Source organism: Oncorhynchus mykiss, chromosome 30 (genome assembly GCF_057628025.1).
Source record: "Oncorhynchus mykiss isolate SJ-2025 chromosome 30, ASM5762802v1, whole genome shotgun sequence".
Taxonomy (NCBI): Eukaryota; Metazoa; Chordata; class Actinopteri; order Salmoniformes; family Salmonidae; genus Oncorhynchus; species Oncorhynchus mykiss.
This window is the reverse complement of record NC_143051.1, coordinates 7,422,786-7,566,964: the sequence shown is the minus strand read 5'-3', so window position 1 is coordinate 7,566,964 and position 144,179 is coordinate 7,422,786. Positions and strand designations below refer to the sequence as shown.

Sequence of the window (144,179 nt, the reverse complement as noted above, 5' to 3'; positions counted from 1 at the left end):
ATCTCAGAGTTTATGAAGCTAGTCCATATGTCTGTTATTGTCTCAGAGTTTATGAAGCTAGTCCATATGTCTGTTATCTCAGAGTTTATGAAGCTAGTCCATATGTCTGTTATCTCAGAGTTTATGAAGCTAGTCCATATGTCTGTTATCTCAGAGTTTATGAAGCTAGTCCATATATCTGTTATCTCAGAGTTTATGAAGCTAGTCCGTGTGTCTGTTATCTCAGAGTTCATGAAGCTAGTCCACATGTCTGTTATCTCAGAGTTTATGAAGCTAGTCCACATGTCTATTATCTCAGAGTTTATGAAGCTAGTCCATATGTCTGTTATTGTCTCAGAGTTTATGAAGCTAGTCCATATGTCTGTTATCTCAAAGTTTATGAAGCTAGTCCATATGTCTGTTATCTCAGAGTTTATGAAGCTAGTCCATATGTCTGTTATCTCAGAGTTTACGAAGCTAGTCCATATGTCTGTTATCTCAGAGTTTATGAAGCTAGTCCATATGTCTGTTATCTCAGAGTTTATGAAGCTAGTCCATGTGTCTGTTATTGTCCCAGAGAGGTAGAGGACATAGCCATAGCGTGTAATTAGTAACCAGTATGTAAATGGCCCATGTTGATAGATGGATTCAGAAGATCATGATAGAAGATGTTACTCCACATCACTCACAGTATTTAGTGGTATTTATGTGGTATTTGTCTTCAGTTAAGGTAGATTTTTCCATAAAGTTTGGAAACAAAAAAAAAAAAATCCTAATTTCTTCCCTTTGTGTGCATCTCTCTTTCTCCCCCTTTCCGTACCACCTTCCCAATGCTCGTTTTCTACTTTCTTCTCCCATCCCCTGTTCCCTTTGCTACCCCCTTCTTTCTCCTTCCAATCTCTCTTGCTATCCTTCCTCCATGCCCCCCCCCCGTAACTGCAAATAGGCGACCCACCTGTTACTGTAAGTAGGAGAACCACCTGTTACTGTAAATAGGAGACCCACCTGTTACTGTAAATAGGAGACCCACCTGTTACTGTAAATAGGAGACCCACCTGTTACTGTAAATAGGAAACCCGCCTGTTACTGTAAATAGTAGACCAACCTGTTACTGTAAATAGGAGACCCACCTGTGACTGTAACTAGGAGACCAACCTGTTACTGTAAATAGGAGACCCACCTGTGACTGTAACTAGGAGACCCACCTGTTATTTAAATAGGAGACCCACCTGTTACTTTAAATAGAAGACCCATCCTGTTACTGTATATAGGAGACCCACCTGTTACTGTAAATAGGTGAACCACCTATTACTGTAAATAGGTGAACCACCTGTTACTGTAAATAGGAGATCCACCTGTTATTGTAAATAGGAGACCCACTTGTTACTGTATATATGAGACCCACCTGTTATTGTAAATAGGAGACAAACCTGTTACTGTAAATAGGAGACCCACCTGTTACTGTAAATAGGAGACCCACCTGTTACTGTAAATAGGAGACCCACCTGTTACTTTAAATAGAAGACCCACTTGTTACTTTAAATAGAAGACCCACTTGTTACTTTAAATAGGAGACCCACCTGTTACTGTAAATAGGAGACCCACCTGTTACTGTACATAGGAGACCCACATGTTACTGTAAATAGGAGACCCACTTGTTACTGTATATATGAGACCCACCTGTTATTGTAAATAGGAGACAAACCTGTTACTGTAAATAGGAGACCCACCTGTTACTGTAAATAGGAGACCCACCTGTTACTGTAAATAGGAGACCCACCTGTTACTGTAAATAGGAGACCCACCTGTTACTTTAAATAGAAGACCCACTTGTTACTTTAAATAGGAGACCCACCTGTTACTGTAAATAGATGAACCACCTGTTACTGTAAATAGGTGAACCACCTGTTACTGTACATAGGATACCCACCTGTTACTGTAAATAGGAGACCCACTTGTTACTGTAAATAGCAGACACACCTGTTATTTTAAATAGGAGACCTACCTGTTACTGTAAATAGGAGACCCACCTGTTACTGTGAATAGGAGACCCACCTGTCACTATCAAAGCTGATGAAATCTTGACTCTAACTGGAATCCACATTTGTTTTTTCAATGGGAAGCACCTCTTATTTTGTAATTTACCTGATGATCAGGGGATGAAAACGTAATAATCTGTGTGCCCTCAGGTAATTTCCAATGACTTGATGGGGTGAGGTTGGTGTGTAGGTACATTCTGTGGCAGTTCTATGGAAAATAATTCCAGTTCTGTGAGAACACATCAGTATCTGTCCAGCCTCTGTACTTTAGTAAAACAGTTTCACTGACTTTATCTAAACCCTGTCCTGTCCTGTTTTATCTAACCCCTGTCCTGTCCTGTTGTATCTAACCCCTGTCCTGTCCTGTTGTATCTAACCCCTGTACTGTCCTGTTGTATCTAACCCCTGTACTGTCCTGTTGTATCTAACCCCTGTACTGTCCTGTTGTATTCAACCCCTGTCCTGTCCTGTTGTATCTAACCCCTGTCCTGTTGTATCTAACCCCTGTACTGTCCTGTTGTATCTAACCCCTGTCCTGTACTGTTGTATCTAACCCCTGTCCTGTCCTGTTGTATCTAACCCCTGTACTGTTGTATCTAACCCCTGTCCTGTCCTGTTGTATCTAACCCCTGTCCTGTCCTGTTTTATCTAACCCCTGTCCCGTCCTGTTGTATCTAACCCCTGTCCTGCACTGTTGTATCTAACCCCTGTACTGTTGTATCTAACCCCTGTCCTGTCCTGTTGTATCTAACCCCTGTCCTGTCCGGTTGTATCTAACCCCTGTACTGTTGTATCTAACCCCTGTCCTGTCCTGTTGTATCTAACCCCTGTCCTGTACTGTTGTATCTAACCCCTGTCCTGTCCTGTTGTATCTAACCCCTGTCCTGTACTGTTGTATCTAACCCCTGTCCTGTCCTGTTGTATCTAACCCCTGTACTGTTGTATCTAACCCCTGTCCTGTCCTGTTGTATCTAACCCCTGTCCTGTCCTGTTTTATCTAACCCCTGTACTGTCCTGTTGTATCTTACCCCTGTCCTGTCCTGTTGTATCTAACCCCTGTCCTGTTGTATCTAACCCCTGTCCTGTTGTATCTAACCCCTCCTCTAGTTCCTTAGGGGTGGTATTAGGTATTGCAGGTCCCTAAAGGACGGTACACACTGCATTCGGAAAGTGTTTGGACTTCTTGACTTTTTCCACATTTTGTTACATTACAGCCTTATTCTATAATTAATTAAATTGTTTTTTGCCTCATCAATCTACACACAAGACCCCATGGTGACATCACAATACCCCATAGTGACATCACAATACCCCATAGTGACATCACAATACCCCATAGTGACAAAGCAAAAACAGGTTTTTAGACATTTCTGTCTTGGAGCTCTACGGACAATTCTTTCGACCTCATGTCTTGGTTTTTGCTCTGACATGCACTGTCAACTGTGGGACCTTATTTAGACAGGTGTGTGCCATTCCAAATCATGTCCAATCCATTGAATTTACCACAGGTGGACTCCGATTAAGTTGTAGAAACATCTCAAGGATGATCAATGGAAACAGAATGCAGTCAGCCAGGGGCCGCCAGTGCCGCCAGTCAGCCAGGGGCCGCCAGTGCCGCCAGTCAGCCAGGGGCCGCCAGTGCCACCAGTCAGCCAGGGGCCGCCAGAGCCGCCAGTCAGTCCAGAGGCGCCAGAGCCCCTCAGCCCAGAGGCGCCAGAGCCCCTCAGCCCAGAGGCGCCAGAGCCCCTTATCTTTTTGTCATTAAACATGAATCAAAGAACCCACGCTGCATTTTGGTCCGCCTCTACTTCACCCGAAGAGAACCGTTACAGGGACCGTATATAGACAGGTGTGTGCCTTTCCAAATCATGTCCAATCCATTGAATTTACAACAGGTGGACTCCGATCAAGTTGTAGAAACATCTCAAGGATGATCAATGGAAACAGAATGCATCTGAGCTCAATTTCGAGTTTCATAGCAAAAGGTCTGAATACTTATGCTACCGGATGAAAGTTTTAGAACACCTACTGATTCAAGGGTTTTTCTTTATTTGTACTATTTTCTACATTGTAGAATAATAGTGAAGGCCTCAAAACTATGAAATAACACATATGGAATCATGCAGTAACCAAAAAAAGTTTCCTCAAAGAGACACCCTTTGCCTTGATGACAGTTTTGCACACGCTTGGCATTCTCTCAACCAGCTTCATGAGGTAGTCACCTAGAACTCATTTAAATTAACAGGTGTGCCTTCTTAAAAGATCATTTGTGGAATGTTGTTCCTTCTTAATGCGTTTGAGCCATTCAGTTGTGTTGTGACAAGGTAAACAGAAGCCCTATTCCGACCCACCTGTTACTGTAAAGAAGAGAACCACCTGTTACTGTAAATAGGAGAACCACCTGTTACTGTAAATAGGAGACCCACCTGTTACTGTAAATAGGAGACCCACATGTGACTGTAAATAGGAGACCCACCTGTTACTTTAAATAGAAGACCCACCTGTTATTGTATATAGGAGACCCACCTGTTACTGTAAATAGGAAACTGACCTGTTACTGTAAATAGAAGACCCACCTGTTACTGTAAAAAGGTGAACCACCTATTACTGAAAATAGGAGACTGACCTGTTACTGTAAATAGGAGACCCACCTGTTACTATAAATAGGAGACCCACCTGTTACTGTAAATAGGAGACCCACCTGTTACTGTAAATAGGAGACCCACCTGTTACTGTAAATAGGAGACCCACCTGTCACTGTCAAAGCTGATGAAATCTTGACTCTAACTGGAATCCACATGTGTTTTTTCAATGGGAAGCACCTCTTATTTTGTAATTTACCTGATCAGTTAAGGGCGGAATGAAAACGTAATAATCTGTGTGCCCTCAGGTAATTTCCAATGACTTGATGGGGTGAGGTTGGTGTGTAGGTACATTCTGTGGCAGTTCTATGGAAAATAATTCCAGTTCTGTGAGAACACATCAGTGTCTGTCCAGTCTCTGTACTTTAGAAACACAATTTCACTGACTTTAACTCACTCACTTACTCTAACCTTTCACCCCAGGCCTGATATAAACGAACCCCTAACCCCTGTCCTGTCCTGTCCTAATCTAACCCTTCACCCCTGTCCTGTCCTGTTCTAATCTAACCCTTCACCCCTGTCCTGTCCTGTTCTAATCTAACCCTTCACCCCTGTCCTGTTCTAATCTAACCCTTCACCCCTGTCCTGTCCTGTTCTGATCTAACCCGTTACCCCTGTCCTGTTCTAATCTAACCCTTCACCCCTGTCCTGTTCTGATCTAACCCTTCACCCCTGTCCTGTTCTGATCTAACCTTTCACTCCTGTCCTGTCCTGTTCTGATCTAATCCTTCACCCCTCTCCTGTCTTTGTGAGATGCAGAGTAGGTGAACGGATGATCTCTGCATGTGTGGTTCCCACCATGAAGCATGGAGGAGGAGGTGTGATGTTGTGGGGGTGCTTTGCTGGTGACACTGTCAGTGATTTATTTAGAATTCAAGGCACACTTATCCTGCATGGTTACCACTGCATTCTGCAGCGATACGCCATCCCATCTGGTTTGTGCTTAGTGGGACTATCATTTGGTTTTCAACAGGACAATGACCCAACACACCTCCCGGCTTTGTAAGGGCTATTTGACCAAGGCGAGTGATGGAGTGCTGCATCAGATGACCTGGCCTCCACAATCACCTGACCTCAACCCAATTGATATGGTTTGATATGAGTTGGACCACAGAGTGAAGGAAAAGCAGCCAACAAGTGCTCAGCATATGTGGGAACTCCTTCAAGACTGTTGCCAAGAGTGTGCAAAGCTGTCATCGAGGCAAAGGGTGGCTATTTTGAAGAATCTAAAATCTGAAATATATTTTGAGTTGTGTAAACACATTTTTTTTGGTTACTACATGATTCCATATGTGTTATTTCATAGTTTTGATGTCTTCCCTGTTATTCTACGACGTAGAAGATAGTACAAATAAATCAAAGTGCGAGGACCGACGCTGGAGACGAGAAGCAGGTTGTAACGGACGTCTTCGGGAGAAAGAGAGGAGGACCAAAGTGCAGCGTGGTAAGTGTCCATATTGATTTATTCAAAAAAACACAACTGAACACTGGGACAAAATAATAATGGTGAAATATACAAAACCGAAACAGTACCGTGTGTCCCAAACACTCACACGGAAACAAACACCCACAAACCAAAAACCGAAACAGTACCGTGTGGCCCAAACACTCACACGGAAACAAACACCCACAAACCAAAAACCGAAACAGTACCGTGTGGCCCAAACACTCACACGGAAACAAACACCCACAAACCAAAAGTGAAAAAAGCCCCCATCCTCTCCCAGCCCCCGTTCCCACCCAGTCCCTGTCCCCATCCAGCCCCTGTCCCCATTCAGCCCTGTCCCAACCCCTGTCCCCACCCAGCCCTTGTCCCAACCCAGCCTCTGTCCCAACCCAGCCCCCATTCCCACCCAGTCCCTGTCCCCCCCCAGTCCCTGTCCCCATCCAGCCCCTGTCCCAACCCAGCCCCTGTCCCAACCCAGCACCTGTCCCCAACCAGCCCCTGTCCCCACCCAGCCCATGTAATGTAATGTATTGGAGTGTATTGTAAGGTATTGTATTGTATTGTATTCTTATGTATGCTGATCTGTGGAGGATTGCGTTTCTACAACAGAAACAGAAGGATGTGATCTGCAGTTTTGTTTTTGATATTAAGGGTAGTTGGTTACTCGTGGCATTCAGTTCAACTTCTCTCCCCCTCTCCTCCTCTCACTGACTCAACCCGACAGGCAGCGATCCAGCTAGCTATCGTTGTTTAAAGGGCCAGTGTAGTCAAAATTCTGTTTTTTCCTTTGTTTTATATCATATTGTACAATAGCTGATAAAACAAACGCTATAAAAATGTAAAAAATCTGCGTTAATTCCTGATAGTTGATGGTTGAAAATACATTCTGAAACAGGAACTGGTTACATCACTGCCTGGTAAGGCAGCTGCTCGGCCTCCAACCGCAAGACACTACAGAGAGTTGTGCGAACAGCCCAGTACATCACTGGGGCCAAGCTTCCTGTCATCCAGGACCGCTATACCAGGCAGTGTCAGAGGAAGGCCGTAACAATGATCAATGCCTCGTCACCCTAGTCATAGACTATTTTCTCTGCTACCGCACAGCAAGCGATACCAGAGCACCAAGTCCAGGACAAGAAGGCTTCTAAACAGCTTCTACCCCGAAGCCATAAGACTCCTGAACATCTAATCAAATGGCTACCCAGACTATTTGCATAGCCTCCACATTGACTCTGTACCAGTACCCCCTGTATATAGCCTCCATATTGACTGTACCAGTACCCCCCTGATCGTAGTCTCCATATTGACTCTGTACCAATACCCCCCTGTATATAGTCTCCATATTGACTCTGTACCAGTACCCACTGTATATAGTCTCCACATTGTCTCTGTACCAGTACCCCCTGTATATAGTCTCCACATTGTCTCTGTACCGGTACCACCTGTATATAGTCTCCATATTGACTCTGTACCAGTACCCCCTGCATATAGCCTCCATATTGACTCTGTACCAGTACCCCCCTGTATATAGTCTCCATATTGACTCTGTACCAGTACCCCCCTTGTATATAGTCTCCATATTGACTCTGTACCAGTACCCCCCTGTATATAGTCTTGGTATTGTTATTTCACTACTGCTGTTTAATGACTTGTTACTTTTATCTCTTATTCTTTTCTGTATTTTTTTTTAAATATACTGTTGGTTAGGGGCTCGAAAGTAAGCATTTCACTGTAAGGTGTACAACACCTGTTGTATTCGGCGCTTGTGACTAATAACATTTGATTTGAACTTCTAATCAGCAGGTTTGAATGGTCAGGAGTTTCGGCTTTCCATGGTGACATCACCATGAGGTAAATTAGTGAAATAGACCAATGAGAAAGAGAGTTCCAAACCTCTCTGCCAATAACAGCTAGTTTTCAGTTTTACCCTCCCCCTCAGACCACTCCCAGACAGTCCTTGAAAAATTATTACAGGAACTATTACAGGATCGTTCCATTTCATTTCATTAAGCCACCATCTCAGATGCTTCTGAAATGGTTTATGTAGATAAAAACAGATTAGATAAGCATTCCTGACACATTATTTTGACAATTTTAACTCTCAGAAAGCTAAATGAGTGAACGCAAATTGGTCATTTCAAATGATAGGATTCATATTCGATAAATATAGTACCCAACATCCAATTTGTACCAAACCTAAATGAATAAAACTTAAGGGATCAAAATAAATGGTCAAATCCCACCGACAGACCCTCATGTCTTAACCATTTTTAAGAAGAGGTTTTGTATCCAAATTGAATGTTGGGTGCTATATTTATTGAGTATTACACAAATCCAACCAATTGAAAATAGCCAATTTGGGTGCAATCAATTAGTTAATTTCTCAGAGTTCAAATTATCTTTCAACAAAATAATGCTGCAGGAATGCTAATCTTACCTGTTTCTAACTACAAAAACAACTTCAGAACAAAACCGAGATGGTGGGTGTTTAAGTCCTCTTTCTTGTGCTCTTTAAGGTGGAATGACTTAAAACGGCTGCATTGGGCCTTTAACCCTTAAGAGTGTTTCTGCCTGGCCCAGTCCATTCTCAGAAAAAGTGAGAAATGTCAAATTTGCCTTAAGGCATGCCACGCATTCTACAGCCAGACAGTGGAGACGATATGTCATGGTGAGAAAGGAGAGGGAGAGGGGAGTGAGGGAAAAGGAGGTGAGGGAGAGTAATGAGAGGGAGGTGAGGGAGAGAGAGACGGAGGAAGGGAGAGGAGGGATGTGAGAAAGTTTAACAGTGTGGCTCCATGGTTGGCACTCGCTCTCTCTCTCGCTCACTTAACCGTCTCTCTCGCTCTCTCTTTCTCACTCTCTCTTTCTCGCTCTCTCTCTCACTCTCTCTCGCTCACTTAACCGTCTCTCGCTCTCTCTCTCTTTCTCGCTCTCTCTCTCGCTCTCTTTCTTACTCTCTCTTTCTCGCTCTCTCTCTCTCGCTCTCTTTCTCGCTCTCTCTCGCTCACTTAACCGACTCTCTTTCTCGCTCTCGCTCTCTCTCTCTCTCACTCTCTCTCTCTCTCGGTCTCTCTTTCTCTCATTGACCACGTTTACATGCACACACTATTCAGGATAAGCTGTTTGCATGCATCTTTGGTATCCCTGTATCCATGAATAAACAGAAGATTCCTCGTCTAAGTTCATATGGGTTAAATGGAATATTAACTGAAATGTGGACACTGACTGTAGACCTATACCCTCTCACATGTAACGTAATATAAACTGAAATATGGACACTGACTGTGGACCCGACAACCTCTCACATGTAACATAATATTAACTGAAATATGGACACTGACTGTAGACCGATAACCTCTCACCTGTAACGGAATATTAACTCCTGCAGAATTATGCATTTCTTCCATAAAATGTATGAACAAATGTTAATTTTGTAAATGTTATCTATTTATTTCAGCATCTCTTGAGGAAATGTGAATGAGTCTGTACGGTGTAATCGTTGACACAGTATTTCAACTGCATAAATGACGCACCCAAGATCAACTGAAGTCTTTCATCATTTTCTACGTTTTTAATTTTCTGATGGCATTTGGACATTTTGCACAGGACCAAGGATATTTTTTTTGTTTTGTTATTGTGTTTTCTCCCCCGGTCCCTAAACGAAACAGATAAATTTACCAGTGTTAACTAGATTACTAATCATTCTATCAATGTAAGACATTATTCTGGTGAGCACTACTTTATTTAGTCTCATAGGGCAACAAGGTACGACAGAAGAGAATGTATCTAACTAGATGACAAACAAATGGCCTACCAAATGTAGAAAATGATACGCAGAAATGTGTCTAAATTAGGACGGAAGGTAGTCAGTAGTCCAGTGTGGTGCAGTGAGGAGTATCAGCTAAATGAATTATTAAGGAATTATTATGTTGAACTGTGTAAATGTCCTTCTTTCTGAAGTGATTTGTTTCACAATCAGATCAAAACATAATCACTGAGACTGCGCAGACCGTGAAAAACAACGGTAAGCCTAAATACGGTAAGACGTTAACATGGCATAGCATCCCGTCTAAAATCAGCACAGTCCACAATCCACTTCGGGTTATTGTAAACGGGTTATGATGTTTAGATATATACGGCCATTCTCTCTTTCTCACTATGGATGGAACATTGTGTGCAAGCCAACCAGGATCAGGCCAGGGTTTACATTTACAAACCATGTGATGGATTCAACAGGTGAAATGTTCATCTCCTTCTGGTAAAATATATTGATTTGACTGTGCTTGCCTTAGTTTCCCCATTAAACCAGTCAAAATGCATTCCTGAGCTATAAATTGTTTAAAAAATAAAAGTTGCATTATTAATCAAGAGACGTCATCAATAAAGGTGATTGGAAGTGGAAGTCTGGCATGAATGTGTGGCTGTCTAAAATAAACAGCTAGCTAGAATTCCTAAAGAGCTGTAGAGGGTAGCTTATGTTTGTGTGTGCAAACGGTTGGAATGTGCATGATGGCCCACGCCACATGTTGTTGGGATGTTGGTGTTGTTGTTGACAAACCGAGGGAGAACAAATAAACCTTTGAACGCACGTCAAGGTTGCCTGGCAACACGACTTTTGAGTTGCATTGAATCCTATGTGGGGCAGAAATCAACGTTTGCACCAGGAACGTTTCCTTTCACGACACCTCTACAAGCCCAGGACGTTGAATAAAATGAAACGTGCCTGATTCAAACACGCATTTCTGCCAGACATATCATTCAATGCAATTAAACATCGGGTTTCCAGGCAAATGTTATGTTGTTCAATCTGTATTCGACCTGGTAGATGCGCACATCATTGCACAAGCGCGATATCATTTTGCCAGTATTCTACACGCCTACCCACTCATAACGACTCTCGACATTCAATCGCTCAATCCAGTCAATTGGAATATGATGTTGGAGAGAGATAGACCATTATAATATGATGTTGGAGAGTGAGAGAGACCATTATAATATGATGTTAGAGAGAGAGACCATTATAATATGATGTTAGAGAGAGAGACCATTATAATATGATGTTGGAGAGAGAGAGACCATTATAATATGATGTTAGAGAGAGAGACCATTATAATATGATGTTAGAGAGAGAGAGACCATTATAATATGATGTTGGAGAGAGAGAGACCATTATAATATGATGTTAGAGAGAGAGACCATTGTAATATGATGTTGGAGAGAGAGAGACCATTATAATATGATGCTAGAGAGAGAGACCATCATAATATGATGTTGGAGAGAGAGAGACCATTATAATAGGATGTTGGAGAGAGAGAAACCATTATAATATGATGTTAGAGAGAGAGACCATTGTAATATGATGTTGGAGAGAGAGAGACCGGTGTAATATGATGTTGGAGAGAGAGAGACCATTATAATATGATGTTAGAGAGAGAGACCATTGTAATATGATGTTGGAGAGAGAGAGACCATTATAATATGATGTTAGAGAGAGAGAGACCATTATAATATGATGTTAGAGAGAGAGAGAGACCATTATAATATGATGTTGGAGAGAGAGAGACCATTATAATATGATGTTAGAGAGAGAGACCATTATAATATGATGTTAGAGAGAGAGAGAGACCATTATAATATGATGTTGGAGAGAGAGAGACCATTATAATATGATGTTGGAGAGAGAGAGACCATTATAATATGATGTTAGAGAGAGAGACCATTATAATATGATGTTAGAGAGAGAGAGAGACCATTATAATATGATGTTGGAGAGAGAGAGACCATTATAATATGATGTTGGAGAGAGAGAGACCATTATAATATGATGTTAGAGAAAGAGACCATTGTAATATGATGTTGGAGAGAGAGAGACCATTATAATATGATGTTAGAGAGAGAGACCATTGTAATATGATGTTGGAGAGAGAGAGACCATTATAATATGATGCTAGAGAGAGAGACCATCATAATATGATGTTGGAGAGAGAGAGACCATTATAATAGGATGTTGGAGAGAGAGAAACCATTATAATATGATGTTAGAGAGAGAGACCATTGTAATATGATGTTGGAGAGAGAGAGACCAGTGTAATATGATGTTGGAGAGAGAGAGACCATTATAATATGATGTTAGAGAGAGAGACCATTGTAATATGATGTTGGAGAGAGAGAGACCATTATAATAATGTTAGAGAGAGAGAGACCATTATAATATGATGTTAGAGAGAGAGAGAGACCATTATAATATGATGTTGGAGAGAGAGAGACCATTATAATATGATGTTAGAGAGAGAGACCATTATAATATGATGTTAGAGAAAGAGAGAGACCATTATAATATGATGTTGGAGAGAGAGAGACCATTATAATATGATGTTGGAGAGAGAGAGACCATTATAATATGATGTTAGAGAGAGAGACCATTATAATATGATGTTAGAGAGAGAGAGAGACCATTATAATATGATGTTGGAGAGAGAGAGACCATTATAATATGATGTTGGAGAGAGAGAGACCATTATAATATGATGTTAGAGAAAGAGACCATTGTAATATGATGTTGGAGAGAGAGAGACCAGTGTAATATGATGTTGGAGAGAGAGAGAGAGACCATTATAATATGATGTTAGAGAGAGAGAGAGAGACCAGTGTAATATGATGTTAGAGAGAGAGAGACCATTATAAAATGATGTTGGAGAGAGAGAGACCATTATAATATGATGTTAGAGAGAGAGAGAGACCATTATAACATGATGTTAGAGAGAGAGACCATTATAATATGATGTCAGAGAGAGAGACCATTGCAATATGATGTTGGAGAGAGAGAGAGACCAGTGTAATATGATGTTAGAGAGAGAGACCATTATAATATGATGTTGGAGAGAGAGAGAGAGACCATTATAATATGATGTTAGAGAGAGAGACCAGTGTAATATGATGTTGGAGAGAGAGAGACCATTATAATATGATGTTAGAGAGAGAGAGACCATTATAATATGATGTTGGAGAGAGAGAGAGACCATTATAATATGATGTTAGAGAGAGAGACCAGTGTAATATGATGTTGGAGAGAGAGAGACCATTATAATATGATGTTAGAGAGAGAGACCAGTGTAATATGATGTTGGAGAGAGAGAGACCATTATAATATGATGTTAGAGAGAGAGAGACCATTATAATATGATGTTAGAGAGAGAGAGACCATTATAATATGATGTTAGAGAGAGAGAGACCAGTGTAATATGATGTTGGAGAGAGAGAGACCATTATAATATGATGTTGGAGAGAGAGAGACCATTATAATATGATGTTAGAGAGAGAGACCAGTGTAATATGATGTTGGAGAGAGACCATTGGGATATGATGTTTGTGGAGAAAATGTTTTAGCGTCTTTTGAAGAGGGCGGAGAGAACTCATAAAGGCGCACATGATTGGATAGACGCGTGTGACCACGCCCGTTGGTGGTATCTTGGTCTATATTCAAGCGCTGCGTTCAACCACTGTTGAAACTAGTGGGTATCCTTCTACGGGAGCGACAGGTTGAAGTGCGAGGAAAAGTAAAAGAGACTAGCTATTTTTTTCTTCAAAAGACAACCCCCCCCCAAAAATTATACGATCGCCTTTTATTTTTGCCATTGGATCCATAACACTGCGCGGGGCTGGATTAAATTGAGACCACTTTTTGTGTTTTTCCTTTGAAATTGTCTTTAAAAACACCGAACAACGATGGGTTCCCAAGCGTCCAAAGGAGAGGTAGTCGTGGAGGCGAAAGCTGCTGCCGCGGACGCGGCTTCCGTCAAAACGAACGGACAGGTATGAAACGCTCTCATCTCTGGGCCACCACACGACACACCTTTTTTACTCAACTAACTGAAAAATAGCTTAGCTAATATTTTCTGTAGTATAATGTTGCTATTTAATTTTAAAAACGAGGTTGGTCTGTTTCGATTATATTATTAGGGGATAAATGAGCATCTTGGTTTAGTCTGGCTCGCATGGTCACCAGTGACGGGTAGCTAGTTACCAACACTAGATTGAGACGCGGGGGGATGGAACTGCCAACGTGCTTGCTGCTAAAGCCGTGACATAATATCTAAAATAACGTAGTTAATCGGGGTTTGGACCGGGAGCATATGCCATCGTTAACGAACCTTGGTTCTAGTTAGCCTCACTAGCTCGGTTACAGTTCCAAAGCCGTGGCCACGAGGGGGGTTGGAAAGGCGAGGGCGCACGTAGACAAGCTACCCCCTCATGCAGAAAATATCACAGACAATTTGTGAATTATGGATTCAAAAGCAGCGTTTTAACAGTGGATATCAATCTAATCACACCGAATTTATGCAAGCCCATCCATGATGGATGAAGTTGCAGCCCCTCAAGACCGGGAGAGTCTAGACATGTCTCGATCAGTGACTGTAAACGTTATTTTATAGACAAATGCAAAATGGACATAAATCACATCTTCACCTTGTGAAATGAATGTACATTTTTGTCAGTGCATCATCAGTTTCATTGAAATTTTTTATTTAAATATAATGTATTGTTTTTTTCATCGACTGGGCCAGGACTTTATTGAAAAGATACCCCCCTCCTGTGTGTGATGTTGCACCGTCGCCGCCTGTCGTTTTCTTGTGGTTCTACAAGGCGTCGGCTTTTGAGCGACACGGTGGTTAATTGATGAGCACGACGAATCATCGTTATATAGCTAAATGTGTTGATGGTTGTGTTTGAGCCACAGTGTAAAAATCTAACGTCAATTGTATTTTCTTTATTAATTTCATTGTATTATATATATATATATTTTTAAACCATCCTCTAATTTAGTTCCTTCAATTTCCCTCCTTTCCTCCTAGGAGAATGGCCATGTCAAGTCCAATGGTGACGTCTCTGCCACAGAGACGGCCGCGACCAACGGTTCCACTGACGCCGCCGAGGAGCCCGAGGCTGGCGCGGGAGGGGACGCCATCGAGCCAGCGCCAGCCGCCGACAAGGATGCCGCCAAACCGGTAGGTGAGGCCGCCACCAAGGATGCCCCCAAGAAAAAGAAAAAGTTCTCCCTGAAGAAATCATTCAACTTCAAGGGCCTGAAACTGAAGAAGACCAAGAAAGAGGAGGTGGTGAAGGAGGAGGCGGCCGCTCCCGCTGAGGAGAAACCAGCTGAGAACGGAGCCGCTGTGGCTTCGGAGGAGAAGAAAGAGGAGGTGGTGAAGGAGGAGGCTACTGCTCCTGCTACAGAAGCCCCGAAGGCAGAGGAGGTGCAGGCTAAAGCTGAGGAGGTGAAGGAGGAGGTGAAGGTGGAGGTGAAGGAGGCGGCTGCCGCTGCTCCTGCCCCAGAGCCCACCAAACCAACAGAGGAGACCAGCTCGACCCCCACGGCAGCAGCTCCCTCCCAACAGAAAGCAGAGTGATTGTATCTTTACCCACAACAAGGACTGTGAACTGTTTTTCAAGAGAGAGAGAAAAAAATTGAGTTATATATATATATATTTATATATGTGTGTATATGTATACATATGTATAGATATATGTATATGTAAATATGTACACATTTATGTGAGAGACTCCTTCGTGCCACTTTTGTCATGGTAACAAGATGACAGACTAGATTCACTAGTTCACTTCCCTGGTTACGACCCCTGGTTACAGCGAGACATCTGAACCCGTTGTTAGTATTATGTGCTGATTGCTGTGGGACAACGGGGAGAGTGGAAGACACAGTTATGGATGGGAGTTGAGTTGACGTGTCTTTCTCAAAACACCCAGCTCAAAAAGATGCATCAACGCGAACGAGCGAGACACCAACCAACCACCACATTAAATAAAAAAATAAACAAGAAATAAACAAAAAAGACTCGCCAACTTTATACATTCCTATATTTTAACCCAAAATTTGAAGTATTTTGTGGTGTTACAATAGAGAACCATTTTAAAGATTCAGAGAAGTTTTGTTTTGTTTTGAAGAAAAATAAATCAATAAGTTTAGATTTTTATCTTGGCTATAAAAAAATAAGAGAAATAAAAAAGAACAATTAAGCTTGCTATGTTCACTGTTGCAGTTTTAAAACGAAGCAGAGTTGTTGATCTGTCTGTGGTGTGTAAGCCTGACTCTTGCTCGATGGTCTCTGTAAATACGTTGGACTGATTCTGTTCTTTATTTTGCTAATGTTGACAGATGTTTATGGTTTTATTGTAAAGTTGAAAATGGTAAATAAATGTTGGTTACCAATACCTGCCCATTGTTGTATGGATACAGTTATTTTTAGGTGGGAAGGGTGATTTAGTAGTACAGCTGGGGGACAAAATCTTTATTAACTGTTTATTGTGGTCATAAACATTCCTCTTTTACCCGAACAAAATCAATAAACACAGCATGCAACCATTTCGAAGCCTTTACAGTTCATATGAGGAAATCAGTCAATTGAAATAAATTCATTAGGTCCTAATCTGTGGATTTTCACATGACTGGGAATTACAGATCTGTATCTGTTGGTCACAGAAAAAGGTAGGGGTGTGGATCAGGAAACCAGTCGGTATCTCATGCAGCGCCACACATCTCCTTCGACTAGAGTTGATCAGGCTGTTGATTGTGGCCTGTGGAAGGTTGTCCCACTCCTCTTCAATGGCTGTGTGACGTTGTTGGACATTGGCGGGAACTGGAACATGCTGTCGTACACGTCAATCCAGAGCATCCCAAACATGCTCAATGGCTGACATGTCTGGTGAGTATGCAATTTATGGAAAAACTCAGACATTTTCAATTACCAGGAATTGTGTACAGATCCTTGCAACATGGAGCCGTGCAAATTGCACGCTCCCTCAAAACTTGACATCTGTAGCATTGTGTTGTGTGACAAAACTGCACATTTTAGAGAGGTCTTTTATTTGTCCCCAGCACAAGGTGTACCTGTGTAATAATCATGCTGTTTAATCCGTTTCTTGATATGTCACATCTGTCAGATGGATGGATTATCTTGGCAAAGGAGAAATGCTCACTAACAGGGATGTAAACACATTTGTGCAGAAAACTTGAGAGAGAAATAAGCTTTTTGAGCATCTGGAACATTTCTGGGATATTTTAATTCAGCTCTTCAACATGGGACCAACACTTCACATGTTGCGTTTATATTTTTGTTCAGTGTACAATGTGCTTTCCAATTCTAAGAATCAATGAGTTACATTACATTTTCCGATAGGAATGTGATTCTTGTAAGAGCACATTGATGTGTTTTAGACTTCTCATAGTTCATAATCCCAAGATTAATGTTCATTTAAGAGATAGGCTTGTCAAGAATGTCAGGCTGACCAATTAAATATGTAATCAACCAATCACACATAGTAGTAAACCACCTACAACTGAAAACAAGAGGGGACAATACCTAATTTGTCATCATTTATTACTTAGGCTATTAGTTCACACAGAGAATACGTTTTGGTGGAGTATTGGTAAGTGCTGATGGAGAGGAGAGACTACTGCAGAGAATTAAGATCCACCCCATGATGCTACATTCTAGGGCTATGGCACAATCTCAATATATTTTTCTTGACTCCTCATGTCCTCTCTCCTCATCTCCTTTTCAAAAACATATTGGATAAGATAGTTAGAGGCACTTCCCTCTGACCTTCTCCTCCAATGTGTTTTGAGATGTGAGGAGTCAAGGAAATGCAATTGAGATTCTCCCTGTGTACCTGTTTTGTCTCTCTTTCTTCCCAACGTGTGGAAAACTCCCACTAGCCCATTCCTCCACCAATCCAATGCTTTTAGATTTGTAATAAGTAGTGAACAGAACAAGTGCACACTTCTGGAAAATGGTATAGAATTGGAAAGCAGCCAATGATCCTTGCATACGCGCCCACATTATCCCTGTGACCTCTGTAACCCCTGTAGTGACAGCATCTCTCAAGACGTCATTGCTTAGGACTTATATACCTCCTCAAATCACACAAGAAATAACTTCTCCTGGTGTATTCTTCCTCAATAAAGTTAATTCAATTGAGTTTTTTGAACTCTAAATCGTTGATCCTGATCTGGGTTGGTTGTAGGTTCGTATCCCAAATGACATCCTATGCACTATACTGTATATAGTGCACTAATTTGGACCAGAGTCCTATTGGGGAATAGGGTGCCATTGGGGATACGCCCACTGACCTAGTTCACATGGTGATATGATGAGTTGAGATCAGAGTTATTTCTAGTCATCCCAGGCTTCAAACAATGATGAATTATTCAAACACAGATGTAGCTCCACATTTGTGTTGCTTCAGCCATTTTGCACAGATTGCAGAGGCATTTGTCGAACTCAAAGTCTATTAATCTAATCACTGAACTGACAATTTGTGAATATGTGAATGAGGTCGTTACATAGCTTATTACTGTGGATGAAGTCTTTAGGTAGCTTACTACTGTGGATGAGGTCTTTAGGAAGCTTATTACTGTGGATAAGGTCTTCAGGAAGCTTGCTAATGTGGATGAGGTCGTTAGGTAGCTTACTACTGTGGATGAGGTCTTTAGGAAGCTTGCAACTGTGGATGAGGTCTTTAGGAAGCTTGCAACTGTGGATGAGGTCATTAGGTAGCTTACTACTGTGGATGAGGTCGTTAGGTAGCTTATCACTGTTGATGAAGTCTTTAGGTAGCTTACTACTGTGGATGAGGTCTTCAGGAAGCTTGCAACTGTGGATGAGGTCATTAGGTAGCTTACTACTGTGATTGAGGTTGTTAGGTAGCTTACTACTGTGGATGAGGTTGTTAGGTACTAGCCCACTACTGTGGATGAGGTCGTTAAGTACTAGCCTACTACTGTGGATGAGGTCATTAGGTACTAGCCTCCTACTGAGGATGAGGTCGTTAGGTAGCTTACTACTGTGGATGAGGTCGTTAGGTACTAGCCTACTACTGTGGATGAAGTCATTATGTACTAGCCTACTACTGTGGATGAGGTTGTTAGGTACTAGCCTACTACTGTGGATGAAGTCATTATTTGCTAGCCTACTACTGTGGATGATGTCGTTAGGTACTAGCCTACTACTGTGGATGAAGTCATTATTTGCTAGCCTACTACTGTGGATGAAGTTCTTATGTACTAGCCTACTACTGTGGATGAGGTCGTTAAGTACTAACCTACTACTGTGAAGGAGGTCATTAGATAGCTTACTTCTGTGGATGAGGTCATTAGGTACTAGTGTACTTGGACTATCAAGGAAGTGAGTTTTCATACTGAACCGTATCATTATCTAATGAATTAAAAGGGTATATTTGTAAAAAATTGTACAATTTTATCAATCATATCAAATGCACATTTTAAACAAACACATCACGGCTCAGGGTATGACCCAGATGTAGACACAGGAGGTGGGTAGTTCTATTCTCAGAATAATTATTATATTAAAGGGGCAGGTCGAGGGCAGGTCGAGGGCGGACGGAGGTTCGTAATCCAAGGCATAGTCAATCAGGGACAGAACGGCAGGCAGGCTCAGGACAGATAGAAAGGTCAGAACCGGGAGACTAGAAAACTAAAACTTGAGCGCAGACGAATAGGGGAAGCACGCTGGTAAGACCTGACACAACAAGACGAACTGGCAACAGACAGACAGAAAACACAGGTATAAATACACAGGGGATAATGGGGGACAATAGGAGACACCTGGTGGGGGGGACGGAGACAAGCACAAGACAGGTGGAACAGATCAGGGTGATACAAAACATAGACAATGGATTATTCTCCACATCATCTTTGTTGTCGACTATTGTGAAAAAATACAAAGGAGGCACAGAAACTAAAAAAACACAACATCACTATGCAACATTTATTTTTTTATTTTACCTTTATTTAACTAGGCAAGTCAGTTAAGAACAAATTCTTATTTTCAATGACGGCCTAGGAACGGTGGGTTAACTGCCTGTTCAGGGGCAGAACGACAGATGTACCTTGTCAGCTCGGGGGTTTGAACTTGAAACCTTCCGGTTACTAGTCCAACGCTCTAACCACTAGGTTACCCTGCCAACTGCACTTGTGTTTGTCATCACTCACTTTATATGAATGCGTGCTTGTGGTCGATTGATACTGTAAGATTAAATTCATAAAAAAGACAGTTGAATGAGAGTGATGAAACATCTGAAACTTTAAAAGTCTTAAACAGTATGAAATATTAAAACACTGTAATGGTTGGTAAGGGAGGAGAAATTGTTGTGTCTGAGTCCCACAAGACACTGGCAAGGACAGGTACCCCCCTTTTCCCAATCTGTCGGAGGAAACATCGTTCAACTGACGGCAGAGGTCAGCCTGCAGGTGCCCGGCCCGCCATAAGGAGTCGCTAGAGCTCGAAGAACCAAGTAAAGCCCCCCCCGGGGCCAAACCTTCCCCTAACCTGGACGGTGCTGGGCCAACCGGTTATGAGACAGCCTGGGATCGAACCTGCGTCTGTAGTGATGCCTCAGTGCCTTATAACGCTGTGCCACTCGGGAGGCCCCACCCTCTTTTGTTTCTTGAACGTTGTTTCTTGTTTTAGCACAGCATTCCCTTTATTGAGCTCACTTACATATGTAACCTTTGACATCAGAGATCTCCTAGTCCAAATCTGTTTTTTTTTTAGCTGAGAGATGTTCTTCAGTTCAGAGATCTCCTGCTCCAGCTCACAGATTAGCTTCTTCAGTTCAGAAAAGTTTCTAAGCAAAATATTCTACTCCGTCTTTAATTTCTGTAATTTTCATTTTTATTTATTTTTATTTTTTACATACAAGCTACCTCTCCTCCTCAGTCCTGTCCTGAGGACAAATCATGACACGCACAGTAATTATGGCATATTACTACTGACCTGTTTGGGACTCTCAGACTTTATTGCATCATCATCATGACCTTTGTGTCCCCCGTCCCGTGACCTTGGCCACGACATGTTTCTGCAGTGCTGGGACAGTGTTGCCTGACATGGCTCTCGCAGCAATAGGCAGTACAGGTCAGATAGGACTTGACTGCTCTGAGCTACACTGCCCAAATCAGATACCATAGGCCATGTTCCCAGGATCAGCATAGCCCAATAAAACAGGTCTGTAGTTAATTAAGGGGTTGGTTCATTGACTTGTCACCCTTCATAGACAGACAATGTAGAACAGGAGAATCCTCACTCACCTTCTTGACACCACAGATCAAATATTTACAATTTCTGTACATTTTTTGTTGTTGTCCAAATTCAAAACGGTCCCCACAAAGAAAATCATGAACATGAAAGCATAGACAGACTAGTCTGCTGTAGTCCCAGTTCCAGTCTGCTGTAGTCCCAGTTCCAGTCTGCTGTAGTCCCAGTTCCAGTCTGCTGTAGTCCCAGTTCCAATCTGCTGTAGTCCCAGTTCCAGACTAGTCTGCTATAGTCCCAGTTCCAGACTAGTCTGCTGTAGTCCCAGTTCCAATCTGCTGTAGTCCCAGTTCCAGACTAGTCTGCTGTAGTCCCAGTTCCAGACTAGTCTGCTATAGTTCCAGTTCCAGACTAGTCTGCTGTAGTCCCAGTTCCAGTCTGCTGTAGTCCCAGTTCCAGTCTGCTGTAGTCCCAGTTCCAGTCTGCTGTAGTCCCAGTTCCAGACTAGTCTGCTGTAGTCCCAGTTCCAGACTAGTCTGCTGTAGTCCCAGTTCCAGACTAGTCTGCTGTAGTCCCAGTTCCAGACTAGTCTGCTGCAGTCCCAGTTCCAGTCTGCTGTAGTCCCAGTTCCAGTCTGCTGTAGTCCCAGTTCCAGTCTGCTGTAGTCCCAGTTCCAGTCTGCTGTAGTCCCAGTTCCAGTCTGCTGTAGTCCCAGTTCCAGACTAGTCTGCTGTAGTGCCAGTAGTTATTATGATATTCTTACCTTAGATCAAGGGGACTGAAATGATGTTGTTGGTGCATTGACCTGTTATTCTTCATAGACAGACAGCTGGTGAGTAGGACACTTGAGCCTATGAATGAAATGAAAAACAAAAACATAGCTGATATCACTGTAAATTAATACACCATACAGTGGGGCAAAAAAGTATTTGGTCAGCCACCAATTGTGCAAGTTCTCCCACTTAAAACGATGAGAGAGGCCTGTAATTTTCATCATAGGTACACTTCAACTGTGACAGACAAAATAAGGGGAAAAAAATCCAGAAAATCACATTGTAGGATTTTTGTATGAATTTATTTGCAAATGCTCCTTAGTTCTAGACAGTTCTGTGCTTCCAATTTTGTGGCCAGCCACCCTATTCAGAGACTGTTCTCTCTGCTGCCGCACGGCAAGCAGTACCAAAGCTCCAAGTGTAGGTCCAAAAGGCTCTTTTAATGGGCTCCCCCCCCCCCCCCCCCCCAAAGCCATAAGACTGCTGAACAGTTCATCAAATGGCCACCCGCACTATTTGCATTGACCCCCATTTTTACTCCGCTGCTACTTGCTGTCTATTATCTATGCATAGTCACTTTACAACTACCTACATGTACATATTACCTCAACTACCTACATGTACATATTACCTCAACTACCTACATGTACATATTACCTCAACTACCTACATGTACATATTACCTCGACTACCTACATGTACATATTACCTCAACTACCTACATGTACATATTACCTCAACTACCTACATGTACATATTACCTCGACTACCTACATGTACATATTACCTCGACTAACTACATGTACATATTACCTCGACTACCTACATGTACATATTACCTCAACTACCTACATGTACATATTACCTCAACTACCTACATGTACATATTACCTCAACTACCTACATGTACATATTACCTCAACTACCTACATGTGCATATTACCTCGACTAACTACATGTACATATTACCTCGACTACCTACATGTACATATTACCTCAACTACCTACATGTACATATTACCTCAACTACCTACATGTACATATTACCTCAACTACCTTGACTAACTTGTACTCCCACACATTGACTCTGTACCGGTACCTCTTGTATATAGCCTCGTCATTCTTATTTTATTGTGTTATTTATTTTTTCTTACTTTAGTTTATTCTTTATTTATCTTTTATTTAGACTTTTTTTTTTTTTTTTAAATCTGCATTGTTGTTTGAGTGCTTATAAGTAAGCGTTTCATGGTAAGGTCCACTACACCTGTTGTATTCAGCGTTTCATGGTAAGGTCTACTACACCTGTTGTATTCAGCGTTTCATGGTAAGGTCTACTACACCTGTTGTATTCAGCGTTTCATGGTAAGGTCTACTACACCTGTTGTATTCAGCGTTTCATGGTAAGGTCTACTACACCTGTTGTATTCAGCGTTTCATGCTAAGGTCTACTACACCTGTTGTATTCAGCGTTTCATGGTAAGGTCTACTACACCTGTTGTAGTCAGCGTTTCATGGTAAGGTCTACTACACCTGTTGTATTCAGCGTTTCATGGTAAGGTCTACTACACCTGTTGTATTCAGCGTTTCATGGTAAGGTCTACTACACCTGTTGAATTCGGGCCAATACAATTGGATTTGTTTTGAATTTTGACATGGTTGCAGAGACATAAACTGTGCAATTTTACAGCAGAGTGACTGTCAGTGACTGACATAAGAATATAAACACATTTTGAGACCCAGACTGAGTTCCTGACAAATAAAGCAGACCATTTATGTCACTTGTGCCAGGACGATTTGCCCCTTTAAGGACGAACTGCCCCTTTAAGAAGGGTGGGGTACCAGACAGGTGTGCTGTTGTTCAGACAGGTACAGTACCAGAGATGGTAGGACTATAGTTTGAAACTCTGTGGGAAGCTTATTTTTTTTAAATATAAGCAATAAACACGTGCAAAGCTGAGCAGACTAGCTTATTGTAGTACAATGGAACCATCTGGTGGCTAAAAGTTAGACTTTTGAAAATGACGTATGAAGGTTCCTGTAGCAGACTATCATATCATCCTTTTTGCTGATGTACTTCAATATACAGCTCAATGTGAGAGAAACAATATTGTGCAAGATCATTGTACAGGAATGTATCGATTGTGTGCAAGATCCTTAGTCTTCCAGTGTAGGTTGGAAAAAATGGCGTTCATCATACAGCAAAATGAAGAATGTATATAAGGATTTATTTATTCAACATATATATATATATATATTTGTCGACTTGTTAGAAGCACATAACTTCCCATCACAGACCAGTGAACAGACAGAAACAAGTGTACACCCTTCACAAACAACGCCTTCGGGTGATTGGACGAGACGGTGGGGTAAAAAATGATCCGGTGTAAAGAACGGTGCCCCTGTTAATTACAGTAAAATGGCGCTGTCGTCTGCAGGAGGAACAAAGAAGAAAGTTTGCTATTATTACGATGGTAAGATTTAATGTTATGTAGCTTAGTGTGTGCGTCTTGTCTGCAATATTATTGATTGTATCGGCGAAGGATTTGGTGCTCGATAAAAAAAATATATATATTTTTGTTGTTGATCCACGTTGAAGTGCCGTAGGTGAGTTAGCTGCTAGCATGCTAACGTTACTGTAGCCGCAGAGTGGTTAGCTCGCTAGCTAAGTTAGTTAGCCTGGTTAACCTGGTTAGGAATACGTTTTTTTTGGTTAGCTAGCCAAAGCAACTTGAATGGTGGTTTTTATTATTTTTTTCCCAAATGAGCTAAATTGCCGATATCTAGCTTGCTAGCAAGTTGATGCTTTTTTTAAAAATTTGCGACAACTAGCCTAATAACGAAGAGATGGTTAGGAACTCAGTGTCTGAATCACAAATTGCCTCTTCATATTTATCTACACCATTTGTTTAGTAAAGTGGGGTTATCATGTAGCTAGCGGTGTTGTATAGGTGTGTGTGTGTGATTTGTGTTTCGTGCTGTGTAGCTACCAGGCTTGCATGTGTGATTCAGGCGTGATAGTGCTATAGCCCGGAACAAAAGCCGGCACTTTAAATCGACCGCTAAGGGCCTTGGAGAGACAGTAATATAAATCTCAGAGTCGACCAGGTGAAGAGTCGGTCGGTCGGTGTCTTTTATTGACCCTGTAAGTCGCTCTGGATAAACGCAGAAAGCTAAAATGACAAATGTTAAACAGTTACATACCTTATCTCTGGAGCTAGGTGGAAGGAAATGTTTTTTTTGTTGTTTCAGTAGTTTGTCTAAACCTCAAATTTCCTCTCCCCAGGCGACGTTGGTAATTATTACTATGGCCAGGGTCATCCCATGAAACCCCACAGGATCCGTATGACCCACAACCTCCTGCTCAACTATGGACTGTACAGGAAGATGGAGATATATGTAAGCACAGCAGCTACAGGGGGTTTATACACACAAAAAAATACAAACTTCCTATTAGTGATGCACACATTAAAAAATAATCCTAAACATCAAATAAGCCAAAGCGTTCCTTTTCAGAACGTGGCCAAGAGATGGATCTATAGAGGATGACGCAGCGGTCTAAGGCACTGCTTCTCAGTGCTAGAGGCGTCACTACAGACCCTGGTTCGATTCCAGGCTGTATCATAACCGGTCGTGATTGGGAGTCCCATAGGGCGGTGCACAATTGGCCCAGCGCTGTTAGGGTTTGGCCGGGATAGGCAGTTATTGTAAATAAGAATTTTGTTCATAACTGACTTGCTTAGTTAAATAAAAAAAAAACATGATATAAATATATTGTATAGGACTGAAGCTGATACGAGTGGACTCCTAATTCTTCAACACACTTCTACACCACAGGTCCAAAGTAACTTTCTGTATAGTTGAGATGTTCCAAAGTCCTACAGACTTATAAAGACCTAGATGGACAGTTGTGGACAATACGTTTTCTGACCTTCCATATATTTTGGGTTATTGATAATATCAGATGAGATTTAGGTGACCGTTTTAGCAACCAGGAAATGGTGGTGTTTTTCCACCTTTTTTTTTTAAACAGACTTTTTTTTCAGCCCTTTTGATTTCCTCTGACCTCCCTAGAGACCCCACAAGGCCAGTGGAGAGGAGATGACCAAGTACCACAGTGACGACTACATAAAGTTCCTGCGTTCCATCCGGCCAGACAACATGTCAGAGCACAGCAAACAGATGCAGAGATGTGAGTAGCAGACAGTGTTTTCCCCCCCTAGCATTGTTTAGGTGTGGGCGCCCTATGTGTTATTTAAAGGGATAGTTCACCCCAAAAACCAAAGGTTGACATAGGTTTTCATATGGGCTAATGTTGAGCTGACTTTAGACTGTACTCCACACTCACATCTGTTTAGCTAGTGCTTTAATGCTTTGGAACAAATGTGCAGGATTCAATCGCACATCTCAAATTAATGCCTTCTATCCTTGCTGTTCTCTTAACAGTTAATGTGGGAGAGGACTGCCCAGTGTTTGACGGCCTGTTTGAGTTCTGTCAGCTGTCAACGGGAGGCTCTGTCGGTAAGTCTCATCTCCTCTCTCGCTTGTCTCGCTCCTTGTTGACTGTCTCTGTCCTCTCTCGCTCCTTGTTGACTGTCTCTGTCCTCTCTCTCGCTCCTTGTTGACTGTCTCTGTCCTCTCTCTCTCTCCTTGTTGACTGTCTCTGTCCTCTCTCTCTCTCCTTGTTGCCTGTCTCTGTCCTCTCTCTCTCTCCTTGTTGACTGTCTCTGTCCTCTCTCTCTCTCCTTGTTGACTGTCTCTGTCCTCTCTTTCGCTCCTTGTTGACTGTCTCTGTCCTCTCTCGCACTCCTTGTTGCCTGTCTCTGTCCTCTCTCGCGCTCCTTATTGCCTGTCTCTGTCCTCTCTCGCGCTCCTTATTGCCTGTCTCTGTCCTCTCTCGCGCTCCTTATTGCCTGTCTCTGTCCTCTCTCGCGCTCCTTATTGCCTGTCTCTGTCCTCTCTCGCGCTCCTTATTGCCTGTCTCTGTCCTCTCTCGCGCTCCTTATTGCCTGTCTCTGTCCTCTCTCTCCTTATTGACTGTCTCTGTCCTCTCTCTGTGTGTGTGTAGCGGGGGCAGTGAAGCTGAACAAGCAGCAGACGGACATCGCCATCAACTGGGCCGGAGGACTCCATCATGCCAAGAAGTCTGAGGCCTCTGGGTTCTGCTACGTCAACGACATCGTCCTCGCCATCCTGGAGCTGCTCAAGTAAGAGCCCTGTGTGGTCACCTCACCCGACTCCCCCCGTTGGGCCACCTCACCCGACCCCCGTTGTCAGACGACTGAACAGACAAAGACGTGTTCTCAGCAGTGTCAGCAGGTCACATTAAGGGAGAGGGAACAGTTCATTACCCACATCACTTAACTTCCTGCCTAGAAACAGAGAGAAGGAGATGGAGTACATCACTTAACTTCCTGCCTAGACACAGATGTACTCCATCTCCTTCCCTCTGAACACATCACTTAACTTCCTGCCTAGAAACAGAGATGTTCAGAGGGAAGGAGATGGAGTACATCACTTAACTTCCTGCCTAGAAACCGATGTGTTCAGAGGGAAGGAGATGGAGTACATCTGTGTCTAGGCAGGAAGTTAAGTGATGAGGGTAATGAACTGTTCCCTCTCCCTTAATGTGACCTGGCCTCACGCCCCCCACCCCCACTCCTCTCCATCCTTATCAGTGTCGACAACCATGTGATTGCCTTTCCCTCACACAGTAACATTCCAAGCCCCCTTTGGTTCATATCCACCGTAGACGTTCCTCCTACAGCTAACCATTCACTTCTGGTGTAGACAACCTGTAGACGTTCCTCCTACAGCGAACCATTCACTTCTGGTGTAGACAACCTGACCGTGACCCTTCACCTTTCTCTAGGACACCTGATTTAACCATATTGTGAAGGTTAGCGGTCAGAACCTATCGGTGTGTAATGAGTCGTCTGTCCTGTCAGGTACCACCAGAGGGTGTTGTACATAGACATCGACATTCACCATGGAGACGGGGTGGAAGAGGCTTTCTTCACCACAGACCGGGTCATGACGGTGTCCTTCCACAAGTATGGAGAATACTTCCCTGGTACCGGAGACCTGAGGGTGAGTGTGTGTGTGTGTGTGTGTGTGCTGGGGGCGGGGGTCGGGTCAGAAATAAGCACAGTAGATTTCAGTGTGTTCCTCTGTGTGTTGTATTGTCTGCCTATATTTGAGTCGTTTCTGTACTCCAGAATGTACAATAAGGTGTGTGTGTGTGTGTGTGTGTGTGTAGGACATTGGAGCAGGGAAGGGGAAGTACTATGCTGTAAACTACCCTCTCAGAGACGGCATCGACGATGAGTCTTACGAAGCCATCTTCAAACCTGTGAGTCTCCTGCTGCAAGGAATTCCGTGTTTTGGTTCCACACACACACACACACGGTAACTTTTTGTTGTTGTAATCAATGTGCGTGTGTGTTGCTAGGTGATGGCTAAAGTGATGGAGATGTTCCAACCCAGTGCAGTCGTGTTACAGTGTGGAGCCGACTCTCTCTCAGGAGACAGACTGGGCTGTTTCAACCTGACCATCAAAGGTAACACATTTTACTCAACAGTTTGTGTTTTCAGGTGACGTGTGGCGTTACAGTAAGAGTATGGAATAATGTAGTTTTAACCTTTTTAAGTCTCATTAATGATCCTGCTCTAACGGTGTTGGTATTGATGTGTAGGCTTGTTTAGTATACTGTCTGTCTGCCAGGCAGGCGTTCTGTCTGCCAGGCGTTCTAGAACCAATCATGCCAGACGTTCTGTCGGTCTGCCAGGCGTTCTGTCGGTCTGCCAGGCGTTCTAGAACCAATCATGCCAGACGTTCTGTCGGTCTGCCTCCCAGCCAGACGTTCTGTCGGTCTGCCTGCCAGCCAGGCGTTCTGTCGGTCTGCCTGCCTGCCAGCCAGGCGTTCTGTCGGTCTGCCTGCCAGCCAGGCGTTCTGTCGGTCTGCCTGCCAGCCAGGCGTTCTGTCGGCCTGCCTGCCAGCCAGGCGTTCTGTCGGCCTGCCTGCCAGCCAGGCGTTCTGTCGGTCTGCCTGCCAGCCAGGCGTTCTGTCGGTCTGCCTGCCAGCCAGGCGTTCTGTCGGCCTGCCTGCCAGCCAGGCGTTCTGTCGGTCTGCCTGCCAGCCAGGCGTTCTGTCGGTCTGCCTGCCAGCCAGGCGTTCTGTCGGCCTGCCTGCCAGCCAGGCGTTCTGTCGGCCTGCCTGCCAGCCAGGCGTTCTGTCGGTCTGCCTGCCAGCCAGGCGTTCTGTCGGTCTGCCTGCCAGCCAGGCGTTCTGTCGGCCTGCCTGCCAGCCAGGCGTTCTGTCGGCCTGCCTGCCAGCCAGGCGTTCTGTCGGCCTGCCTGCCAGCCAGGCGTTCTGTCGGCCTGCCTGCGCCACATGCATGTAAAGACACATTTCCATTCCAGAAGAATGGACAATAAAGTGTTGGAACGTTGAACCCCTGACGCTGTGTTTCAGGTCATGCTAAGTGTGTTGAACCCCTGACGCTGTGTTTCAGGTCATGCTAAGTGTGTTGAACCCCTGACGCTGTGTTTCAGGTCATGCTAAGTGTGTTGAACCCCTGGCGCTGTGTTTCAGGTCATGCTAAGTGTGTTGAACCCCTGACGCTGTGTTACAGGTCATGCTAAGTGTGTTGAACCCCTGACGCTGTGTTTCAGGTCATGTTAAGTGTGTTGAACCCCTGACGCTGTGTTTCAGGTCATGCTAAGTGTGTTGAACCCCTGACGCTGTGTTTCAGGTCATGCTAAGTGTGTTGAACCCCTGACGCTGTGTTTCAGGTCATGCTAAGTGTGTTGAACCCCTGACGCTGTGTTTCAGGTCATGCTAAGTGTGTTGGACCCCTGACGCTGTGTTTCAGGTCATGCTAAGTGTGTTGGACCCCTGACGCTGTGTTTCAGGTCATGCTAAGTGTGCTGGACCCCTGACGCTGTGTTTCAGGTCATGCTAAGTGTGTTGGACCCCTGACGCTGTGTTTCAGGTCATGCTAAGTGTGTTGAACCCCTGACGCTGTGTTTCAGGTCATGCTAAGTGTGTTGGACCCCTGGCGCTGTGTTTCAGGTCATGCTAAGTGTGTTGGACCCCTGACGCTGTGTTTCAGGTCATGCTAAGTGTGTTGAACCCCTGACGCTGTGTTTCAGGTCATGCTAAGTGTGTTGGACCCCTGGCGCTGTGTTTCAGGTCATGCTAAGTGTGTTGAGTACATGAAGAGTTTCAACCTGCCTCTGTTGATGTTGGGAGGTGGAGGTTATACCATCCGTAACGTGGCCCGCTGCTGGACCTACGAGACCGCCGTGGCTCTGGACAGCATTATACCTAACGGTACACACACACACACAGCATCATACCTAACGGTACACACACACACACACAGCATCATACCTAACGGTACACACACACACACACAGCATCATACCTAACGGTACACACACACAGCATTATACCGAACGTTACACACACACACACACACACAGCATTATACCGAACGGTACACACACACACACAGGATTATACCTAACGGTACACACACACACACACACAGCATTATACCGAACGGTACACACACACACAGCATTATACCGAACGGTACACACACACACAGCATTATACCGAACGGTACACACACACACACACACACACAGCATTATACCGAACGGTACACACACACACAGCATTATACCGAACGGTACACACACACACAGCATTATACCGAACGGTACACACACACACACAGCATTATACCGAACGGTACACACACACACACAGCATTATACCGAACGGTACACACACACACACACACAGCATTATACCTAACGGTACACACACACACACACAGCATTATACCTAACGGTACACACACACACACACAGCATTATACCTAACGGTACACACACACACACACACAGCATTATACCTAACGGTACACACACACACACACACAGCATTATACCTAACGGTACACACACACACACACACACACAGCATTATACCTAACGGTACACACACACACACACACAGCATTATACCTAACGGTACACACACACACACACACAGCATTATACCTAACGGTACACACACACACACACACAGCATTATACCTAACGGTACACACACACACACACACAGCATTATACCTAACGGTACACACACACACACACAGCATTATACCTAACGGTACACACACACACACACACACACAGCATTATACCTAACGGTACACACACACACACACAGCATTATACCTAACGGTACACACACACACACACACACACACAGCATTATACCTAACGGTACACACACACACACACACACACACAGCATTATACCTAACGGTACACACACACACACACACACACAGCATTATACCTAACGGTACACACACACACACACACAGCATTATACCTAACGGTACACACACACACACACAGCATTATACCTAACGGTACACACACACACAGCATTATACCTAACGGTACACACACACACACACACACAGCATTATACCTAACGGTACACACACACACACACACACAGCATTATACCTAACGGTACACACACACACACACACACAGCATTATACCTAACGGTACACACACACACACACACACAGCATTATACCTAACGGTACACACACACACACACAGCATTATACCTAACGGTACACACACACACACACAGCATTATACCTAACGGTACACACACACACACACACACACAGCATTATACCTAACGGTACACACACACACACACAGCATTATACCTAACGGTACACACACACACACACAGCATTATACCTAACGGTACACACACACACACAGCATTATACCTAATTATACACACAGACATCTCGTTCTACCATTAAGCATCAGAGTAAGATCTCAGTCTCTTTGCTTCACGTTTGACTTTATAATGATGTCTCTCGTCCAATCAGAGCTGCCTTACAACGACTACTTTGAGTACTTTGGTCCTGACTTCAAGCTCCACATCAGCCCGTCTAACATGACCAACCAGAACACCAATGATTACCTGGAGAAGATCAAGTAAGTTACACAGACAGCCACTGCGCTCTCGCACAGCAACACAGCAGGGTTTCTGTTGGGGAAAATGTGGTGCCGGGCATGATTTATGGTGTCTACTACACACATCACATATTTAAATGACGGTTGTTTATCTTGACAGAGGATGCAATGGCTCACGTCCTTCTCACTGATTTCCGACGCTACAATAACTGTCCACGTTTAGGTTACTTTTCCTCGGGCAACGAGACAATCACTTAGGCCTAATCTACTATTCCCCTATAGTACCGAAGTTGACCTAGTCTATTGGTCAGCTTGTCGTTCTGTGTGAAATAAATGGCCTACTCCAAACACACTGGGACGATAGATTCCAAATCACACAACCAGTGTAAAAAATAAACTATGGAATCATGAAGTAACCAAAAAAGTGTTAAAGAAATCAAAATTATATTTGAGATTCTTCAAAAGTAGCCACCCTTTGCCTTGACAGCTTGGCATTCTCTCAACCAGCTTCACGAGGTTGTCACCTGGAATGCATTTCAATTAGCAGGTGTGCCTTGGTAAAAGTTAATTTGTGGAATTTCTTTCCTTATTGAGTTGTGTTGTGACAAGGTAGGGGTGGTATACAGAGGATAGCCCTATTTGGTAAAATATTCTGTCACAGCTGATTGGCTCAGACGCATTAAGGAAAGAAATTCCACAAATGAACTTTTACCAAGGCACACCTGTTAATTGAAATGCATTCCAGGTGACAACCTCATGAAGCTGGTTGAGAGAATGCACTTTGAAGAAACTCAAACCTAAAATATTTTGATTTAACTTTTTTTTTATTACTATTTGATGTTTTCACTATTATGGGGCGGCAGGGTAGACTAGTGGTTAGAGTGTAGAGGAGGTAGGGTAGCCTAGTGGTTAGAGGCAGGGTAGCCTAGTGGTTAGAGTGTAGAGGAGGTAGGGTAGCCTAGTGGTTAGAGTGTAGAGGAGGTAGGGTAGCCTAGTGGTTAGAGTGTAGAGGAGGTAGGGTAGCCTTTAGAGTGTAGAGGAGGTAGGGTAGCCTTTAGAGTGTAGAGGAGGTAGGGTAGCCTTTAGAGTGTAGAGGAGGTAGGGTAGCCTTTAGAGTGTAGAGGAGGTAGGGTAGCCTAGTGGTTAGAGTGTAGAGGAGGCAGGGTAGCCTAGTGGTTAGAGTGTAGAGGAGGTAGGGTAGCCTAGTGGTTAGAGTGTAGAGGAGGCAGGGTAGCCTAGTGGTTAGAGTGTAGGGGCGGCAGGGTAGCCTAGTGGTTAGAGTGTAGAGGAGGTAGGGTAGCCTAGTGGTTAGAGTGTAGAGGAGGTAGGGTAGCCTAGTGGTTAGAGTGTAGAGGAGGCAGGGTAGCCTAGTGGTTAGAGGCAGGGTAGCCTAGTGGTTAGAGGCAGGGTAGCCTAGTGGTTAGAGGCAGGGTAGCCTAGTGGTTAGAGGCAGGGTAGCCTAGTGGTTAGAGGCAGGGTAGCCTAGTGGTTAGAGGCAGGGTAGCCTAGTGGTTAGAGGCAGGGTAGCCTAGTGGTTAGAGGCAGGGTAGCCTAGTGGTTAGAGGCAGGGTAGCCTAGTGGTTAGAGGCAGGGTAGCCTAGTGGTTAGAGGCAGGGTAGCCTAGTGGTTAGAGGCAGGGTAGCCTAGTGGTTAGAGGCAGGGTAGCCTAGTGGTTAGAGGCAGGGCAGCCTAGTGGTTAGAGTGTAGAGGCGGCAGGGCAGCCTAGTGGTTAGAGGCAGGGCAGCCTAGTGGTTAGAGGAGGTAGGGTAGCCTAGTGGTTAGAGGAGGTAGGGTAGCCTAGTGGTTAGAGGAGGTAGGGTAGCCTAGTGGTTAGAGGAGGTAGGGTAGCCTAGTGGTTAGAGGAGGTAGGGTAGCCTAGTGGTTAGAGGAGGTAGGGTAGCCTAGTGGTTAGAGGAGGTAGGGTAGCCTAGTGGTTAGAGGAGGTAGGGTAGCCTAGTGGTTAGAGGAGGTAGGGTAGCCTAGTGGTTAGAGGAGGTAGGGTAGCCTAGTGGTTAGAGGAGGTAGGGTAGCCTAGTGGTTAGAGGCAGGGTAGCCTAGTGGTTAGAGCGTTGGACTAGTAACTGGAAGGTTGCAAGTTCAAATCCCCGAGCTGACAAGGTACAAATCTGTCGTTCTGCCCACTGTTCCTAGGCCGTCATTGAAAATAAAAATGTATTTAACTAGGTAAGTCAGTTAACAAAGGTAAAATAATTCTACAATGTAGATAGTAAAAAATAAAGAAAACCCCTTGAATGAGTAGGTGTTCTATAACTTTTGACTGGTAGTGTACATACTAAGCATATCTCTCCCTCCCCAGACAGAGGTTGTTTGAGAACCTGCGCATGCTGCCCCACGCCCCGGGGGTTCAGATGCAGGCCATCCCGGAAGACGCTCCACACCCGGACTCTGGAGATGAGGAGGACGAGAGCCCTGACAAACGCATCTCCAGTAAGTACACACACACACACACACTAGCTCCTCCAACGAGTACTGTCTCACCGCGTGTTATGAATCTCTTATTGAACTCAGTGTGTGTTCCTGTGTAGTCTGGGCCCATGATAAGAGGATAGCCTGTGAAGAGGAGTTCTCTGACTCTGAGGATGAGGGACAGGGAGGAGGGGGAAGGAGGAACGCTGCCAACCACAAGAAGACCAAACGAGTCAAGACTGAGGAGGAGAAAGAGAAGGAGGCAGAGGAGAAGAAAGGTAAACAACTAACACACTGACTGGCCCCTGGACGCTGGACATGACTCCACACTGACTGGCCCCTGGACGCTGGACATGACGACACACTGACTGGCCCCGGGACATGACGACACACTGACTGGCCCCGGGACATGACGACACACTGACTGGCCCCGGGACGCTGGACATGACAACACACTGACTGGACATGACGACACACTGACTGGCCCCTGGACATGACGACACACTGACTGGACCCTGGACATGACAACACACTGACTGGCCCTGGGACATGACAACACACTGACTGGCCCTGGGACATGACAACACACTGACTGGCCCTGGGACATGACAACACACTGACTGGCCCTGGGACATGACAACACACTGACTGGCCCTGGGATGCTGGACAACACACTGACTGGACACTGGACATGACTCCACACTGACTGGCCCCTGGACGCTGGACATGACACCACACTGACTGGCCCCTGGGCGCTGGACATGACACCACACTGACTGGCCCCTGGGCGCTGGACATGACACCACACTGACTGGCCCCTGGACATGACGACACACTGACATGTTCTGTTTTCCTCAGATGTGAAAGAGGAGAAAGAGACAGAGGAGAAGATGGACACAACAGGGTGAGTCGTAACCACAACACACCACTTGACTTTAAATGTAACTGATCCGGTCTAAGCCCAGTCAACTAGCGTTCGTTCATTTCACCACCAGGCCAACAGAAGAAACGAAGACATCCTGAAGTGGGAGCAGCAGATAAACAGGGGCTTCCAGTTGTGAATCTAATCAATCGAAATGGACTGTAAATTATTCTCTTAACACAGTTTTTAGTATTTCCTCAAACAGTCAAACGTTTTAGCCTGTGTCAGTGTTGAAATGCTCTTTTATTAACTCATGTCTCTGCCACCTATTTAAATGTTGTTTTTCATACCATGTGTTTAGTTATGGAGCCTGAGGATCTGAAGCAGTAGGGTCCCATTTCAATAGTCTAAAAAGCCTGGTTGGGATTCAATCCAAGTTCGTGCTGTGGTGTACACTGCTCTCTAACAGACGTACGGTCGCTTCTAATCTAATTTATTTATATAGCCCTTCTTACATCAGCTGATATCTCAAAGTGCTGTACAGAAACCCAGCCTAAAACCCCAAACAGCAAGCAATGCAGGTGTAGAAGGCACGGTGGCTAGGAAAAACTCCCTAGAAAGGCCAAAACCTAGAGAGGAACCAGGCTATGTGGAGTGACCAGTCCTCTTCTGGCTGTGCCGGGTGGAGATTATAACAGAACATGGCCAAGATGTTCAAATGTTCATAAATGACCAGCATGGTCCAATAATAATCACAGGCAGAACAGTTGAAACTGGAGCAGCAGCACGGCCAGGTGGACTGGGGACAGCAAGGAGTCATGTCAACTTGAGCTGATGTTGTACAGACGGTTACCGTCAGGGGGAAATGCCTTTACTGTGTTGTCAGCGGTCTAGTGCGCTGCTCTGACAGGGCTTGGATTGAATTCCTACCTTATTTCCGCTCTCTTCACCGACCCGAGGTAACTTGGTGAAAGCAAATCCCCCTGATAAGACTGAGGCCATACTGCTTTCACAGTTCTCAGATCAGTCCAGATGAAGAGTTGAAAAGGAATCCACTTCCCACTGAAAACATTCCCCGTTGAACAATAGTCACCAGCTCGAAGTTATTTTAAATCATAGATCAACATGTGTTGTGTTTTACTTCTCCCAGGGTTAGTTTCTGACTGTACGCTCCATGCTGGCTTCCTCTTCTCCCAGGGTTAGTTTCTGACTGTACGCTCCATGCTGGCTTCCTCTTCTCCCAGGGTTAGTTTCTGACTGTACGCTCCATGCTGGCTTCTCCCAGGGTTAGTTTCTGACTGTATGCTCCATGCTGGCTTCTCCCAGGGTTAGTTTCTGACTGTACGCTCCATGCTGGCTTCTCCCAGGGTTAGTTTCTGACTGTACGCTCCATGCTGGCTTCTCCCAGGGTTAGTTTCTGACTGTACGCTCCATGCTGGCTTCCTCTTCTCCCAGGGTTAGTTTCTGACTGTACGCTCCATGCTGGCTTCTCCCAGGGTTAGTTTCTGACTGTACGCTCCATGCTGGCTTCCTCTTCTCCCAGGGTTAGTTTCTGACTGTACGCTCCATGCTGGCTTCTCCCAGGGTTAGTTTCTGACTGTACGCTCCATGCTGGCTTCCTCTTCTCCCAGGGTTAGTTTCTGACTGTACGCTCCATGCTGGCTTCTCCCAGGGTTAGTTTCTGACTGTACGCTCCATGCTGGCTTCTCCCAGGGTTAGTTTCTGACTGTACGCTCCATGCTGGCTTCCTCTTCTCCCAGGGTTAGTTTCTGACTGTACGCTCCATGCTGGCTTCTCCCAGGGTTAGTTTCTGACTGTACGCTCCATGCTGGCTTCCTCTTCTCCCAGGGTTAGTTTCTGACTGTACGCTCCATGCTGGCTTCTCCCAGGGTTAGTTTCTGACTGTACGCTCCATGCTGGCTTCCTCTTCTCCCAGGGTTAGTTTCTGACTGTACGCTCCATGCTGGCTTCTCCCAGGGTTAGTTTCTGACTGTACGCTCCATGCTGGCTTCTCCCAGGGTTAGTTTCTGACTGTACGCTCCATGCTGGCTTCCTCTTCTCCCAGGGTTAGTTTCTGACTGTACGCTCCATGCTGGCTTCCTCTTCTCCCAGGGTTAGTTTCTGACTGTACGCTCCATGCTGGCTTCCTCTTCTCCCAGGGTTAGTTTCTGACTGTACGCTCCATGCTGGCTTCCTCTTCTCCCAGGGTTAGTTTCTGACTGTACGCTCCATGCTGGCTTCTCCCAGGGTTAGTTTCTGACTGTACGCTCCATGCTGGCTTCTCCCAGGGTTAGTTTCTGACTGTACGCTCCATGCTGGCTTCTCCCAGGGTTAGTTTCTGACTGTACGCTCCATGCTGGCTTCTCCCAGGGTTAGTTTCTGACTGTACGCTCCATGCTGGCTTCTCCCAGGGTTAGTTTCTGACTGTACGCTCCATGCTGGCTTCCTCTTCTCCCAGGGTTAGTTTCTGACTGTACGCTCCATGCTGGCTTCTCCCAGGGTTAGTTTCTGACTGTACGCTCCATGCTGGCTTCTCCCAGGGTTAGTTTCTGACTGTACGCTCCATGCTGGCTTCCTCTTCTCCCAGGGTTAGTTTGACTGTACGTTCCATGCTGGCTTCCTCTTCTCCCAGGGTTAGTTTCTGACTGTACGCTCTATGCTGGCTTCTCCCAGGGTTAGTTTCTGACTGTACGCTCCATGCTGGCTTCTCCCAGGGTTAGTTTCTGACTGTACGCTCCATGCTGGCTTCCTCTTCTCCCAGGGTTAGTTTCTGACTGTACGCTCCATGCTGGCTCCTTCCTTACCTCGTTTTATATTTCTAAAGTTGACATGTCTTTATTAGGTCATACAGAGGGCAGGGCTTCCCCTACTGACAGGTTGAATTTGTCGTAGTCGCCCCCTCCCCCCCCCACACAATTTATTTGTATTCATTGTTGGACATAAGACTGTAAAAAGTATTCCCACATAAGATGTGATCGTATGCAATGTTTTAGTCAAATTCTGTTTGCAAAAAAACAACAACCCAGTCTAGAAAGTAATTCTCCTGACTTATGACCCCTGGAACAATCCAGCTTCCCCATCAAGGAAAAACCCCAAGATCAGCATGCAGAGGCAACTTCAGCCTACACCGTTGGGGAACCGGCTCACGTTTTAAACCCCTGGTATTTTCTACCGTAAAAGGTGACATATGGTGCTTGTTTTGGGTGTTCAGTTGTGAAATGTGCTTATAACTTGTTTTTATATAGAAAAATACTGTTCTCATTGACTTCGTACTTTTTTTTGTTCTAAATAATGATAAAGGCATTTGGTTTATCTAGACAACGTGGCAGTTCATTTCCATGCAAGTATAAAACTGATGTTGCGGTGATGAGTGGCATGCCATTATTTAACCACTGATCGTTCTGTCACAATATAGCGGCGACTCCCACCTCAATGAGATTCCTATTATGGTCAAACGGCGTGGTTCGAGCGCTGAATCCTGATTGGCTGACAGCCGTGGTATATCAGACCACCATTTTAATTGTACGGCTCTAATTACGTTGGCAACCAGTTTAACAATAAGGCAACTCTGGGGGTTTGATATAGATAAATATATATATATATATATATATATACGGCCAATATACCATGGTTAAGGACAGCCCGTAGCCATATATCAAACCTTTTGAACGTAACCTGTAGCCTTCCTGAGTCATAGTGGGAGGTCCACAACGTAAAAGATCCCGTCTTTTTAGTCGACCTCTGGGAGGTTTACCATCAGGCCTGTACTTTACTGGTATGGAAATCTGGTTGGTGACCATTTTCAGTGTTTTTGGTAGTCCATTAAAAATGAACTAAATCAGAAGGTCTGATTAGTGCCAGATTATTGTGCATAATACAGACAAATCATGTAGCAGCTCAATTTCCATTTATTTAGGAGAATCAGTTTAAATACTCTGGAATAGTGAGAAACAAAGGAACTGGGCTATTTGTTGATGACCAAATTATTCTGTGGCTTCCTTTCCTCCCAACTATTTAAACATCTCCGTCTGTAGAAGTCTTCCTGAGTATAGCTGATAAGTTTGACTTCATGTTGATACGGGGATGTATTGCTGCTGGTCTTCTGTTTACGCCTCCAGCTGGGGGTCAAAGTGTAACTGTCTTCTCCTCCACTGGAATAGCTGAAGATGTGAAAGAGGTCGAGTTAATAAAACAGAAACACCGTGTTTTAGTTGTCTACAGTGAGCTGAGAAGGATCACATACAAATTATCATTAAGTATTAAAAAGACAACTCTTCTACATTATTGTTTAATGGACGTCACACTGCTTGCTGAGCGAGTATCACTTCCTGATTCAGCGCATACCAAGTCCCCAACCCAGAACCTCTGCTCTCTGGGCGTGGGGTAGAGGTAGAGAGGGCGTGGGGGTAGAGGTAGAGAGAGGGTGAGTGCGTGAGGTAGAGGGGGTGAGGGCGTGGGGTAGAGGGGGTGAGGGAGTGGAGGTAGAGGGCGTGAGGGGAGAAACCTCAGACAACTGATGGCTGTGAAACCAGATACATTCTGATCTGAAGGAATAAACAATACAGCCGAAGCTCCAGAAAGCCCATTAGAAGGAACAGTTGCTTTCACCTTCATCTGCAAACAGCTGTTTCTATCCCGTCCCTTCAGTTAACCAATACGGTTAAGGGAAGGGCCTTGGGCAGGGGTACTCAACTCATACCCCACGAGGTCCAGGGCCTGCTGGGTTTTCACAGCAAACTAGAACACTATTTTGCCCTAAAACAGAGCCAACAGTGGCAGAATACCTGAACAGACTGAACCAAACTTAAGGAAATCCTTGACTATGTGAGCATAGTCTTGCTACTGAGAAAGGTTGCCTCTCTCATCTCCTCATTGTTTTTTTTAGGAGCATGTGGGTGATTGAAATATGAACTGAGGTCAACACTCCAGTCCAGTTGGTGGTGGTAACACACATTACAGTTGGTTTCCAACCGCCATATAAAGTCTGAAGAAGCCTGAAGGAGGAGAGATTACTAGAAACTAACTAGGTTGACCCTTTTATCTGTGGATTCATTGTCAGAGGACATTGTGCATTTCAGGTAAAATAACAACCCAATGTTTATATCCCAGGACGAATTAGCTGGGGTTATACAGGGGGTAGGTCACCTGGGGTTACAGAAATATTCCATACACACACACACAAAATAAGGTTATTTCTATAAAATGTTGTGCACAAATGTGTTTACATCCCTGTTAGTGTGCATAGCTCAGTAAACATCTGTGAAATTGTTACCGTTTATTTTTTTGTTCAGTATACATGGTTATCAAACATTAGGGATATCTAGTTTCATCATTGTGACAAATAGTTAAGAGGTGTCACAGTAGTTATTTAAGGTGTTTTCCAGGGAGACAGCTGAGCATTATGCTACAGACCTCACTACGTCACACTTATGGTAACGGGAACTACTTATCTCGGCGGCTAGCTGGTTAGCATAAAACGCTAACTTTGGCACTTTGATGAGTGGCTAAAAGAAAAAAAGAAGTTCAAATTTGATATACTCACCATCGCCAAAAACTTTACCCTTGTCGCTTTATCCGTTGTAATCGTTATTTCTCCCAAAAACGAGGACTCGTGTTGCTAGGCACCAGGGCGAAAGCGGAAAAGTAATGATTGTACTTCCGGTGAAACCAGTGACCGCATGAACGTTCTCAAAGGCGCATTTTGCGCTGAGTAAAAGTCACTAGAATAAATGAATAATGGCATGTGATAAACCTTCACAATATTCACAGGACAGGTCTTTGGAAAAAGTTGTACAGTGTTAGCCAAGTGAAGTGTAAAGTTATTCAAAGTCAATGGTGAAATGTCTCAGTAATTGCAGCAAATATGTTAAATAATTCTCACCCCTAAATCAAAATCCTAGAGAGCTAATTTGCAGCTTTCGACTGGGGGTCAAAAATAAAAGACCCATTACGAAAATCACATAACAGATACATATTTTAAATAAGCAAGTAATTAAGTAGACAGGACAAGACAAAAGTATAGGGAAATAGAAACAATATTTGGTTATTGATCAACATGGTTGAATCTCTAAAACCAGTGAGGATCAAGATACAGTGAGTCCGTCTTAGGAGACAAAATAAATGCGGGTTGTCTTGTGATTACGATAAACTGTGTGATTATGAAATAAATAATATTGCATTCCTCAAACTGCAGCCCCCGGAACCCGACCCGGACCAATGCTACAATCTGAAACATGGAAGACACAGCAAGTGTACACGACAGAAAGACAATTTATGCATACACTTTCATTGAAATAACCGTACCTAATTCTTCCGACATAACTCTTGATAGTGAAAATAAATAAAAAAAACTCCCAGTTCAACAAGTGTTCAGAACAGAAAGTATGTCTTCCTTTTTTAAAACAGTATGGGTGGCACACTGATTGGCACCAGTCATAACCATGTCAACTCGAACACTACACGGTTTATATAGAAGGTAGACATTGCCACTAACCACTCATACAGGGTCAGTTGTTTCACCTTCCCAATGGTCAGGGTTAGGAAAGGACTAGAGTAATCTGATCCTAGATCTGTGGTTAAGATCAACTGAGTGTTTACGTCTGGGGGTGTGTATTCATTAGTGTATACCTTCGCAAACCATTTTACAACCGAAAACACGTTTCTTATTGGATGAATTCAGGTAGTTCCCTCCCGGTTACATCCTGTTTCCTAACGTTTGGTTCTTAGTGAATACACCCCAGGACAGTGTGTCGAGGACGGGAGGGGATAACACATTCTCAGTTAAGTTCGTCAAATCAAACTGCCACAAAACTAAATAGCGAGGCTGGGGTTGCATAGATATATCAGTTAAAATATTTTATTACTTGCACCTGATTAACAAATCGAACTATCCGAGTTGTGATTCAACAAATCTTGCTAAGATACGTACACTCACTCACCCACACACAGGCATTAATTATTGGTAGCCAACCTTGGTCAGTACATTTCAATATCTGTTTTAGTGGTTAATGGAATCTTACATCTTAAACATATACATGGCTCATGATAGCAAGGAAAGGCAGCATGAAAAAAACATTCCATCGGATCAAATGTTGTAGAATGACATTGGGAAAACAAGGAATATGAGCGTGTGGAATGGATACATGCATATTGTGGGAATGATGACGAAAAAAAACAATCTCAATTAGTTAACCATTCGTTTTTTTTTGGACTGATATCTATATATAGTGGTGAATCTCCATTAGATACACAGGTGTTAAAATAACATATCAAAAAACAGTCTACAAACTCTGCTGTGTAACATGATATAAAGAAACAAACCAAAACACAAGGCTATTCCCTCTATTCTTGGGGTGTATTCAGTAGTGCACACTGTAGTGAAACATTTTGCAATGGAAAACACGTTTCATATTGGACGAGTTCAGTTTGGTCCCTTCCCTGATTTGCCCTATTAGCTTCCTGTTGGTTCCGAGACATTACACACCCCCTGGTTAAAGGGTACTTTCTGTAGATCCACCGATTGCGCAAGATTCCTACAGAATACGTACATAATCCATTAACGCTCTGGACCTCTGGTTCTAGGATAAACAATGATATCTAGAACAGAATGAAAAAAAGTGACATCCCCAACCTAGAGATATACACACTGATCTTTGAACTGAAAAGGTGATGATCCCTACATGCTCTGGGTTGAAGTCCAACTGTGGCCAGACATCTGCTGCTTCACTGTATCTCTGTATGACGGACACACACACACACACACACACACACACACGAAAGACCGATGGAGACAGGCACACACCTACTAAATACTCTTGTGGTCCAACATCATCTAGGGTTCTGGTGAAATATAGGACACTATTTTGGGAATAGGGTGCAAATTGTGACAGTCTATTCCCATATGGTTCTGGTGAAATATAGGGCACTATTTAGGGAATAGGGTGCAAATTGTGACACAAAGTCTATTTCCATATGGTTCTGGTGAAATATAGGGCACTATTTAGGGAATAGGGTGCCAATTGTGACAGTCTATTCCCATATGGTTCTGGTGAAATATAGGGCACTATTTAGAGAATAGGGTGCCAATTGTGACAGTCTATTCCCATATGGTTCTGGTGAAATATAGGGCACTATTTTGGGAATAGGGTGCCAATTGTGACACAGGCTATTCCCATATGGTTCTGGTGAAATATAGGGCACTATATAGGGAATAGGATGCCAATTGGGGAGCAGGCTTTCCTTAGCTTGTGATTTACATGAACATTGCGTACAGGAGTTCTGAAAGGAAAGGACAAAAAAACCCGCAGGATAAGAACCTTCAAGGCGGCACAATCTCCCCTGACTGACATCACCTTCAACTCTCCAGGCGGGAACCAGAGCAAGTAGACGCTGCTACCCGACTACAAATCCAGGATCAGGTTCTCTTGCATCGCCCTATTGGGTTTTTTTAGTTAGGATGGACCAAATGGAAACTGATTCTAGATCTGTGGTTAAGGGGACAACTTCATCTTATTCTTGAGGGAATTTACACAGACCCACACTCTTATCGCCTACGTTAGTAGTGGCTTGGCTTGCAGGCTGGAAGTTGGTTGGTGAAGAGGAGAGTGTGAGCGTTGTTGCCCAGGCGAGAGGTTTCATTCCTGGGCCGTGAGGGAGGCTGCACAGGCCTGGTTCTCAGCGTCCAACTCTGGGCAGCAGGGTGTGGGGGAACTAGGGGTGGTGGTGTCGGGGTCTGGGCTGGACTCCTGGGAGTCTATGGGGGGGAGGGAGGTGGATTCATCTCCTGGGCTGGTGTCGTCGTCGGTGCTAAGGCCCTGTACCTTCTTGCTGAGTTCGTTGCGTTCGTTCTGCAACGCCCGACAGAGCTTCTCCAGCCTCGCTACCTTCCCCTGGAGGCTGTCAAACTCACGCTCCTGCAGAGTTTTCTAGGGAACACACACACAGAGTCAGTCACAGACACCTTGCACTTTTCACAACAGAACAAAAATGCACTCACACTAATCTAAAAGTCCCATTCAGAGATTCAAAATCCCCAGTCCAGCCTACCACCTCAGCCATGATCAGTGATTTAAATCCCGAGTCCAGCCTACCTCCTCAGCCATGATCAGTGATTTAAATCCCCAGTCCAGCCTACCTCCTCAGCCATGATCAGTGATTTAAATCCCCAGTCCAGCCTACCTCCTCAGCCATGATCAGTGATTTAAATCCCGAGTCCAGCCTACCTCCTCAGCCATGTTCAGCAGGGCCTTGTTGCTGCTCTCCCACCTGGAACGATACATGGTCGTCTCCTTCTCCAGCTTCTTGATCTTCTTTGTCATCTACGGACACACACACACAGGGTCACATGACCACAGGGTCACATGACCACAACAAAGAGACAGACCTGCCAACCCGGGAATCGTTTTTTTTACGAGTACCACTTCAGCGCGGCGGCGGCACCCCCAGCCCCACTACGGCGCACGTGCAACACCCACACTGCACAAATCATTTGGCATGCACTTTTTTTTTTTTTTAATTGCCTAATAATTATGTTGGCAGAAAACTGCCTCAGTAGTCTACAGACTTATGGGTAATTGGCTGCCCCTCAGTAGCTAACTAGAAATACACTGAAATGTATAATCAAAGTACATGAGGATGGCTGGGGGGGTGATCAGGAATTTGGAGAATTTAGCTTCTTTTTAATTTTTTTAAACACCTGAAACAGCTTATTTTCTGCAATCCAGAGTCATGATCAGTTTCATTCTAAAATGGTCTATTTTTCTGCATATCGAAGCATACATCTTGAGCCGTCTATTGGTTATTTAAAAAAAATATATTTTAAAAATACACTAATTATGTTGCTCTGCATCTCTGGGTAAAAAGACTGAAAGGAATGTGAGTTTTATTCAGTACATTTAGTTATTGCTGGAAGTCCACCAACCTTGACAGCAGGCAGGCCAGCTAAGATACAGGTAACTACAGGTAAAATAAATGACAACGTTTGAGTAAATGAGGGTGGCACGAGCAGTCACTGGTTTGATGAGCATGAAAACGAGGTAAGCCATATTGCATGGCCGTCTCAGGGCACCCGATCTCAACCCAATTGAACACTTGTTGAAGACTCTGGAGAGGCGCCTGAGACGGTGTTCTCCACCACCATCAACAAAACACCAAACAAGAGAATTTATCGTGGCAAAATGGTGTTGTATCCCTCCACTAGAGCTCCAGACACTTGCAGAATCTATGTCAAGGTGCACTGAAGCTGTTCTGGTTCGTGGTTGGCCCAACCTCCTATTAAGAGACTTCATGTTGGTGTATTTTATTAATTTAACTTTTATTTAACTAGGCAAGTCAGTTAAGAACAAATTACTTTTTACAATGACAGTGTTACCTTCTTAAAAATGTTATTTTATATATATATATATATATTTTTTTTTATAGATAAGCTAGCTGCTCTAACTTGATTGATAGCATGAAATGGCTTCTGGGTATTGAGTTATAAGGTTGGGAACCCATCTGTGATAGCTAAAGCCTACTTCATAAAATTTCTAGGTGGCTTGTAGTATTTTAACAGGACAAATCTGAGTGGCCATGCCCCTATGGGCATGAAGCCTCTGTAGGCCTACGGTTGGGTAGGGGGGAGGTCCTGAAGGGGTCAGTCAACCTCCCCCTCAGGAATTTGGAAGAATTCTCTCTCTCTCGAAAAAAAAAGAAAGAAGTTTAAACCTGCCATTTCCTGAAACCTAGCATCTTAAATTATATCAAACAATGTAGCCAACACAGAAGTCTTATGTTTTGATCATAAATGACATTGAGGTGGTCTCAATAAAAAGTCCAGATTATTCTAGGTTAAATTTAGGGGTCATGATTATTCTAATTAAAAAGGGAAATTTCATAATTTCCAACTTCATATTCATCACCTCCAGCACCAACAGAATATCAACATGTGAAAACAGCTCGTTTCTATGTTTTGAAGTGAAGAAGAGTGAGGAAGACAAGTGTTCCCAAAGACATCAGTGTGCATCGTGTGATTTTAACCAATGAGGAGGCATTGCATACTAATTGATTGATGATGTCACTGTAAACACTTATCTTCCTGTATCTTAATTTTTTTTAAAAAAACACACAATTTTCACATACAGTGAGTTGATGTTGGGGTGATGCTGGAGACGAACATGAAGTGGAACATCTTAGAAATAATAGGCGTCTTTATGCAGATAGTCGGGTGAAAATGTAAACTGGCTTCTTCATTTTGTTTTGCGGGAAAATTCAGGATAATTCAATTACTGGATGTAACAGTCTAGCTTACTGTATGTAAAGGATATTTGGAATGTGAAACAACTGAACTAGGGTTATACGAGCTTGTTTCTGCCCTCATCCACCCGGGCCCTGCCCTCATCCACCCGGGCCCTGACCACTAGGCTACCATTCATTCAACGTGCCTCATCGTCATGGGTGACCTGATTATTATGACATCGTTAGCAGCCTACTGTTTTGACCTCCAGAGGACTGATTCATTAACACAACTCTGCTAATCTTCAACAGTTTAACATCACTTTCTGAAGGTCTGTATTTCAGCAGAACAGCTCTCTGCCATGTCCGTTTCCATCCATGCAGCGACGCGCACCGAAGCACCGCACGTTTCCTTGCTGGTCAATGCACTCGCCTACTACCGTCTTCGCGGAGATCATGTGCGGGCAAGAAGGTTCTCGCTTAGTAGACTAAACGCCGTAGCTCACTACCTTTTGTCGTAATGAAGCCTTAGCGAAGGAGCTAACTAGGAAAGTGGTTACGTCAACGTTTACCGAACTCGGTCCTCGGGATCCCAAGGGGTGCACGTTTTGTTTTTAACCCCAACAATACACAACTGACACTTGATGATTATTTACAGGGCAAAAACCAAAACGTGGATCCCGAGGACCGAGTTTGGTAAACCCTTGGGTTATTGTGCGTAACTTAACACACATACATAGTGGGAAATGTATTCGGCAAACAGTTTGTTCTCCATTTTCCCCTTACACATCAGTGGTATCAACAGACAAAGTGGAGAGCCGTCACCCAGGGAGAAAACAGTACCATGGTTACGGGGGGGGGCGGACCGGAGAGAGAGAGACTTTTTCCCCCTTTCGCCCAAGTCCTCTGATTGGCTCAGCTCCAACTTCAGACGGTTGAGTCAAAAACCAACCATGTGCCAACTTGAATCCTATTTACTGGATTGTTTTTCGTACCAGCGCACTTTGACCTCAAATTGTGTGTAGGTTGGCAGGTCTGCGGACTCAAACATGGGTGCGCCTCCATTTTAACACACACACAGACTCACCTTCTCCATCTCCTGTTTGAATGTGGTGAACACCTCGTTGCTCTTGGACAGAGTCGTCTGGAACTCCTCAAACTTCTCTGTGTATAAGGACAGCTGGATGGAGAAACGGGACACAGAGGGGACACAGAGGGGACACAGAGGGGACACAGAGAGGATACAGAAGGGACACAGAGGGGAACAGAGAGAAACAGAGGGAAACAGAGGGAAACAGAGGGACACAGAGGGGAAACAGAGGGGACACAGAGGGGACACAGAGGGGACACAGAGGGGACACAGAGGGGAACAGAGAGAAACAGAGAGACACAGAGGGACACAGAGGGACACAGAGGGACACAGAGGGGAAACAGAGGGGAAACAGAGGGGAAACAGAGGGGAAACAGAGGGGAAACAGAGAGGAAATAGGGAAAACAGAGGGAGGAGAGTTCATTCACATATTACCTTTACAGCTCAGCAGAAACAGTGAGATGTTTATCGTAGAGCATCCACTCTGTCCTACAGAGTTCTAGAGAGGTTGTTACCTGTTGTTTGAGATGCACCTCCTGCTGCTTCATGAGCTCACACATCCTCTGAGACTCTGCCGCTTCCTTCAGCAGCTGGAGAGACAGGAGACAACATGAGACCAACCCATCGTCTGAAAGTACCTCTACCTTCAGCAGCTGGAGAGACACGAGACTAGGGCTTTCCACGACTAAAAATACATAAATATTGGGTCTACCAAGAGTCATCTTTTTCCTTTGACCAATCGATTGGTTGAAATTTTCAAAATGTGTATTTATCTTGAGTTTTAATCAAATCAACTATATGCACTGAGCTTGTCTGATGCTATAAGCACACGATTTGATTAAATAATCAAGACACACAAATGACTAGAGGGAGTCCGACCGCAATTGATTTGATTGTGCCGGGCTCAGACTTGCTGTGCCGTCTAAAAACCAAAACAATTAGCACCCATTGTCTGTCTCTCCTCCCTGCTGCAGCGACCGACACGGAACATCAACAGTATTTATCTCGCTGTCCAGTGTTACTGGAGCTGTAACATAATTAGAGCCATTTCTAAACTGAAACGTTCTGTTACCGAAATCCCTCATTTGTTTAGGAACATTTTTTGACTCAACCCTCGCTCTCTTTACACGACAGATGTATACATCACATGCATGTGACCTATATAGCATATCATAATCACGTCAATAAATTGGTTATAACAAACTGTGAACACTAACACTCGAAACAGGAATGTTTAAAAGGTGCGTTCTGAGCCCTCTCCTGTACTCCCTGTTCACCCACGACTGCGTGGCCACGCACGCCTCCAACTCAATCATCAAGTTTGCGGACGACACAACAGTGGTAGGCTTGATTACCAACAACGACGAGACGGCCTACAGGGAGGAGGTGAGGGCCCTCGGAGTGTGGTGTCAGGAAAATAACCTCACACTCAACGTCAACAAAACTAAGGAGATGATTGTGGACTTCAGGAAACAGCAGAGGGAACACCCCCCTATCCACATCGATGGAACAGTAGTGGAGAGGGTAGCAAGTTTTAAGTTCCTCGGCATACACATCACAGACAAACTGAATTGGTCCACTCACACAGACAGCATTGTGAAGAAGGCGCAGCAGCGCCTCTTCAACCTCAGGAGGCTGAAGAAATTTGGCTTGTCACCAAAAGCACTCACAAACTTCTACAGATGCACAATCGAGAGCATCCTGGCGGGCTGTATCACCGCCTGGTACGGCAACTGCTCCGCCCTCAACCGTAAGGCTCTCCAGAGGGTAGTGAGGTCTGCACAACGCATCACCGGGGGCAAACTACCTGCCCTCCAGGACACCTACACCACCCGATGTCACAGGAAGGCCATAAAGATCATCAAGGACATCAACCACCCGAGCCACTGCCTGTTCACCCCGCTATCATCCAGAAGGCGAGGTCAGTACAGGTGCATCAAAGCTGGGACCGAGAGACTGAAAAACAGCTTCTATCTCAAGGCCATCAGACTGTTAAACAGCCACCACTAACATTGAGTGGCTGCTGCCAACACACTGACACTGACTCAACTCCAGCCACTTTAATAATGGGAATTGATGGGAAATGATGTAAATATATCACTAGCCACTTTAAACAATGCTACCTTATATAATGTTACTTACCCTACATTGTTCATCTCATATGCATACGTATATACTGTACTCTATATCATCGACTGTATTCTTATGTAATACATGTATCACTAGCCACTTTAAACTATGCCACTTTGTTTACATACTCATCTCATGTATATACTGTACTCGATACCATCTACTGTATCCTGCCTATGCTGCTCTGTACCATCACTCATTCATATATCCTTATGTACATATTCTTTATCCCCTTACACTGTGTACAAGACAGTAGTTTTGGAATTGTTAGTTAGATTACTTGTTATTACTGCATTGTCGGAACTAGAAGCACAAGCATTTCGCTACACTCGCATTAACATCTGCTAACCATGTGTATGTGACAAATAAAATTTGATTTGATTTTACTGGTTGCTCAGTAGGTAAAGGGAATGTCAGATAAGTGGAATAAATGTGACTAGTTGTGGAAAACACTGGATATCAAGAAAAAGGGAAGGAGGCAGCAGTGTGTGCATATTGTGTGTGCCAAACAGGTGCACAATAACATTTGACCATTTGGAACAATGTAAACACTAAATAAATAAGAAGCGAACTAGCGAGTCGGTTGTAACTTAAACATTTTTTTTTTTTAAAAGTCACATTAATTAATGAATGCAATTCAGGCCTATTTATTATTTAAGCTAATTATTCAACGGTCGCTTTGTTATTTATTGCAAAAACTAAAATGCTCGATTGCATTTCTAAATCATGAATGACTCCTACGCTGTGCGATGACACGAACAAATAAATAAACGACTTATTGATACAGGAAGCCTATACAACAAGTACAAAATCATAACAACGACTAGGAGATAAAGGAAAAAGGAAGGTGGTTATTATAAATACAACATCTTGACTATTGGGAACAGTGTAAACAGTAAATGAATACCAGAGAGTCTAACGGACAAAAAGGGTTAAAGCCTTTACTACAGCAAAGCTTTAGATTTATTTTTAAATCAACGCAGTGCCTGTACAATAACAAAGACCGTAATTAATTTTCCAGAATTATACATAATTATGACATTGAAGGTTGTGCAATGTAACAGCAATATTTTGACTTTCGGTTCCAAAATAATAACCGTTTTGTCTTTTGAAATTTGACCATATTAATGACCAAAGGCTCGTATGTGTATTTTTATATTATAATTAAGTCTATGATTTGATAGAGCAGTCTGAATGAGCGGTGGTAGGCGGCAGCAGGCTCGTAAGCATTCATTCAAACAGCACTTTACTGCGTTTTCCAGCAGCTCTTAGCAATGCTTGAACCACAGCGCTGTTTATGACTTCAGGCCTATCAACTCCCGAGATGAGGCTGGTAATACTAAAGTACCTATAAGAACATCCAATAGACAAAAGGTACATAAAATACAAACAGTATAGAGAGAAATAGTCCTATAATAACTACAACCTAAAACTTCTTAACTGGGAATATTGAAGACTCGTGTTAAAAGGAACCACCAGCTTTCATATGTTCTCATGTTCTGAGCAAGGAACTGAAACGTTAGCTTTTTTACATGGCACATTTGCACTTTTACTTTCTTCTCCAACACTGTGTTTTTGCATTAATTTAAACCAAATTGAACATGTTTCATTATATACTTGAGACTAAATTGATTTTATGTATTATATTAAGTTAAAATAAAAGTGTTGATTCAATATTGTTGTAATTGTCATTATTACACACACACACACACACACACACACACACACACACACAAATATATATCTAAATTAAAAAAAATAATAAATACATCTGCTGATTAATCGGTATCGGCCTTGAAAAATCACAATCGGTCGACCTCTAGCTCCCATATGATTATTGTGACTAACGATAGCTTGTCTTCATTTGGACACTCTTGAAAACGAGATGCATCAAGTCATTTCTTCCTGTAAAATGTTTAAAAAAAAAATATATATATATATATTCTCATCGAGTTGAATATGTTGACTAGAGTGTTCACCAAACAACCATATTATTTTACTGTTACTCACAAAGTCCTTCTCTCTGTGATGGCGGTCCTCTGACTCTATGAGCAAACCCTGAGCCTGGTGTAGCTTAGCATCCACCAACTGTTGCTGCAGTTCCTTATGCTTGAACACCTTGTCAATGTGCTGAGAGAGGACAGGGGGTTAACAGTCACATGACCAGAACATTGTCAGACATTTACTGCAGTTGTGTGCTTTAGTTGTGTAAGTCAATGGACTTGTCCTAGCTCCTCCTAGAAACACACACGCCGTTCTCCCCACTCGTAACCGCGCACGCACGCCGTTCTCCCCACCCATAACTGTGCAACGCCGTTCTCCCCACCCGTAACCACACACGCACGCACGCCGCTCTCCCCACCCGTAACCACGCACGCACCCCGCTCTCCCCACCCGTAACCACGCACGCACCCCGCTCTCCCCACCCGTAACCACGCACGCACCCCGCTCTCCCCACCCGTAACCGTGCACGCACCCCGCTCTCCCCACCCGTAACCGCGCACGACGTTCTCCCCACCCGTAACCACGCACGCACGCCGCTCTCCCCACCCGTAACCACGCACGCACCCCGCTCTCCCCACCCTTAACCGCGCACGCCGCTCTCCCCACCCGTAACCGCGCAAGCCGCTCTCCCCACCCGTAACCGCGCACGCCGCTCTCCCCACCCGTAACCGCGCACGCACCCCGCTCTCCCCACCCGTAACCACGCACGCACCCCGCTCTCCCCACCCGTAACCACGCACCCCGCTCTCCCCACCCGTAACCACGCACAACGTTCTCCCCACCCGTAACCACGCACGCACGCCGCTCTCCCCACCCGTAACCACGCACGCACGCCGCTCTCCCCACCCGTAACCACGCACGCACCCCGCTCTCCCCACCCGTAACCACGCACGCCGCTCTCCCCACCCTTAACCACGCACGCCGCTCTCCCCACCCGTAACCACGCACGCCGCTCTCCCCACCCGTAACCACGCACGCCGCTCTCCCCACCCGTAACCACGCACGCCGCTCTCCCCACCCGTAACCACGCACGCCGCTCTCCCCACCCGTAACCACGCACTCCGCTCTCCCCACCCGTAACCGCGCACGCCGCTCTCCCCACCCGTAACCGCGCACGCCGCTCTCCCCACCCGTAACCGCGCACGCCGCTCTCCCCACCCGTAACCGCGCACGCCGCTCTCCCCACCCGTAACCACGCACTCCGCTCTCCCCACCCGTAACCATGCACGCCGCTCTCCCCACCCGTAACCACGCACGCCTCTCTCCCCACCCGTAACCACGCACGCCGCTCTCCCCACTCGTAACCACGCACCTCCTCTCGTAGTTCGTACTGTTGGATGAGTTTCTTGAGCTTCTCTGCCAGCTCAGAGTTCTCCAGCCTAAGACTGGCATTCCTCTCGTCATGCTGCTCCATCTGGGCCTGGATGTCATACAGAGTCACCTGTGAACACACGCACACACACACCACACGCAAACTCACACCACACGCACGCCACACGCAAACACACGCCACACACGCAAACATACGCAAACACACGCCACACGCAAACTCACACCACACGCACACACACGCACACACACACCACACGCACGCCACACGCAAACACACGCCACCTCACACCACACGCACACACACGCCACACGCAAACACACACACGCGCAAACACACACGCGCAAACACACACACACGCGCAAACACACACGCAAACACACACACACCCGCAAACGCGCAAACACACACACACACGCACACAGGCAAACACACACACACGCAAACACACACACACACGCAAACACATGCAAACACACACACACGCAAACACACACACACACGCAAACACACACACACGCAAACACACACACACGCAAACACACACACACGCAAACACACACACACGCAAACACACACACACACACACAGGCTAGAGGACGTTACATCACAATAGACACCAACCGGTGTTGTATCTTTGGGTGAACGTCCACAAAGTATTTCCTAGATTTCTCACCTCATCGGAGAAGATGGCGGCCCATAAATCAACCCATCAAGGAAAAGATTTGACATTCATCCCCTTCTTTACATGACGCTAGTGGCTCACCTGGAAGTGTGCCGTCACTTCCTTCCTCTTCTCCTCCTCCACACGTGCACGCTGCATCCCGTCGTCCTGCAAGAGCAGGTCAAAGTTCGTGTAAAACGTATGGCTCCATTTTAGTCCAGAAAGCTGTTCAACTTCATGAGTCTGAGACGACTGATTCGCATTAAGGGCCCGACCCAGACCTGCCAACCGGGTCCAGCTTTTTAAGAGGACCAGACGCACATTGGAGATTCATAAACAAACATCACACCTGGTTCAGTTCAGTCCTCTGAAAAAGGCATTTACAAAACAACAAAAGATTCATACTGATAAGTTGTTTTTTTTAAAACCTTTATTTAACTAGGCAAGTCAGTTAAGAACAAATTCTTATTTTCAATGACGGCCTAGGAACAGTGGGTTAGCTGCCGTGTTCAGGGGCAGAACGACAGATTTGTACCTTGTCAGCTCGGGGGTTTGAACTTGCAACCTTCCGGTTACTAGTCCAACGCTCTAACCACTAGGCTACCCTGCCTCTAACCACTAGGCACTACCCTACCTCCTCTACACTCTAACCACTAGGCTACCCTACCTCCTCTACACTCTAACCACTAGGCTACCTGCTGTCCCTACACTCTAACCACTAGGCTACCCTACCTCCTCTACACTCTAACCACTAGGCTACCCAACCTCCTCTACACTCTAACCACTAGGCTACCCAACCTCCTCTACACTCTAACCACTAGGCTACCCTACCTCCTCTACACTCTAACCACTAGGCTACCCTACCTCCTCTACACTCTAACCACTAGGCTACCCTACCTCCTCTACACTCTAACCACTAGGCTACCCTACCTCCTCTACACTCTAACCACTAGGCTACCCTACCTCCTCTACACTCTAACCACTAGGCTACCTGCCGCCCCAAAGTACAGAACATATAAAATAAATATATGTTGTGGAATTAGCACAGATTGTATGTTTATTCCATTACATTGTACAGTGTAGAATGGTGATAATTATCTAACCCAGCTAGCCCTAACCCACCCAGCTAGCCCTAACCCACCCAGCCCTAACCTAACCCACCCAGCCCTAACCTAACCCAGCTAGCCCTAACCCAGCCCAGCTAGCCCACCCTAACCTAACCCAGCCCGCCCTAACCTAACCCAGCCCAGTAGTGTGACAAAGGTACAAGTGTGAGCAACCGCTTCACCATCCTTTACCTAGAGAGGAAGTACCGGTTTCACCATCCTTTACCTAGAGAGGAAGTACCGGTTTCACCATCCTTTACCTAGAGAGGAAGTACCGGCGTCACCATCCTTTACCTAGAGAGGAAGTACCGGTTTCACCATCCTTTACCTAGAGAGGAAGTACCGGCTTCACCATCCTTTACCTAGAGAGGAAGTACCTGCTTCACCATCCTTTACCTAGAGAGGAGGTACTGGCTTCACCATCCTTTACCGAGAGAGGAAGTACCTGCGTCACCATCCTTTACCTAGAGAGGAGGTACTGGCTTCACCATCCTTTACCGAGAGAGGAAGTACCTGCTTCACCATCCTTTACCTAGAGAGGAAGTACCGGCTTCACCATCCTTTAGAGGGGAAGTACCTGCTTCACCATCCTTTACCTAGAGAAGAAGTACCGGCTTCACCATCCTTAAGAGAGGAGATGGACCGGCTTCACCATCCTTTACCTAGAGGGGAAGTACCTGCTTCACCATCCTTTACCTAGAGAGGAAGTACCGGCTTCACCATCCTTTACCTAGAGGGGAAGTACCTGCTTCACCATCCTTTACCTAGAGAGGAAGTACCGGCTTCACCATCCTTTACCTTGAGTGTGCGGTTGTGTCTCTGCAGCTCCCGACAGAGCGACTCCAGTTTGCTGCGTGCCAGGATGGTCTTGCTGTGTTCGTTCCTCAGGTGGTCCGTCTCCTGCACCAGCTGAGACTGTTTCTTCTGCAGGACCCGCATTAGCTTCTGGTTGTTCCGCCGCTCCTCCAGCTAAACACACACACACACACACACAGGGATGAATGCACAACACACACAGGGACACGCACACACACACGGAAAATAGTTTAATGCATGAAAATCCTATTACAGCTGTTCAGTTACACCTAAATGAAAAGCTATTGATAAAATGGCTCCAATAAGTCTACTGATTGGAAGTCTAGGGGGGGAATAAGTCAGGCTGCCAAGGGAAGCTGGGTGTGTCGCCCATGTCCTTGGCCAATAAAGACACTGTACAGCGGTTCCCCCTCTAGCCCATTCTAACCGCTGTGGTTTCCCCTCAGTGTTGCTCCATCAGCCAGTTGCCCCGACCATTCCCCTGTAGGTCACCCCTGACCATTCCCCTGTAGGTCACCCCTGACCATTCCCCTGTAGGTCACCCTGTGTTGAGCTACCCTGACCATTCTCCAACACAAGGAGACAGGTTGGCTAGCATGCCGAAATGAAAAGATATTAACTAAATCAAACAGCCTTTGAACCACACCCGAGTCAAAGCATTTATGAGAGTCACTAGTTACCAGTTCAGCATACTTCTTACAGAGGCCTGTCAGTTTATCCTCTGGAGTACTCAGAGTATTCAGGGTCTGCATCAGCAGGGTGATCTCTTTACCTGCAACACACAGGAGAGGGAACACATTCAGTACAACAGAGGGGGGGGGGGACAGCGCAACACCACCTCATCACAACAGGGACCCAACAACACACAAGGGGAAGCTATCCAGCCCTAAACCCCTAGCCACCACATGTAAGACTAACATGTAAGACTAAAATAATCTGATGGAGGGGGGGGGGGGGACAGCGCAACACCACCTCATCACAACAGGGACCCAACAACACACAAGGGGAAGCTATCCAGCCCTAAACCCCTAGCCACCACATGTAAGACTAACATGTAAGATGTAAAATAATGTAATGGATGAGACTGACCTACACCCAGCCAATCATTTCAGATCAACGACAAGCATCCAGGAATACGCCCCCAGGGATTGATTTCAGCCAGAGTAACAGAACCAGTCCTTACCCAGCCCCTTCACCTTCTTCTTCTCTTGAATCTTCACTTTCTCCACTCCGCCGGCGTTCACTTTGACCTCCTCCGGCTTGGCATCCAACTCCTTCTCATTGGCCAGGCCGTTGAGCACGGGGCAGTATGATTGGCCGTTGGGCAGGTTAACCCCGTCCTCCCCGTTGTCCTCCATGCAGTAGGTGTTGAGGATGTCCTCCAGCTGGCGGCTCAGCTCCTCAGCCATGTCACACTGAGACGACACCCCCTCCTCTATAGTGGAGACCGGGAGGGGTACAGGGTCTGGTACAGTGGAGACCGGGAGGGGTACAGGGTCTGGTACAGTGGAGACCGGGAGGGGTACAGGGTCTGGTACAGTGGAGACCGGGAGGGGTACAGGGTCTGGTACAGTGGAGACTGGTACAGGGTCTGCTACAGTGGAGACTGGTACAGGGTCTGCTACAGTGGAGACTGGTACAGGGTCTGCTACAGTGGAGACTGGTACAGGGTCTGCTACAGTGGAGACTGGTACAGGGTCTGCTACAGTGGAGACTGGTACAGGGTCTGCTACAGGTGGGACGGCTGCAGACTCTGCTGTGTTGGAAACGACAGCCACTAGACAGGGGACGGAGAGAAAGATGTAAAAAAAATAAAATAAATAACAGCAATAACAATTACTTATTGGACTTTGAAGTATGTAAGAACAACAAGGGGGACATAAAAATGAATTATAATAACAAAGCAAACAAACAAGCAAAGAAAGAACCCACAAAGCTACACTGCAAGCTACACACACTTATGGGCCTAATCATATAATTCCATATATAATCCCTAATCATATAATTCCATATATAATCCCTAATCATATAATTCCATATATAATCCCTAATCATATAATTCCATATATAATCCCTAATCATATAATTCCATATATAATCCCTAATCATATAATTCCATATATAATCCCTAATCATATAATTCCATATATAATCCCTAATCACATAATTCCATATATAATCCCTAATCACATAATTCCATATATAATCCCTAATCATTTTTTAAAAAAGGAACTCAGTTGGTCTAATAGTAAAGATGTGTCAATTAACTTTTAAAATAAATTATTTTATTGTGCCATGAAACACAACTAGCTAGACATTTTTCAGCCTGGCTACCTGCACACATTCATCCTGTATCCATAGAACTGCACACATTCATCCTGTATCCATAGAACTGCACTGCACACATTCATCCTGTATCCATAGAACTGCACTGCACACATTCATCCTGTATCCATAGAACTGCACTGCACACATTCATCCTGTATCCATAGAACTGCACTGCACACATTCATCCTGTATCCATAGAACTGCACTCCATTGATGAATGGAAAAAGACACTGTTACAATGAATGACATTCAGTGACTGTCAAATAGGCCCCACAGAATAGACGAGTCCACTGCTGTCCGCACGCGTCTCAAACACACATCTACGCAGCCAGTAATGACGTTTTCATTTTTGCGATAGGCTCGCGTTTTTCCCCGGTACGGCATCCCCTTACCATTTCTTTCACCTCAGTAGTAATTTCCATGTAAAAGTTTGTTGAAAAATGTGCTTTACACTAGCTAGGGTGTACTGGCTGTATGGAAGCCTTCACATATCAATGTCACAATGTATAGCTAGCTATGTTGTTGCCATAGTTGTGATACCCTGCGGTCGTAACGGTCCTGCCTATGTGGACGTAGAAATTCAGTGTCATGAGTGTTGTTGAAGGTTCCCAGCTGAGTTGAGAGCTGGAGGAGGTATGCTCATTATTTGAATAGTACCAGACTTGACTTTGTGGATAGGAGCAGTGATATCTATTCAACGCTAGAGAGAAAAAGATCCAGCACAGTCTCAAGAAGTCCACTGTAAAATGACTGCATTTGACTAGTGCCATTATGCCGCGTTCAACATGCTAGTTGAAACTCTGACATTGCCTTCTGGTTGTAGTTATACACACGCCGCGTTCAACCAGTTAGCAGGTCAAAAAAAAATCCCAGAGTTACCTTGTTCTGACTAGACTAGCACATGAACGTGGCCATTTGGTTGTCACTGATGTGATGGTGTAACACACAGCGCTAACTTTACCTGCGCTTTCAGCACCATCAGCTTGTGAAGGCATGTCCTGCTCTTGCTCTTTTGGGCTACTGGTCTCTGTAACCTTGCTTGCCTCCATCTCTCCCGTGCCAGGTGCTGCATCACTGCCCTGCGTGGACGACTCTTGTGTGTCCTGTTTCTTCATGATGAAACGCCCGAAACAGATATCCAAATTGTTCGAGTACTGTGTTTGTATAGGGGAAAAGTCGAACTGTGGCGTGAGTTACAGAACCGAATACGTTAAGTGTTGGCTAACGATCATAACACGTACCCGTGCTTGAGAAAAGCAAGAAATTAAACTGCCAAACGTCAACGGGGATGTGTTAGTGTCGTCTAAACCCATTAGTTAGCGGACTAAACTCAACTGTATTGGTGAACTCAGTCATTCACCAAGGAGTGGAGTTTAGTTGGAAATCAAGACCGTGCACCTTACCAGAAAATGTGTTGAAACATTTTACATAAGCAATATTACATGCATCTGAAATGGCGAACAGCAGCAAGCAAGCAAAGCAACGAAAAAATAAAATGTGGTATGCTAACGAAGTGAAATTGCAACTCGGCCAAAGTGTAGCTAACTACACGAATAGTTGACATATTGGACAGTCTACTTAATAATCTTTGTCTAGCAAGTGAAACAAGACCTCTTCTCTTAGCAACCAAATACATCACTGGGTTTCACTTTAAACAGACATTCGCAACGTTGAGATAAACGTTAGTTAGCAAGCTAACTTAGAAAGCTAAATGCTATCTTAGCTCTACGCTATGGAACACCCCAAAAAAAGACGACACTTCAACATATCGAAACAGTCATTATACATACTTGGAAAAATATTTAGGTACTTTATTAGAACATAAAAATGACTTGATTACCTTCTTGATCCAACTCAATAAACACACTCCGGCGTTGCCTGCTGCCAACCGATACAGGAAATACGCAATGAACCACGGAAGTACGTAACTGACAATCTTGTGGAAAATGTAGTTCAAACCCTCAACTCAGAACTACAAAAACGTTCATTCAACGATTCTACATCTTACACATGCCGCAGCAAAAGTACGTTTACGTTTTCGTATCTTTTAGTCATTCAAAACTTGTTAAAAAAAAATGGAAAAACAGGAGAAAAAGGGTTGCAACATTTTATTTCTCGGGGATTTGTTTTGTACAGTTTCCACTGGACAAGTTTATTTTTTTTATACATTTCTAATATTTGTTAATGCATTTGTTTTTGTTTTGTTTCCGTGTTCATGTTTGTGTGTCATGTTCAGTTGAAGTGTATCAGTCACTCATTCATACCGTCGGTAATGTCAAGTCACAGTATAATATGGGTTATCATAAGCAAAAAAAAAGAAAAAAAAATATTTGTTTTGTAAATAAATACATTGAAAGAGAGCGAAATGAGAGGACCAGAGAATACATCAGGACTGGTCAGTTATGACATATGAAAAAAAACACTTTATAAACATGTAGCATTGTAAACAATTATAGCCTAGATAGCATAATTTTTTTGACAAAGCCAAGCACTAAGGCGTGGCTTGGGATTTTCAAACACCTTTGTCTCAGTTATACACATTTACACAATCTAGGCCAGAAGACAAAAAAAATCCCATTTCAAAATGTATCTTAATTATATATATTTTTCAAACCAATGCCTAGGAGTTGTTCCTGACCAAAGGGCCTGACAGGGAAACAGACAATAGAGCAAATGGCACCCTATTCCCTATGTGGTTCGCCCTTTTTGACCAGGACCTAATAGGTCTCTGGTCAAAAGTAGTGCACTATATAGGGTATATAAGTGCCCATTTGGGACACAGACAGTTTATCCTTGTCATTTGGTCAAGGGGAAAAACTCCCATCCCTTTACTATGCCTTAAAAAGAATTTCAGCAGTCATTAAAAAATATGGATGATTCCTCCAGCTAATGTACATATTTCCAGGGGCACTGTACAATGGCGACCCTGGCCGTGACTCGAATCCCTGCAGTCACCTCAGTGGGAGTCAGATATGCAACAAACAAAATATATATATATATATATATATATATATATATATATATATATATATATATATATATATTTCCATTACACATTTGTGTGTAAGATAACAAAATATAAGCACCCCCCAAATTATAAATCATACACACAGTTCCACTTGGACACTTGATTATCATTTTTTTAATGTCAATTTCACATTCCTGCATGCCAGATTTGTTCTAGGAAACTGTTGACCAGTCATCTCTGTTGATTGCCCTCTTGAAGAGGGCAAACACCTGAAGAAGAAGTCTTAAGCTCCCTCCCAAAATGCCACTATTCCCTTTATAAAATGTACCACAGTATGACTCATAATGCCTATAAAACATGGTGCCATTTCCCTGTTTGACCACTAATCTTTTTCCCCATCATCCATTTTTCCCAGTTTTTATTTTATTTTTTAGGAACACTTAAAACATGGGTTGTGTTCCGTGTAGGCTGATGTTTTGATAACCTCTCAAATGTCGACCGGACAAGGTGACTTAATATGTTTGCCTGTACTCCCCCCCCCCCCCCACCAAAACGAAATGCTAATTAGCTGCTAATGTGGCTATCATAAAGAACTACAAATACCATGATGACTGACGTATCGAGGCAAAAGTAACAATCTCTGGATTAATTATCTAAGGCTAGCTAAATGGATTAATGAATATAATTAGCTACATTTCTTTAATTAAAAAAAATGTACAATTCTGTGAACTGTCTTGTGCACGTCTTAAATTGACACAATACCTGTTAGCAAAGATGTCAGCTAGAGATGTGGAGAAGCATGCAGGGATTTGTAGTCTTGCATGACGTCTAATTTAAGTATTTTCAATTCTGTGAGTAAAAAAAAAAGAGACCCGAATAATATTGAGTCACCCTGTCCTAGAGAGATCTACACGGTTATCAACATGTCACCCCGGGGTAAAGCCCACACAAAACACAGACCTTATTTTAAGTGTTTCTAAAAATCGCCTATGGGGAAAAATTCAAATGGTTGGAAAAAACCCTGATTAGAATTATTTCCGTTTGACCACTAGGTTTTATGGGTATTATTACACCTCCACTGTGGGGGTATATTGTGCACTATTTTTTGACCAGAACTTCATGGACTCCTGGTCAAAAGTTGTTCATTAAATAGGGAGCACTTCGGGACGCACCTTAAACCTCTTGGGATGGCCGACTTCTGGAGAATATTTATTGCGTTACTTGTTAGGTTGTTCATTCTCAGCCAATAACGTAGCTTCCATTTAGCTTCCCATCTCAAGGCAAGTGTCTCTGAGTCCTTGTGCTAAATCAAGAAATAGCTGAGCGAAGTCTCAGGACAAGTGATTGGTTGTTTTGGTTGATTGACTGGGTCTGGACAGCCAAGAAGATTATGCCACTGAAACATTCTAGAACCATCCATATCCATGTAATGGTATAGCTGCTCAAAATCAAGAAAGAAAAAATCATGTAAAAATAAAATAAAAAACAACTTCGGTGAGTAGTGTCCATTTTGAATTGGCTGTTTAGTTCTTTGTGATAAGATGGGTTTGACTCATTATGTGCAAACATGGTAGTTTAGGTGGAGAAACCCCGGGGCACGTTCAGCAGGAACGCAACATTTTCAAACGTTCAGATAGAAATATTTCTATGTAAAAAAACAAACATGACATGTTAAATATGGAACAACGTTGGCATTTCCATTTGCAACGTTTGGCCACTGAACGTGGCCCTGCATTGGCCTGATACGATAACTGACCTGATAAACAGGGCCGGGAGCTTTTCCAAACCATGTGACCTGACTAGGAAAAACCCAGGGCCCTAATAAATGTGCAGTGCAGTCTTTGCCTCAGGCTAAAATTACACTTGATGGCCCTGCATCTTTCTAACGAACGTCTAGGCTGTCTGTCCCCCAGCTGCAGTGTGAGGTCTGCACAGTGAAATCAACAAATGAATTACACTGTAAAAAAAAAAAAATAAGAAGAAAGAGAGCATCAATATTTAGTTAGACGGATCAGCATGATGGAATAAATTAGTTTTTTTTTGCCGATTTTAAAATGACTGTTCTGACCCAATCCCACAGTGCAAAAGCAGTAGAGAATGCCACTTTCAGAGAAACCACATCATGGAACTATAAAGACGAGGAAAATAGAGCAGCAATGTTTTTTGCACGAAACGTGTGCACATTCAAGGAAATATTAAGAAAATTAAATGAATCAAGTCAAAAGTTATGTAAAATCACCCTCAAGTCTTTAGTTGGTCAGGATTGGCACTTTTGTTTTTCTTCATAAATATAAAATATATTTGTTTATTTTGTGTTTTTATTTTTATTTTACTTTTCTGGAAGTCTGTTGGTAGACTGCACGCAGAAGTCGAGAGAAAAAAACAAAAACAAGGAGAGGACTTCTGATTTTATAAATGCTCCTCCCACTCGTTAGTGACGTAGAGGCAAAAGTTCTTTAGCAAATGTTTTCCAAGATTTATTTAGTCTCAAAATGTCCGTTTGGAACACTTGTTCTGTGGACACCCATTTCCCTTTAGAGGACCAAAGTGCATAGACTCCCTATAATAGCCTATTACTGTTACTTACTGTCCATGTTAGATCAATGACAAGCTTAGTCTCTTACCAACGTCAATACATTTTGCATGTCAACCAAAGGGCAACGTGTCCAAAACCATTGCAGACCATGAAAAAAATCACCATTTTGCAGACCATGAAAAAAATCACCATTTTGCAGACCATGAAAAAAAACCATTTTGCAGACCATGAAAAAACACCATTTTGCAGACCATGAAAAAACACCATTTTGCAGACCATGAAAAAACACCATTTTGCAGACCATGAAAAAAACCACCATTTTGCAGACCATGAAAAAAAACACCATTTTGCAGACCATGAAAAAAATCACCATTTTGCAGATTGAACATAATAACAAGCTATGACATTGTACAAAGTCATGGCCCGCATCCTCACAGGGTTAACCTACCGAGACATCACGTCAGGAAGGACAATATAGCCATAGGGGATGATTTTCTATATAAACATGTGCAATGACTAGGGTCCTCATAGCTAGCATATCAAGTATAATATATATATATATATTATTTTTAAAGATGAGTTACAGATGCCCTTCCAAAAATGAAAGTTTAGGCATTAAGTTTGAAATAGAAACAGCTCTGTAAATTCTGATTTTGTTTACCTCAAACCAGTTTGGTTCTGCTCAACCAGGGGAAACAGTGGATCCACAGAACAAGCTGTGACTGATGAGGACATACAAATTGTACATCTATCGCTTCCTCACACGGTGTCGGTCGGTCAGTCAAACTGTCACCACTAAACTGTTTAGGCTCCACTCAACCCAGAGGCTGATCTGTGATCAGTTTTGCCCCATTAAAATGTTACAGGTCAGGATTTAAAAAGGAGGGCAAGCTGATCCTAGATCTGTGTCTTAAGGGCATATCAATCGAACCATCTTTTCAGTCATGTAGCAGAAAGGAGAAAAGGCTTCCATAATACCTAGGTTGAAGATAACAAAAAAACAGTTAAAAAAGACAACGTAATAATTAACATGCGGAAGCGTTAATAAACAAAAAAATAAACAAATTAGAAAATGACAAAGTGAATGTAAGCAGTTCACCAACAAAGTGGGAAATAAACAATGAATTTCAGCTAACTGCTCAGCAAACAACTTTTATATTTTCATTCTATGAATTCGAAACCTTTTTTATTTCTCTCTCCATCCACTTTATTAGTTGATTTCTCGACCGATGGTCACGTTTTCAATGCTAATCTACCGAATGTGTTTATTTTCCAACTCTCCACATGAAATCACTAGAAATGTTTTTATCCTGTATATTTTTCAACGGAGCATATTACCAGACAGTACACACCCCTGCACTTCCTCAAGAAAAAAAAATGTAAAAAAAAAAAATTTGTAAAAAAATTTGAGATTTTAAAGGATGCTGTGAATGTGATGCATTGTGGGTAGGTGCATTCTTAAAAAAATAATCTCAATAGTGCTGATAAGGAAGTGGCAAAACATTGAGTGAACAATACCGCATTGAAAACCCAATATAGCACAGAAAGAAAACATGCAATTACGTTCCTTCAACAAGGTGGATAATGGAAGTTGATTCTCCTTGCGTAAGCACTCATCCGTGTGAGCTGTGTGCAGTCTGCTGGCGTTGTATGCATGTGTGCATGAAGTGTCTGTGCAAATACATCTTAACTTAATTTCTGTTGCGGTTAGGTTCGTCACGTTCTAAATTAATAAAAAAAAAAAAAAAAACACTTATCCCTTGCCAAACCCTGGTTGTCGTTAGATGCATGACACCTTGTCTGATATAGTGCCTTTACCTCTGGCCAGAGACTCCCTAGGTGGCGAAACGAATGGCCTCTACCTCTGACCAGAGACTCCCTAGGTGGCGAAACGAGTGCACTAAGAGGAACATAGGTGTCATTTAAAATGCACCCTATGAGAAGAATAAGGGGAGCTGTAAACTTTTCTAATGTGACAGTGAATAACAGATATCAATACCCAGTACGTGTGGCCATCACAATGGTACCCAGTACGTGTGGCCATCACAATGGTACCCAGTACGTGTGGCCATCACAATGGTACCCAGTACGTACGGCCATCACAATGATACCCAGTACGTACGGCCATCACAATGATACCCGGTACGATGCAACGCTGAGTGCCTGGACACAGCCCTTAGCCGTGGTATATTGGCCATATACACCACACCTCGGGCTTTATTATAAACTGGTTACCAATGTAATTAGAGCAGTAAAAATACATGTGGAATATCAGACCGTATAAAACGGTTATGACAACATATGGTCGGGTCAATCAGCATTCAGGGCTCGAACCACCTCGTTTATAATAGCAATAAGGCACCTTGGGGGTTTGTGGTATATGGGCAATATAACACGGCTAAGGGCTGTATCCAGGCACTCCGCGTTGCGCCGTGCCTAAGAAAAGACCTTAACCGTGGTATATTGGCCATATACCACAATCCCCTCGGACCGTATTGCTTAAAAATAATATCTTGGTTAAATTTTCTAAGACTTAAATCACTCCCTCTCCCAACAATAATTCCAGGTGTTTGGCAAAAGGATACTGCGTGACTGTAGGGCAATAGGAACACCATGCAAACCCTAGCATACATACACACTGGGGGGACACACACACCAAATCACAGGGCCTAATGCAACTCAGCCAGCACAAACATATCTATTTACACTGGAGCTCTGTTCCAAATGACACCCTATTCCCTATATAGTACACTACTTTAGACCAGGGCCCTATATAGTACACTATTTTAGACCAGGGCCCTATATAGTACACTATTTTAGACCAGGGCCCTATATAGTACACTATTTTAGACCAGGGCCCTATATAGTACACTACTTTAGACCAGGGCCCTATATAGTACACTATTTTAGACCAGGGCCCTATATAGTACACTATTTTAGACCAGGGCCCTATATAGTACACTACTTTAGACCAGGGCCCTATATAGTACACTACTTTAGACCAGGGCCCTATATAGTACACTATTTTAGACCAGGGCCCTATTCCCTATATAGTGCACTAATTTAGACCAGGGCCCTAATCCCTATATAGTGCACTACTTTAGACCAGGACCCTATTCCCTATATAGTGCACTACTTTAGACCAGGGCCCTAATCCCTATATAGTGCACTATTTTAGACCAGGGTCCATAGGGCTTAGCGTGCCATTCAGAACGCATCCCGGGCCCAAAACCCCCCAACCTTCCATGCAGGTGAGTAAACAGGATATCACAGTGAATCTGACATTGATGCCTGATTTTCGTGAAGCTGAGTTACATGTTTTTTTTCTCAGGTTAGTGTAGCCCCTCGCCCCCCCAGCGGTCTGCCGTTTTAATAGCTAGAATCACGTCATAATTCAAATCTATCGTTATTAAGAACACAGCACACAACGAACATTATATCTCTAGCTATATCAACTTCAGATCAAGCTAGCAACCTAGGTTATACGATTCAATATGGACCCCCCCCCCCCCCCCCCCTCCCTCACCTTAAATCCCCTTCCCCATCCCACTCGACGCCCAGAAGTTTTCCTGATTTTACGATTTAGACCCCAACATGTTGCTCCACCCTCGCCATCCCTCCCCAGGTCCAAGAAATCATCTGTCGCAAACAAAAAAAAAAGTTGCTGAAAGTTGTAGGAAATTAAATAGTAGAGAAAGGACCGTCAGTTCTAGAAGGAGAGAACCTTGGGTCAACACTCCAAACCAGAATTCTAGAATTACTAAGAATCCCCAGAATTGTTTTAGTGGAACCCTGTATGTCTGATCAGACAGAAACCAATGTGAATGAGGGTTTGGCCTCTGAGTTCTATTGCTAACAGTAGGTAAGGAAGTCTTCAGTCTGGGGACACTAGTCTTCAGGTGGTACACGGAGATGTGCTTCAGAACAGGCCGGGGGGGGGGGGGGGGACAGGGCTGACAAAAGCTAAATGAGGGGAAAGGATAAATAAGTGAAATAACACTCATCACTCGAGGTCAGATTTGACCCCCCACATCCTAAAGGTCATCCCAACGGGCTGACGGGGAGCAGTAAAATCCACAACAAGCCACTGCTACTGTCAGAAGAAAATCAGGACTATCAACAGTACTGGCGGTATTTCTCAATGTATCTACGCATTTCAAACCTGCCCTGGTGTGTGATCACCGCCCTGGTGTGTGATCACGGCCCTGGTGTGTGATCACGGCCCTGGTGTGTGATCACCGCCCTGGTGTGTGATCACGGCCCTGGTGTGTGATCACGGCCCTGGTGTGTGATCACCGCCCTGGTGTGTGATCACGGCCCTGGTGTGTGATCACGGCCCTGGTGTGTGATCACGGCCCTGGTGTGTGATCACCGATAAGGAAGAGCTGTGTTTTAAATCATCAGGTCATGTGGTGCGAGTTCAGCTCTCCGATTGGCTCCTCAGCCGAGGCGTGGTGTTCTGTTAGAAGTGTCTGATCTGTTTGGGTAGGTTGCGACACGCTCACGGGGATTGGGTAATATAGGTTGGATAAAGCCTTCCATGGGATAGGAGGCAGAGGACAACGTTCTATCTTCCACAGTTGAGCCTGGAAGGTCACAGTGGACAAAGGATAGGGCACCGGAGACCCTGCATCAGTAGAGGTTGGGGTAGCAGAGCTAGCCACGGGCTGGGGCATATAGGTGGTGGTTGGAGGGACACAGGAACCCTAATTTACCTCAAAACCCTCCATTGGTAGGGGATATGGGGGAAGAAGTCAACCGAAAGCCTTCCAATGGGATCCATGGGTAAATGAGTGATGTTTGGATGAACCAAAGGGAAGGGAGGGCATTATAGCTGGAAGCCCTCCATGGGTGCTTCCTGCTGGGGGAAGAGGAACTGCTGGTTGACCTGGTCTACCTGAGGAGCCAGGTTCTGGTCCTCCTCCTCCACTCCAAAGTAGTGCTCTATCAGATCAAAGGCCTTCTGGTAGATCTCTTGGTTCTCATGGCTCTGAAGGAACTCGATTTTATCCAGACCTGGAGATGGAGAGTTTATTTATTCATACACCACGGTAGATTATGCAATTGTATGTATGCGGAAGTGCGTTTGTGTACTGTACGAACCTGTCTGTCTGTCTGTCTGTCTGTCTGTCTGTCTGTCTGTCTGTCTGTCTGTCTGTCTGTCTGTCTGTCTGTCTGTCTGTCTGTCTGTCTGTCTGTCTGTCTGTCTGTCTGTCTGTCTGTCTGTCTGTCTGTCTGTCTGTCTGTCTGTCTGTCTGTCTGTCTGTCTGTCTGTCTGTCTGTCTGTCTGTCTGTCTGTCTGTCTGTCTGTCTGTCTGTCTGTCTGTCTGTCTGTCTGTCTGTCTGTCTGTCTGTCTGTCTGTCTGTCTGTCTGTCTGTCTGTCTGTCTGTCTGTCTGTCTGTCTGTCTGTCTGTCTGTCTGTCTGTCTGTCTGTCTGTCTGTCTGTCTGTCTGTCTGTCTGTCTGTCTGTCTGTCTGTCTGTCTGTCTGTCTGTCTGTCTGTCTGTCTGTCACGTGTCTATACTGTCTGAATGTGTTTGTATACATGTACCTCAGAACAGTAGCAGTTGTTGGTATTATACAGTGCATTTCAGCAAGTATTCAGACCCCTTGACCTTTTCCACATGTTGTATACATCTACACACAACGCCCCATAATGACAAAGCGAAACACATGTTTTTCGATTAACCCCCTCAGAAATACCATAAGTATTCAGACCCTTTGCTATGAGAGTCAAATTGAGCTCAGGTCCATCCTGTTTCCATTGATCATCCTTGAGATGTTTCTACAACTTGATTGGAGTCCACCTGTGGTAAATTCAATTGATTGGACATGATTTGGAAAGGCACACACCTGTCTATATAATGTCCCACAGTTGACAGTGCATGTCAGAGCAAAAACCAAGACATGAGGTTGAAGGAATTGTCCGTAGAGCTCCGAGACAGGATTGTGTCGAGGCACAGATCTGAGGAAGGTTACCAAAACATTTCTGCAGCATCGAAGGTCCCCAAGAACACAGTGGCCTCCATCATTCTTAAATGGAAGCCACCAATTATCTTCATAGAGCTGGCCTCCCGGCCAAACTGACCAATAAGGGTTGAAGGGCCTTGGTCAGGGAGGTGAAGAACCCGATGATCACTGACAGAGCTCCATAGTTCCTCTGTGGAGATGGGAGAACATTCCAGAAGGACAACCATCTCTGCAGCACTCCACCAGACCTTTGTTAGAGTAGCCAGATGGAAGCCACTACTCAGTAAAAGGCATATGACAGCCCACTTGGAGTTTGCCAAAAGGCACCTAAAGGACTCTGAGCATTAGAAACAAGATTCTCTGGTCTGATGAAACCAAGATTGAACTCTTTGTCCTGAATGACAAGCGTCACATCTGGAGGAAACTTGGCACCATCCCTACGGTGAAGCATGGTGGTGGCAGCATCATGCTGTGGCGATGTTCTTCAGCGGCAAGGACTGGGAGACTAGTCAGGATCGAGGGAAAGATGAACCGAGCAAAGTACAGAGAGATCTTTGATGAAAACTTGCTCCAGAACGCTCAGGACCTCAGACTGGGGCGAAGGATCACCTTCCATCAGGACAACGCAGGAGTGGCTTTGGGACAGGTCTCATAATGTCCTTGAGTGGCCCTGCCAGAGCCCGGAATTTAACCCGATCAAACATCTCTGGAGTGACTTGAAAATAGCTGGTGGCAGCATCATGCTGTGGGGATGTTTTTCAGCGGCAGGGACTGGGAGACTAGTCAGGATACAGATCCTGTAAAATACAGATCCTTGATGAAAACCTGCTCCAGAGCACTCAGGACCTCAGACTGGGGTGAAGGTTCACCTTGCAACAGGACAATGACTCTAAGCACAGCCAAGACAATGAAGGAGTGTCTTCAGGACAAGTATCTGAATGTCCTTGAGTGGCCCAGCCAGAGACTTGAACCCGATCGAACATCTCTTGAGAGACCTGAAAATAGCTGTGCAGCGACGATCCCCATCCAACCCGACAGAGCTTGAGGGAATCTGCAGAGAAGACTGGGAGAAACTCCCCAAATACAAGTGTGCCAAGCTTGTGGGGTCATACCCAAGAAGACTCAAGGCTGTAATCACTGCCAAAGGTGCTTCAACAAAGTACTGAGTAAAGGGTCTGAATACTTACGTAACTGTGATATTTATGGGGTATTGTCATTATGGGATATTGTTTGTAGATTTAAGTGGTATGAATACTTTCCAAATGTACGTACTACAGTGAGGTGGGAAAAGTATTTGATCCTCTGCTGATTTTGTACGTTTGCCCACTGACAAAGAAATGATCAGCCTATAATTTTAATGGAAGGTTTATTTGAACAGTGAGAGACAGAATAACAAAAAAATCCAGAAAACCGCATGCCAAAATGTTATAAATTGACTTGCATTTTTTAATGAGGGAAATAAGTATTTGACCCCTCTGCAAAACATGACTTTGTGCTTTGTGGCAAAACCCTTGTTGGCAATCACAGAGGTCAGACGTTTCTCGTAGTTGGCCACCAGGTTTGCACACGTCTCAGGAAGGATTTTGTCCCACTCCTCTTTGCAGATCTTCTCCAAGTCATTAAGGTTTCGAGGCTGACATTTGGCAACTCAAACCTTCAGCTCCCTCCATAGATTTTCTATGGGATTAAGGTCTGGAGACTGGCTAGGCCACTCCAGGACCTTAATGTGCTTCTTCTTGAGCCACTCCTTTGTTGCCTCGGCCGTGGGTTTTGGGTCATTGTCATGCTGGAATACCCATACACAACCCATTTTCAATGCCCTGGCTGAGGGAAGGAGGTTCTCACCCAAGATTTGACGGTACATGGCCCCGTCAATCGTCCCTTTGATGCGGTGAAGTTGTCCTGTCCCCTTAACAGACAAACACCCCCAAAGCATAATGTTTCCACCTCCATGTTTGACGGTGGGGATGGTGTTCTTGGGGGTCATAGGCAGCAGTCCTCCTCCTCCAAACACGGCGAGTTGAATTGATGCTAAAGAGCTCCATTTTGGTCTCATCTGACCACAACACTTTCACCCAGTTGTCCTCTGAATCATTCAGATGTTCATTGGCAAACTTCCGACGGGCATGTATATGTGCTTTCTTGAGCAGGGGGACCTTGCGGGCGCTGCAGGATTTCAGTCCTTCACGGAGTAGTGTGTTACCAATTGTTTTCTTGGTGACTATGATCCCAGCTGCCTTGAGATCATTGACAAGATCCTCACGTGTAGTTCTGGGCTGATTCCTCACCGTTCTCATGATCATTGCAACTCCACGAGGTGAGATCTTGCATGGAGCCCCAGGCCGAGGGAGATTGACAGTTCTTGTGTTTCTTCCATTTGCGAATAATCGCACCAACTGTTGTCACCTCACCAAGCTGCTTGGCGATGGTCTTGTAGCCCATTCCAGCCTTGTGTAGGTCTACAATCTTGTCCCCGACATCCTTGGAGAGCCCTTTGGTCTTGGCCATGGTGGAGAGTTTGGAATCTGATTGATTGATTGCTTCTGTGGACAGGTGTCTTTTATACAGGTAACAAACTGAGATTAGGAGCACTCCCTTTAAGAGTGTGCTCCTAATCTCAGCTCGTTACCTGTATAAAAGACACCTGGGAGCCAGAAATCTTTCTGTTTGAGAGGGGGTCAAATACAAATTAATTTATAACATTTTTAACATGTATTTTTGTTGTTGTTATTCTGTCTCTCACTGTTCAAATAAACCTAACATTAAAATTATAGACTGATCATTTCTTTGTCAGTGGGCAAACATACAAAATCAGCAGGGGGTCAAATACTTTTCCCCTCACTGTATAGGCCTCAGAGAGCGCAGTAGGGGTTGATGTGTGTATGTACATACTAAAGGCCTCCTCTGAGAGAGCAGTAGGGGTTGATGTGTGTATGTACATACTAAAGGCCTCCTCTATGAGAGAGCAGTAGGGGTTGATGTGTGTATGTACCATAGGCCTCCTCTATGAGAGAGCAGTAGGGGTTGATGTGTGTATGTACGTACCATAGGCCTCCTCTATGAGAGAGCAGTAGGGGTTGATGTGTGTATGTACGTACCATAGGCCTCCTCTATGAGAGAGCAGTAGGGGTTGATGTGTGTATGTACGTACCATACGCCTCCTCTATGAGAGAGCAGTAGGGGTTGATGCCAGTACCACTGGGTCCTGCATCCTGCTTGGCCTCTTGGTCTCCCAGTCTCAGAATGTTCTCCAGACCGTTCAGAGACACCTGGACTATCTTACTGTCCATCACGGTCAACAAGTCACACAGAGGCTTGATACAGCCCAGGTTCACCAGGTACCTAGAGAGAGACAGAGAGAGACACAGAGAGAGACAGAGACAGAGAGAGAGAGAGAGAGAGAGAGAGAGAGAGAGAGAGAGAGAGAGAGAGAGAGAGAGAGAGACACAGAGAGAGAGACAGAGAGAGACAGAGAGAGATCAGAGAATTAAAGATGGAGAAAAAGGGAGAGACAGGAAGAGATTGTGTCGGACCTGAGCCCTGACAGTAAATCTCAGAAAGACAAAAAATAATGGTGTTCCAAAAAAAGGTCCAGTTACCCGGACAACGAATAAACAAATTCCATCTAGACACCGTTGCCCTAGAGTACACAAACAACTATACACACCTCGGCCTAAACATCACCACCACAAAGCTCTGAGAGACAAGGCAAGGGCCTTCTAATCCGTCAATTCAAATACAATTTCTTTGGAATTTGAATGTAATGTTTACTGTTCATATTTATAAAAACAAATGTAGCCCCTTTTACTCCCCAATTTCATGATTATGATCTTGTCTCATTGCTGCAACTCCCCTACAGGCTCGGGAGAGCCAAACCGTGCTTTTTAACACCTGCTCGCTTGACCCGGAAACCAGCTACACCAATGTGTTGGATGAAACTCCAGCAGGTATATTTCACTGGTCATCTCCAAAGCCAACAACTCCTTTGGCCGCCTTTCCTTCCAGTTCTCTGCTGCCAATGACTGGAACAAATTGCCAAAAATCACTGAAGCTGGAGACTCATATCTCCCTCAATTGGGTTAAGAACCAGCTGTCAGAGCAGCTCACAGATCACTGCACCTGTACATAGCCCATCTGTAAAACAGCCCATCTAACTACCTCATCCCCATATAGCTATTATTTTGTGTTGCTCTTTTGCACCCCAGTATCTCTACTTGCATATCATCATCTGCACATCTTACAGTGTTAACGCTAAATTGTAATTATTTCACCTCCATGGCCTATTTATTGCCTTTTACCTCCCTAATCTTCTACATTTGCACATAGATTTTTCTATTGTGTTATTGACCGTACGTTTGTTAAAACCTCTTAAGTCCACCCCCTCCTTTTTCGAACATTCTGTTAAAAATCGCGCAACATTTCAGCGTCCTGCTACTCATGCCAGGAATATAGTATATGCATATGATTAGTATGTGTGGATAGAAAACACTCTGAAGTTTCTAAAACTGGTTAAATCACGGCTGTGACTATAACAGAGCGTGTTTCATCGAAAAGCACAAGAAAAACTGGTCACTGAAAAATGGAAATAATATCCATGCGCCACTTGCATGTATTGTTTAAAGGACACCAAATTTAATATGGACACGGATGCAATTCCTACAGCTTCCACACGATGTCGCCAAAAACATCATTTTCATTGACAAAAATCCTTTGAGTCATGACCAATAGATCCTTCATTCCATCCAGCCTACAACAATCGATTTTGGAAGAGAGAAAAATGGACATTGTTTTCTTGAGTAGCTGCTATTGAATACAGATCGCCCAGTGATCAATTTGATCGCTTATTAACGTTTACAAATACCTAAAGTTGGGTTACAAAAGTAGGTTGAAGTGTTTTGTCAAAGAATATAGGCAACTTATATAATTTTAAAAAATGACGTTGCGTGTTGGAAGAGAGCTTTTTTCCTGAACCAGACAGGCTATACAAATGGATATTTTGGGCATACATGGACGGATTTAAATCGGGAAAAATACCCAATTGTGATGTTTATGGAACATATAGGAGTGCCAACAAAGAATATCAAAGGTAATGAATGTTTTATATTTTATTTCTGCGTTTTTGTGTAGCGCCGGCTACGCCAATTCTTTTGTTTACGTCCCCTTCAGGCAAGCTGGGGTGTTGCATGCTATCAGATAATAGCTTCTCATGCTTTTGCCGAAAAGCATTTTAAAATCTGACTTGTTGGCTAGATTCACAACGAGTGTAGCTTTAATTCAATACCCTGCATGTGTGTTTTAATGAACGTTTGAGTTTTAACGAGTACATTTAGCATTTAGCGTAGCGCATTTGCATTTCCAGGTGCCTAGTTGAGATGTCTGCGTCTCAAGTAGGATCAAGAGGTTAATGTGTAACTCTGTGTTGTTGTTTTTGTCGCACTGCTTTGCTTTATCTTGGCCAGGTCTCAGTTGTAAATGAGAACTCGTTCTCAACTGGCCTACCTGGTTAAATAAAGGTGAAATAAAATAAATAAAACACTGCTCAACTGACAACCGAAGTCAGCCTGCAGGTGCCCGAACCCACCACAAGGAGTCGCTAGAGCGCGATGAGCCAAGCCCCCCTCGGCCAAACCCTACCCTAACAACACTGGAGCGTCCCCTCCCCCTCTAATCCTGTCCTGGTGAGGAGCGTCCCCTCCCCCTCTAATCCTGTCCTGGTGAGGAGCGTCCCCTCCCCCTCTAATCGTGTCCTGGTGAGGAGCGTCCCCTCCCCCTCTAATCGTGTCCTGGTGAGGAGCGTCCCCTCCCCCTCTAATCCTGTCCTGGTGAGGAGCGTCCCCTCCCCCTCTAATCCTGTCCTGGTGAGGAGCGTCCCCTCCCCCTCTAATCCTGTCCTGGTGAGGAGCGTCCCCTCCCTCTCTAATCCTGTCCTGGTGAGGAGCGTCCCCTCCCCCTCTAATCCTGTCCTGGTGAGGAGCGTCCCACCCCCCTCTAATCCTGTCCTGGTGAGGACCGTCCCCACCCCCCTCTAATCCTGTCCTGGTGAGGAGCGTCCCCACCCCCTCTAATCCTGTCCTGGTGAGGAGCGTCCCCTCCCCCTCTAATCCTGTCCTGGTGAGGAGCGTCCCCCTCCCCCTCTAATCCTGTCCTGGTGAGGAGCGTCCCCTCCCCCTCTAATCCTGTCCTGGTGAGGAGCGTTCCCCCCCCCCCCTCTAATCCTGTCCTGGTGAGGAGCGTCCCCTCCCTCTCTAATCCTGTCCTGGTGAGGAGCGTCCCCTCCCCCTCTAATCGTGTCCTGGTGAGGAGCGTCCCCTCCCCCTCTAATCGTGTCCTGGTGAGGAGCGTCCCCTCCCTCTCTAATCCTGTCCTGGTGAGGAGCGTCCCCTCCCCCTCTAATCCTGTCCTGGTGAGGAGCGTCCCCTCCCTCTCTAATCCTGTCCTGGTGAGGAGCGTCCCCTCCCTCTCTAATCCTGTCCTGGTGAGGAGCGTCCCCACCCCCTCTAATCCTGTCCTGGTGAGGAGCGTCCCCACCCCCTCTAATCCTGTCCTGGTGAGGAGCGTCCCCTCCCCCTCTAATCCTGTCCTGGTGAGGAGCGTCCCCTCCCCCTCTAATCCTGTCCTGGTGAGGAGCGTCCCCCTCCCCCTCTAATCCTGTCCTGGTGAGGAGCGTCCCCCTCCCCCTCTAATCCTGTTCGGGTGAGGTGGGCGTGGCTTTATTACCCGATCTATTCTGGTGAGGTGGGCGTGGCTTTATTACCCGCTCTATTCTGGTGAGGTGGGCGTGGCTTTATTACCCGATCTGTCCTGGTGAGGTGGGCGTGGCTTTATTACCCGATCTGTCCTGGTGAGGTGGGCGTGGCTTTATTACCCGATCTGTTCTGGTGAGGTGGGCGTGGCTTCATTACCTGATCTGTTCTGGTGAGGTGGGCGTGGCTTTATTACCTGATCTGTTCTGGTGAGGTGGGCGTGGCTTCATTACCTGATCTGTTCTGGTGAGGTGGGCGTGGCTTTATTACCTGATCTGTTCTGGTGTTCCTCCAGAGGTGGCGTTAGTAATGGCCCAGGCTGCTTCCTTCCTGGTTCTGAACTCTGCCTTCTGCAGGATGTCGATCAGCACAGGGAAGATATTGGCGTCGATCACCGTCTTAGGAGAGGAGAAACAAGAGGAAGTGAAAACGGTTGAGTGGAGACAGAGATGCCCGCAACCTAAACGGGAGAGAGGCAACACAAGCCCTTTATGCAGACCGAAGACTGAGACAAGACCCAGATCCTGAAGACCTCTTTGGACCTGTGTAGTGTCTGTACTGTATCAGTCTGTGTTACGTATCTGTAACTGTAGAGAAGGTATCTGGACCTCACCTGTATCTGAGCCCTGTTGCCAGGGGTGATGTTTGTCTGTGTATAAAGTCTGGACCTCACCTGTATCTGAGCCCTGTTGCCAGGGGTGATGTTTGTCTGTGTATAAAGTCTGGACCTCACCTGTATCTAAGCCCTGTTGCCAGGGGTGATGTATAAAGTCTGGACCTCACCTGTATCTGAGCCCTGTTGCCAGGGGTGATGTTTGTCTGTGTATAAAGTCTGGACCTCACCTGTATCTGAGCCCTGTTGCCAGCGGTGATGTATAAAGTCTGGACCTCACCTGTATCTGAGCCCTGTTGCCAGGGGTGATGTTTGTCTGTGTATAAAGTCTGGACCTCACCTGTATCTAAGCCCTGTTGCCAGGGGTGATGTATAAAGTCTGGACCTCACCTGTATCTGAGCCCTGTTGCCAGGGGTGATGTTTGTATGTGTATAAAGTCTGGACCTCACCTGTATCTGAGCCCTGTTGCCAGCGGTGATGTTTGTATGTGTATAAAGTCTGGACCTCACCTGTATCTGAGCCCTGTTGCCAGCGGTGATGTATAAAGTCTGGACCTCACCTGTATCTGAGCCCTGTTGCCAGCGGTGATGTATAAAGTCTGGACCTCACCTGTACCTGAGCCCTGTTGCCAGCGGTGATGTATAAAGTCTGGACCTCACCTGTATCTGAGCCCTGTTGCCAGCGGTGATGTTTGTATGTGTATAAAGTCTGGACCTCACCTGTATCTAAGCCAGGGGTGATGTTTGTATGTGTATAAAGTCTGGACCTCACCTGTATCTAAGCCCTGTTGCCAGGGGTGATGTTTGTATGTGTATAAAGTCTGGACCTCACCTGTATCTGAGCCCTGTTGCCAGCGGTGATGTATAAAGTCTGGACCTCACCTGTATCTGAGCCCTGTTGCCAGCGGTGATGTATAAAGTCTGGACCTCACCTGTATCTGAGCCCTGTTGCCAGGGGTGATGTTTGTCTGTGTATAAAGTCTGGACCTCACCTGTATCTAAGCCCTGTTGCCAGGGGTGATGTTTGTATGTGTATAAAGTCTGGACCTCACCTGTATCTGAGCCCTGTTGCCAGCGGTGATGTATAAAGTCTGGACCTCACCTGTATCTGAGCCCTGTTGCCAGCGGTGATGTTTGTCTGTGTATAAAGTCTGGACCTCACCTGTATCTGAGCCCTGTTGCCAGGGGTGATGTTTGTCTGTGTATAAAGTCTGGACCTCACCTGTATCTAAGCCCTGTTGCCAGGGGTGATGTTTGTCTGTGTATAAAGTCTGGACCTCACCTGTATCTGAGCCCTGTTGCCAGGGGTGATGTTTGTCTGTGTATAAAGTCTGGACCTCACCTGTATCTAAGCCCTGTTGCCAGGGGTGATGTTTGTATGTGTATAAAGTCTGGACCTCACCTGTATCTGAGCCCTGTTGCCAGGGGTGATGTTTGTATGTGTATAAAGTCTGGACCTCACCTGTATCTGAGCCCTGTTGCAGGGGGTGATGTTTGTCTGTGTATAAAGTCTGGACCTCACCTGTATCTAAGCCAGCGGTGATGTATAAAGTCTGGACCTCACCTGTATCTGAGCCCTGTTGCCAGGGGTGATGTTTGTATGTGTATAAAGTCTGGACCTCACCTGTATCTAAGCCCTGTTGCCAGGGGTGATGCTTGTATGTGTATAAAGTCTGGACCTCACCTGTATCTGAGCCCTGTTGCCAGGGGTGATGTTTGTCTGTGTATAAAGTCTGGACCTCACCTGTATCTAAGCCCTGTTGCCAGGGGTGATGTATAAAGTCTGGACCTCACCTGTATCTGAGCCCTGTTGCCAGGGGTGATGTTTGTCTGTGTCTAAAGTCTGGACCTCACCTGTATCTAAGCCCTGTTGCCAGGGGTGATGTTTGTATGTGTATAAAGTCTGGACCTCACCTGTATCTAAGCCCTGTTGCCAGGGGTGATGTTTGTATGTGTATAAAGTCTGGACCTCACCTGTATCTAAGCCCTGTTGCCAGGGGTGATGTTTGTATGTGTATAAAGTCTGGACCTCACCTGTATCTAAGCCCTGTTGCCAGGGGTGATGTTTGTATGTGTATAAAGTCTGGACCTCACCTGTATCTAAGCCAGGGGTGATGTTTGTATGTGTATAAAGTCTGGACCTCACCTGTATCTGAGCCCTGTTGCCAGCGGTGATGTATAAAGTCTGGACCTCACCTGTATCTAAGCCCTGTTGCCAGCGGTGATGTTTGTATGTGTATAAAGTCTGGACCTCACCTGTATCTGAGCCCTGTTGCCAGCGGTGATGTATAAAGTCTGGACCTCACCTGTATCTGAGCCCTGTTGCCAGCGGTGATGTATAAAGTCTGGACCTCACCTGTATCTGAGCCCTGTTGCCAGCGGTGATGTATAAAGTCTGGACCTCACCTGTATCTGAGCCCTGTTGCCAGCGGTGATGTATAAAGTCTGGACCTCACCTGTACCTGAGCCCTGTTGCCAGCGGTGATGTTTGTATGTGTATAAAGTCTGGACCTCACCTGTATCTAAGCCCTGTTGCCAGGGGTGATGTTTGTCTGTGTATAAAGTCTGGACCTCACCTGTATCTAAGCCCTGTTGCCAGGGGTGATGTTTGTCTGTGTATAAAGTCTGGACCTCACCTGTATCTAAGCCCTGTTGCCAGGGGTGATGTTTGTCTGTGTCTAAAGTCTGGACCTCACCTGTATCTAAGCCCTGTTGCCAGGGGTGATGTTTGTATGTGTATAAAGTCTGGACCTCACCTGTATCTAAGCCCTGTTGCCAGGGGTGATGTTTGTATGTGTATAAAGTCTGGACCTCACCTGTATCTGAGCCCTGTTGCCAGCGGTGATGTATAAAGTCTGGACCTCACCTGTATCTGAGCCCTGTTGCCAGCGGTGATGTATAAAGTCTGGACCTCACCTGTATCTGAGCCCTGTTGCCAGCGGTGATGTTTGTATGTGTATAAAGTCTGGACCTCACCTGTATCTGAGCCCTGTTGCCAGCGGTGATGTATAAAGTCTGGACCTCACCTGTATCTGAGCCCTGTTGCCAGCGGTGATGTATAAAGTCTGGACCTCACCTGTATCTGAGCCCTGTTGCCAGCGGTGATGTATAAAGTCTGGACCTCACCTGTACCTGAGCCCTGTTGCCAGCGGTGATGTATAAAGTCTGGACCTCACCTGTACCTGAGCCCTGTTGCCAGCGGTGATGTTTGTATGTGTATAAAGTCTGGACCTCACCTGTATCTAAGCCCTGTTGCCAGGGGTGATGTTTGTCTGTGTATAAAGTCTGGACCTCACCTGTATCTAAGCCCTGTTGCCAGGGGTGATGTTTGTCTGTGTATAAAGTCTGGACCTCACCTGTATCTAAGCCCTGTTGCCAGGGGTGATGTTTGTCTGTGTCTAAAGTCTGGACCTCACCTGTATCTAAGCCCTGTTGCCAGGGGTGATGTTTGTATGTGTATAAAGTCTGGACCTCACCTGTATCTAAGCCCTGTTGCCAGGGGTGATGCTTGTATGTGTATAAAGTCTGGACCTCACCTGTATCTGAGCCCTGTTGCCAGGGGTGATGTTTGTATGTGTATAAAGTCTGGACCTCACCTGTATCTGAGCCCTGTTGCCAGCGGTGATGTATAAAGTCTGGACCTCACCTGTATCTGAGCCCTGTTGCCAGGGGTGATGTTTGTATGTGTATAAAGTCTGGACCTCACCTGTATCTAAGCCCTGTTGCCAGGGGTGATGTTTGTATGTGTATAAAGTCTGGACCTCACCTGTATCTGAGCCCTGTTGCCAGCGGTGATGTATAAAGTCTGGACCTCACCTGTATCTGAGCCCTGTTGCCAGGGGTGATGTTTGTATGTGTATAAAGTCTGGACCTCACCTGTATCTAAGCCCTGTTGCCAGGGGTGATGTTTGTATGTGTATAAAGTCTGGACCTCACCTGTATCTGAGCCCTGTTGCCAGCGGTGATGTATAAAGTCTGGACCTCACCTGTATCTGAGCCCTGTTGCCAGCGGTGATGTTTGTATGTGTATAAAGTCTGGACCTCACCTGTATCTGAGCCCTGTTGCCAGCGGTGATGTATAAAGTCTGGACCTCACCTGTATCTGAGCCCTGTTGCCAGCGGTGATGTTGGAGACGGTCCAGCAGGCTTCTTTCCGGATGGATTCTTTAGGACTACTCAGCAGGTGGAGCAGACAGGGCAGGGCTGAACAGTTCAACACCACCTGGGTCTGGATGTCGTCTCCCGTGACGATGTTCCCCACTGCTCTCAGAGCAGGAGACGCCACCTTGTAGTCCGTGTGCCTGACAGAGGGAACATTCAAAAGTCACTACGCTGAGGCCCCGGAAGTCTGCACGCACAAACACACACACAACTCTACGAGGCGCCTGCAGTAACACACACACTTACATGAGCAGCTCTACGAGGCGCCTGCAGTAACACACACACTTACATGAGCAGCTCTACGAGGCGCCTGCAGTAACACACACACTTACATGAGCAGCTCTACGAGGCGCCTGCAGTAACACACACACTTACATGAGCAGCTCTACGAGGCGCCTGCAGTAACACACACACTTACATGAGCAGCTCTACGAGGCGCCTGCAGTAACACACACACTTACATGAGCAGCTCTACGAGGCGCCTGCAGTAACACACACACTTACATGAGCAGCTCTACGAGGCGCCTGCAGTAACACACACACTTACATGAGCAGCTCTACGAGGCGCCTGCAGTAACACACACACTTACATGAGCAGCTCTACGAGGCGCCTGCAGACGCCGGAGTCGATGACAGCCTGGATCTTCTCGTTGGGTCCGTCAGAGAGGTAAGACAGAGCCCAGCAAGCATCTGCTAACAGATCTGAATCACTGCTGAACAACAGTCTAGACAGGACCTGTAGACAAGGGGACACCTGGGGGGGACAGACAGGGGGACAGTTAGTGTATTCTATCAGAGAGGTAGGACAAACAGGGGGACAGAGGACAGACAGGAGGACACCTGGGGGGGGACAGACGGGGACAGTTAGTGTATTCTATCAGAGAGGTAGGACAAACAGGGGGACAGAGGACAGACAGGAGGACACCTGGGGGGGGACAGACGGGGACAGTTAGTGTATTCTATCAGAGAGGTAGGACAAACAGGGGGACAGAGGACAGACAGGAGGACACCTGGGGGGGGACAGACGGGGACAGTTAGTGTATTCTATCAGAGAGGTAGGACTAGGCCCAGCAGGCGTCTGCTGACAGATCTGAATCACTGCAGACAGGAGGACACCTGGGGGGAAAGCTGGAGTCTACCACGTCGGTCTGCTATGGAATTGCATGACTGTCTCATCCATGGTGGTAGGCCCATCGTTTGTAAAACAGGTTGTTGCATCTACTTTATTTTGTACCCTCTGCCTTTGACAAAAGTGGGCACTGCTTACCATTAGGTCACCATAGGTCACCACAGGGCGGCATCAGCGCTCACCTAAAAAAGCCCATATACCACTGGTTGAGAGAGAATTCGTTATTGTTTTTTTTGTGAGGTTTTATGTGTTGTTTGAGGTGCATCTTGGTCAGTTTAGCACGGAAAATGCTACCCTCATCAATGTTTGGGCCCAATCAGAATGAGAATTAGGTGGCTGCCTAAATCCTGCCTAATGAGCGGGCCGACCACGCCGTCAGTTAACACTATCAACGTTTCCCTTTGGGAATTGTGATCGAATCAATGAAAATATTAGGCAGAGTGCATTGGAATAGGATTCTATTACGCTGAAAGACAACTCAGGCCTGTACTCTACACAGACCGGTGACCCATAACCAATCAGAGCTGCAGTAGCCCTATATGCAAATAGACCATTGCCATATATGGATTTGTGCCATTCTCTGAACTGGACTGTGTTTACAGCATGAGCGGTCGTGAGTAGATGTCCTTGTTTCGAGATCAAAGCGAGAGCTGCATGTAGCCACGAGTGCGCATTCTTTGCTAGTTAGTGAGTTATTAGACCACTTATAGATCATGTGTAGTCAACAATAGGGGAGTGATTGCTTCCTACAAGAACACAAAACATGTACATTTCTAGACATCTTTCAATCAGGTAAAGAGCTTTTTTTAATTATTATGTCTAAGGATTAAAGTGACAGTGTTATTTTTTTGGAGACAGCATACTCAAGTCTAAGTAGGCAATATTATTTTTTCTCTCCAAAAGTCTCATGGAATGTAAGGCCTACATTGAACACTACACATTGGCTGCTGAACGATAGAATGGCTATGTACATGTTATGGCTATGTAAATGTTATGGACCCCCCCCCCCCCATTGGCCTACCATAAAACAACACTCTGGTAGGTCTACGTTATGATCCCAGCCACACTAGTCCACACGGCTGCTGTTAAAACAGTCAATTAAAACGCAGGTACAACCTCCGTGTTCACAGTAAACACACACTGGAAGATGCACAGAATTTTAAACAACGTTCACGTTAGTGCTCAGCAGACCTGAAGTTTGCTGTAAAAACATTGAGGGAACATTTAGGAGAGTAATGGCTTGTTAGGGATATCAGCTGGCTGATCCAATATCACGTGAGACAGCTGTGATGAAGCATTCATTCTGATAGGACAGAGCTGACATCACGCTCTGAACGCTGATAGGACAGAGCTGACATCACGCTCTGAATGCTGATATTCTCATTCTGATAGGACAGAGCTGACATCACGCTCTGAACGCTGATAGGACAGAGCTGACATCACGCTCTGAATGCTGATATTCTCATTCTGATAGGACAGAGCTGACATCACGCTCTGAACGCTGATATTCTCATTCTGATAGGACAGAGCTGACATCACGCTCTGAATGCTGATATTCTCATTCTGATAGGACAGATCTGACATCACGCTCTGAATGCTGATATTCTCATTCTGATAGGACAGAGCTGACATCACGCTCTGAATGCTGATATTCTCATTCTGATAGGACAGAGCTGACATCACGCTCTGAACGCTGATATTCTCATTCTGATAGGACAGAGCTGACATCACGCTCTGAATGCTGATATTCTCATTCTGATAGGACAGAGCTGACATCACACTCTGAATGTGGATATTCTCTTTGTAGAAAGCGTAGGGATGCATTCTGTGCTAAGTCAATGATTTCAATATGAAAAAAACGACACTCTTAACATGCTCTGTCCTCCTCATCTCATTTAGTACAGCTGATAGGGCTCAATACTACGCCCTCTCTGACACTATAACAGCCCATTAAACAGAGTTACTGTGACTAAGGGAAAGGTGACAGTCAAAGGGAAGAGTAGGCTATTGGGACACAGAGACTGATCTCCTCACCCAGGGTGAATCTCAAGTTTTAAAAATGGCTTCCTGTCCCTCTTCTATTAAATGCCAACAGAGAAACAGGGCGGACGAGAGGTATAACACTTTAGACTGCTGAGAGAGTCACACAGGGTGAGAGAAACTCCCGCCTCTTCACATTCCGTCCCCCCTGGTCACATGCTGTCAGTTAGTCACTGGGGCTTTTATGTTCTGGCTGGCTTGAGTCACTAGCAGATTAAACCTTTAGCTAGCTAGCTAGCTAACTAACAGGAGGGAATAACACAGCATTACAGACTAGCTCCATGGAATCCAGACTGAGGCAAATAACACCTCATCTCCTACATAGGGCCCTGGTCACTAGCAGATTAAACCTTTAGCTAGCTAGCTAACTAACAGGAGGGAATAACACAGCATTACAGACTAGCTCCATGGAATCCAGACTGAGGCAAATAACACCTCATCTCCTACATAGGGCCCTGGTCACTAGCAGATTAAACCTTTAGCTAGCTAGCTAGCTAACTAACAGGAGGGAATAACACAGCATTACAGACTAGCTCCTACATAGGGCCCTGGTCACTAGTAGTGCACTATAGGTGTCAAAAGACTGACTTCACCGAGCTAGAGGTTACGGTTTACATTCAGAACTCAATGAGTCCACTGCTTTCAACCACAAGCAGTTTGGAAAGTCTTTACACCAATTATGGAGTTAACCTACTTCTTTAGGCTTAGCTAGCTGTTACCGTTTAGATTGTAGCATACACACAGAGAGAGAGGTAGTGATATTAAGGACACACCAATCAGAGATCAGATTTATATAACACTAATCCTTATCCTATTAGAATGTTCTGACTACACCAACATTCCTTCCTGGCTCCAAACCATTCTACAAATGTGAACTATGTCTGACACCATGCCTATTTTCAGCTGGGGGGGGGGGGGGGGGGTTGGGAATCAGACAACAGAAGCTGTGTTAAAGTAGTGGAGACATATGCAGAGACGATGAAGCAGAGGGTTGCCTTGTCCCTTAACATCCTCCTTCCCTAGCCCCTCGACTCTTTCCTGGTTGGATATATCTAATATAGAGATGGTTTCATTTAGACTTCCATAGGGCTCTTTGGATACATCTAATATAGAGATGGTTTCATTTAGACTTCCATAGGGCTCTTTGGATACATCTAATATAGAGATGGTTTCATTTAGACTTCCATAGGGCTCTTTGGATACATCTAATATAGAGATGGTTTCATTTAGACTTCCATGGGGCTCTTTGGATACATCTAATATAGAGATGGTTTCATTTAGACTTCCATAGGGCTCGTTGGATACATCTAATATAGAGATGGTTTCATTTAGACTTCCATAGGGCTCTTTGGATACATCTAATATAGAGATGGTTTAATTTAGACTTCCATAGGGCTCTTTGGATACATCTAATATAGAGATGGTTTCATTTAGACTTCCATAGGGCTCTTTGGATACATCTAATATAGAGATGGTTTCATTTAGACTTCCATGGGGCTCTTCGGGTACATCTAATATAGAGATGGGGGGGGGGGGGGGGCAGTGGGTGGGATTAGGGTGTTACCTTCTCAAATACAGGTGGGGGGCTCTTCCCCCTGCACAGGTTAGACAGAGCCCACACTGCATTCCTGGTCATGCTCAGTCTGGTGGATTTAGTCAGAAGCCTGGAGAGGAACCAGGGAGAGGAACCATGAGAGTAGTAGTTATCAGAGGACACAGGACCTCCACTCTGATTCCACTGACACATCAACATAAACAGTAGTGTGTGATTGTGTGCGCTCACATTAATAGTGGTGGCAGGATATTACAGTTGAGTACATAGTCTCTGCACACTGCACTGTCCCCTGCTATGTTACCCAACGCCCACACTGCCTGAGAGAGAGGAAAGAGAGGGGGAGAGGGGAGAGGAGAGAGGGGGAGAGGGGAGAGGAGAGAGGGGGAGAGGAGAGAGGAGGAGAGGAGAGAGGAGAGAGGAGAGAGGAGAGAGGAGAGAGGAGGAGAGGAGGGGGGGAGAGGAGAGGGGGAGAGGAGAGAGAGGGAGAGAGAGGGAGAGGAGAGGAGAGAGAGGGAGAGAGGGGGAGAGGAGAGAGAGGGAGAGAGGAGAGAGAGGGAGAGAGGAGAGAGAGGGAGAGAGGGGGAGAGGAGAGAGAGGGGGAGAGGAGAGAGAGGGGGAGAGGAGAGAGAGGGGGAGAGGGGGAGAGGAGAGAGAGGGAGAGAGGGGGAGAGGAGAGAGAGGGAGAGAGGGGGAGAGGAGAGAGTGGGAGAGGAGAGAGTGGGAGAGGAGAGAGTGGGAGAGGAGAGAGTGGGAGAGGAGAGAGTGGGAGAGGAGAGAGTGGGAGAGGAGAGAGTGGGAGAGGAGAGAGTGGGAGAGGAGAGAGTGGGAGAGGAGAGAGTGGGAGAGGAGAGAGTGGGAGAGGAGAGAGGGGGAGAGGAGAGAGGGGGAGAGGAGAGAGGGGGAGAGGAGAGAGGGGGAGAGGAGAGAGGAGGAGAGAAGAGGGGAGAGAGGAGGAGAGAGAAGAGGGGGGAGAAGAGGGGAGAGAGAAGAGGGGAGAGAGAAGAGGGGAGAGAGAAGAGGGGAGAGAGAAGAGGGGAGAGAGAAGAGGGGAGAGAGAAGAGGGGAGAGAGAAGAGGGGAGAGAGAAGAGGGGAGAGAGAAGAGGGGAGAGAGAAGAGGGGAGAGAGAAGAGGGGAGAGAGAAGAGGGGAGAGAGAAGAGGGGAGAGAGAAGAGGGGAGAGGGAGGAGGAGAGAGGAGGAGAGAGAAGAGGGGAGAGAGAGAGGGAGAGAAAGCAGGTTCTGATCGTACTAGTTCCAACACCACAGCTAGGTATGAATTATAGACAGTCTTGTAATAAAACAACTCCATGACTGTCTATATGAACACGGCCTTTACCTGTTCCTGAACATCTTCAAAGTCCGAGTTGAGTAGTTCTATAAAGATGGGGACTGCTCCTGCCTCGATTACTATGTTAGTCTGCATGGATGTACCTGATGCTATGTTGGTCAGGGCCCAGGCTGCCTCAAACTACACACACACACACACACAGGTATCTTTAAGTTTATAGTATTTGTCTGGGTTAACTTTTCTATTTTACCAACACAAACTGTTTCCTAATATTTCCAAGGTCTCACCTGTAATGTGCAGTTGACGCTCATCTTGAGGAACTCTACAAACCTCTCTACAATGCCTGGGGTGTTGATGACCTCGTCAATAGGTGGATTGGGTTCTGGAACACATCAGACAGAATATATGAGTAATGATGTAACATTTAGCACCAAGGACTCAACCTTTATCACCCTAGAAGGAGGTAGCCGAAACAGCAGAGTTAGTGCTGGGCTTGGAGCAGGAGGGACAACAGCCAGATGCCCGCCCGCCCCCCCCTCCAGGAGGGACAACAGCCAGATGCCCGCCCGCCCGCCCGCCCCCCCCCCCCCCCCAGGAGGGACAACAGCCAGATGCCCGCCTGCCCCCCCCTCCAGGAGGGACAACAGCCAGATGCCCGCCCGCCCGCCCCCCCCCCCCCTCCAGGAGGGACAACAGCCCCACCCCCCAGGAGGGACAACAGCCAGATGCCCGCCCGCCCGCCCGCCCCCCCCCCCCCTCCAGGAGGGACAAGAGCCCGGGGTCCCTTGGACAAGGAGTGAAGGGCACGGCTATACACAGAGACGACAGAATATCCTGGTGATATTCAGTGAACAGCCTGGTACCTTTGGACAGTAGTTTCCTGAACGTCTGTGTGGTGGTGAGTTGGAGCTCTGGGTCCTCTGAGAAGAGCATTTCCACCAGGCGTCTAGTTAGGACACCTTCCTCTGTGGCTGTGGAGTCCACATACGAGTCGACCAGTGGACTCTCAAACATGACTCCCTCCTCGTTCAACATGTCAACGTTTCTCCTCTTGAACAGCTGCCAAATACAGGAGAGCAACAGCAGATCAGTTTCCCTCTCTGTGTGTGTGTGTGTGTGTGTATTCTGCCTAGGAAGAGGATAGTAAACTGTGGTAGGTGTTATACAGGTGGGTTAGGTTCTGTACCTCTCCTGTTTAGACACTAGCAGTGGGCTAGGTGTTGTCGGCTAGGTGTTGTCGGCTAGGTGTTGTCGGGGCTAGGTGTTGTCGGGGCTAGGTGTTGTCGGGGCTAGGTGTTAGCTTTTGAAAATGCCCAAAGAGCATTTAACATCCTACAACAGAATCTGTATGATTTTAAAGCTGGTTCTAAATTCAGGCAAAACAAACTGCATGGTATTTTCAAAACGCCAGGCATGTTACTAATCATGTCATTGCTACGTCGGCTGGACATACTATAGAGCAAGTTAAAGTGTGCAAATATTTGGGTGTGTGGGTTGATGACAAGCTGAGCTTCACTGTGCATGTAGAGAACTGGATAAGGAAGCTCAAACTGAGAATAGTTTTTATTATCGGCATAAGGCTTGTTTTTCTCTGGAGGCCAGAAAGGAGCTGGTATGATGTACATTACTGCCGGTTTTACAGATGTTATCTATATATGCAGGCCTCAGCCACTACCCTGAGAGCACTTGATTCAGAGTATCATGCAGCCCCTCAGGTTCATTACAAATCAGAAACACATCATTGGGATCTCTCCAGCGCTGTTGGCTGGTCGTCATTTGACCTTGCGTAGGCTTAAACACTGGTACACACTGATTTATAAGGTCATGTTGTAGGCTTAAACACTGGTATACACTGATTTATAAGGTCATGTTGTAGGCTTAAACACTGGTATACACTGATTTATAAGGTCATGTTGTAGGCTTAAACACTGGTACACACTGATTTATAAGGTCATGTTGTAGGCTTAAACACTGGTGTACACTAACAACTAAGTTGTTTTGTCTGAAAACGTTGTTCCCCCTGCTGCTATTGGACCAGGTCTCTCTTGGAAATGAGATGTTATCTCAATGAGAAAAAACCTGGATAAATAAAGATTAAAAACATGTTTTTAAAAAGGTGTTATACAGGTGGGTTAGGTTCTGTACCTCTCCTGTTTAGACACTAGCAGTGAGCTAGGTGTTCTAGGCTAGGTGTTATACAGGTGGGTTAGGTTCTGTACCTCTCCTGTTTAGGGGGGGTTATGTTGTGTACCTGTTGTTCTCGTTTCTGCTTCCTCAGCTGGACACCCTCCTCCTCTCTCCTGCGTCTCATCTCCTCCACATTCAGGGCTTTGTTCTTGTAGCTGTTCATCCTGTGGTTATCCTTCGCTGGACTGGCTGACGGCTCTGAAGCGCGTGCACACACACACACACACGTTAGATCATCTTTATAACAATAAGTCCAACTAATCCGATCTTAAGGACATAAACTTTGTCAAATAAATAAAAGTTATCATAGAACGGTTAGGCCTTTAACAAAATGAAGTCTAGCAACAGTCGTCAGGAAAAACAATGTCAAGAGAAGTAACACATTTCCCAAGGAACAAGACTCTTCCACAGGAAGTCTACTGTGTGTGTCTCAGATCCCAGAGTATAGACTTGGTGAGGTCACGGGGGGGGGGGGGGGTATGTGAGCCCAGTATAAACAATCTCCTGGAAACAGAGCACAGCCACATGGGTAAAATTACACGAGTATGTGATGAGTCCACACTCACACACCAGATATGCAAATAGAGACTTACATATAGCCCAAGTGAACTTCTCTCTGACTTGTCATAAACCAAAACACACACACACACACACACACACACACACACACACACAGTGGAAACACACAGACAACACTGCCCCACAGACACAGAGATGCAGCCCACAGACAGAGGCTCTATTCTCCAGCATTCAGCTGGCAGACAAAAACATTGATTCAGGACAGTTAATTGCTGAGTTAGCAGGAAGTGCCTGATCAGCCAGCCGACTGACCACTGTGCAAACTGCCCCAACTCAGCATTTGTGCAGTCATGGTACCAGACCCGTTACCAGAAGCAGCCAGACTGGACACCAGACCCGTTACCAGAAGCAGCCAGACCCATTACCAGAAGCAGCCAGACTGGGAACCAGACCCGTTACCAGAAGCAGCCAGACCGGTTACCAGAAGCAGCCAGACCCATTACCAGAAGCAGCCAGACTGAACACCAGACCCATTACCAGAAGCAGCCAGACTGGTCACCAGACCCATTACCAGAAGCAGCCAGACTGGGAACCAGAAGCAGCCAGACTGGTCACCAGACCCATTACCAAAAGCAGCCAGACCCGTTACCAGAAGCAGCCAGACCCGTTACCAGAAGCAGCCAGACCCGTTACCAGAAGCAGCCAGACCCGTTACCAGAAGCAGCCAGACCCGTTACCAGAAGCAGCCAGACTGGGCACCAGACCCGTTACCAGAAGCAGCCAGACTGGGCACCAGACCCGTTACCAGAAGCAGCCAGACTGGGCACCAGACCCGTTACCAGAAGCAGCACCAGAGCAAAACATTTAACATGAAGCAGTATTTAGTCTTCAAACCTGCTGTATGTAAAATAGTGTCTGCTATAGATTGGAAAATAAATACATGTGACTCTGGACTACAACAATGTTTTCCTAATGAAATTAAATCTGTGTTTTGTTTCCATACCACGATACTAACGAATATGGCAATACTGGTATGGTTCTGGCCCTAGTGTGTGTAAAGAGAGGGCAGGGCAGAGCAGGGTGTGGCTTCAACCTGTACAACCCATAAACTAGACTCAACCACTATGTTCCTGGAAGGAAGGGTCAGGAGGCCGGAACTTAATTACAAATAATTGACCGCAAAGAAGCCCAAGCAGATATAATATTTGACTAAAACAATCATTTTCAAACCTTGCTTCCATTCGTGTAAAATCACTTGGAGATGATTTCCTGGTCTTTATACGGTCTTTTGTCTAACAATAAAAATTATATTTAAAAATAAAGCCTAACTCAAAAAAAACACCCGCGGGCCACCAGGTGGAGAATCCAGTTTTTAAAGGAACCATCCAGGTCCTTAGTTGCATTAGAAGATGATGTCACAATCTGGCATTCTGTCTGCAAGCCACAACCACCACCACAGGGGATGGGATAACGTTCACAATCTTATAAATACATGTTTCGTTCAAATCAGAATAGTTTTTAGCCCACACAGAGGCCCAAATCAGAATAGTTTTTAGCCCACACAGAGGCCTGCTGTAATGATTTGTGTGCTGCTGCCTCACCCCAAGGCCCAAGACAGTATTGGGGGGGGGGGGGGGGGGGGGATCGTGATGTGTCCAGATGGTTCCATGCATTCATGCCCGCCCACAGCTTGTGGATGGGGAAGCCTCGACTTTCCTCTCTCTACCTGATACAGCAGCGTGAGAAGTGGGAAGGGTTTAGTCTCCCATGTTTAGGTCTGCTGTGCGATTAGAGGTCGACCGATTATGATTTTTCAACGCCGATACCAATTATTGGAGGACCAAAAGAAGCCGAAACCGATAAAAAAAAAATCGGCCGATTTTTATTTATTTATAATTTCAACAATACTGAATGAAGACTTATTTTAACTTAATATAATACATCAATAAAATCAATTTAGCCTCAAATAATGAAACGTTCAATTTGGTTTAAATAATGCAAAAACAAAGTGTTGGAGAAGAAAGTAAAAGTGCAATATGTGCCATGTAAGAAAGCTAACGTTTAAGTTCCTTGCTCAGAACATGAGAACATATGAAAGCTGGTGGTTCCTTTTAACATGAGTCTTCAATATTCCCAGGTAAGAAGTTTTAGGTTGTAGTTATTATAGGACTATTTCCCTCTATACCATTTGTATTTCATATACCTTTGACTATTGGATGTTCTTATAGGCACTTTAGTATTGTTAGTGTAGCTTCCGTCCCTCTCCTCGCTCCTACCTGGGCGAGCCAGGAACACAACGACAACAGCCATCCCCGAAGCAGCATTACACATCGCTCCACAAAAGCCGCAGCCCTTGAAGAGGCAAGGGGAACAACCACTCCAAGTCTCAGAGCGAGTGACGTTTGAAACGCTATTAGCGCGCACCCCGCTAACTAGCTAGCCATTTCACATCGGTTACACCAGCCTAATCTCGGGGAGTTGATAGGCTTGAAGTCATAAACAGCTGCTGGCAAACGCACGAAAGTGTTGTTTGAATGAATGCTTACGAGCCTGCTGCTGCCTACCATCGCTCAGTCAGACTGCTCTATCAAATCATAGACTTAGTTATAACATGACAACACACAGAAATACGAGCCTTAGGTTATTAATATGGTTGAATCCAGAAACTCTCTCGAAAACAGAACATTTATTCTTTCAGTGAAATACGGAACTGTTTCGTATTTTATCTAACGGGTGGCATCCATCAGTCTAAATATTCCTGTTACATTGCACAACCTTCAATGTTATGTCATAATTACGTAAAATTCTGGCAAATTAGGCGTTTTAACTGTTGCATTTACACTGACTCTGCGTGCGATGAACACAAGAGAAGTGACACAATTTCACCTGGTTAATATTGCCTGCTAACCTGGATTTCTTTTAGCTAAATATGCAGGTTTAAAAATATATATTTCTGTGTATTGATTTTAAGAAAGGTGTTTATGGTTAGGTACACGTTGGAGCAACGATACGTACCGCATCGATTATATGCAACACAGGATACGCTAGATAAACTAGTAATATCCTCAACCATGTGTAGTTAACTAGTGATTATGATTGATTGATTGTTTTTTATAAGATACGTTTAATGCTAGCTAGCAACTTACCTTGGCTTACTGCATTCGCGTAACAGGCAGTCTCCTCGTGGAGTGCAACGTAATCAGGTGGTTAGAGCGTTGGACTAGTTAACCGGAAGGTTGCAAGATTGAATCCCTGAGCTGACAAGGTAAAAATCTGTCGTTCTGCCCCTGAACGAGGCAGTTAACCCTTTCCTAGGCCGTCATTGAAAATAAGAATGTGTTCTGAACTGACTTGCCTCGTTAAATAAAGATTAAATAGTGTAAAAATGAATAAATGTGTAAAAAAATATATTAAAAAAAATACAGATTTCCGATTGTTATGAAAACTTGAAATCGGCCATTCCGATGAATCGGTCGACCTCTATGTGAGATCATTATAAAACTAAATTTAGAAATCACTTTCTCCCAGAACAGAAGAGGATTGTAGTCCACACTAGAAAGTTTGGTACAACAGTTTGGTTTAGACCAGGGGTATACTAAGTATTTAGGGAATCCTGATGTGAATGCTCCTGTTTTGGTAATGGCCCTCACAAACAGCCAGGACACAGGAGGAGATTTTAAAGAGGGCAACCCTCCTACGGAACACAGCAGGATGATGTCCCCCCACCCCCAGACACTGATCTAGGGTCATTTTGGCACTTCAAAATCAGCGTTCACCCCTAATGGTTAAGGTTAGAGTTGGAGGGAATTAAGCTGATCCTAGATCTGTGCCTATGGAGAACTTCTCCCCTAGAGCCTGCAGACGATTCAGAAAGTCCTGGAGGACAGCGAACTGGAAGAAATGTAAGGCAGTCGGACCAACACACCCTGTCCAGGGCTGTAGTCCCCACTTGCTTCAAGGAGACCACCATAGTCCTAGTGTCCAAGCAAACAAAAAAAAAAGGTGACATGCCCAAATGACTAAACGCCCATGTCGCACTCATCATGAAGTGCTTTGACACTTCATGACCAAGACCAAGCACACTGGACCCGCTCCAACAGATCCAGGGGAAGATGCCATTTCCATCGGTTTACACGCTGGAGAAGAGGTACACCTATGTGAGAATGCTAGGTTATTTATTTTTGTTAACACCTTTATTTAACTAGGCATGTCAGTTAAGAAATTATTATCTACAACGACGGCCTACACCGCCAAACCCGGACGACGCTGGGCCAATTGTGCGCTGCCCTATGGGACTCCCAATCACGGCCTGTTTGTGATACAGCCTGGATCCGAACCAGGGTGTCTGTAGTGACGCCTCGAGCACTGAGATGCCTTAGCCTTAGACTGCTGAGCCACTCGGGAGCCAGTTAGGGCTGGGCGGTATGCAGATGTTCATATCGTCATACAGTCCTTCCCTCGTCCCAGGATTTACTCTGTTACCTGCTTAATACACAAGGGGGCATTTATTACCAGAATGCTAATAAAATGAGAACAAGTAATAGCGAATTTCCATGGAGGCTGTTAAAATATGCTAACGAGCACAAATAAAAATAAGCGAAATACAAAAAGACAGGCAATCCAGCTACCGAAAGTCATTGTTGGTGAGTTTGGACATTTTACAACCGAATATTAACGAGAGGCATTGTGCAAATGAACAAAGTTGAGACGCATGCTTGTCTGAAGGAAAAAACGAACTTAATAACCTCTTGAAACTAGGGGGCATTATTTTTATGTTTGGAAAAATAACGTTCCCAAAGTAAACAGCCTATTTCTCAGGACCAGATTCTAGAACATGCATATAATTGACATATTAGGATAGAAAACACTCTAAAGTTTCCAAAACTGTAAAAATATTGTCTGTGAGTATAACAGAACTGATATTGCAGGCGAAAGAGAAAAATCCAATCAGGAAGTGACTCTTATTTTGAAACCCCTGTGTTCCTATGCATCCCTATTGCACATTGAAAGGGATATCAACCAGAGTCCTTTTTCTATGGCTTCCCTTATGTGTCTACAGCCTTTAGACAGTTTCAGGCTTTTATTTTGAAGAATGAGCGTGAACGACCACATTGCGTAAGTGGACAGGTGGGGGCTCTGAGTGATTTGTGCACAGAAGAGGGAGGCGGCCATTGTTACTCCCGGTCCTAGTGAAAAGCCAACTGTCCCGGTTGATATATTATCGAATAGATATTATAAAAAACTTGACATGTTTCTGTTGAAATTATGGATGGAATTTTGAATTTTTGTCTGCGTTGTCATGACCGCTCTTTCCGGTGGATTCCTGGGCATAACGCACCAAACTAACGGAGGCATTTGGATATAAAAAATATCTTTATGGAACAAAAGGAACATTTGTTGTCTAACTGGGAGTCTCGTGAGTGAAAACATCCAAAGATCAAAGGTAAACAATTCATTTGATTGCTTTTCTGATTTTCGTGACCAAGTTACCTGATGCTAGGTGTACTTACTGTTTTGTCGAGCGATCGGTAAACTACAAACGCTTGTATTGCTTTCGCTGTAAAGCATCATTTCAAAATCTGGCACGACAGGTGGATTAACAAAAGGCTAAACTGTGTTTTCCTATATTGCACTTGTGATTTCATGAATATTAATATTTTCTAGTAATATTATTTGACTGTGGCGCTATGCTATTCAGCGTTGTTGATGACAATTCTCCCGGATCCGGAGTTAACAGCAAAAACAGGTTAAGAAATGTTTGCAAATTTATAAAAAAAACACAAAAAAACAGATATCACATTTACTTAAGTATTCAGACCCTTTACTTAGTACTTTGTTGAAGCACCTTTTGTAGCGATTACAGCCTCGAGTCTTGTTGATGCTACAAGCTTGGCACACCTGTATTCGGGGAGTTTCTTCCATTTTTCTCTGCAGATCCTCTCACACTCATGTTTGACTCTTTAGCTCGGGGATTCGATCTTCCAACCTTTCGGGTTAACAAGTGCAACGCTCTAATCCCCAGGCTACCTGCCACCCCCCCATCAACTTCGATGGAGTCGGAACTGTGAGGCCACGCAGTCATGGGTATATACATGGAGTACAGGAGGGGACTGAGGACGCACCCTTGTGGGGTCCCCATGTCGAGGATCAGTGTCGAGGTGGTAATGCTGCGGCCTATCAGGAAGTCCAGGATCCAGTAGCATAGGGAGGAGTTCAGACCCAGGGCCGTGAACTTTGTAATGAGATTAAAAGGGCACTATGGTATTGAATGCCGAGCTGTAGTCAATGAACAACATCCTCACATATGCATTCCTTTTGTCCAGGTGGGTAAGGGCAGTGTGCAGTTCAGTAGCGATTGCGTCGGCCGTGGATCTGTCAGAGTGGTACGTGAATTGGAGAGGGTGGAGTGTGTCAGGGAGGGAGGAAGTGAATTGGAGAGGGTGGAGTGTGTCAGGGAGGGAGGAAGTGAATTGGAGAGGGTGGAGTGTGTCGGGAGGGAGAAAGTGAATTGGAGAGGGTGGAGTGTGTCAGGGAGGGAGGAAGTGAATTGGAGAGGGTGGAGTGTGTCAGGGAGGGAGGAAGTGAATTGGAGAGGGTGGAGTGTGTCGGGGAGGGAGGAAGTGATATGGTCTTTGACTAGCCTCTCGAAGCACTTCATGATGACAGAAGTGAGTGCTACTGGTCGGTAGTCATTCAGTTCAGTTACTTTCCCTTTATTGGGCATGGGGGATGATAGTGGACATTTCAAGCAGGTTGGTATAGCGACCTGTGCTTGTGAGAGATTGAAAACAAATGTCAGAGAACACAACAGCCAGCTGGTCTGCACATGCTCTGAGGGCCAGGCTAGGGATGCCATCTGGGCTGGTAACACGTTTGAATGACTTCCATACGTCCTCAGTGTAGACAGCGTGTAGCCCACATTGTGCCGTCTCCTCGGCAAGCTCGGGGTCATTGTGCCGTCTCCTCGGCAAGCTCGGGGTCATTGTGCCGTCTCCTCGGCAAGCTCGGGGTCATTGTGCCGTCTCCTCGGCAAGCTCGGGGTCATTGTGCCGTCTCCTCGGCAAGCTCGGGGTCATTGTGCCGTCTCCTCGGCAAGCTCGGGGTCATTGTGCCGTCTCCTCGGCAAGCTCGGGGTCATTGTGCCGTCTCCTCGGCAAGCTCGGGGTCATTGTGCCGTCTCCTCGGCAAGCTCGGGGTCATTGTGCCGTCTCCTCGGCAAGCTCGGGGTCATTGTGCCGTCTCCTCGGCAAGCTCGGGGTCATTGTGCCGTCTCCTCGGCAAGCTCGGGGTCATTGTGCGGTCTCCTCGGCAAGCTCGGGGTCATTGTGCTAATCAAAAATGTATACTAAACAAAAAATAAACAATTTCAATGATTTTACTGAGTTAAAGTTCATATGAGGAAAAATCAGTCAATGGAAATAAATTCACTAGACCTTAATCTACGGATATCACAACTGGGAATACAGACATGCATCTGTTGGTCACAGACACCTTTAAAAAGAAGTAGGGGTGTGGATCAGAAAACCAGTCGGTATCTGGTGTGATCAGAACACCAGTCGGTATCTAGTGTGACCACCATTTGTCTCATGCAGCCCAACACATCTCCTTCTCATAGAGTTGTTCAGACTGTTGATTTTGGCCTGTGGAATGTTGTCCCCACTCATCTTCAATGGCTGTGAAGTTGTTGGATATTACCGGGAACTGGAAAACACTGTCACACACGTCAATCCAGAGCATCCCAAACATGCTCAACGGGTGGCAAGTATGGAGGCCATGGAAGTTGTGGAACATTCAGCTTCCAGGAATGTGTACAGATCCTTGCAACATGGGGTCGTGCATCATCATGAGATGATGGCGGCGGATGAATGGCACGACAATGGGCCTCGATCTCTGTACATTAAAACTGCCATTGATTAAACACACTTGTTTTTGTTGTCCGTAGCTTATGCCTGCCCATACCGCCACCATAGGGCACTCTGTTCACAACATTGGCATCAGCAAACCGCTTGTCTACACAACGCCATACGTGGTCCACGATTGTGAGGCCGGGTTGGACGTACTGCCAAATTCTAAGGTGGCTTAAGGTAGAGAAATTGAAATCGTATTAAAAATCGGCCAACAGCTCTGGTGGACATTCCTGCAGTCAGAATGCCAATTGCACGCTCCCTTAAAACTAGAGACACCTGTGGCATTGTGTAGTGTGACAGAACTGCACATTTTAGAGTGGCCTTTTATTGTCCCCAGCACAAGGTGCACCTGTGTAATGATCATGCTGTCTAACCACATAGCATTTGAGCAAGGCTGCTATCAATCCATGGTTTTTGATTCGTTTTGAAAGATTATTATCCTTATCACATCTATGCATTATTTTTATTTTTTATGAATCCAGTGACCGAGTCGGTGTATTAATTGACTATCTCCAGAGGCAACCACGAACATACTGCAGTCAGAGGAAAGGTGAGCAACTGCTGCACCATCGAGAGCGTCCTGACCGATTGCATCACTGCCTCGTACGGGAATTGCTCCCCCCACAACCGCAAAGCCCTCCAAGCAGGTGGGGAAGACGGCCCAGTACATCACCGGGGCCGTATTCACACTCATCCAGGGCATCTACTTGAAACGGTACCTGAGAAAGTCCTGCAGCATCGTCAAGGACCCCACACATTAGAGCAGGAAATTGCCAGGGAACATACGATACTAAAGGTGCCAATATGATTTGTATGGCGATTCTCACAATTCGAAACGTATTGTGATTCAATACTGTGATTGATATTGCAATTTGATGTTCCAAACATATTTCTCATCATATGTCTGCTACAGAGGGACAAGAGAGAGCCACGAGAAAAACCAGCTTTGATCAGTCATGGAAATAAAAGTACTGAAACCCCCACCCCACATAGCCTGGTTCCTCTCTAGGTTTCTTCCTAGGTTTTGGCCTTTCTAGGGAGTTTTTTCCTAGCCACCGTGCTTCTACACCTGCATTGCTTGCTGTTTGGGGTTTTAGGCTGGGTTTCTGTACAGCACTTTGAGATATCAGCTGATGTACGAAGGGCTATATAAATAAATTTGATTTGATTTGAAAACAAATTGGCTCCATAAAATACTGGAGTTTGTGCAGGTACAGCCAACTAGCTCAGAAAAGTTGTGATATTGTAAAAAAATATTGTGTCCATCCCCAAATCACTAGCACACACCCCAGCCATGAGCTGTTCACTCCCTTGCAGTCAGCCCGACGGTATCACCCGACGGTATCAGAGCACGAGGTCTGTTACCAACAGCCTCAGACACAGTTTCTATCTACCAGCCATCAGACTGTTGAACACTTGAACTGACCACTTGCATTGACTCTCTGAAATAAACCTGTCGCAACTTAGCACACACCCACAGACAAAACAGTAGATACATCCACACCCACACAGACAAAACAGTAGATACATCCACACCCACACAGACAAAACAGTAGATACATCCACACCCACACAGACAAAACAGTAGATACATCCACACCCACACAGACAAAACAGTAGACACATCCACACCCACACAGACAAAACAGTAGATACATCCACACCCACACAGACAAAACAGTAGACACATCCACACCCACACAGACAAAACAGTAGATACATCCACACCCACACAGACAAAACAGTAGACACATCCACACCCACACAGACAAAACAGTAGATACATCCACACCCACACAGACAAAACAGTAGATACATCCACACCCACACAGACAAAACAGTAGATACATCCACACCCACACAGACAAAACAGTAGATACATCCACACCCACACAGACAAAACAGTAGATACATACACACCCACACAGACAAAACAGTAGACACATACACACCCACACAGACAAAACAGTAGATACATCCACACCCACACAGACAAAACAGTAGATACATCCACACCCACACAGACAAAACAGTAGATACATCCACACCCACACAGACAAAACAGTAGATACATCCACACCCACACAGACAAAACAGTAGATACATCCACACCCACACAGACAAAACAGTAGATACATCCACACCCACACAGACAAAACAGTAGATACATCCACACCCACACAGACAAAACAGTAGACACATCCACACCCACACAGACAAAACAGTAGATACATCCACACCCACACAGACAAAACAGTAGATACATCCACACCCACACAGACAAAACAGTAGATACATCCACACCCACACAGACAAAACAGTAGATACATCCACACCCACACAGACAAAACAGTAGATACATCCACACCCACACAGACAAAACAGTAGATACATCCACACCCACACAGACAAAACAGTAGATACATCCACACCCACACAGACAAAACAGTAGATACACCCACACAGACAAAACAGTAGATACATCCACACCCACACAGACAAAACAGTAGACACATCCACACCCACACAGACAAAACAGTAGATACATCCACACAGACAAAACAGTAGATACATCCACACCCACACAGACAAAACAGTAGATACAGTGGGGAGAACCAGTATTTGATAACCTGCAAAATCGGCAGTGTTTCCTACTTACAAAGCATGTAGAGGTCTGTAATTTATCATAGGTACACTTCAACTGTGAGAGACGGAATCTAAAACAAAAATCCAGAAAATCACATTGTATGATTTTTAAGTAATTAATTTGCATTTTATTGCAAGACATAAGTATTTGATACATCAGAAAAGCAGAACTTAATATTTGGTACAGAAACCTTTGTTTGCAATTACAGAGATCATACGTTTCCTGTAGTTCTTGACCAGGTTTGCACACACTGCAGCAGGGATTTTGGCCCACTCCTCCATACAGACCTTCTCCAGATCCTTCAGGTTTCGGGGCTGTCGCTGGGCAATACGGTCTTTCAGCTCCCTCCAAAGATTTTCAGTCTGGAGACTGGCTAGGCCACTCAAGGACCTTGAGATGCTTCTTACTTCTTCTTGCTTCTCACTCCTTAGTTGCCCTGGCTGTGCGTTTCGGGTCGTTGTCATGCTGGAAGACCCAGCCACGACCCATCTTCAATGCTCTTACTGAGGGAAGGAGGCTGTTGGCCAAAATCTCACGATACATGGCCCCATCCATCCTCCCCTCAATACGGTGCAGTCGTCCTGTCCCCTTTGCAGAAAAGCATCCCCAAAGAATGATGTTTCCACCTCCATGCTTCACGGTTGGGATGGTGTTCTTGGGGTTGTACTCATCCTTCTTCTTCCTCCAAACACTGCAAGTGGAGTTTAGACCAAAGTCTATTTTTGTCTCATCAGACCACATGACCTTCTCCCATTCCTCCTCTGGATCATCCCGATGGTCATTGCAAACTTCAGACGAGCCTGGACATGCGCTGGCTTGAGCAGGGGGGCCTTGTGTGCGCTGCAGGATTTTATTCCATGACGATGTAGTGTGTTACTAATGGTTTTCTTTGAGACTGTGGTCCCAGCTCTCTTCAGGTCATTGACCAGGTCCTGCCGTGTAGTTCTGGGCTGATCCCTTACTTTCCTCATGATCATTGATGCCCCACGAGGTGAGACCTTGCATGGAGCCCCAGACAGAGGGTGATTGACCGTCATCTTGAACTTCTTCCATTTTCTAATAATTGCGCCAACAGTTGTTGCCTTCTCACCAAGCTGCTTGCCTATTGTCCTGTAGCCCATCCCAGCCTTGTGCAGGTCTACAATTTTATCCCTGATGTCCTTACACAGCTCCCTGGTCTTGGCCATTTTGGAGAGGTTGGAGCCTGTTTGATTGAGTGTGTGGACAGGTGTCTTTTATACAGGTAACGAGTGGAGAACAGGAGGGCTTCTTAAAGAAAAACTAACAGGTCTGTGAGAGCCGGAATTCTTACTGGTTGGTAGGTGATCAAATACTTATGTCATGCAATAAAATGCAAATTCATTACTTAAAAATCATACGTGACTTTCTGGATTTTTGTTTTAGATTCCGTCTTTCACAGTTGAAGTGTACCTATGATAAAAAAATTACAGACCTCTACATGCTTTGTAAGTAGGAAAGCCTGCAAAATCGGCAGTGCATCAAATACTTGTTCTCCCCACTGTATATCCACACCCACAGACAAAACAGTACATATATCCACACCCACATCACAACTGATGCTACCAGACTCTTGTTTATTATTGCTAATATTGCACAATTTAAAACACTTGCCCCCCCAAATCCCCTCTCCTTGATATATTACACTATAAATTGTGCCTTCCTGTATTATAGTTATGCTTAAAAAAAATATATAGATATATTCTATTCTACTAGGACATTTACTTTGTTCTTATTCAGATATTTTATCATTTAGTGTTGTTGCATTGTCAAGACAGAACCAGCAAGTAATGCATTTCATTGGACGGTGAATACAATGTACTAGAGGTCGACCGATTAATCGGAATGGCCGATTAATTAGGGCCGATTTCAAGTTTTCATAACAATCGGAAATCAGTATTTTTGGGCACTGATTGTTTGTTTTTATACACCTTTATTTAACGAGGCAAGTCAGTTCAGAACACATTCTTATTTACTAACGGCCTAGGAATGGTGGGTTAACTGCCTTGTTCAGGGGCAGAACGACAGATTTTTACCTTGTCAGCTCGGGGGATTCAATCTTGCAACCTTACGGTTAACTAGTCCAACGCTCTAACCACCTGATTACATTGCACTCCACGAGGAGACTGCCTGTTAAGTGAATGCAGTAAGAAGCCAAGGTAAGTTGCTAGCTAGCATTAAACTTATCTTATAAAAAACAATCAATCAATCATAATCACTAGTTAACTACACATGGTTGATGATATTACTAGTTTATCTATAGTCAATGAACTAATCACTGATCATAATCTTGATGTGATTGGCCTGACTGAAACATGGCTTAAGGTGTCCTCGGATGGGGCCACAGTGTCTCCTGACCCCTCCTGTCTCAGCCTCCAGTATTTATGCTGCAGTAGTTTGTGTGTCGGGGGGCTAGGGTCAGTTTGTTATATCTGGAGTACTTCTCCTGTCCTATTCGGTGTCCTGTGTGAATTAAAGTGTGCTCTCTCTAATTCTCTCTCTCTTTCTTTCTCTCTCTCGGAGGACCTGAGCCCTAGGACCATGCCTCAGGACTACCTGACATGATGACTCCTTGCTGTCCCCAGTCCACCTGGCCGTGCTGCTGCTCCAGTTTCAACTGTTCTGCCTTATTATTATTGGACCATGCTGGTCATTTATGAACATTTGAACATCTTGGCCATGTTCGGTTATAATCTCCACCCGGCACAGCCAGAAGAGGACTGGCCACTCCACATAGCCTGGTTCCTCTCTAGGTTTCTTCCTAGGTTTTGGCCTTTCTAGGGAGTTTTTCCTAGCCACCGTGCTTCTACACCTGCATTGCTTGCTGTTTGGGGTTTTAGGCTGGGTTTCTGTACAGCACTTTGAGATATCAGCTGATGTACGAAGGGCTATATAAATAAATTTGATTTGATCTAGTGTGTCTTGCGTTGCAAATAATCGATGCGGTGCGCATTCGCGAAAAAGGACTGTCGTTGCTCCAACGTGTACCTAACCATAAACAGCAATGCCTTTCTTAAATTTTACATAATTATGACATAACATTGAAGGTTGGAATTTTAGACTGATGGATGCCACCCGTTAGATAAAATAAGGAACGGTTCCGTATTTCACTGAAAGAATAAACGTTTTGTTTTCGAGATGATAGTTTCTGGATTCGACCATATTAATGACCAAAGGCTCGTATTTCTGTGTGTTATTACGTTATAATTCAATCTATGATTTGATAGAGCAGTCTGACTGAGCGGTGGTAGGCAGCAGCAGGCTCGTAAGCATTCACTCAAACAGCACTTTTGTGCGTTTGCCAGCAGCTGTTTATGACTTCAAGCCTATCAACTCCCGAGATTAGGCTGGTGTAACCGATGTGAAATGGCTAGTTAGTTAGCGGGGTGAGTGCTAATAGCGTTTCAAACGTCACTCGCTCTGAGATTTGGAGTAGTTGTTCCCCTTGCTCCGCAAGGGCCGTGGCTTTTGTGGAGCGATGGGTAACGATGCTTCGAGGCTGGCTGTTGTCGTTGTGTTCCTGGTTCGAGCCCAGGTAGGGGCGAGGAGAGGGACGGAAGCTATACTGTTACACTGGCAATACTATAGTGCATATAAGAACATCCAATAGTCAAAGGTATATGAAATACAAATGGTATAGAGAGAAATAGTCCTATAATTCCTATAATAACCAGCTTTCATATGTTCTGAGCAAGGAACTTAAACGTTAGCTTTTTTTACATGGCACATATTGCACTTTTACTTTCTTCTCCAACACTTTGCTTTTGCATTATTTAAACCAAATTGAACATGTTTCATTATTTATTTGAGGCTAAATTGATTTGATTGATGCATTATATTAAGTTAAAATAAAAGTGTTCATTCAGTATTGTTTTAATTATCATTAATACAGATAAATTAATTAATTCACATTTTTTTTAAATGACCGATTACTCTGCTTTTTTGGTCCCCCAATAATCGGTACCGGCATTGAAAAATCATAAATCGGTCGACCTCTACCATGTACATATGATTAATACAACTTGAACTCTTGAAACACACACAGCACAGAGGGCGATTGGCATGTTGATGTTGCTCAGTGCGTACAAACTAGTTTGACCAGAGGAGAAGTGAGCCACTCAACACAAGGGCAACTGTCTGATAACGACATGATAGCTCATGCATGATGAATCTAACTACTTTTAAAAGTGCAGAGAGAGTGAGAAAGGAGGAGCAAGTGAAGGACAGTTAGATATGTGGAGAAAACTACTAGTCAGTGGTCAGAGGGAAACACTAGTTACTAGTCAGTGGTCAGAGGGAAACACTACTTACTAGTCAGTGGTCAGAGGGAAACACTACTTACTAGTCAGTGGTCAGAGGGAAACACTACTTACTAGTCAGTGGTCAGAGGGAAACACTACTTACTAGTCAGTGGTCAGAGGGAAACACTACTTACTAGTCAGTGGTCAGAGGGAAACACTACTTACTAGTCAGTGGTCAGAGGGAAACACTACTTACTAGTCAGTGGTCAGAGGGAAACACTACTTACTAGTCAGTGGTCAGAGGGAAACACTACTTACTAGTCAGTGGTCAGAGGGAAACACTACTTACTAGTCAGTGGTCAGAGGGAAACACTACTAGTCAGTGGTCAGAGGGAAACACTACTAGTCAGTGGTCAGAGGGAAACACTACTAGTCAGTGGTCAGAGGGAAACACTACTAGTCAGTGGTCAGAGGGAAACACTACTGGTCAGTGGTCAGAGGGAAAGGTGGAGAGAAGCAGCAAGTGAGAAGGGGGTCAGATATGTTGAGGACAAAAAGAGAACCTGAAAAAAGTGATGATACTCATTTGGCTAGGTGATAATGTTCGTTCTCTCTACTGGACACACACACACTTCCAGCGTTTTCTATCAGTGCCCCTCTCTCCTCTCAAACTAAAAGTAAACAACTGACACCTCCCTGCCTAAATAGTTGAGACATCTCTATTACACTATCAATAGAAATTCAGCCATTTTCCACGTGTCTTGAGTTTGACATGTGGCTAACATCGAGTTCAAAATAAAACATACTGGAAATAACTTCTGGCTAGCTAGCGGTCTTGAGCAGCAGTCACCACTTGGGTCACAGTCTTGTGACACAAATGTGACAATGCATTAAATTCAATGGAGTATGATAGCTAGCGAGCAAGCTAAGTTAGTTCAGTTATGAACCTTATGTGGTAGCAACGTTTGAGTATATGTAGCTAGCTAGATAACTATCGTGACGTTAACTAGTTGGCTAACGTTAGCTTGTCAACAAACAAAAACATAACGTAGGTGTGGCCCACCCTTGTTAACTCAGTCAATATAAACGTACCAGTGGTATGGCTGGTTGCTAACTTCAGTACCTAGTTAAATTGACAGTTAACTAGCTAACCACCTGCGTACTAGTTCGCTTCCATGCTAACGTTACCTTCTAACACAGAGCAAAACGCGTATTACTAGCTAACAGACGATGCATGTAACGTTAGCTGTTGAAATGGCTAAATTAGCTTATAACGCTGCTTTGTTGAAGGAAACGTCGTCTAGAACAACATTTTACCAGGAAAGGTGGCCAATTTGTAGACGAGCACCCATAGTCATTACGATATTATAAACAATCTTTTTGGTTTGCTAGCTACGTCGACTAGGGAGTTCACTTAGCTAACTTAGCTAGCAGGGATTTGACAAGAATGGATCCAAACGCTCGTTATTCTCTCGCCCCGTGTGTGAAGCACACGGTCTAGAAACACAAGATTGTAACTTACCCATTTTTTATTTTTTATCTCAAATGACAGATACTTCGTGTGTTGTTTAGAAATAAAGAGTAAATCCTCTTTCTCTCTTGGCTTTCCAGAATCTGCTCTTCACAGACGATATGTCGTCATGAGAAATACGGAGGGCGAGAGATGACAAATTGAATCCCGCTGTTTCCCACGGACGCTAGGGGGCGCGAATACGAAACCTCTGTTCATTTAAATAATTATAATAATAATAATACATTATTACGCAATACATTTCGTCACAAATTCAAATAATGGAATATATTTACGATATTTGATAAAGTTTAAAGTATTAAGGTTACGTGCACAGGTACATACTTAAAAAAAAAATGAAAAATCGACTAAATCTTATTCAACATCCAAGCAATTATTGAAAAGATGTCACTGGCTGTCGAGACAAATTCACAGCCTACACCGAGTGTACAAAACATTAGGAACACCGGCTCTTTCCATGACATACACTGACCAGGTGAATGCAGATGAAAGCTATCATGCCTTAATGATGTCCCTAAATGCACTTCAATCAATGTAGATGATCAAATCAAATGTTATTAGTCACATGTGCCGAATAAAACAGGACCTTACAGTGAAATGCTTTCTTGCGAGCTCCTAACCAACAATGCAGTTTAATATATATATATATATGTATTTTTTAAATATGAATAAGAATTAGAAATAACAGTCATAAGTCATTAAAGAGCAGCAGTAAAATAACAGTAGCGAGACTATATACAGGGGGGTACCGGTACACAGTCAATGTGTGGGGGCACCGGTTAGTTGAGGTAATATGTACATGTAGGTAGCGTTATTAAGTGACTACGCATAGATGATAACAACAGAGAGTAACAAAGATGTAAAGAGGGGGGAGGAGCAATGCAAATAGTCTGGGTAGCCATTTGATTAGCTGTTCAGGAGTCTTATGGCTTCGGGGTAGAAGCTGTTTAGAAGCCTCTTGGACCTAGACTTGGCGCTCCGGTACTGCTTGGTGACTGGAGTCTTTGACAATTTGTAGGGCCTTCCTCTGACACTGCCTTGTATAGAGGTCCTGGATGGCAGGAAGCTTGGCCCCAGTGATACACTGGGCCGTACGCACTACCCTCTGTAGTGCCTTGTGGTCGGAGGCAGAGCAGTTGCCGTACCAGGCAGTGATGCAACCAGTTAGGATGCTCTCGATGGTGTAGCTGTAGAACATTTTCTTTTCAGTCTCCTGAGGGGGAATAGGTTTTGTCGTGCCCTCTTCACAACATTTTTGGAGCGCTTGGACCATGTCAGTTTGTTGGTGATGTGGAACTTGAAGCTCTCAACCTGGTCAACAACAGCTCTGTCGATGAGAACGGGGGCATGCTCCATCCTCTTTTTCCTGTAGTCCACAATCATCTCCTTTGTCTTGAAGGGAGCAGACAGGTTAAAGAAGGATTTTTTTCTAAGCCTTGAGACAATTGAGAAGGATTGTTTATAAGTGCCTCTCAGAGGGTGAATGAGCATGCCAGGCACACCAGTTTGAGTGTGTCAAGAACTCCAATGTTGCTGTTTTTTTTTCTTTCGCTCAACAGTTTCCCCATGTGTATCAAGAATGGTCCACCACCCAAAGGTTATCCAGCCAACTTGACACAACTGTGGGAAGCATCAGAGTCAACATGGGCCAGTATCCTTGGGGAACGCATTTGACACATAATAGAATCCATGCCTGACGAATTGAAGCTGTTCTGAGGGCAAAAGGTGGTGCAACTCAACATTAGGAAGGTAATACTGGTAATAAGGTAATAAGGTAATACTGGTAATAAGGTCATAAGGTAATAAGGTAATACTGTTAATAAGGTAATAAGGTAATACTGGTAATAAGGTAATACTGGTAATAAGGTAATAAGGTAATACTGGTAATAAGGTAATACTGGTAATAAGGTAATAAGATAATACTGGTAATAAGGTAATACTGGTAATAAGGTAATACTGGTAATAAGGTAATAAGGTAATACTGGTGATAAGGTAATAAGGTAATACTGGTAATACTGGTAATACTGGTAATACTGGTAATAAGGTAATACTGGTAATACGGTAATACTGGTAATAAGGTAATAAGGTAATAAGGAAATAAGGTAATACTGGTAATACGGTACTACTGGTAATAAGGTAATAGGGTAATAAGGTAATACTGGTAATACGGTAATACTGGTAATAAGGTAATAGGGTAATAAGGTAATAAGGTAATACTGGTAATACGGTAATACTGGTAATAAGGTAATAAGGTAATAGGGTAATAAGGTAATACTGGTAATAAGGTAATGGGGTAATAAGGTAATACTGGTAATACTAATAATAAGGTAATAAGGTAATACTGGTAATAAGGTAAAAAGGTAATACTGGTAATAAGGTAATACTGGTAATAAGGTAATGAGGTAATACTGGTAATAAGGTCATACTGGTAATAAGGTAATAAGGTAATACTGGTAATAAGGTAATAAGGTAATACTGGTAATAAGGTAATACTGGTAATAAGGTAATAAGGTAATACTGGTAATAAGGTAATACTGGTAATACTGGTAATAAGGTAATACTGGTAATAAGGTAATACTGGTAATAAGGTAATAAGGTAATACTGATAATAAGGTAATAAGGTAATACTGGTAATAAGGTAATACTGATAATAAGGTAATAAGGTAATAAGGTAATACTGGTAATAAGGTAATAAGGTAATACTGGTAATACTGGTAATAAGGTAAAACTGGTAATAAGGTAATACTGGTAATAAGGTAATACTGGTAATAAGGTAAGAAGGTAAGAAGGTAATAAGGTAATACTGGTAATAAGGTAATAAGGTAATACTGGTAATACTGGTAATAAGGTAAAACTGGTAATAAGGTAATACTGGTAATAAGGTAATAAGGTAATACTGGTAATAAGGTAATACTGGTAATGAGGTAATACGGTAATACTGGCAATAAGGTAATAAGGTAATAAGGTAATACTGGTAATAAGGTAAAACTGGTAATAAGGTAATACTGGTAATAAAAAATATGACCTTCCGATATTCCTACTGTAAAATAAACTACCACCAGGTCCTTGGTGTGAAATACAAGCGGGCGTAACTGACATTTTCTGGAGAACCCATGTAAAAAATCTCCCCACTACCTGGCAGCAGCTCCATATCACATTTAGATTTGTCTGTGAACATGTGTATGTGTCTGTCTCAATATCACATATAGGTTGAATGTAAAGATGGTTCTGTCTTCCTAATTGGATGTAAATCCTCAGATTCTCCTCTCACTGTACACACACACACACACACTAACACACACACACACACACAGAGAGAGAGAGAGAGAGAGACTAGTGGAGAAAGAACGCTGTCAGACTGACAGAAAGAGGAAGGAAAGAGAGTTTAAAGTCTGTGGGGAGTTTTTTGTCTGTGACTGGGTCTTATCTCCGTATACCTCCCTCAACAGCCCCTGTTAGACCAGTGAAACAGACAGAATAGAGAGGAGGAAGAAGAAGAGAGAATAGAGAAGAAGAAGAAGAAGAAGAAGAAGAGAGAATAGAGAAGAAGAAGAAGAAGAAGAAGAAGAAGAAGAAGAAGAAGAGAGAATAAAGAAAAAGAAGAAGAAGAAGAAGAAGTGAGAATAAAGAAGAAGAAGAAGAAGAATAGAGAAGAAGAAGAAGAGAGAATAGAGAAGAAGAAGAAGAAGAAGAAGAGAGAGAGAATATAGAAGAAGAAGGAGAAGAGAGAATAAAGAAGAAGAAGAAGAAGAAGAAGAAGAGAGAATAAAGAAAAAGAAGAAGAAGAAGAAGAAGTGAGAATAAAGAAGAAGAAGAAGAATAGAGAAGAAGAAGAAGAGAGAATAGAGAAGAAGAAGAAGAAGAAGAGAGAGAGAATATAGAAGAAGAAGGAGAAGAGAGAATAAAGAAGAAGAAGAAGAAGAAGAAGAGAGAATAGAGAATAAAGAAGAAGAAGAAGAAGAAGAAGAAGAGAGAATAGAGAAGAAGAAGAAATGGATGAAATTATATGAGTGGAAAGAGACGGGTCCCAGTGGTCCCAATATGGACCCTGGTCAATAGGTGTGCACTATACAGTATAGGGAGTAGGGTGCCATTTGGGACGGTCCTAGGGAGTATTAGAGGGATATTTAAAGGTGTTATTAATCCGGTAATCCCTGTTTGACATTTACTACCTCTGACTGCTTTCTCTCCAAAGACCTGCTGACTACATGGTGCTGCTTTCTCTCCACAGACCTGCTGACTACATGGTGCTGCTTTCTCTCCACAGACCTGCTGACTACATGGTGCTGCTTTCTCTCCACAGACCTGCTGACTACATGGTGCTGCTTTCTCTCCACAGACCTGCTGACTACACGGTGCTGCTTTCTCTCCACAGACCTGCTGACTACATGGTGCTGCTTTCTCTCCACAGACCAGCTGACTACATGGTGCTGCTTTCTCTCCACAGACCTGCAGGCTGACTACACGGTGCTGCTTTCTCTCCACAGACCTGCTGACTACATGGTGCTGCTTTCTCTCAACAGACCTGCAGGCTACATAGTGCTGCTTTCTCTCCACAGACCTGCAGGCTGACTACATGGTGCTGCTTTCTCTCCACAGACCTGCTGACTACATGGTGCTGCTTTCTCTCCACAGACCTGCTGACTACATGGTGCTGCTTTCTCTCCACAGACCTGCTGACTACATGGTGCTGCTTTCTCTCCACAGACCTGCTGACTACATGGTGCTGCTTTCTCTCCACAGACCTGCTGACTACATGTTGTTGCTTTCTCTCAACAGACCTGCTGACTACATGGTGCTGCTTTCTCTCCACAGACCTGCTGACTACATGGTGCTGCTTTCTCTCAACAGACCTGCAGGCTACATAGTGCTGCTTTCTCTCCACAGACCAGCTGACTACATAGTGCTGCTTTCTCTCCACAGACCTGCAGGCTACATAGTGCTGCTTTCTCTCTACAGACCAGCTGACTACATAGTGCTGCTTTCTCTCCACAGACCTGCAGTCTGACTACACGGTGCTGCTTTCTCTCCACAGACCTGCTGACTACATGGTGCTGCTTTCTCTCAACAGACCTGCTGACTACATGTTGTTGCTTTCTCTCAACAGACCTGCTGACTACATGGTGCTGCTTTCTCTCCACAGACCTGCTGACTACATGGTGCTGCTTTCTCTCAACAGACCTGCAGGCTACATAGTGCTGCTTTCTCTCCACAGACCAGCTGACTACATAGTGCTGCTTTCTCTCCACAGACCTGCAGGCTACATAGTGCTGCTTTCTCTCTACAGACCAGCTGACTACATAGTGCTGCTTTCTCTCCACAGACCTGCAGGCTGACTACATGGTGTTGCTTTCTCTCAACAGACCTGCAGACTACATGGTGCTGCTTTCTCTCCACAGACCTGCAGGCTGACTACACGGTGCTGCTTTCTCTCCACAGACCTGCTGACTACATAGTGCTGCTTTCTCTCCACAAACCAGCTGACTACATAGTGCTGCTTTCTCTCCACAGACCTGCAGGCTGACTACATGGTGTTGCTTTCTCTCAACAGACCTGCAGACTACATGGTGCTGCTTTCTCTCCACAGACCTGCAGGCTGACTACATGGTGTTGCTTTCTCTCAACATACCTGCTGACTACATGGTGCTGCTTTCTCTCCACAGACCTGCAGGCTACATGGTGCTGCTTTCTCTCCACAGACCTGCTGACTACATGGTGCTGCTTTCTCTCCACAGACCTGCTGACTACATGGTGCTGCTTTCTCTCCACAGACCTGCTGACTACATGGTGCTGCTTTCTCTCCACAGACCTGCTGACTACATGGTGTTGCTTTCTCTCAACAGACCTGCTGACTACATGGTGCTGCTTTCTCTCCACAGACCTGCTGACTACATGGTGCTGCTTTCTCTCAACAGACCTGCAGGCTACATAGTGCTGCTTTCTCTCCACAGACCAGCTGACTACATAGTGCTGCTTTCTCTCCACAGACCTGCAGGCTACATAGTGCTGCTTTCTCTCTACAGACCAGCTGACTACATAGTGCTGCTTTCTCTCCACAGACCTGCAGGCTGACTACACGGTGCTGCTTTCTCTCCACAGACCTGCTGACTACATAGTGCTGCTTTCTCTCCACAGACCAGCTGACTACATAGTGCTGCTTTCTCTCCACAGACCTGCAGGCTGACTACATGGTGTTGCTTTCTCTCAACAGACCTGCTGACTACATGGTGCTGCTTTCTCTCCACAGACCTGCAGGCTGACTACATGGTGTTGCTTTCTCTCAACATACCTGCTGACTACATGGTGCTGCTTTCTCTCCACAGACCTGCAGGCTACATGGTGCTGCTTTCTCTCCACAGACCAGCTGACTACATAGTGCTGCTTTCTCTCCACAGACCTGCAGGCTACATAGTGCTGCTTTCTCTCTACAGACCAGCTGACTACATAGTGCTGCTTTCTCTCCACAGACCTGCAGGCTGACTACACGGTGCTGCTTTCTCTCCACAGACCTGCTGACTACATGGTGCTGCTTTCTCTCCACAGACCTGCTGACTACATGTTGTTGCTTTCTCTCGACAGACCTGCTGACTACATGGTGTTGCTTTCTCTCCACAGACCTGCTGACTACATGGTGCTGCTTTCTCTCAACAGACCTGCAGGCTACATAGTGCTGCTTTCTCTCCACAGACCAGCTGACTACATAGTGCTGCTTTCTCTCCACAGACCTGCAGGCTACATAGTGCTGCTTTCTCTCTACAGACCAGCTGACTACATAGTGCTGCTTTCTCTCCACAGACCTGCAGGCTGACTACATGGTGCTGCTTTCTCTCCACAGACCTGCTGACTACATAGTGCTGCTTTCTCTCCACAGACCAGCTGACTACATAGTGCTGCTTTCTCTCCACAGACCTGCAGGCTGACTACATGGTGTTGCTTTCTCTCAACAGACCTGCAGACTACATGGTGCTGCTTTCTCTCCACAGACCTGCAGGCTGACTACATGGTGTTGCTTTCTCTCAACATACCTGCTGACTACATGGTGCTGCTTTCTCTCCACAGACCTGCAGGCTACATGGTGCTGCTTTCTCTCCACAGACCTGCTGACTACATGGTGCTGCTTTCTCTCCACAGACCTGCTGACTACATGGTGCTGCTTTCTCTCCACAGACCTGCTGACTACATGGTGCTGCTTTCTCTCCACAGACCTGCTGACTACATGGTGTTGCTTTCTCTCAACAGACCTGCAGACTACATGGTGCTGCTTTCTCTCCACAGACCTGCAGGCTGACTACACGGTGCTGCTTTCTCTCCACAGACCTGCTGACTACATGGTGCTGCTTTCTCTCAACAGACCTGCAGGCTACATAGTGCTGCTTTCTCTCCACAGACCTGCAGGCTGACTACATGGTGCTGCTTTCTCTCCACAGACCTGCTGACTACATGGTGCTGCTTTCTCTCCACAGACCTGCTGACTACATGGTGCTGCTTTCTCTCCACAGACCTGCTGACTACATGGTGCTGCTTTCTCTCCACAGACCTGCTGACTACATGGTGCTGCTTTCTCTCCACAGACCTGCTGACTACATGGTGCTGCTTTCTCTCCACAGACCTGCTGACTACATGTTGTTGCTTTCTCTCAACAGACCTGCTGACTACATGGTGCTGCTTTCTCTCCACAGACCTGCTGACTACATGGTGCTGCTTTCTCTCAACAGACCTGCAGGCTACATAGTGCTGCTTTCTCTCCACAGACCAGCTGACTACATAGTGCTGCTTTCTCTCCACAGACCTGCAGGCTACATAGTGCTGCTTTCTCTCTACAGACCAGCTGACTACATAGTGCTGCTTTCTCTCCACAGACCTGCAGTCTGACTACACGGTGCTGCTTTCTCTCCACAGACCTGCTGACTACATGGTGCTGCTTTCTCTCCACAGACCTGCTGACTACATGTTGTTGCTTTCTCTCAACAGACCTGCTGACTACATGGTGCTGCTTTCTCTCCACAGACCTGCTGACTACATGGTGCTGCTTTCTCTCAACAGACCTGCAGGCTACATAGTGCTGCTTTCTCTCCACAGACCAGCTGACTACATAGTGCTGCTTTCTCTCCACAGACCTGCAGGCTACATAGTGCTGCTTTCTCTCTACAGACCAGCTGACTACATAGTGCTGCTTTCTCTCCACAGACCTGCAGGCTGACTACACGGTGCTGCTTTCTCTCCACAGACCTGCTGACTACATAGTGCTGCTTTCTCTCCACAGACCAGCTGACTACATAGTGCTGCTTTCTCTCCACAGACCTGCAGGCTGACTACATGGTGTTGCTTTCTCTCAACAGACCTGCAGACTACATGGTGCTGCTTTCTCTCCACAGACCTGCAGGCTGACTACATGGTGTTGCTTTCTCTCAACATACCTGCTGACTACATGGTGCTGCTTTCTCTCCACAGACCTGCAGGCTACATGGTGCTGCTTTCTCTCCACAGACCTGCTGACTACGTGGTGCTGCTTTCTCTCCACAGACCTGCTGACTACATGGTGCTGCTTTCTCTCCACAGACCTGCTGACTACATGGTGCTGCTTTCTCTCCACAGACCTGCTGACTACATGGTGTTGCTTTCTCTCAACAGACCTGCTGACTACATGGTGCTGCTTTCTCTCCACAGACCTGCTGACTACATGGTGCTGCTTTCTCTCAACAGACCTGCAGGCTACATAGTGCTGCTTTCTCTCCACAGACCAGCTGACTACATAGTGCTGCTTTCTCTCCACAGACCTGCAGGCTACATAGTGCTGCTTTCTCTCTACAGACCAGCTGACTACATAGTGCTGCTTTCTCTCCACAGACCTGCAGGCTGACTACACGGTGCTGCTTTCTCTCCACAGACCTGCTGACTACATAGTGCTGCTTTCTCTCAACAGACCTGCTGACTACATGGTGCTGCTTTCTCTCCACAGACCTGCAGGCTGACTACATGGTGTTGCTTTCTCTCAACATACCTGCTGACTACATGGTGCTGCTTTCTCTCCACAGACCTGCAGGCTACATGGTGCTGCTTTCTCTCCACAGACCAGCTGACTACATAGTGCTGCTTTCTCTCCACAGACCTGCAGGCTACATAGTGCTGCTTTCTCTCTACAGACCAGCTGACTACATAGTGCTGCTTTCTCTCCACAGACCTGCAGGCTGACTACACGGTGCTGCTTTCTCTCCACAGACCTGCTGACTACATAGTGCTGCTTTCTCTCCACAGACCAGCTGACTACATAGTGCTGCTTTCTCTCCACAGACCTGCAGGCTGACTACATGGTGTTGCTTTCTCTCAACAGACCTGCAGACTACATGGTGCTGCTTTCTCTCCACAGACCTGCAGGCTGACTACATGGTGTTGCTTTCTCTCAACATACCTGCTGACTACATGGTGCTGCTTTCTCTCCACAGACCTGCAGGCTACATGGTGCTGCTTTCTCTCCACAGACCTGCTGACTACATGGTGTTGCTTTCTCTCAACATACCTGCTGACTACATGGTGCTGCTTTCTCTCAACAGACCTGCAGGCTACATAGTGCTGCTTTCTCTCCACAGACCAGCTGACTACATAGTGCTGCTTTCTCTCCACAGACCTGCAGGCTACATAGTGCTGCTTTCTCTCTACAGACCAGCTGACTACATAGTGCTGCTTTCTCTCCACAGACCTGCAGGCTGACTACACGGTGCTGCTTTCTCTCCACAGACCTGCTGACTACATAGTGCTGCTTTCTCTCCACAGACCAGCTGACTACATAGTGCTGCTTTCTCTCCACAGACCTGCAGGCTGACTACATGGTGTTGCTTTCTCTCAACAGACCTGCTGACTACATGGTGCTGCTTTCTCTCCACAGACCTGCAGGCTGACTACATGGTGTTGCTTTCTCTCAACATACCTGCAGGCTACATAGTGCTGCTTTCTCTCTACAGACCAGCTGACTACATAGTGCTGCTTTCTCTCCACAGACCTGCAGGCTGACTACACGGTGCTGCTTTCTCTCCACAGACCTCAGAAACTTTCGGTCATGTAGTTGTTGTTGAAGAAGTGCTGCAATCTGTTCGAGGGTGGGGCTCAAGCTGCATCCCTGTCTCACACCCCGGCCCTGAGGAAATAAATGTATGTTTACTGCCTATTGTAACCCCACACTTGTTGTTTGTGTACGTTGATGTTATGATGTCATATGTTTTTCCCCCAACACCGCTTTCCATCAATTTGTATCAAGCAGACCCTCATGCCGACTTTAGTCAAAAAACCGATTTTGTTTTGTTTGCTTATCAATAATGGTGTACAGTTGAAGTCAGAAGTTTACACACACCTTAGCCAAATACATTTAAACTCAGTTTTTCACAATTCCTGACATTTAATCCTAGTAAAAACTCATTGTCTTAGGTCACTTTATTTTAAGAATGTGAAATGTCAGAATAATAGTAGAGGGAATGATTTATTTCAGCTTTTATTTCTTTCATCACATTCCCAGTGGGTCAGAAGTTTACATACACTCAATTAGTATTTGGTAGCATTGCCTTTAAATTGTTTAACTTGGGTCAAACATTCAGGTAGCCTTCCACAAGCTTCCCACAATAAGTTGGGTGAATTTTGGCCCATTCCTCCTGACAGAGCTGGTGTAACTGAGTCAGGTTTGTAGGCCTCCTTGCTCGCACACGCTTTTTCAGTTCTGCCCACAAGTTTTCTATAGGATTGAGGTCAGGGCTTTGTGATGGCCACTCCAATACCTTGACTTTGTTATCCTTAGGCCATTTTGCCACAACTTTGGAAGTATGCCTGGGGTCATTGTCCATTTGGAAGACCCATTTGTGACCAAGCTTTAACTTCCTGACTGGTGTCTTGAGATGTTGCTTCAATATATCCACATAATTTTCCTCCCTCATGATGCCATCTGTTTTGTGAAGTGCACCAGTCCCTCCTGCAGCAAAGCACCCCCACAACATGATGCTGCCACTCCCGTGCTTCACAGTTGGGATGGTGTTCTCCGGCTTGCAAGCAACCCCCTTTTTCCTCCAAACACAACGATGGTCATTATGGCCAAACAGTTCTATTTTTCTTTCATCGGACCAGAGGAGATTTCTCCAAAAAGTACCATCTTTGTCCCCTTGTGCAGTTGCAAAACGCAGTCTGGCTTTTTTTATGTCGGTTTTGGAGCAGTGGCTTCTTCCTTGCTGAGCGGCCTTTCAGGTTATGTCGATATAGGCCTCGTTTTACTGTGGATATAGATACTTTTGTACCTGTTTCCTCCAGCATCTTCACAAGGTCCTTTGCTGTTGTTTTGGGATTGATTTGCACTTTTGCACCAAAGTACGTTCATCTCTAGGAGACAGAACGTGTCTCCTTCCTGAGCGGTATGACGGCTGCGTGGTTCCATGGTGTTTATACTTGGGTACTCTTGTTTGTATAGATGAATGAGGTACCAACAGGCATTTGGAAATTGCTCCCAAAGATGAACCAGACTTGGAGGTCTACAATCTTTTTTCTGAGGTCTTGGCTGATTTCTTTTGATTTTCCCATGATGTCAATCAAAGAGGCACTGAGTTTGAAGGTAGGCCTTAAAATACATCCACAGGTACACCTCCAATTGACTTAAATTATGTCAATTAGCCTATCAGAAGCTTCTAAAGCCATGACATCATTTTCTGGAATTATCCAAGCTGCTAAAAGGCACAGTCAACTTAGTGTATGTAAACTTCTGACCCACTGGAATTGTGAAACAGTGAATTATAAGTGAAATAATCTGTCTGTAAACAATTGTTGGAAAAATTAGTTGTGTAATGCACAAAGTAGATGTCCTAACCGACTTGCCAAAACTATGGTTTGTTAACAAGAAATTTGTGGAGTGGTTGAAAAAACGAGTTTTAATGATTTCAACCTAAGTGTATGTAAACTTCCGACTTCAACTGTATATCTGGTATTTTGATTAGAAGACAAATTGACATTTGCTGAGGACATTGTTTTCGCTGAGGAGACTGAAGATGGATTTTAAGTCCTGTTGTTCATTCATTGTAAGTGGGTTCTGGTAGTCTTTAGTAGTTGACTCTAAGAATTGTGTTTAATTATGTATATTGTTTAGCTGTTTGTTCTTTGTTAAAGAGCCAAAAATATTGGAGAAGCTGTTAATCCATTCATCTCTTTGGATAGATAACTCTTCATGTTGTTGTTTGTTTTCGAGTTTTCCAATTAGATTCTATGGATTCTTCAATTACATAGAGCTGATTTCTGTCATTCTGTTTCTTCTTCTTCCATAGTGTATTTCTGTATTGTTTTAGTGATTCACCATAGTGAAGGCGTAGGCTCAGGTTTTCTGGGTCTCTATGTTTTTGATTGGGTAGGTTTCTAAATTTCTTACGTTTTTTTCATCAAACCATTTGTTATTTTTCTTAGGTTGTCTGCTTGACATTTTTAGATTGGATAGGGAAGCTGAGTGGTCAAATATACTGTTTAGGTTTTCTACTGCCAGGTTCACACCTTCACTCTTGCAGTGAAACGTTTTGTCCACCAAACTTTACAGTTGTCTAAAAGGGATTGGATTTGTTGGTCCTCTCGAAGCCTACCAGTGACTGTGTACATATCCAGCATGCGACAGAGCTGCTTTTTGTTGGTTATGTTGTCATAGTTGTGTCTAAGGGGGCATATTTGGGAGGGAATGCTGTCATTTCCAGGTAGGTGTTTGTCTCCCTTTTTCTCTGTTGAGATAATTTCCTTATTTCTAACCAAATGTAAAATGTTCCTGTTTGATTATTGTTCCCGTGTAACACCTGGTAGTTTGGTGGATGGGACTACCAGCTCCCTGTAACCTAGTGGGTCCATCTCCTCTATACCATGTTTCTTCTGGGTTCCTGCTCTTTAGCCCAAAATCTGCTGACTTCAGACCGTATATTCCATGAAGAGATAGTCATCTCTCTCTCTCTCTCTCTCTCTCTCTCTCTCTCTCTCTCTCTCTCTCTCTGTTCTCTGCCCTGCTCTGTCTCTCTCTCTGTCTGTTTCTCTGCTCTCTCACTCTTTCTCTGTTTCTCTCTCTCTCTCTCTGTTTCTCTTCTGTCTGTTCTCTGCTCTGCTCTCGCTCTCTTTTTCTCTGTTTCTCTCCTGTCTGTTCTCTGCTCTGCTCTCTCTCTCTTTTTCTCTGTTTCTCTTTCTTTTTCTGTGTTTCTCCCCTGTCTGTTCTCTGCTCTCTCTGTCCTTGAAATGCTGTATGTGCTAATAACCAAGCCTCTATGGACTAATTGAACGTGACAGAGTTATACAGGGGAGGTGCATCTGAGGTCAATTTGCCCTGAGCAGATGGTGGTAAATTACTGCACCCTTTTGTGATGCACCCTTGTCCTCTGACACCCCGCGGGAACATCCACAGAGAGAGACGCAGTATATAAAACTAACAGCAGGGGGCAGTGTTGTATAAGCAGTGAACTAACATGATTCTCTATGGTAGAAAAACAGCTGTTTCTTTGATAAGGGAAAAGGGGATACCTACTAAGAGTTACAACTGAATGCCTTCAACTGAAATGTGTCTTCCCCATTTAACCCCCAACCCCTCGGAATCAGAGAGGTGCGGAGGGATGCCATAATCGACATCCACGTCTTCGGAGCCCTGGGAACAGTGGGTTAACAAATGTGGGATACGACAAGCAGTAGGACATCTGTTTGACATCGCTAACAACATCAATAAACATTAGAAAACATTCGCAATCTGAATTTGGCGCTAAATGAGGGTGTAGGCCGGACATGCAATAGAGTGGAATGTCTGAATGGGAGACTCTTCAGGGCTGTGTTCATTAGTCAGATTCCATCGAAAAACGTTTTGACTGTAGCGAAAATTCTGTTGTTCTACCCCTGAACAAGGCAGTTATCCCGCTGTTCCTAGGCTGTCATTGTAAATAAGATTTTGTTCTTAACTGACTAGTTAAATAAAGGTAAACTAAAAAACCCTGGTCTCAGGTAAGGTTTCTCACAAGGAGAGTGAGCGGACTAACCGGCTGCGCACCTGCGTCAGCGAACGCACTTGTTGATTTTGTCCACCCACACCAGACACGATCAGGACAGTCAGGTTGAAATATCAAAACGAACTCAGAACCAACTATATTAATTCGGGGACAGGTCAAAAAACATTAAACATTCATGGCAATTTAGGTAGCTAGCTTGCTGGTTGCTAGCTAATTTGTCCTGGGATATAAACATTGGGTTGTTATTTTACCTGAAATGCACAAGGTCCTCTACTCTGACAATGAATCCACAGATAAAAGGGTCAACCTAGTTAGTTTCTAGTAATCTCTCCTCCTTCAGGCTTCTTCTTCTTCTTCTTCTTCTTCTTCTGACTTTATATGGCGGTTGGAAACCAACTGTAATGTGTGTTACCACCACCAACTGGACTGTAGTGTTGACCAGGCTTCTTCTTCTTTGGACTTTATATGGCGGTTGGCCACCAACTTTAAGGTCCATTACCACCACCAGTGTGGACCTCAGTTCATCTTTCAATCACTCATGTGGGTATATGCTCCTAAAAACCAATGAGGAGATGAGAGAAGCGGGATTTGCAGAGCACCAAGTGTCACAAATAGAACCAAATCAAATTTTATTGGTCACAGAGCAGATGCTAATGCGAGTGTAGCGAAATGCTTGTTGTCAACCAGTGGCAAAATCCTCCCCTTGACGACGCTGGGCCTATTGCGCGCCGGGATGTCCTTGTCCCATCGCGCTCTAGCGACTCCTTGTGGTGGACCGGGCGCATGCACGCTGACATCGGTCGCCAGCTGTGCGGTGTTTCCTCTGACACATTGTTGCGGCTGGCTTCTGGGTGTGTCAAGAAGCAGTGTGGCTTTATCGGGGTTGGTGTTTCGGAGGACGCACGGCTCTCGACCTTCGCCTCCCCCGAGTCCCTACAGGAGTTGCAGCGATGAGACAAGACTGTAACTACCAATTGGATATCACCAAAATTTGGGGAAAATTAAAGGGGTGTAAAAAGTAGTAAACAAATACAAAATAATAATGTGACTCACATGAACATGGTCCACCTCTTCGTTCTACACGGCAAACTAATGCTGCAAGAATTGACGGACAAGAATGGGGGAATATTCTATGTTAGTCTCGCCTTTGTAACTCACAACGTCAGAGCCTTAAAAGCCTGGCAAGCAAACCTCTGCTTTCATTGCAGTGAACAGGCATACATTCATGGCTATTACTGAGCTGCATCCCTGTTCTCTACACAGTGCACTACTATGGACACGGGTCAAAAGTAGTGCACTACTACCCTATAGACCCTGGTCTAAAGTAGTGCACTACTACCCTATAGACCCTGGTCTAAAGTAGTGCACTACTACCTTATAGACCCTGGTCTAAAGTAGTGCACTACTTCCCTATAGACCCTGGTCAAAAGTAGTGCACTACTTCCCTATAGACCCTGGTCAAAAGTAGTGCACTACTTCCCTATAGACCCTGGTCAAAAGTAGTGCACTACTAACCTTATGGACCCTGGTCAAAAGTAGTGCACTAAATAATGAATAGGGTCCAATTTGGGACGCCCAGGCTCTAGTTTCACAGCAGGGTTGTGTGATTTCTCAGTGTTTCCCATTTAAAGGCCCATTAGAGCACATCTGTAGCCTAGCTTACATCTTCTGGAGCTGTAAAGGTGACTGTTTATAGCCCAGAACCATTTGTCAGTGTCACGGTTTAGAGGCTGCTAGCCTGCAACTGTAATAGAACAGGGAGGCAGAGCCATTATGATATTAATACCTTGACTAGGAGGTGAGGGGACCAGGGCAGATCAGAGCCATTATGATATTAATACCTTGACTAGGAGGTGAGGGGACCAGGGCAGATCAGAGCCATATATGAAGGTTAATAGAGGATTTAGATGAGGGAGGAAGAAAGGAATGTGGTTGGTAGGCCTATTGTCGCTATATAGTAAGTCTGAAATACACTAAATAGGGAGGGATCTATAGTTTCAAGTTTTAATGTCAGTTGCACAAATACAGTGAAATGCCTTTCTTGCAGCTCTAAACCCAACAATGCAGTAACCCATGTCAATGTTTGGATGTCTTCACTATTATTCTACAATGTAGAAAATAGTACAACTAAAGAAAAACCCTTTGAATGAGTAGGCGTGTCTAAACTTTTGACTGGTCCTGTCTATGTCCCGGATGGCACTGAGCTCAACCCCAGTGATGTACTGGACACCAAGACAATTGGGAAGAGGGCACAACAGAACCTATTCCTCCTCGGGAGACTGAAAAGATTTGTCATGGGTCCTCAGATTCTCCAAAGGTTTTACAGCTGCACCATCGAGAGCATCCTGACAGGTTGCATCACTGTCTGGTTCGGCAACTGCTCGGCCTCCGAAACACCCTCTGTAGCACCATGCGATAGAGGGCAGTGCTGTTGCCTTACCAAGAGGCGATGCAGCCAGTCAAGATGCTCTTAAAGGTGCAGTTGAATAATTTGTTGAGGATATCAGGGCCCAATCCAAACTATAATAGGCAGTCTAAAATGGAAAGAAAGGATGTGATTTGTACTGTAGCTAAGATTCCAGTATCCATATTTGGGTTGGCTGTTTAACAACAAAATTGACACGTGCACAACTATGGGGCAAATCAGATGGGGTTTTCTTAGATTACTGACAATTATAAACCATATATTGTCATCAATGTTTATTTAAAACATAAATACATTTGCACAATGAGCACTTGTTGTCTCTCAAATACATCATTACAGTTGTTGCTTAGCTAGCTAGCGAATATTTGCCATAATAGCATAAAAATGACATCAGTCAAAACGTCTCATAGTAAGACTTACACGTTGGTATGAATGATTCGGGAGACAGGCGCAGGAATGCGTAATAAAAAAAATAAAATAAATTGTACCCAAATTACTGCGTACCGTGTAAAGGCACAGAGACGAAGACCAAAAAACACTATACAAAAACACAGGGTAGAAACCCAAACAAAAGAGCGAGGAGTTCCTCGAATAAATAACACAAGCGCCCAATGATACCACACGGGACTAGACCCCGTAATCATCTGCACAATCCACAAGGGCACGAAAGCCAAAAAACAACGCAGCACAGGTACTCACACGCACCAACGGACATTGTAACAATAATCGACAGCCCAATGGAAACCAAAGGGCCCACTTATACAAGTACTAATCAGTGGGAATAGGGGACAGGTGTGCGTAATGAAAGTTCCCGGAGAGATCCGTGACAAAGACATGTTATCAAGAAAAAGATTAAACTAGCTAAAACTAGCCACCTACGAGTTTTTTGTCATTGTTGCTAGTTATCTGGCCATCCAGAACCATATCAGTTTCTTGTCATTGTTGCTAGCTATCTGGCCATCCAGAACCATATCAGTTTCTTGTCATTGTTGCTAGCTATCTGGCCATCCAGAACCATATCAGTTTCTTGTCATTGTTGCTAGCTATCTGGCCATCCAGAACCATATCAGTTTCTTGTCATTGTTGCTAGCTATCTGGCCATCCAGAACCATATCAGTTTCTTGTCATTGTTGCTAGCTATCTGGCCATCCAGAACCATATCAGTTTCTTGTCATTGTTGCTAGCTATCTGGCCATCCAGAACCATATCAGTTTCTTGTCATTGTTGCTAGCTATCTGGCCATCCAGAACCATATCAGTTTCTTGTCATTGTTGCTAGCTATCTGGCCATCCAGGACCATATCAGTTTCTCGTCATTGTTGCTAGCTATCTGGCCATCCAGAACCATATCAGTTTCTCGTCATTGTTGCTAGCTATCTGGCCATCCAGGACCATATCAGTTTCTCGTCATTGTTGCTAGCTATCTGGCCATCCAGGACCATGACAGCACACAGCTTTCTGCCCCGTTGAACGGTAAACATAATTTCCGTGACGTTGTCAGCTTAACCATCTATTGTACGGTAATCTGGTCTGAAACAGAGTAAATAAGGAATGTGGTTATTGAAAGATAATTGAATGAATATAGCCTACTATTAACATGTGAGTTATAAGTATTTTAACCTTGATTTTACTAGGCAGGTCAGTTAAGAACAAATTCTTATTTTCAATGATGGCCTAGGAACACTGGGTTAACTGGTCTAGGAACAGTGGGTTAACTGCCTTGTTCAGGGGCAGAACGACAGATTCTTTACCTTGTCAACTCGGGGATTCGATCTAGCAACCTTTCAGCTACTGTCCCAACACTCTAACCACTAGGCTACCTGTCTCTAACCACTAGGCTACCTGTCTCTAACCACTAGGGTACCTGCCGCTCCCATAACCATAGCAGCTTACAATAAGTATGCAATGGTGTTCTGACATATAGGAAAAAGAGAATTACGGATAATAGCCTACTCGATTTCAAAAGTCTGCTTTTTATGTGAGAAGCAGGGATGTGGTTGTTACTGTAGCGTGATGCTGTAGCTAAATCCCCAGCGTACAGAGTAGGTGGTCTGACCTGAAATACATAGAATATTAAATTACATCTCGTTTTTCCCCCTGACCTTTTGGTTGTGGGATCAACACTTCCAGGGCTGTAGAAAGCTTTGGATGGCTTTATTGGGGGTACCATACACATCTTGAATCTTTGCATAATACGTATATCTCTGTTCTGTTTTTACATCATGGCTCTAACAGGTTATTTTATTAGAACCAATCTTTCAGCAATCAAGCCTCAAATCTCCAGAGGGTAAATTCCACAACAAGAACCTCCCCCATGCACTGTACTTGCATCATGATTAAAAAGATTGGTGTAATCTGCTCGGGCCCCAAAAAAAATAAAACCAATCACATTACATATGGCCTAATCACGTCAAGACGAAACAAACCAACCACTCAAAGTGTGATAATTACATGATTCTGAAAGGTTTGTTTGGTTATTGGTTATTACATGATTCTGAACAGTTTGTTTGGTTATTGGTTATTACATGAGTCTGAACAGTTTGTTTGGTTAATGGTTATTACATGAGTCTTAAACAGTTTGTTTGGTTATTGGTTATTACATGAGTCTTAAACAGTTTGTTTGGTTATTGGTTATTACATGATTCTGAACAGTTTGTTTGGTTAATGGTTATTACATGAGTCTTAAACAGTTTGTTTGGTTAATGGTTATTACATGAGTCTTAAACAGTTTGTTTGGTTATTGGTTATTACATGAGTCTGAACAGTTTGTTTGGTTAATGGTTATTACATGAGTCTTAAACAGTTTGTTTGGTTATTGGTTATTACATGATTCTGAACAGTTTGTTTGGTTATTGGTTATTAAATTATTCTGAACAGTTTGTTTGGTTATTGGTTATTACATGATTCTGAAAGGTTTGTTTGGTTAATGGTTATTACATGAGTCTTAAACAGTTTGTTTGGTTATTGGTTATTACATGATTCTGAACAGTTTGTTTGGTTAATGGTTATTACATGAGTCTTAAACAGTTTGTTTGGTTAATGGTTATTACATGATTCTGAACAGTTTGTTTGGTTATTGGTTATTACATGAGTCTTCAACAGTTTGTTTGGTTATTGGTTATTACATGATTCTGAACAGTTTGTTTGGTTATTGGTTATTACATGAGTCTGAACAGTTTGTTTGGTTATTGGTTATTACATGAGTCTGAACAGTTTGTTTGGTTATTGGTTATTACATGAGTCTTAAACAGTTTGTTTGGTTAATGGTTATTACATGATTCTGAACAGTTTGTTTGGTTATTGGTTATTACATGATTCTGAACAGTTTGTTTGGTTATTGGTTATTACATGAGTCTTAAACAGTTTGTTTGGTTAATGGTTATTACATGATTCTGAAAGGTTTGTTTGGTTATTGGTTATTACATGAGTCTGAACAGTTTGTTTGGTTATTGGTTATTACATGAGTCTTAAACAGTTTGTTTGGTTATTGGTTATTACATGAGTCTTAAACAGTTTGTTTGGTTAATGGTTATTACATGATTCTGAAAGGTTTGTTTGGTTATTGGTTATTACATGAGTCTGAACAGTTTGTTTGGTTAATGGTTATTACATGAGTCTTAAACAGTTTGTTTGGTTATTGGTTATTACATGATTCTGAACGGTTTGTTTGGTTATTGGTTATTACATGAGTCTGAACAGTTTGTTTGGTTAATGGTTATTACATGAGTCTTAAACAGTTTGTTTGGTTATTGGTTATTACATGATTCTGAACAGTTTGTTTGATTAATGGTTATTACATGATTCTGAACGGTTTGTTTGGTTATTGGTTATTACATGATTCTGAACAGTTTGTTTGGTTATTGGTTATTACATGATTCTGAACAGTTTGTTTGGTTAATGGTTATTACATGATTCTGAACAGTTTGTTTGGTTAATGGTTATTACATGAGTCTTAAACAGTTTGTTTGGTTAATGGTTATTACATGAGTCTTAAACAGTTTGTTTGGTTATTGGTTATTACATGATTCTGAACAGTTTGTTTGGTTAATGGTTATTACATGAGTCTTAAACAGTTTGTTTGGTTAATGGTTATTACATGAGTCTGAACAGTTTGTTTGGTTATTGGTTATTACATGAGTCTTAAACAGTTTGTTTGGTTAATGGTTATTACATGAGTCTGAACAGTTTGTTTGGTTAATGGTTATTACATGAGTCTTAAACAGTTTGTTTGGTTAATGGTTATTACATGATTCTGAACAGTTTGTTTGGTTATTGGTTATTACATGAGTCTTAAACAGTTTGTTTGGTTAATGGTTATTACATGATTCTGAACAGTTTGTTTGGTTATTGGTTATTACATGATTCTGAACAGTTTGTTTGGTTATTGGTTATTACATGATTCTGAACAGTTTGTTTGGTTAATGGTTATTACATGATTCTGAACGGTTTGTTTGGTTAATGGTTATTACATGAGTCTTAAACAGTTTGTTTGGTTAATGGTTATTACATGAGTCTGAACAGTTTGTTTGGTTAATGGTTATTACATGATTCTGAACAGTTTGTTTGGTTATTGGTTATTACATGAGTCTTAAACAGTTTGTTTGGTTAATGGTTATTACATGATTCTGAACAGTTTGTTTGGTTATTGGTTATTACATGATTCTGAACAGTTTGTTTGGTTATTGGTTATTACATGAGTCTTAAACAGTTTGTTTGGTTAATGGTTATTACATGATTCTGAACAGTTTGTTTGGTTATTGGTTATTACATGAGTCTTAAACAGTTTGTTTGGTTATTGGTTATTACATGATTCTGAACAGTTTGTTTGGTTATTGGTTATTACATGAGTCTTAAACAGTTTGTTTGGTTAATGGTTATTACATGAGTCTTAAACAGTTTGTTTGGTTAATGGTTATTACATGAGTCTTAAACAGTTTGTTTGGTTAATGGTTATTACATGATTCTGAAAGGTTTGTTTGGTTATTGGTTATTACATGATTCTGAACAGTTTGTTTGGTTAATGGTTATTACATGATTCTGAACAGTTTGTTTGGTTAATGGTTATTACATGAGTCTTAAACAGTTTGTTTGGTTAATGGTTATTACATGAGTCTTAAACAGTTTGTTTGGTTAATGGTTATTACATGAGTCTTAAACAGTTTGTTTGGTTAATGGTTATTACATGAGTCTTAAACAGTTTGTTTGGTTATTGGTTATTACATGATTCTGAACAGTTTGTTTGGTTAATGGTTATTACATGAGTCTTAAACGGTTTGTTTGGTTAATGGTTATTACATGAGTCTTAAACAGTTTGTTTGGTTATTGGTTATTACATGAGTTTGAACAGTTTGTTTGGTTATTGGTTATTACATGAGTCTTAAACAGTTTGTTTGGTTAATGGTTATTACATGAGTCTTAAACAGTTTGTTTGGTTATTGGTTATTACATGATTCTGAACAGTTTGTTTGGTTATTGGTTATTACATGAGTCTTAAACAGTTTGTTTGGTTATTGGTTATTACATGATTCTGAACAGTTTGTTTGGTTATTGGTTATTACATGATTCTGAACAGTTTGTTTGGTTATTGGTTATTACATGAGTCTTAAACAGTTTGTTTGGTTAATGGTTATTACATGAGTCTTAAACAGTTTGTTTGGTTAATGGTTATTACATGAGTCTTAAACAGTTTGTTTGGTTAATGGTTATTACATGAGTCTTAAACAGTTTGTTTGGTTAATGGTTATTACATGATTCTGAAAGGTTTGTTTGGTTATTGGTTATTACATGATTCTGAACAGTTTGTTTGGTTAATGGTTATTACATGATTCTGAACAGTTTGTTTGGTTAATGGTTATTACATGAGTCTGAACAGTTTGTTTGGTTATTGGTTATTACATGATTCTGAAAGGTTTGTTTGGTTATTGGTTAGTACATGAGTCTGAACAGTTTGTTTGGTTATTGGTTATTACATGAGTCTTAAACAGTTTGTTTGGTTATTGGTTATTACATGATTCTGAAAGGTTTGTTTGGTTATTGGTTATTACATGAGTCTGAACAGTTTGTTTGGTTAATGGTTATTACATGAGTCTGAACAGTTTGTTTGGTTAATGGTTATTACATGAGTCTTAAACAGTTTGTTTGGTTATTGGTTATTACATGATTCTGAACAGTTTGTTTGGTTAATGGTTATTACATGATTCTGAACAGTTTGTTTGGTTATTGGTTATTACATGATTCTGAACAGTTTGTTTGGTTAATGGTTATTACATGATTCTGAACAGTTTGTTTGGTTATTGGTTATTACATGATTCTGAACAGTTTGTTTGGTTATTGGTTATTACATGAGTCTTAAACAGTTTGTTTGGTTAATGGTTATTACATGAGTCTTAAACAGTTTGTTTGGTTAATGGTTATTACATGAGTCTTAAACAGTTTGTTTGGTTAATGGTTATTACATGAGTCTTAAACAGTTTGTTTGGTTAATGGTTATTACATGATTCTGAAAGGTTTGTTTGGTTATTGGTTATTACATGATTCTGAACAGTTTGTTTGGTTAATGGTTATTACATGATTCTGAACAGTTTGTTTGGTTAATGGTTATTACATGAGTCTGAACAGTTTGTTTGGTTATTGGTTATTACATGATTCTGAAAGGTTTGTTTGGTTATTGGTTAGTACATGAGTCTGAACAGTTTGTTTGGTTATTGGTTATTACATGAGTCTTAAACAGTTTGTTTGGTTATTGGTTATTACATGATTCTGAAAGGTTTGTTTGGTTATTGGTTATTACATGAGTCTGAACAGTTTGTTTGGTTATTGGTTATTACATGAGTCTGAACAGTTTGTTTGGTTAATGGTTATTACATGAGTCTTAAACAGTTTGTTTGGTTATTGGTTATTACATGATTCTGAACAGTTTGTTTGGTTAATGGTTATTACATGATTCTGAACAGTTTGTTTGGTTATTGGTTATTACATGATTCTGAACAGTTTGTTTGGTTAATGGTTATTACATGATTCTGAACACTTTGTTTGGTTATTGGTTATTACATGATTCTGAACAGTTTGTTTGGTTAATGGTTATTACATGATTCTGAACAGTTTGTTTGGTTATTGGTTATTACATGAGTCTGAACAGTTTGTTTGGTTATTGGTTATTACATGAGTCTGAACAGTTTGTTTGGTTATTGGTTATTACATGAGTCTGAACAGTTTGTTTGGTTAATGGTTATTACATGAGTCTTAAACAGTTTGTTTGGTTATTGGTTATTACATGATTCTGAACAGTTTGTTTGGTTATTGGTTATTACATGATTCTGAACAGTTTGTTTGGTTATTGGTTATTACATGATTCTGAACAGTTTGTTTGGTTAATGGTTATTACATGATTCTGAACAGTTTGTTTGGTTATTGGTTATTACATGATTCTTAAACAGTTTGTTTGGTTAATGGTTATTACATGAGTCTGAACAGTTTGTTTGGTTATTGGTTATTACATGATTCTGAACAGTTTGTTTGGTTAATGGTTATTACATGATTCTGAACAGTTTGTTTGGTTATTGGTTATTACATGATTCTGAACAGTTTGTTTGGTTATTGGTTATTACATGAGTCTTAAACAGTTTGTTTGGTTATTGGTTATTACATGAGTCTTAAACAGTTTGTTTGGTTATTGGTTATTACATGAGTCTTAAACAGTTTGTTTGGTTAATGGTTATTACATGAGTCTTAAACAGTTTGTTTGGTTAATGGTTATTACATGAGTCTGAACAGTTTGTTTGGTTATTGGTTATTACATGAGTCTGAACAGTTTGTTTGGTTATTGGTTATTACATGAGTCTTAAACAGTTTGTTTGGTTATTGGTTATTACATGAGTCTTAAACAGTTTGTTTGGTTAATGGTTATTACATGAGTCTGAACAGTTTGTTTGGTTATTGGTTATTACATGAGTCTTAAACAGTTTGTTTGGTTATTGGTTATTACATGAGTCTTAAACAGTTTGTTTGGTTATTGGTTATTACATGAGTCTTAAACAGTTTGTTTGGTTAATGGTTATTACATGAGTCTGAACAGTTTGTTTGGTTATTGGTTATTACATGAGTCTTAAACAGTTTGTTTGGTTATTGGTTATTACATGAGTCTTAAACAGTTTGTTTGGTTATTGGTTATTACATGAGTCTTAAACAGTTTGTTTGGTTAATGGTTATTACATGAGTCTTAAACAGTTTGTTTGGTTATTGGTTATTACATGATTCTGAACAGTTTGTTTGGTGGTGCGTACTTGAACGCAGCCCGTGGTATAATATCCTGATTCAATTACACCCAGTATGCTAATAGGTAGACTTCACTGAAATGTGAGAATCTTGGGGAACTAATGGCTCATATGCAGGAGAGAGAGAGACTATCTGAAAGACTCCGCTTAGAGCGCATTGCATTAATAACGGGAGAGACTATGGGGAGCAGAGTACATGTAGAGGGGAGGGTGTGAGATATATTATGGGGGAGGGGGTGAGATACATTATGGGGGGAGGGGGTGAGATATATTATGGGGGAGGGGGTGAGATTTATTATGGGGGAGGGGGTGAGATTTATTATGGGGGAGGGGGTGAGATATATTATGGGGGGAAGGGGTGAGATATATTATGGGGGGAGGGGGTGAGATATATTATGGGGGAGGGGGTGAGATTTATTATGGGGGAGGGGGTGAGATATATTATGGGGGGAAGGTGTGAGATATATTCTGGGGGAGGGGGTGAGATATATTATGGGGGAGGGGTGAGATATATTATGGGGAAGGGGTGAGATATATTATAGGGGGAAGGGGTGAGATATATTATGGGGGAGGGGGTGAGATTTATTATGGGGGAGGGGGTGAGATATATTATGGGGGGAAGGTGTGAGATATATTCTGGGGGAGGGGGTGAGATATATTATGGGGGAGGGGGTGAGATATATTATGGGGAAGGGGTGAGATATATTATAGGGGGAAGGGGTGAGATATATTATGGGGGAGGGGGTGAGATATATTATGGGGGAGGGGGTGAGATATATTATGGGGGAGGGGGTGAGATATATTATGGGGAAGGGGTGAGATATATTATAGTGGGAAGGGGTGAGATATATTATGGGGGAGGGGGTGAGATATATTATAGGGGGAAGGGGTGAGATATATTATAGGGGAGGGGGTGAGATATATTATAGAGGAGGGGGTGAGATATATTCTGGGGGAGGGGGTGAGATATATTATGGGGGGAAGGGGTGAGATATATTATGGGGGGAAGGGGTGAGATATATTATGGGGGAAGGGGTGAGATATATTATGGGGCTGTCGAGGTGTTTTCATTGGGGCTGCTAGGAGGGGGTGGGGTCTGCTGAGTTGGTGGTTCTTTACTTGTCTGTCAGGGTCTGGGGTGGGCTGTTCTGCTGTGGTGCTGAGGCTGCGGTCAGGGTTGGGCTGTTCTGCTGTGGTGCTGAGGCTGCGGTCAGGGTCTGGGGTGGGCTGTTCTGCTGTGGTGCTGAGGCTGCGGTCAGGATCTGGGATGGGCTGTTCTGCTGTGGTGCTGAGGCTGCAGTCAGGGTTGGGCTGTTCTGCAGTGGTGCTGAGGCTGCGGTCAGGGTCTGGGGTGGGCTGTTCTGCTGTGGTGCTGAGGTTGCGGTCAGGGTCTGGGGTGGGCTGTTCTGCTGTGGTGTTGAGGCTGCGGTCAGGGTTGGGTTGTTCTGCTGTGGTGCTGAGGCTGCGGTCAGGGTCTGGGGTGGGCTGTTCTACTGTGGTGTTGAGGCTGCGGTCAGGGTTGGGCTGTTCCTCTGTGGTGCTGAGGCTGCGGTCAGGGTCTGGGGTGGGCTGTTCTGCTGTGGTGCTGAGGCTGCGGTCAGGGTCTGGGGTGGGCTGTTCTGCTGTGGTGCTGAGGCTGCGGTCAGGGTCTGGGGTGGGCTGTTCTGCTGTGGTGCTGAGGCTGTGGTCAGGGTCTGGGATGGGCTGTTCTGCTGTGGTGCTGAGGCTGCGGTCAGGGTTGGGCTGTTCTGCTGTGGTGCTGAGGCTGCGGTCAGGGTCTGGGGTGGGCTGTTCTGCTCTGTGGCTGAGGCTGCGGTCAGGGTTGGGCTGTTCTGCTGTGGTGCTGAGGCTGCGGTCAGGGTCTGGGGTGGGCTGTCCTGCTGTGGTGCTGAGGCTGCGGTCAGGGTCTGGGATGGGCTGTTCTGCTGTGGTGCTGAGGCTGCGGTCAGGGTCTGGGGTGGGCTGTTCTGCTGTGGTGCTGAGGCTGCGGTCAGGGTCTGGGATGGGCTGTTCTGCTGTGGTGTTGAGGCTGCGGTCAGGGTCTGGGGTGGGCTGTTCTGCTGGCTTCTCTGGGGGATTGGTCAGCTCTTTCATGGGTTGTTCTCTGTCAAACCTCATATTTCTCAGCTCCTCCTTCAGCTATTCATCCTATTCCTCTAGTGCTTTGATGTTCTCCTACCTCTGTTTTTTTTCTACTCCTCTTTCTCCTGTTGGAGTCCAGAGTGCAGACATGTCTCTCTCCCCCTCCAGCTCTCCGGGTCTGGTTGAGGGAGTATTGATGTGCTGGATTGTTGTCTGGGTCTGTGCTGACTGGAGTGTGTTCACCTGCTGTTCCAACTCCACCTGTCTTACCTCCAGCTGGGTGACTCTCCTCTTGGGTTCTCTCTCTCTCTCTCTCTCTCTCTCTCTCTCTCTCTCTCTCTCCTCTGTCTCTCTCTCTCTCTCTCTCCTCTCCTCTATCTCTCTCCTCTTGGGTTTGCTTGTATTCTCTCTCTCTCCTCTCTCCTCTGTCCTCTGTCTCTCTCAGTCTCTCTTCTCTCCTCTCTCTCTCTCCTCTTGGGTTTGCTTGCATTCTCTCTCTCTGTCTCTCTCTATGTCTGTCTGTCTCTCTCGCTCTCTCTCTCTCTCTCTCTCAAGACCCTGCTTAGGCTGTTCTGGGGAGAGCAGGTGACCATGGATATGACAGTAACTTATTCAGGTTGGATCTGGAGCAAGTCCATATGTCAGTCGTTACAGCGTTCTACCGAGCTCTGCTTTGGGCGTGGAAATAAAAGCTCTCTGTTCACGGAGACGTTTCACGGCCGGAAGCATTGATAATGGAGGAGACACTGTTTCAAAACCCACTGACAACCCATTCACAACCCACACACAACCCACTCACAACCCACACACAACCCATTCACAACCCACTCACAACCCACTGACAACCCATTCACAACCCACACACAACCCACTCACAACCCACACACAACCCATTCACAACCCACTCACAACCCATTCACAACCCATTCACAACCCACACACAACCCACTCACAACCCATTCACAACCCACTCACAACCCACTCACAACCCACTCATCCAGACCAGAGTGCTGACCTCGCCAGCTTGGTGGCCAAGGCTGGGTTCAAATCTGCCAGCGACATGGTGGAGGCTTCATCCATAAAGTCAACCAGGCTGCTGCAGTAGCTGGTGGAGTGGGGGTCTGTTCTGCACTACCACATTCATTCAGGCAGCTGCTGGGAAGTAGGCAGAGACTGGACCATCTAACCACGAATGACACTGACCTACCTGCTTTTACCATTGCAGCCTAGTGTTCCAGGCCGACAAGTCTGTTTTCTGTCCTGAGTGGATGTTATACCGGCCTATAGGGTTAGGGCTAATTGTGAACCTATACATTAGAAGGCCTAGGTACAGCTTAGCTAAAAGGCAACGTGACTGCCTAGTAAACTAACTGTTGGGGCAAAATATGTCAGTGTGGAAGACCAGGAAACATGAGATGCAGGGGGTGAAAAGATGTGTATTTTATTTAACTAGGCAAGTCAATTAAGAACAACTTCTTATTTTCAATTACGGCCTCGGAACAATTGTCAGCTCGGGGGTTTGAACATGAAACCTTCCAGTTACTAGTCCAACGCTCCAACCACTAGGCTACCCTGCCTCTAACCACTAGGCTACCCTGCCTCTAACCACTAGGCTACCCTGCCTCTAACCACTAGGCTACCCTGCCTCTAACCACTAGGCTACCCTGCCTCTAACCACTAGGCTACCCTGCCTCTAACCACTAGGCTACCCTGCCTCTAACCACTAGGCTATCCTGCCTCTAACCACTAGGCTACCCTGCCTCTAACCACTAGGCTACCCTGCCTCTAACCACTAGGCTACCGGGTGAACCGTCTGAGGGACTTTATAGTGGTGTGGGGTCAAGGGGAGTTTTATTAACAGTGGACAAGAAGAGGGGCTTGGATCTAACTTTCTAGTTCTATTCAAATGAAGTAAAGTTTGTGCTTTTAATGATGTAGCTATTGGGTCACTGAAGGTTTTTAAATAAATAAATAAATAAATCTCTCTTTCTCGCTCTCTCCATCTCGGTCTCTGCCAGGTGGTAGAATAGATAAGTGATGCAGTGATGCTGACTAAGTGAATTTAAAATACTCTCCCAGATCGTTCAATCACTTCTCAATACTGAAAATAACTATCTGACTGATATGAGATACCGCTGAACACTTGCATCTCACCACACACCAGTTCCCGGGCCTGGAATGGTCATGGCCATAGATAGACCGAGCCCAAAAAGGATTCCGAAAACTATCCTTCATGTTGACACTAATCATTACATGACCATAACATTCTAATATTCAATCTATCCATCATTTTACGTTGTACTGTATATTGTGTAGGAACGTTGTAGTAACATTCTAACATTCTAACATTCTAACATTCTAAATACAATGAATGCTATGTTATGGAACACACGCAGCCATTTAAAATACACATATCAAGATGCCTTAACGTGTATAGCGAACTTCCTGACAGGAAAAGGAAATGGAATCGATCCAGTCTTTTCCTGTTACTGTGTATTTACTGTAATTACAAAAGATGTTTAAAGATAGTGTGCATAGTGATAACACCATCGGCAGGATATTAGATACTGAGACCTGAGTCCCAGTACGGACTGAATGCGGGGAACAGCTTGTAATTAATATGGTGTTCATACTAGGAAAGCCTCTGATTAATGTTTCATCTCTAACCTCTATTTTAAATAAAATGCATATATATATATATATATATATATATATATATATATATATATATATATATATATATATATATATATATATATATATATAAAGGAAAGCCTCAGAGTCACAAGGAGGCTGACTCAAAGTCCTTAAAATGTGGAATAAGTCCAGGAGTATGATTGCTTTCTAAAGGGACTGTATGTACATATAGATACAGGTAAAGTGACAACAGACAGTAACAGCAGTATACTGTAGGTAGGGGTAAAGGATAGATAATAGACAGTAACAGCAGTATACTGTAGGTAGGGGTAAAGGATAGATAATAGACAGTAACAGCAGTATACTGTAGGTAGAGATAAAGGATAGATAATAGACAGTAACAGCAGTATACTGTAGGTAGGGGTAAAGAATAGATAATAGACAGTAACAGCAGTATACTGTAGGTAGGGGTAAAGGATAGATAATAGACAGTAACAGCAGTATACTGTAGGTAGAGATAAAGGATAGATAATAGACAGTAACAGCAGTATACTGTAGGTAGGGGTAAAGGATAGATAGACAATAGACAGTAGCAGCAGTATACTGTAGGTAGGGGTAAAGAATAGATAATAGACAGTAACAGCAGTATACTGTAGGTAGGGATAAAGGATAGATAATAGACAGTAACAGCAGTATTCTGTAGGTAGGGATAAAGGATAGATAATAGACAGTAACAGCAGTATTCTGTAGGTAGGGGTAAAGGATAGATCATAGACAGTAACAGCAGTATACTGTAGGTAGGGGTAAAGGATAGATAATAGACAGTAACAGCAGTATACTGTAGGTAGGGGTAAAGGATAGATAATAGACAGTAACAGTATTCTGTAGGTAGGGGTAAAGGATAGATAATAGACAGTAACAGCAGTATAATGTAGGTAGGGGTAAAGGATAGATAATAGACAGTAACAGCAGTATACTCTAGGTAGGGGTAAAGTGACTAGACAACAGGATAGATAATAGACAGTAACAGCAGTGTATGTGGTGAGTGTGAATGTGTGTGTGTGGCTTCAGTATGCATGTGTACGCGTGCTATGTGTGTGATTGGGCGTGTGTAGTGTGTGTGTATGTGTGTACGTGTGTGTTGGTGTTTCAGTGAAAGTACTGTATGTGTCAGTGTGTTGGTAGAGTCCAGTGTGTGGGTAGAGTCCTGTCTGTGGGTTTTAGTCCAGTGTGTGGGAAGAGCCCAGTGTGTTGGGTAGAGTCCTGTCTGTGGGTAGATTCCAATGTGTTGGGTAGAGTCCAGTGTGTGGGTAGAGTCCATTGTGTTGGGTAGAGTCCATTGTGTTGGGTAGAGTCCAGTCTGTGGGTAGAGTCCATTGTGTTGGGTAGAGCCCAGTGTGTTGGGTAGAGTCCAGTGTGTGTGGGTAGAGTCCAGCGTGTGGGTAGAGTCCAGTGTGTGGGTAGAGTCCAGTGTGTTGGGTAGAGTCCAGTGTGTGGTAGAGTCCAGTGTGTTTGGTAGAGTCCAGTCTGTGGGTAGAGTCCAGTGTGTGGGTAGAGTCCAGTGTGTGGTTAGAGTCCAGTGTGTGGTTAGAGTCCAGTGTGTTGGGTAGAGTCCAGTCTGTGGGTAGAGTCCAGTGTGCTGGGTAGAGTCCAGTCTGTGGGTAGAGTCCAGTCTGTGGGTAGAGTCCAGTGTGTGGGTAGAGTCCAGTGTGTTGGGTAGAGTCCAGTGGTTAGAGTCCAGTGTGTTGGGTAGAGTCCAGTGTGTGTGGGTAGAGTCCAGTGCGTGTGGGTAGAGTCCAGTGTGTGAGTAGAGTCCAGTGTTTGGGTAGAGTTCAGTGTGTTGGGTAGAGTCCAGTGTGTGGGTAGAGTCCATTGTGTTGGGTAGAGTCCATTGTGTTGGGTAGAGTCCAGTGTGTGGGTAGAGTCCAGTGTGTTGGGTAGAGTCTAGTGTGTTGGGTAGAGTCCAGTGTGTGTGTAGAGTCCAGTGTGTTGGGTAGAGTCCAGTGTGTTGGGTAGAGTCCAGTGTGTTGTGTAGAGTCTAGTGTGTTGGGTAGAGTCCAGTCTGTGGGTAGAGTCCAGTGTGTTGGGTAGAGTCCAGTCTGTGGGTAGAGTCCATTGTGTTGGGTAGAGCCCAGTGTGTTGGGTAGAGTCCAGTGTGTGTGGGTAGAGTCCAGCGTGTGGGTAGAGTCCAGTGTGTGGGTAGAGTCCAGTGTGTTGGGTAGAGTCCAGTGTGTGGGTAGAGTCCAGTGTGTTTGGTAGAGTCCAGTCTGTGGGTAGAGTCCAGTGTGTGGGTAGAGTCCAGTGTGTGGTTAGAGTCCAGTGTGTGGTTAGAGTCCAGTGTGTTGGGTAGAGTCCAGTCTGTGGGTAGAGTCCAGTGTGTTGGGTAGAGTCCAGTCTGTGGGTAGAGTCCAGTCTGTGGGTAGAGTCCAGTGTGTGGGTAGAGTCCAGTGTGTTGGGTAGAGTCCAGTGTGTGGTTAGAGTCCAGTGTGTTGGGTAGAGTCCAGTGTGTGTGGGTAGAGTCCAGTGCGTGTGGGTAGAGTCCAGTGTGTGAGTAGAGTCCAGTGTTTGGGTAGAGTTCAGTGTGTTGGGTAGAGTCCAGTGTGTGGGTAGAGTCCATTGTGTTGGGTAGAGTCCATTGTGTTGGGTAGAGTCCAGTGTGTGGGTAGAGTCCAGTGTGTTGGGTAGAGTCTAGTGTGTTGGGTAGAGTCCAGTGTGTGTGTAGAGTCCAGTGTGTTGGGTAGAGTCCAGTGTGTTGGGTAGAGTCCAGTGTGTTGTGTAGAGTCTAGTGTGTTGGGTAGAGTCCAGTCTGTGGGTAGAGTCCAGTGTGTTGGGTAGAGTCCAGTGTGTGGGTAGAGCAGTGTGTTGGGTAGAGTCCAGTGTGTTGGGTAGAGCAGTGTGTTGGGTAGAGCAGTGAGTTGGGTAGAGTCCAGTGTGTTGGGTAGAGTCCATTGTGTTGGGTAGAGTCCATTGTGTTGGGTAGAGTCCAGTCTGTGGGTAGAGTCAAGAGAGTCAGATCAAAAAGGATGCAATGCAGGTAGTCCGGGCAGCCATTTGCAATTTAGCAGTCTTGTTTAGCAGTCTTGTTTAGCAGTCTTATTGCATGGGGATAGAAGCTGTTCAGGGTCTTGTTGGTTCCAGACTTGATGCACCAGTACGTACACCTTGCCCTGCGATAGCAGAGAGAACAGTCTATAACTCGGATGGGTGGAGTTTAAAACATTTTAGGTCTGACTGACACGGCCTGGCACAGAGGTCCTGGATGGCAGGGAGCTCAGCCCCAGTGATGTACTGCACTGTACTGGGTTGTACTCACCACCCTCTGTAGCGCCTTGCCGTTGCCATACCAAGCGGTGACGCAGCCAGTCAAGACGCTCTCGATGGTGCAGCTGTAGAACTTTTTGAGGATTTGAGGGCCGATGCCAAATCATTTCAACCTCCTGAGGGGGAAGAGGCGCTGAGGTGCCGTCTTCACAACTCAACCCTGAGGTTTTATAGGCACCTTGCTTACTGTATACCTGCAACATGGTTTCATTAGAATATATATACAAATATTGTTATTCAACCATCTAAGTATGTTTATATTTTGTGTCTCACACTAGTGGTATAAGGGACAGACATGAACAGACTTTTGGAAATTATCTTCTATGTTGGCACTAAATGTTTTACTCAGCAAAGAGCATCATAATTGCCAGCAGCATACCACCCTGCATACCACTCTGCATACCACGGCTGGCTTGCTTCTGATGCTAAGCAGGGTTGGTCCTGGTCAGTCCCTGGATGGGAGACCAGATGCTGCTGGAAGTGGTGTTGGAGGGCCAGAAGTAGGCACTCTTTCCTCTAGTCTAAAAAAAAAAATAGCCCAATACCCCAGGCCAGTGATTGACACTGCCCTGTGTAGGGTGCCGTCTTTTGGATGGGATGTTAAACGGGTGTCCTGACTTTCTGAGGTCATTAAAGATCCCAAGGCACTTATCGTAAGAGTAGGGGTGTTAACCTCGGTGTTAACCTCGGTGTCCTAGCTAAATTCCCAATCTGGCCCTCAAACCATCACAGTCCCCTAATAATCCCCAGTTTACAATTGGCTCATTCATCCCCCCTCCTCTCCCCTGTAACCATTCCCCAGGTTGTTGCTGCAAATGAGAATGTGTTCTCAGTCAATTTACCTGGTAAAATAACAGATAAATAATTTTCTTTCCCTTTGGAATGTTTTTGTCTGAGACCGTTCACTGCTGGTGAAACAACCTGGTCTCAGAGCATTTTGTATTATTCTGTACGTAAATCTGAGACCCTCCATTTAGTATGATATTTTACATTTCGTAAGGTATGTATTAATTTGTGGTTGTCCATTCCATTTTCGTTTGATATTTTATGAATTACAATTCGTATTTTATGTCACGAATTTACAAAAAGTACAATATGTTACGAATTTACAAAACGTACAATATGTTACGAATTTACAAAACGTACAATATGTTATGAATTTACTAAACGTACAATATGTTACGAATTTACTAAATGTACAATATGTTACGAATTTACAAAACGTACAATATGTTACGAATTTACAAAAAACGGATTATATGTTATGAATTCTAGCTAGGTGGCTAAGCAGCTAATGTTAGCTGGCTCACTAATGCATTACCGGGGGCAAACTACCCACCCTCCAGGACACCTACAGCACCCAATGTCACAGGAAGGCCATAAAGATCATCAAGAACATCAACCACCCGAGCCACTGCCTGTTCACCCCGCTACCATCCAGAAGGCGAGGTCAGTACAGGTGCATCAAAGCTGAGACCGAGAGACTGAAAAACAGCTTCTATATCAAGGTTATCAGATTGTTAAACAGCCACCACGAGCACATTAGAGGCTGCTGCTTATAGGCATAGACTAGAAATGACTGGCCACTTTAAAGTATAGAACACTAGTCACATTAATAATGTTTACATGTCTGGCATTACTCATCTCATACAGTGCCTTGCGAAAGTATTCGGCCCCCTTGAACTTTGCGACCTTTTGCCACATTTCAGGCTTCAAACATAAAGATATAAAACTGTATTTTTTTGTGAAGAATCAACAACAAGTGGGACACTATCATGAAGTGGAACGACATTTATTGGATATTTCAAACTTTTTTAACAAATCAAAAACTGAAAAATTGGGCGTGCAAAATTATTCAGCCCCTTTCAGTGCAGCAAACTCTCTCCAGAAGTTCAGTGAGGATCTCTGAATGATCCAATGTTGACCTAAATGACTAATGATGATAAATACAATCCACCTGTGTGTAATCAAGTCTCCGTATAAATGCACCTGCACTGTGATAGTCTCAGAGGTCCGTTAAAAGCGCAGAGAGCATCATGAAGAACAAGGAACACACCAGGCAGGTCCGTCGTATATTGCACAAATCTGGCCTTTATGGAAGAGTGGCAAGAAGAAAGCCATTTCTTAAAGATATCCATAAAAAGTGTTGTTTAAAGTTTGCCACAAGCCACCTGGGAGACACACCAAACATGTGGAAGAAGGTGCTCTGGTCAGATGAAACCAAAATTGAACTTTTTGGCAACAATGCAAAACGTTATGTTTGGCGTAAAAGCAACACAGCTGAACACACCATCCCCACTGTCAAACATGGTGGTGGCAGCATCATGGTTTGAGCCTGCTTTTCTTCAGCAGGGACAGGGATGATGGTTAAAATTGATGGGAAGATGGATGGAGCCAAATACAGGACCATTCTGGAAGAAAACCTGATGGAGTCTGCAAAAGACCTGAGACTGGGACGGAGATTTGTCTTCCAACAAGACAATGATCCAAAACATAAAGCAAAATCTACAATGGAATGGTTCAATAATAAACATATCCAGGTGTTAGAATGGCCAAGTCAAAGTCCAGACCTGAATCCAATCGAGAATCTGTGGAAAGAACTGAAAACTGCTGTTCACAAATGCTCTCCATCCAACATCACTGAGCTCGAGCTGTTTTGCAAGGAGGAATGGGAAAAAATGTCAGTCTCTCGATGTGCAAAACTGATAGAGACATACCCCAAGCGACTTACAGCTGTAATCGCAGCAAAAGGTGGCGCTACAAAGTATTAACTTAAGGGGGCTGAATAATTTTGCACGCCCAATTTTTCAGTTTTTGATTTGTTAAAAAAGTTTGAAATATCCAATAAATGTCGTTCCACTTCATGATTGTGTCCCACTTGTTGTTGATTCTTCACAAAAAAAAATACAGTTTTATGTCTTTATGTTTGAAGCCTGAAATGTGGCAAAAGGTCGCAAAGTTCAAGGGGGCCGAATACTTTCGCAAGGCACTGTATGTATACTGTATTCTATACTATTATACGGTATCTTAGTCACTTAATGTTTATATGTCTGGCATTATTCATCTCATATGTACAGTTGAAGTCGGAAGTTTAAATACACTTAGGTTGGAGACAAACTCTTTTTCAACCACTCCACACATTTCTTTTTAACAAACTGTAGTTTTGGCAAGTCGGTTAGGACATCTACTTTGTGCATGACAGAGGTAGTTTTTACAACAATTGTTTACAGACAGATTATTTCACTGTATCACAATTCCAGTGGGTCAGAAGTTTACATACACTAAATTGACTGTGCCTTTAAACAGCTTGGAAAATTTCAGAAAATTATGTAATGGCTTTAGAATCTTCTGATAGGCTAATTGACATCATTTGAGTCAATTGGAGGTGTACCTGTGGATGTATGTTACGGTTTTCTTCCGTCGAAGGAGAGGAGGACCAAAATGCAGCGTGCTTATTTCGATACATCTTTAATAAAATATTATTATTATTATTATTATTCGACCATGCTGGTCATTTTGAACATTTGAACATCTTGGCCATGTTCTGTTATAATCTCCACCCGGCACAGCCAGAAGAGGACTGGCCACCCCACATAGCCTGGTTCCTCTCTAGGTTTCTTCCTAGGTTTTGGCCTTTCTAGGGAGTTTTTCCTAGCCACCGTGCTTCTACACCTGCATTGCTAGCTGTTTGGGGTTTTAGGCTGGGTTTCTGTACAGCACTTTGAGATATCAACTGATGTACGAAGGGCTATATAAATACATTTGATTTGATTTTGATTTGATACATCCTCTCTGCTATAACAGTGGTTATACAGCCTCTCTGCTATAACAGTGGTTATACATCCTCTCTGCTATAACAGTGGTTATACAGCCTCTCTGCTATAACAGTGGTTATACATCCTCTCTGCTATAACAGTGGTTATACAGCCTCTCTGTTATAACGGTGGTTATACAGCCTCTCTGCTATAACAGTGGTTATACAGCCTCTCTGCTATAACAGTGGTTATACAGTCTCTCTGCTATAACAGTGGTTTTACACCCTCTCTGCTATAACAGTGGTTATACAGCCTCTCTGCTATAACAGTGGTGATACATCCTCTCTGCTATAACAGTGGTTATACACCCTCTCTGCTATAACGGTGGTTATACAGCCTCTCTGCTATAACAGTGGTTTTACATCCTCTCTGCTATAACAGTGGTTATACATCCTCTCTGCTATAACAGTGGTTCTACATCCTCTCTGCTATAACAGTGGTTCTACATCCTCTCTGCTATAACAGTGGTTATACATCCTCTCTGCTATAACAGTGGTTATACATCCTCTCTGCTATAACAGTGGTTATACATCCTCTCTGCTATAACAGTGGTTATACATCCTCTCTGCTATAACAGTGGTTATACATCTTGGTTAAACGTGGTTATACATCCTCTCTGCTATAACAGTGGTTATACATCCTCTCAGTGATTGGGGAGGTAGTGTTAATGAGGGTCTTAGAGTAGAGCAGACACACACACACACACACACACACACACACACACACACACACACACACACACACACACACACACACACACACACACACACACACACTCCGTAAATAATGCAGTTGCTGACCCTGAGGGTGTTGGTTGATGATCCCAGTCCGCCACAGCCACCTCCCTCCATAAATCCCCCTCATTAACGTTGGTTTGTGACACCTTGTGAACTGAGCCAGCCAGGGGTTGAACTCATTATCAGGATGCCTCCCAAATGGCATTCAAAGTCCTATCGGCCTTGGTCAAAAGTAGTAAACTAAATAGGTAGTAGGGTGGCATTTGGGATGCATAAACATCCTATTTTCTCCACCTGTGAGTGTTTGACTCGGGCACCAATGACACACAGCTGAAAGACAATTGATTTTTAGAATGGGTCTCTATAGAGTCTGACATTGGTTGGATGTTACAAGCAGTTCCCTCACCTGTAATACAGTTATTTCAATTTTAATTACATTTTTATTAAAGAGTCTTAGCTGAGTCCTAGCTGATACACATTGCTGATACCAGTAGCGATTTTAGCATGTAGATCTTGGTGGGGAGAAAAAGAAAATACAAGTGGGATGCATGCCAGCAAAGCCACAACACAACGCAACAATACGCAATACATTAATTGCACTATAACGTTGACAAACAGTGCCCACAAACTGTTAAAGCCAACAGCAGTCCCAACATCTACCACTGTAACACTGCCTTGTCTGGCAGCGAAACAGTTCATTCAGCTTTATTTTCTGCCTTTAAAAAAAAAACAAAGCTGATATGGCTGACTTGCTTAAACACATGTGGTTTCTAAGGACAATTGAGATGTACAAACTATGGCATAAGGGAACGACAGGCGGATCAGACGCAGTATGGCTCCTACTCCTACTTCGGAGGCATTCACCTCCAGGGTGAAAGGAAGGGTCAGATCAGGTTGGCGAAGGACAGGAGCTGAG

The 144,179-nt window shown here is 44.4% G+C and overlaps 4 protein-coding genes and 1 long non-coding RNA gene across 7 annotated transcripts; 2 read left to right on the top strand and 3 right to left on the bottom strand.

The window, feature by feature from the left end:
* Positions 1 to 13,627: 13,627 nt before the first annotated feature.
* Positions 13,628 to 15,940, top strand: LOC100136664 (macrophage myristoylated alanine-rich C kinase-like protein). The gene is given in 2 exon segments (NM_001124635.1): positions 13,628 to 13,919; positions 14,960 to 15,940. Coding segments are annotated over 2 exon segments (642 nt in total). The 5' UTR covers positions 13,628 to 13,832; the 3' UTR covers positions 15,515 to 15,940.
* A 7,833-nt stretch (positions 15,941 to 23,773) lies between these two features.
* On the top strand, positions 23,774 to 38,582 carry LOC110487857 (histone deacetylase 1). Of its 2 annotated transcripts, XM_090227454.1 has the most exons (14): positions 23,774 to 24,416; positions 25,229 to 25,341; positions 26,017 to 26,134; positions 26,389 to 26,463; positions 27,011 to 27,149; positions 27,891 to 28,032; positions 28,202 to 28,294; positions 28,394 to 28,502; positions 30,138 to 30,278; positions 31,888 to 31,996; positions 34,293 to 34,423; positions 34,522 to 34,680; positions 35,261 to 35,306; positions 35,398 to 38,582. In XM_090227454.1, the coding sequence occupies exons 1-14, from the start codon at positions 24,362 to 24,364 to the stop codon at positions 35,423 to 35,425; spliced, it is 1,458 nt and encodes a 485-aa protein (XP_090083580.1). In that variant the 5' UTR covers positions 23,774 to 24,361; the 3' UTR covers positions 35,426 to 38,582. The 2 variants fall into 2 exon arrangements, with proteins under 2 accessions (XP_090083580.1, XP_090083581.1); XM_090227455.1 differs by lacking the exons at positions 30,138 to 30,278; positions 31,888 to 31,996; positions 34,293 to 34,423; ... (1 more) ...; positions 35,261 to 35,306; positions 35,398 to 38,582 and adding an exon at positions 29,418 to 29,482.
* A 572-nt stretch (positions 38,583 to 39,154) lies between these two features.
* Positions 39,155 to 40,921, bottom strand: LOC149970186 (uncharacterized). Its single transcript, XR_016493480.1, has 2 exons — positions 40,807 to 40,921; positions 39,155 to 39,424 (listed from the first exon to the last, which is right to left on the bottom strand). It is a non-coding gene; the product is annotated as an uncharacterized LOC149970186 (long non-coding RNA).
* Positions 40,922 to 42,093: 1,172 nt separating this feature from the next.
* Positions 42,094 to 59,884, bottom strand: LOC110487859 (alpha-taxilin). 2 transcript variants are annotated; one of them, XM_036970850.2, is made up of 12 exons: positions 59,784 to 59,884; positions 58,905 to 59,097; positions 56,799 to 57,392; positions 56,296 to 56,387; positions 55,598 to 55,768; positions 53,796 to 53,861; positions 53,012 to 53,140; positions 51,706 to 51,825; positions 48,081 to 48,155; positions 47,563 to 47,655; positions 44,486 to 44,581; positions 42,094 to 44,188 (listed from the first exon to the last, which is right to left on the bottom strand). In XM_036970850.2, exons 2-12 carry the CDS (start codon positions 59,056 to 59,058, stop codon positions 43,898 to 43,900), a joined length of 1,881 nt encoding a protein of 626 aa, XP_036826745.2. In that variant the 5' UTR covers positions 59,059 to 59,097; positions 59,784 to 59,884; the 3' UTR covers positions 42,094 to 43,897. The 2 variants fall into 2 exon arrangements, with proteins under 2 accessions (XP_036826745.2, XP_036826746.2); XM_036970851.2 differs by having other exon boundaries at positions 53,012 to 53,119.
* Positions 59,885 to 68,087: 8,203 nt separating this feature from the next.
* LOC110487858 (importin subunit alpha-7) lies at positions 68,088 to 106,154 on the bottom strand. Its single transcript, XM_090227453.1, has 12 exons — positions 105,987 to 106,154; positions 89,197 to 89,330; positions 87,809 to 88,004; positions 87,233 to 87,327; positions 86,994 to 87,125; positions 85,887 to 85,975; positions 85,668 to 85,767; positions 81,525 to 81,688; positions 80,870 to 81,074; positions 76,431 to 76,558; positions 72,569 to 72,759; positions 68,088 to 68,463 (listed from the first exon to the last, which is right to left on the bottom strand). Exons 1-12 carry the CDS (start codon positions 105,988 to 105,990, stop codon positions 68,276 to 68,278), a joined length of 1,626 nt encoding a protein of 541 aa, XP_090083579.1. The 5' UTR covers positions 105,991 to 106,154; the 3' UTR covers positions 68,088 to 68,275.
* Positions 106,155 to 144,179: the final 38,025 nt, after the last annotated feature.

Excerpts from the sequence above, each read along its gene's own strand:
- LOC110487857 (XM_090227454.1), top strand. The coding sequence starts at position 24,362 with ATGGCGCTGTCGTCTGCAGGAGGAACAAAGAAGAAAGTTTGCTATTAT. Across the intron at positions 24,417-25,228 it reads AGTTTGCTATTATTACGATG|GCGACGTTGGTAATTATTAC; the intron begins GTAAGATTTAAT and ends TCCTCTCCCCAG. Across the intron at positions 28,503-30,137 it reads TTTCAACCTGACCATCAAAG|GTCATGCTAAGTGTGTTGAG; the intron begins GTAACACATTTT and ends GCTGTGTTTCAG.
- LOC110487859 (XM_036970850.2), bottom strand. The coding sequence starts at position 59,058 with ATGAAGAAACAGGACACACAAGAGTCGTCCACGCAGGGCAGTGATGCA. Across the intron at positions 48,156-51,705 it reads ATCACAGAGAGAAGGACTTT|CTGCTGAAGGAAGCGGCAGA; the intron begins GTGAGTAACAGT and ends CTGTCTCTCCAG. Across the intron at positions 44,189-44,485 it reads TGCTGAACATGGCTGAGGAG|AAAACTCTGCAGGAGCGTGA; the intron begins GTAGGCTGGACT and ends TGTGTTCCCTAG.
- LOC110487858 (XM_090227453.1), bottom strand. Across the intron at positions 85,976-86,993 it reads TTGAAGATGTTCAGGAACAG|GCAGTGTGGGCGTTGGGTAA; the intron begins GTAAAGGCCGTG and ends CCTCTCTCTCAG. Across the intron at positions 81,075-81,524 it reads CGCCTCGTAGAGCTGCTCAT|GCACACGGACTACAAGGTGG; the intron begins GTAAGTGTGTGT and ends TCCCTCTGTCAG.